At 41.3% G+C, this 137,569-nt stretch overlaps 3 protein-coding genes across 3 annotated transcripts; all 3 read right to left on the reverse strand.

The window, feature by feature from the left end:
- Positions 1-7,326: 7,326 nt before the first annotated feature.
- Positions 7,327-96,250, reverse strand: myo16 (myosin XVI; the record flags this gene model as incomplete). Its single annotated transcript, XM_083908496.1, has 35 exons — positions 96,230-96,250; positions 79,526-79,795; positions 73,184-73,254; positions 71,997-72,140; positions 66,222-66,330; positions 63,847-63,971; positions 63,621-63,746; positions 59,006-59,081; positions 57,110-57,260; positions 56,800-56,950; positions 56,550-56,660; positions 54,067-54,132; positions 51,473-51,600; positions 49,540-49,645; positions 48,655-48,772; positions 48,112-48,259; positions 47,438-47,555; positions 45,567-45,684; positions 44,888-44,959; positions 44,039-44,180; positions 43,101-43,173; positions 36,725-36,877; positions 36,269-36,469; positions 34,768-34,843; positions 33,625-33,821; positions 32,570-32,650; positions 30,012-30,217; positions 22,073-22,175; positions 21,256-21,352; positions 20,889-21,156; positions 19,179-19,546; positions 17,811-19,070; positions 14,919-15,071; positions 14,169-14,254; positions 7,327-7,497 (listed from the first exon to the last, which is right to left on the reverse strand). The coding sequence occupies exons 2-35, from the start codon at positions 79,758-79,760 to the stop codon at positions 7,327-7,329; spliced, it is 5,808 nt and encodes a 1,935-aa protein (XP_083764622.1). The 5' UTR covers positions 79,761-79,795; positions 96,230-96,250.
- Positions 96,251-109,318: 13,068 nt separating this feature from the next.
- On the reverse strand, positions 109,319-111,663 carry tnfsf13b (TNF superfamily member 13b; the record flags this gene model as incomplete). The annotated part of the gene is made up of 6 exons (XM_083908400.1): positions 109,319-109,431; positions 109,533-109,683; positions 110,421-110,545; positions 110,665-110,721; positions 111,241-111,349; positions 111,451-111,663. The coding sequence occupies 6 exons, from the start codon at positions 111,661-111,663 to the stop codon at positions 109,319-109,321; spliced, it is 768 nt and encodes a 255-aa protein (XP_083764526.1).
- A 3,253-nt stretch (positions 111,664-114,916) lies between these two features.
- On the reverse strand, positions 114,917-117,489 carry abhd13 (abhydrolase domain containing 13; the record flags this gene model as incomplete). The annotated part of the gene is made up of 2 exons (XM_083908655.1): positions 117,366-117,489; positions 114,917-116,006 (listed from the first exon to the last, which is right to left on the reverse strand). Exon 2 carries the CDS (start codon positions 115,970-115,972, stop codon positions 114,917-114,919), a length of 1,056 nt encoding a protein of 351 aa, XP_083764781.1. The 5' UTR covers positions 115,973-116,006; positions 117,366-117,489.
- Positions 117,490-137,569: the final 20,080 nt, after the last annotated feature.

Here is a 137,569-nt window from a genome sequence, read left to right on the forward strand (position 1 = left end):
GCAGATGAGGTTCGTGAGGCGAGGGAGAGGGCGAGCTACCGCGGCCGTAGCAGACAAAGCGGAGAGAGAGGAGGCGGGACTTCCGCTACAAGTAAAGAGACGCTTGATTTGTTCTCTCGCGTTTGTCCTTACAGGCTCCGGTAGAAACATGGCGTCTCGCTGCTAACAGTGGCTATGCAACCGCGGTCCGCGGTCATGTTATTTTACGTGACTTTTTGAAACACTACGAAAATGAAACAAAGAATATTATACAGCGACTAGACAATGCAGGAGCACATAATATGTATAAAAAAGTAGATTTTGGGTTATATAAACCCATAAATACTACACATTGTCCCTTTAAGCCATCATCAAAGGTAGCATGACCTCACATGACATCAGATGATGTCTGGGGGGAGAAAAGCACTGAACGACAAACTGTCTGCTAGTTATTAAATTAGAGAATTATCCAGTCACCTGTATCACATTGAGCTGCCTGTGCTGGAGTAATCCAAGAGTCACTGAGTTCACCAACAATTGTTCGTAATACTAACACAATCACTCACTCCACCCACACTGTAGCCACCTACACACAAGCAACGGCAATCTTGGCAATGTCCAATATCTTTACAGCCCCTCAGTATGGACTTAGACAGTTATTTAATGTCTTTTATAATATAGCCTTGATCTAAGAAAAAAAATGACTGAGGTCCAGCCCTCAGAGACCTCATAAATGACGACAACGGTGATGAACACCAAAGAGAATCAGGAGAAACAGAAGATATATTGCAAAGGTGACCACATTCAGTGCCCCAGATGGAAGACTGAAAAGAAGGCACTGTGTGTTTGATTAAGGGCTTATTGGTTTAGCATCAGGGGGCGGTTTGGTCCAAATTACCTCGTGGTCATTTACTCCCTCTCGCTGTGTAGAGGTGGACCTTTTCAACCTGGAATAGATGACAAAATGGCCTCAGAGCCGCTTTTAGTGCTGAGGATAAATTAGGAAACAGCCCTGCTCTCCACTGTGACCTGAACAACAACCTTCTGATCCCTTTTTATTTTTAGCAAACTGCAAAACTGAGTCAGTCAGCTTTCTGACTAAATCAACGTGATATAAAAGCAATGACAACAACTGTAGATTAGAGCAACTACTTCTGTTTCAGACTTCAAACGGTCATAAAAACGTTATATGTCGAAGGATCATATCTTTAATCGTCGGTGTGATGTGCCGTTTTATTGCTTTATTCTTGCTGATTGTTCGCTTTGGGTTTTTATTCTGTGTTGTATTAGTTTTTATGTGCTGCAGAACAGACGCCTGCAGAAAAGCAGTTTTAACTGAGTCAGTTTAACTGGTAGGATTTAACAGTTACTTTAGTATTTTTTCTGGATAAAAATAACATAAAATAAAATAAAAAAATATTTTCTCACAGGCTCTATGGTTTCCTCCCACAATTAAAAACAACATGCAGATTTGGCGATTAGGTAAACTCCCTAAATTGACCGTATAGGCGTGAGTGTGAGAGTGGATGGTTGTTTGTCTCTATTGGCATGTTTCCATTTTTTAGGGGGCTGAGGCGATACTATGCGTGACGTCGCTAAGACTGCCGGCCAATGGTTGACCAGAGAGCCGTCACTGAAGAGACTTCAGATACAAAAATCAAGCCAAACAATGCCTGTAGATGACACACATGACTGTAGATCAGTTAAAAATCCTAAAAATGTGGATTAATCGCCAACAATTACCAGGGAAATGTCTAAAATCTCATTATTTAACAGGGGACTCTGGTGTATTTAGCGACAGCACTGCTGATCACGAGCTGCATCACAAACCATGCCACTGTATTTCAGTCCAGTGACTCAGAGTCAGATGGAGTCTGTGCTCCGGTCGTGGAGGAAGTACTGAACAAATAGATTTAATGAATTGATTCTAGTGATTTGATGCAGTTACACTGAAAACAACTGCTGTACAAGTCACTTGTCCCTCGTTTGTGTATGTGTGTCACGTGTCACGGCCGTCACAGCAGTTTCATACAGCCGTGCAGCGATGACTCCGCCCACGTTGAGGAGGTACTATTTTTGTAGTGGAAAACTAACCTTAACCGTGCCCAGGCAAGGCGAGCTGTGACCACAGTGGAAAAGGGCCATATGATGGACTGGTGACCTCTCCAGGGTCCCTATGTCAGCTGGGATTGGCACCAGCGCCCCCTGGCCAACCTAATATGGAGGATAAAGCGATAGAAGATGAATAGATGAGCGAGTTAAACATGTACGATTGGCTGTATGGACTGAACTCACCCAGGCGAGCTGTGGTCGCTGATGGTACTGCAGAACAAACAATCAACTCAGGAAGCTGCGCGCTGTTCAAATCCATACATACAATATTTATATACACAGCAACATATATATGTCAGGTAGCTTGTATCTTTGCCAGCTGTATTCATAAAACGTAAAGATAGTGGATAACTGTTGTATCCTGGGATGATAAAAAGCCAGCGTACAGGAGAGCATTTGACAGGATTACCAAAGATGCCAAGAGACCGTGGGAATGGATCACTGCCATAAAACTGGAAGACAACACAGAAGTCAGATTGAACAGATAACCCTTGTGTAGTGATGACTTAATATCTGGTGCAGAGTTAATCCCTTACTAGCTTTAATAGTGTATTTATCTTACATGCGTTTATTACAATGTGTCAGCATTCTCTGGAGTAGAATGAGGGAACCTTTATCAAAAAGTTGAAGATGTTGGAATACTGCAGGTCTGGAGTAATGTGCTCTCTGGCCACTAGGGAATACACGGGTCAGGTTCAGTTCATTTTCGCTGAAGCTTCTCCTGCAGACACTGTGGCGGTGTAAACAAAGAAGAGTCAAATAAAAAAAGATGAATGTTTTTGTTAATTATATAATTTAAAAACATAATTATTTGAATTCTATCTGTGTGACTGTTACACTCATAAAAATATATACTGCTATTACGCCAGAATTCTGAGTTTTTGCTTGAAAATAACAATATTCAGTTGTGCTACAACAATCTGAAGACTGAACCACGTTCCTTTCCAGCTGTATGCCCCCCCCCCCCTCCCTCCCCCTCTCTGTTGTTGATCCTGGACTCCACACTTCACACACCTGGCAGTGCATGAATCAGCACTTTCCCACACTCTGAGGATTCTTGTAGGTTACTATTGTGGATTATTTATGTGGGAAGACACAGTTGAGTTGTTCCACTGACATAACCGGTGCTTGTCTTGACCTGATTCCAAACAGAAACCACCGCAGGTTAAAATACCTGGAGGGGCAGCCTCTTCTCCTGGGAAATGTCACCACACAGACATTATATTGGACCTAGCAAAGATTTTAAAACTCAGCTAAAATACAAACAGAACCAAGTGTTAACCAGCCTCTAGTTACATCTGCCCATGCAGTTTTCTGTCCCCATGGTTTAATTTTACAGTATGTATTTAAATGTTGTGCACACACAAATTATTATATACCACTTAAAGCACTCCTGTGGAGCAAATAATACTCACATGTGCAGGATTTTTTTTGCAAGATCTGCAAACAGACTTTGACTGGCAAAATTGTCATAAATCTACCTTTAAGGTTAAAAATTCAATATTACACTTTATAACTTCATAATACAGCACAGTTAGGTCACCCTGACCCATTAGATCATAGATTGCTTGATGAAAGCGTCTAAACATGATTACGTGGACCAAGTCTCAAACATGAACGACTGGCATTGACACAATTGTGCTTTATTGCTGTACAGGTACAGTACTTATAAAACATTGGGAACATAACAATTATGAAATATCACATACAATCTTTTTTTTTTATTTTCACAAACACGTACGGTATGTATGCAGTTTAAAACGTACGTATGCCATGTACAAAAGAAAGATTACGATTTTTTAAAAAAACAACAAAAAACAAACAAAACAAAAAAACACTATGAAAGGCAGTGAGATGCCCCGGTTTCGGTGCTAAAATATTCTCTCTCTCTCTCTCTGGACAACTATACATGGACTGGGGACAATATGAAGGTCTTTCTGCACTGACTGTAGCACCAGAGAGCTGATCTCAGAGCAGAGGAATCCTGACTAACAAAGATGACCAGCAGTCTGTGGCTGCCAGGGTTTGATATGCTTATGATGGTCTGACCTGGGTCATCAGGGAGCGTATATGGTGGAGCCAATATGTGCATTGGAGCACCAGTTAAAAGTGGATGATAAGTGGTTAGAGCAGTGAATTGATTCACAGTGCAATTGGAAATGGTTTTTCACATTAGAGAGCCGTTGAAATATATAAAAAAAAAAATTATCTCAGCATGAGCACATTATGGGGACCAACATGAGGTCACGCACAGTCGAGAGCAACGACAGCTTTAAAGCTGCGGTGCGTTGACTTTTAAATATAAATGAATGTCTGTAGCATTCATGCTGTTTTAAAGAGCATTCCACACAATGTTGATCAGCTCCTCACAAATCTAGCTATGTCTTTAAACGTGGAAGCACAGCAGCTACACTTATAGCAAAATGCCAAGACGGCAGTGAATATTTGACCCACAGAGTTTCCTCCTAATCCTCATATTCCTGACTTGCTGCAGATCTAAAGAACAGCATCTCCGTCACTCACTGCGGAAGCTCAGTTCAAGTCAGATTGATTTTTAGCTGTAGATTGTAAACTATCAAAAATACCTTTAGTGTCACTATTAGTGTTTTGATGTCAGAAGTTACACACTGGACCTTTACTTATAATAATAATAACAATAATAATAAAAAGATCAATATACAGTACTATGCACATGTCTAACCAAAACCCTGATCACAATGACAGTGAAACACAGAGGCTCCTTCACTGACATCAGCAAAGTTGACGTACTTTCTCTGGTGAGGAACTTTGTCTGTTTTCTATGATCGCAGCAATAAATACTTGTGAATAAGCCGGATCGCACCATAATGAAAATGCAGCAAACAGCCAGTGTCGAGGTGTGACGCATGAAGCAAATCAATACCTTATCATCATCATTGTCTTGCATGAATTAAAAATGAAGTGCATACATAAGTTGCAAAGACGTTGTAATCACATTAAGCAGTCAGGTACACTCTTTAAGATACAGGCGCATGTTCCAGTAATAAGATACGCAAGGTTTTATTGATATGCACAGGCAGTGAAAAAAAAAAAAAAAAAAAAATCTGTCAATCAGAGCCAGTCAGTCTGGAAAATGCAGCTCAGCTGATTCACCGTCTCTGTAGTGAAATATCAGTGGCCTCTAACTCCTCTTGAATATCTGTGCACCTTCACACATCGACAGCAGCAGACGATCGATCCGGTGAAGGCGCTGCTAATTTGTAAGGCTGAATCAATCAGACACATTGCGGGTGATCAGTGGGAATGAGAAATCCATTCCAGCTATTGATACTTTGTGGCTCTATCAATTCAGGCTGATCGCCAAGTTATCAAACACCTTGTTGAGCCATGCCCAGCCCATTACAGAAGTCAACAACGATAAAACACGGAAAATACTGTGCAATAAAACATCCATTATGAAAACATCTGCCTTGCATTGAAAGGAACAGAACAACAGGCTCAAGGGCAGGGGGGGGGGAAACAAATAATATTAAATATAATAGTATAAAGAATTTCATAGCCATAGACAATCATTCAGAAAAAAAAAAAGATATTCACATTTTAAAATAAACCTCTTCTCTTTACCTTAGTCATTGTAGTCATTGCATCGAACCCATGACATTCTTACATCTCACCATTATAGACGGCGTGATCTAATCTCTTCTGTGTCTTTCAATTCAAACTGTGCTTTTTCTGTCATAGTAAAAGCTACAACGTACGCCACGAGTCACAATTTACATAGCAGTAACCATGGAAACACCCGTAGAGCCGGTTTAATCCATTAGGAAGGTGTCGGGGAGAGGGGGGGGTCAAAGATGGGGGTCAGTTTGTTGGGGTCGAGTATGGAGAGGAGGTGAAGAGAGGACATGGAGGTGAGGACTCACCAAAGATGGACGACTCTGTACAATAATTGAGTTCATCTGCGCGTGAGTTCCTGAGCTCTGCACAGAGCAACACCCGACACATCAGACGTTGATGAGACACAATAAGAGTTAAGATTCTACTTTCTAGTGAGGACTGGTTGCTGTTTTTTGTCCCCTCTTTTATTTTTGTCCATTTCCTTTAGATCCTTTTAACCACTGAACAGCTTTGATTTGGTCATTCTGTACATATGAGTATTTGAGGACGACTGTACACATCAGATTTTTACAACTATACTTGTTATTTCAGACATATATTCCATAAGATGCGTCACTTTGGCACAGAGTGTCATGTTCACAACATGAACTATATACCTTGCGGCTTAAGTTTTTGTTATTTCAGCTTTATCCTTTGAACCAAAGTAGGTTATTTTGTTGGATCGCCTTCTCATAGTAAGGTTAAGTGCAGTAGTTTGCATTTTGGCCAGAGGGGTTTGTTCCTCGAAGGCTGGTGGTAACAGTGGGGAAAAGAAGTGCACCTTGGGATAGTACTGAGGTTACCCTGACCCCTGGTTTCCACATTGCCAGGGCTGTAGTAGCACTTAGAGCCCACAACATGATAGGCTAAGTGAGGCCGTGTACCTGAAAAGGTCCCGTTTCTCATTCTGTGCTCTGGTGCTTGAACACTGAAGGTGGAGTGGACTTGTAAACTTCAGAGAGGTCTGAGACTCACGGTGCTCACACACACACACACACACAAGCACTCATGAGAACTTCACAGGACAGCATGTCAAGTAAAATCAGCACCATGTTTTCAGGGGGTGAAGATCCTTCCTGTGCAGCAGTGCATCGTTCATGATAGACTCAGATACAGACAAACCAAAAGGGCCATTTCATATCTGACTACCATGAAAATGCTGCTCATTAATCCATCAGTGGACATCATAGATTCTTTATTATCTCATCAGACCTGAGATAAATAATAACATCTGCATTATTTTTGTTAGTAAAATATTTGATCTTGATCACAAAATAAACCCCAATCTCCCTGTGAATCTCTGTGCGCTTCCCACTCACTTTTCAACGATAACACCCGGCAATGTCACACAGTGCTGCGCTCGTATGATAAAGGTTGGGGGCATTTTTCCACAGTCGAGGTCAAGCAGAGAGGCAGGACGTTCAGCCCAGGGACTCAGCTCACGCTTTGGGGCTTGGAGCTTCAACCCAGGCCTTTGGGTATTCAGGTTAACTTGGTCCACAAACCCCCCCGAAAAAGTGTAAAGAGCATGTGCGAGTAGGGTTGAAGAGAGAGAGTAAATTCAGGGTCAATACATGTGGCTGCTTCACACAGCCTCTGCTATGGAGAGGCTTTCCTGTTGGTCCAGAGCAGTGTGGGGGGCAAGGGTGGAGACTGAGGTGGACGGTGCTTCCACTCACCGCGCCCCTCACACTGCGCACGCCGCCATCGCAGGATCTCTCCCAGGGTGGTGCTTTCATTCCCGTTGGAGAGACGTAAGCGCTGGAACACCTGAAGAAGAGGAGGAGGACGGGGAGAGGATTAGAGGACGTTCAAATCACATGCTGAATTAGGAAAAGGGCTGGGTATCGTGATTCAGTACTTTTAAGGTATCGACTGAACTTTGGACTGAGTATTAAACTCGAATAAATATTCTTAATATTCACAATCTCGTCAGCATCAGCGAGCCAATATTCATACGGGATTTAAATATGAGAGCAGAAGTGTATTTTTTTTTTTAATTTTTTATTCGATTGCGAAAATAGATTGGTATTGAAAACAATATTGCTTGGGAATCTGTATCAAAGTCTAGATAAAAATCAGTCCAACATCTTTAATCAATACCCAGCCCTAGTTAGGACGTGTTTCTGAATGTGCAGCGAAGCAGATGACAAAACGCTAAAATGACAACAAGGTGAAATGACCAAGCTATGACGGGAGCGACGAAGAGAGTATGAATGACTAACAGTGGTTAAACAAAAACAACAACTAATTCTGACACCGTGAACTTAAAGTATCACACTCTAATCTCCTCTCCATTAGAGATTACCACCGACTGAAGAAGAAGAAGAAGAAGAACATGACATCTCTGTCTGATCCATCATGGTGAAAGAGCTTGTGATCAGTGGGATGAATTTCCTCTCCTTAAAGCGGGTCAGTTTTTCTCATGAATCATCCTAATGAACAACACGGAGATGAATCTGGAGCTGCCGAGGACCCATCTCATGAGACCGTAGATACAACAGGAAGCATTTGGGGGGGGGGGGGGGTCCCGTCCTTGACTGACAGCTCTAACTGCACCTCATTTCCATATTCTATCTCTGGAGCCCACTGAGTGCACATCAGCTGGAAGGAGATCTTGTGAATTACAGTTGGGAACCCTGAGCAGTGAGCACCTCTGAGTGGCTCTCCTGCTCTCTCAAAGACACTCGGGTCAAATTCACAAGAGCGCGCGCGCACGCACAATGGTCTGCATGGAGCACATGATCAATCATTTGCCAGTCAATACCCTCGCAAATCAATCAGAAAGAAATTCCAATCTCCCTCAGTCAGTAATACCAGCGACAGGATGGGGCCCTGATGATCGAGATCGGATTAGGAACTGGAGATCATAATGGTGGCAGCTGATGGTCTGCTGAGAGAAAAACTCTTCCTTCATGCTCACAGATGAGATTTAAAGGACAGGACTGGCAATACGTTACTGGGATTCATACGTTTCCTACTGTCAACAAATCCCATGAAAACACCAAAATGAAAAATTGTGACTCGGTGTCTCTGACTTAACCTGCCTGTGACACTCAGCTCTAATGAGCCCACTGAAGTTGTTAACCATGAAAAATGGCTTGACAGACTAAACCTATATATATAGTGTATATATTATATATATATATAGGTTTATTTACAGATCAGGGCTGTAGCTAATAATCAATCAATCTCTCAATTACTTACTCGAAAATAGGTCCATAAAATGTCAGGAAATGTTGAAAAATTTGATCGGTGTTTGATACTTTTGTCCACAAATCGACGTTATTCTGTTTCGGTTTCTTTGTGATGTGGCGTCAAGAAACCAGACACTATTTACCACATTTAGGCAGAAAAATAAGACTCACAACATTCAAACTGAATAAATGATTATCAAAATATTGATTAAAAATTGATCCGTCAATTATTTGTTGCAGCCCTATTGCAGATTGTTACACTTATGGTGCAGAGTGAGACATTCGTGAGTGATAATGAACTCCAGTCTACACACTGATCATCAGTACATAAGGACCACATCATCCTCGTATGTAACTCTCTGCGGACGAATACTGTGTTTAAAATATTTGAAACAGAAAGGTCAAATATGTCAGACTGGTTCTATACATAATATTTGTTAGTCTTTTGGTCTTTCAACAGGAACAGAGGAAAAAAACTGCTGAACATACACAAAAAAAAGGTTTAATACTGTGGCTTTGCCCCATGCTGCCCTTTTAATATTTAATGGAATAGCAGTGACCTAAATCAGCAGTAAATACAGTATAATGTAACATTTCCATGCATTTTGCACATTTAGTTCACATACACACGCTCACAGATTGACTGCTTGCACAAGCACAATAGTCAACAACCTAATCCATAATTTACACCTCCCTGCCAGGCTATTCTCTGCACTGGCGCCAGCCAGGAACACCAGCTACTGGAACAGTTGAAACACCATGTCCTTCTGCAGTACATGACTTGCACACACACACACACACACACCCATACACGCCCACACAATTCTATTTTCCAAAAGAAAATGACAATTTCAGTACAAAAATATCACAACTTGGGTTCAGTCGACAGAGACACAAAAGCCTCATTCTTCTTTGGAATGGGATTACTTTACTGACCGTATAAAGGTGTTGTGCTTGCCAATCACATACTATGTGCAGTCGTCTACTCCGAGATGATTGTTTTCAGGGTTTGGTTGTTGACTGAAACTCTCATTGGGCCTGACAACACACTCCCATCGAATGCAGACACACAATCATCTATCTCATCAATCAAAACTGATATGAGTTATTTTAAATGCTGCACTCATTTTCACCAAGTAGCCTAAACCTGACTGGACCATTGAGCAACCTTTGAAATTGCGTTGCGAGCGGTTGAGAGCCAATCCAAATTCAAATGTGCATGTTAATGGGTAAGTAATGTTATGGTAATCATATGATAATGTAGGATGACGAGTGGTCATTCCAAACTGTCACTCACAGACTGGGCTCCCTAAGGTCACAGAGTGCAACCGTGTCCTCAAAATCCTCTCTACATAAAAATGCACTCACACACATAACCCTACTGCAAAAGACCAATACAAGCTACTGTGTATGGACCCAAAACTGTATACATTACACGGTAAATAGAACGCCTTTGTTTCCTCTCATCAACAGATTCCATCAATTGGTGATTTTTACTCATTTTCATTTGAGAAACATATTATATATAAGAAACAAATATATATCTTCAGTCTGTAGAATAAGATGTGTATACATCAATACAATAATGAATCTAAAAGGACATTTTCACACACATGGCTTTAACAAATAACACGCCTCCTGCGATTTGAAAATCGATATAATTTCGGTTCATTGTTCAGCCTTAGGAAGAACCTATGAACACAGTTACAACAAAGGGTCACTAGATAAGGTGAATTTCTAGAATTCTAGCTCTATTGTTGAATCACAGAAGAGGCCGAGTCCAGGGGACAAAAAGAAGAATTGCAGAGATAAAGAGATGTCTGTGGTCACTGATGGCCTATTTGGGAGCTCTTTCCTGGAAATTTCACTGGATGGGAAAGGGGTTTTTCAGAGAAAGTGGCATGGCAGCAAAGGTCGCTGAATTCAGAGAATCTCAGGTTCACCTTTTCCCTAACATGTAGTAGACATGTGACATAATGTTTCTCCAACTGATGCTTCAACTTTGAAGAGGCATCATGTAAGCATTTAGCTAGCTCTTTGCTATTGACTACTAACTACAGAAAAAACTCAAAACAGCCCACTCCGTTAATTTCTAACTGAATTACTCCAGCACCCACTGCTTCCTACATCCTTTCCTTTTTTTAATGTATCCAATTAGATCTATTAATGCTGCATACACAAATACAGGAACATAATTTGTTCCAGTCTTTTGAAAGGTTTTCAGGGTCAAATGTGCTCCCTTCTCTTGAACGAACAAATGATAATGAACCTGTTGAAAAAAGCACACCAAATTACTGAAGCAAAGATCCAAGATGAAAGCATCTCTATCCATGTTTCATGTGTAACTATGATAAAAACAAAAGGCAACAGTAGCTCTACCTAATAGCGTCGGAGAAATCAGAATAACGCTCAAGAGAAAACTCTGCCTAAATCTTGTTTAGATGCATCACCCGTGACAACAACGATGCTGGAAAAAGAGGGTGAGAAAGGTTTAAAAAATGGTCCGCGTGATGGATTAAGCAACGGAAAAATACAGATGAATAAGCAACTGTAAAAACTGCAGCTCCGCTTTGTTGAACAGACGAACTCAAGGTTTGAAACCCACATGTTTTTGGTTTTGCATGCTCCTCTGAAGATGCAATAACATCTGCCAATAATAATAATATCAGTTATATTCCCTTGCTGACTGGCATTTTCAGATCACACATTTCCCATACTCATATGATATAATTGTTCAGCCCTAATATCATATGAGCATGTTGACTTGAAGGGATTTTAATGTTCAACAGGTCAAATAGACGTTTTGTAAGGCCACGGCGATCTTTTAAATCTGAGCTGTTTTTTGAGCAGTTAACATTTGTGCCAAATTTGTAAGGATTCCATAGAGGTGTTCTTGAGATATGGTGCTCATAAGAAGAATGGGAATAATGGCCAGATTACCTGAAAACATAATGCCATAACCAAACAATCATCAACACAGATCAAGTCAGCGTGATTCGATCTGACTTGATCTGTGATACAGTAGCTGACATTTTCTTTCCCAATACGCTGCACAGAGCGACACTGACTATAGATTTTCTATTATTTTCCACAGGAGAAGCAGCAATGTGATTACAGTGTTATCAGGGATGCCTTCAGTTTTGGCAGGGATTGTGTGATGCAGAGTGTCTGAGTCCAAGAGCTGCAATTTTTATTTTCAGAAACAAGGGATAAAAAAGGGGTTGTGGGGGTGTGTATATGTGTCACTGACTCTATGATCGACCTCTTTGTCCTTGACTGTGACAAAGGGCAACGAGCACGGTGAACATGAGCTGGAGGTAAAGCTGAGATGATGAACTGCAAAAGGTTTTTTTTTTCTTCCATAGACCCATGCTTCCAATCAAAAATTCACAAATTTGTGTCAAACATAAAATGGATGATTTTTGAATTCATCCTCCAGTCTACTGCGACAAATCATGACAAAGTCTTTATAAACAGGTTTCAAGTCTACATAAAAGGTATGGTTTCCAGGTCACAAAAAGACTTGGAAATGGACGATAACTCCAAACTTTACTCTAACTCTGTCTTTGAGGACATTTGAAGATCATGATTGTCACGATCCCACACTGGGTCTATGAAAAACACTGCCATTAATTTGATTGATTAAGGGAGGAGAGCGGCGATGCATGACCCACACTCACCAAATCTCTACATGCCAACAGGGCTTCCAGTAAACCCTCATTTCCCCACCCCACCCCACCCCCCACCTCGCTGTTTTAGAGGGCAGCCCCCGCACCAAACGGAGAAAAGTTGAGATGTCCCCTCTGCAAGATAAAGGAGGGAGTAAAAACAACACTCAGACACAAGAGAGAGGCCAAAGAGTTCACATTTTCTGGAAAGAAAAAAAAAAAGACAATTTAAATATCAAATCACTTGCTGGAATGGGCTTCATTTGTACACACACATAGACTACACTTCAAATAGATGCATTAGTGGAGCCCGCTCCTGCTGAGGAAGCAGGAGCTCAACATTTCATCAACCTGAGCTCTTTGTACACCGTGTGCCTTCGCATCTCTTGTGGCAGTGTCTTACAAATGATGTGTCCTGAGCCACTCCCCAAGTGGGACACTCCGTACTTTGCTGATTCTTGAGTTTAATGCACCGCTGATAGTGAAACTCAACCACTGACTGATGCACACTGTGATGAATCTTGATTAGTTTCCATGTGGAAACTCGGGGAGATGGCTGCATCCTAAAATACGAGACGCAGTAGCACATAAACTATTGAGGAGTGGATTTATAGAGTGAATTGAGGGTGTTTTCAGGGGCTTGTATTATTCTGCTTTCTATTTATCACATGGGCAAGGGTGGATCTTTTTTCACTTCAAAAAGAAAGCAGATCAAAAGAGAGCATACGAGTCATAAGAGCTTTCTATCTGCCAGTCATAACATGCTCTCCCTGTGGACGTCATGTAGGCTGCAACCGTCTTGTTAGTGTGATCGAGCTGCTTAAGTCTTTTGTCTTCATTTCTGCAAAGGGATCTACAATTTGACAATAGTTGTCCTCATCTTCTTTTGTTTTTTAATTCTTATGGTTACAGCCTTTGTTTGTATGAAGTGAATGTGTGTGTTGTGTGTATTGCTGTGTGCAAGTGTGTATTGATTAATTGGTTGTTAGTTTCCATTTTTATAAATTCTATATAATGCTGATATGTGTGCGTCTGTGAGTGGTTCTTGTGGTTTGAACCTCTGAGGACCTTTACCAAAATAAACAATGACCTTGTCTGGACCAGTAGTCCTCACAGAGACATGGAATGGACCTCATTTCTGAGGAACTGGTTAAGGTTAAGGTTAGGGCTAAGGCTTTGTTTAGGCTATCCAAATGAATGGAAGTAAGTGAGAGTCCTTAAAAAGACAGACGCGCAATCCTATGTGTGTGTGTGTTTGTGTGTGTGTGTAAATTCAAGCCTGTAACTGTACTCCTGTCTACAAAGCCAGAGAAAGCTCACATGTCATGAGTGATACGTGTTATTCAATGGAGGCCACTTTCTGCTCCATCCTAAATGTCAAGAAACCCAAAACAAAATGCAGTCCTGATATAGATGTGCTGTTCATATACTCATGTTTGTGTGTGTGGTGGTATAAGTGTGTAAGCATGTATATGTACATGCCACTCACTCAGAAAATTAAAGCTACAGTAAAAAGAAAAAAAAAAGACACAAAAGATTTTTGACACACACCAAGTGCCTATCATTATATGTTCACCTGAGTATGATGGCTGTCCATGTGTCTGTGTAAAGAGGCGGCGCTGGAGGAGTTTGACTTGCTGTGACTCTCTTCTTCCAGTGACCCTGAACACAATATCAAAAGCATGTTAAGAAGGCATTGCATTGGAAGTCCTCCCACACACAGGCAGGTACAGACTGAAGGACACCTCACAGGCAATATGACTTCTGTGCAGAGGGAAATGTAAAAGAAAACATACTGGCTGACAATCTCAAGCATTTACTCTTTGACTGTAGCTGAAGAAGCTGGTTCTCTTTTATAAAATCTGTTGCGCCTCTTAGATATTTCTCACAATATTTCTTTATCATACACAGTTTTTCTTGGTAACCCCTTCTCCCCTTTTATTCCAGAAGTCATTATGTCACTCTAGTGTGACCTGAGCTAAAGGGTAAAAGGAGAGTAAGCAGATTAGTCTGGTAAATGACATTGTCACACCCCGAGTCAGTGGTGTTAGCCTCTTGAATGGACTTGCACTTGTGTGATCTTCAAACTATATTACTTAACTGTATCAGTTTCTTCTACATTGTACACAGTGTATCAACGTGACACAGTGTCAGCACAGCTGTAGCTGGTAAGCGCTCAACCATTTCGCACCACAATATCTGTGGCTCTTCATCTTTATCAAGAAAGAAGGGGTGCATTGTCTGCTTCATTTCACTTAGACAATAAAAAGGTAATCACCATTAAAAACTGTGATTTTAATCAAAACGTGCAACTTGGGGCTGTTACCGTTGGAGATCTGGTTGCCGTTCTCTACGGGGTTGGGAATTGGGCAGTGAGGGGTGTGGTTGTTGGCGTTTTTGTCCTGTAGCGGCAGAGATGGTGAAGTCGGGGCGGAGCCACATTCTTCCCTCCCTGGCAGATTGATATTAGAATTGAATCCTGGGTGGAAAAAAGCAATAAGAAAACATACGTGTCAGTGCTTTCTATTTACAGTGAGACACCTGACATTAGACTCCGTCATGAATGACATCATGAGAGTGTGGTAGTAAGTCCTTAAAACATCGAAGGAACACAACTTGTTGTTATGGTGATTTTTGTGGTTGCTGACATGTTATTCTATTTATGATATGTGGCTATTCTACCTCTGTTTGGTCTTCATAAACAGAAACAATTTAATATAATCTATTTGCTGTGTTCATATGGAAATGCCAAGCAATACTATCAGACCTGATTGAGGTAGTGTTTGTGAGTATACAGGACCAGCGCAGGACAACTAGGTTTTCAGTTAGTTTCAGTTCAGTTTTCTGCAGCCTGCTCACTTTACTAGCACAATGGCGATGTTGCCTCCATCTGTCTTGAAATAAAACAAGTGAGTGAATCAATATCACCGGCCGACACATGATCTAAATACTGCTAGACTGAGAAACACCGTCTTGGTTTGATTCTTACACACATTTGCTTATGATTAAACGTTATGTACTACAGTTTTAACTAACTAATTTTTCCCCTTCATGTACATCGACCTTTTAAGTATTCATTTAGCTCTGTGTGGTGGGAAGGTGACTCCACATGACCTGCTTCTGCCCTGTTGCTGCACCTCATGGCTCACATGCTACCACACTGAATGAGTAATTGACTGTGCATGGTTACATACAGTATGTGTGGGAGTGTGAATGGGAATTCGTCAGCTGCTGTCCCACATGGAGAATGTGTGCCTCCTGGTTCCCCCATGGTCACAAGATATCTAAATATAAACATAGCAAACTCTACTATAGGTCCAGCATGGTAGGTGTGTGTTTGTGAGGGACAAAAGGCCAGGTAGAGACACAGCGACACAGAGAGTCCTGGTGAAGGTTGCATGCTTGCAAAAGGATGAAGCACAGTGACTATTTGGATTTGCACAATGATTACTATAATGAGGCAGAGCCCGGACAATTAAATTTAGTGAATTTCGTCTGTCGCCAATGAGGCATGAGATACCTCATGACAGTGATTTCCTGAAGCCTGCCCTGTCAGGACCACCTGCCCTCTTCCTCTGGCATTCCTGTGGTTTTCTCATTCCCCGTGGATGAGGAAAGGAAGGAGGAGGAAGGAGTGGCAGCTGCTCTTCACAGAGATGTCTGGGATAGCAACTGTAACCCCTGGCCACTCCCACAGTATCAGGTATCACATTCAGTCATTTAACAACCGAGGGGGAGCGGAAGTGGGCCATCCTGTTAAGCCCATCGGCATCCCTCTGCGCTCTGATCTAAGCAGACCGCTGTTGCTTTGCCCACTCAAAATACCCAAGCACCAGGTTCCACTGTCACACAAACTCTTTCCATGACGCCAGCACATTTCCCTGCGCAGGTCCAGGTGCACAAGAGTCAAGTGCAAGAAGTCATGTTAGGTAAATTCGTCAGCGTGTGCACTTGCTTTCACACAGTCGCTTATAAGGAGTTCAGCTACCTGCCCTTTGAACTTGCTACAATTATAGACGTATGACACAAGTGGGTCTTATACAAGTTATGCAGCTCCACAGCAACAACAAGCCACTGAGGGAACATGACTGATTACTTACAACTGTAGCTGACACTTTCACTCGTTTGTAATTTTTCTAACTTGTCTACTAGATAATTGTCCAGGATGTCCCGTTTGCCGCTACCGGCCAGTCACCCTCCCTTCTACAGAACATGAGTGAGTGTTAAATATTTAATGCTTGTCCTCATCATGCTGCTGCTCATGTATTATTAACCTAGCCACAACTAATACACTTCAAGGAAACAGAGGCTTAGGACGGAACAACACAGTTTCTACCTTCTCTGAGGGGCCACTGCTTTTTCAGCACTTCAGTTGGAAATTCTCTTTCATAAATATAAATACAACAGGTAAGTAATTTCTTGAAGGTTTGAACCCTGTGACCTGAAGAGGCACCAACTTAATTTATCATATGAGACACATAAGTTTGCCCCCCTTTTGTAAAGGTCAACCTTTGCATCAGTGTCAGAGAGAGAGAGTGTGTGTGTGCTCGGCATGTTTTGCACAGAGCGATAACACAGCCAGATCATAGAGTGCAGTGTGATGCTAAGTAGGCTTCATCTGCTTGCTCATTTGCTAACACGCTAGAAGCAACCAAAGGGCACAGCACAGAAGGATGTAACGAATGGGCTGCCTCCAGTGGACCAAACAGGGTAGCTGGTTACAACGCCTGCATTAATGTGAGGCATTTCCGACAAACGGAAGACGATTTATGAGCAAGGCTTTTGGACGCTGGTGCATTTAAGGTCATGTGATAGCTTGTGTGTCACAGAGACGCACACACAAACAAGGGTTTATTACTTACCTACAGTACAGCCCTACACCACTCCTGTGGTACAGAAAGTAATCACCCAGTGCCCAATAAATCATGTCCAGACAGAGACTTTGGTCGTAAAGACATTGCAGTAGATACAACATAAAATGAATCCATGACCAAATTCACATCAGATTCACATATCAGTGCTTTGGCTTGGTTTCACGCAAAAAAACACAACTGTTTGTCGACCATTAAATCATTTAAGTAGAAAACAATGTTGAGGAGAAAAATCAAGGATTAAAGCTCAGTTTACACTCTAGAAATGTTTAAATGTCTCTGTGTAAGTGTTATGGTTGTGTGTGACTCAGTATGTATGCATGCATGCATGAGCATTACTGACAGACCTCCATCTCTCATCTTCCGGCCAGATGTGGACTTCCTTAACAGGCTTCGTCCAGAGCTGAAGAGAGTGTTGAGTTCATCCAGGGGGCTGGTCAGTGGTCTGCCATTGGCTGGGTTAAACAGCAGCGGAGAGGAGGAGCATGAGTGTGCTCTTCGAGGCTCAGGGCGAGACATCTTCACTGGGGAGTAAGGAGGTGGTTTCCCCAGCGGTTCCACACCTGCCCTTTGTGAGGAGGTTTTGGGGGAGTCCGAGCTCCCTGTGACAGATGCTGCTCGTGTCAGAGCCAGGAAGTTAGCTTCAGGTGGGAAAGGGAAGTGGGAAGGAGGTCTGTAGGGAGGAGGTGGGGCGCTGGGAGGAGGAGGTGGAGGTGGAGGGGTGAGTGGAGGTGTAGACTTCTTGTCTGGCATAAGGACAGTGAGGCTAGGGGAGGAGTCAGCCCTCTGGCGGGCATACTGTGGGGACAGGGGGCTGTCTGGACCAGTAGCGTAGTTCAGGTTCGTCTCAAACACTGGCAGCTTTTTAACCTCTAGAGGAGTGAGGGGTGACTCATCTGAAGCAGGGGAGCAGGTGACAGGGGAAGGAGGAAACACCAGGAGAGGCGGGCGATGAGGGAGCAAGTTGGGAAAGGGAGCAGGGATGTCACAGCTGCCATCTTTGCCATGCTGAGCTTTAGGAGCTCTGCTGGTGGACATGGTGCTCTGTGAATGAGCGATGTCCATGGAAGCAGAAACCCCTGCTGCCAACCGTTTGGTCTCTCCATTCTGTGGAGGAGATGTCCCTAATCCTACCAAGCTCAAGCCTAAAGCCTCCAGTTTTGCTGCCTTGGTAACCACAGAGGCAGGAGGTCCACCATCTTCAGAAGGGAAATATTTCATCTCCTCATAGACAGCTTCTGAATCAGCAGCCAAGTCTGGACTATCAGGTGGTTCCTGGAGACTCCGAGCCCGTGGCTGGGAGCCCAACATCTCTATATACACATCCTCGTCGTCATGGCCCTGGTACAGGCTCAATGCTACCCCTTGTGGAGTGTCAATGGAGGCTGCTCTCTGCATCAAACCACCAAACCCTCCAAATCCCCCTGCACGGGAAAACAAAGCCAGCTTTACATCAGCGGAACGCAGCTGATTGAGGTGGGGTGCTAGGGCATTGATCTCCTCGTACGAGCCTGTCAGTTTAGTGTTGGGACTGCGCTTTGGTTTGGGTGGTGGAACCTTCCTCATGGTGGTGTAGTCATCACTGTGGGGGCGGGGCTTCGACAAAGCTGAGGATATTTGAAACACAAGAAATAAATAGGAAGAAAAAGCAAAAGCACTGAAGCAATAAAAACACCATCTGTTATTTCCCCTAAAGCCCAGTAGATGAGACATACCTGCAGGGTCTGTGGGGGACAGCTGGGACTTAGGGGGGCTTCCAGCTGGTGAACCGTGGCCCTCTGGAGTGGGGCTCTCTTTAGTTGCCATCACCAATCCAGCACTAACTGCTTCATATGATGCACTCAGGCGGGTGTTGGGGTCCCGCTTAGGTTTGGGAGGTGGTTGCTTCCGAGGAGATGAAAGACTTCCCCCGCCTGCTCCATCCTCACTGGTATGAGCTACCTGTTGAAACGCTGGTTTGATGGGTGGACTGGCAGAGGAATAGGTCATTGTCTCCATGACGATGGGAATAGGTACTGAGCTGGACCGATAGTGGCGAATAACTCGACTGCCCTCATGGACTTTACCACTTTTCTCCACAACCCTACAAATGGGTACAAAGATTACAATAATTAGTGTTATTTTGTTGTGTATGACCATTAACTATTTCATATCTTCTTTCCATAAAAAGAGGACAAAGCTGAAGGGAACAATTTTCCATGCAATTATTTCTCTGATTAATATCATTAGTATAGTCAAACTCAATGTGAGCTAAGGAGGCCAATTGGGGGATAAAGACCAAAGGGATTATGCTTCAAATCTAATCTGTTGGCAGTAATTTGACAACATATCCAGTTTGATATTTCCTCCACTAATCTGAGTGTGCCATCTGTTGGTTCCATGATTGCAAAGGGGTGTTGTGGGGATTGTCCAACCATGTGTGTGGGTGATGGGGGAGGGGGAATCTTAAAATCTTGCTGAAAATTAGCAGAGTTTGGGTGACTCTATGCATTTATGCAGATTTATGCAGAAATGTTTATGTGCATTTTAATCCCCTCTATACATTAGCAACTATGACACCTCTCCTTGTCTGCCCACCGACACTCTTGCTCTCGTTAGAGGCCTGCCAGCAAACCTATACACTATATCCCAGGAGCAGATGTTGAATTTACATATTACAAGGACAATATATCACATGTACATATTTCAAGGCTCATTAGTGCTGAAATAAATAGGTAACAATTTAGGTAGTAAGGTAAACAATGCCACATTTTTTTTCAAAAACCAGGAAAGTGATTTAATTTATTTAGCACCTTATCTAAAGCGCTGCTTGCTACCTGTTTTGTTTCCCGTCTTACCCAATCCTCCACTGTGGTTCAATTTCCCCCACACTTGTTATATAAGAACGAGGTAAGATGGCGATAAGGATAGCTTTCCATAGGTGAAACACAATACTAATACAATCTGATAACGCTGATTGTTATCCACCTATCCATCAAGAAACTTACAATTAAAAGCCTACACGGCACAGGGACACCACACTGTCAGAGGCACAACATGCAGTATACACGCAATATGGCAAAAGTTTCCTTCACACAGTCATAAATCCTGTGAATGACAGGAACCACAGATTGATTACTTAGCAGGCTAAATAATGCTAACATCAATAAGTCAATCACATTTATTACTATGAATTATTACCTCCACCAAGGAGGTTATTTTTTTTGCTTGTTTGTCTGTCTATCTTTAAGCAGGATTACGCAAAAACTACTGAAAGGATTTTCATGAAATTAGGGTTGAAATTAATCTGAATATATGTGCGGATCCAGGCTAATTTTAATATCTATAATGTCTTTATTAAATGTCGAGTTGAATATTCTATCCAGGCACCTTCGCATATCTGCATGAAGGCATGTGCGATATGAAAGTGTTTACAGCTAATTTACCTCCTGACAGGATGATCCTCCTCTTTACCCACTGGCTCAGGCCTCTCACCAAGCGGTGGACTGCTGCTGAGAGTGTTTCGATTGTAGTTACTGCGCAAACGGTCGCTCTCTCGTGCAATATCCGACGCATTTTGGATGACCAACTGGTCATAAGTCCGTAGCCCCATGTCCTCTGCCCCCTGCAGGAAATGTTGGACGTTGCACTCCTCTTTTTGCTGCAATGACAGCCTGCGATAAACCCGCTGTCTGGCCAGCCAGCCACGCACCACTGTGATGCGATGGGGAGATCAAGACAAGAGGCAGACAAGTATGTCAGAGAAGGAAAGGGGGCAATTAAAAAAAACAAAACATATTTTGGTATAATTACCTCTCTGGCAGGTGATGATCTTTTGATGAAGCTGGTAGCAGCGGTCGTTGAGCTGGTCTGCCTGCCAGTATCTCAGGAACACTTTACTACTGCCCATCTACACATGATGAAGTAATTAGTCATATATTTACACAAAGGTACTGTAACACACAACATTGCCTTCATCATCTGCCTTTGGGAGTGGCCAGCAGACCCTGTGAGACTGCATTCTGTGGGAAATCTCAGAAGAGTGTGCGAGATGGAAGAGAAGCAATGGGGCAATTGGTGGCTCGATAGTCTGGGCATGGGTTGGGGTTTGTATGTTAACACCACATTCACTTCCTCAACTTGGGGGGACTTTGGGGAATGACAGAGGTCACTCTTCACCAGATGCACGGCACTGTGGGGGTGACATACTTCCACAGACAGACACTATTCAATCCAACACATGCTACTTGTTGGAGTGATGTGTGTGTGTGTGTAGAGGAGAGCTGTATTAAAAGGTGGCTTTAGGGCATTGTAGAAGAGAGTGTATGCGTGTGCAAGGCAGCAGCTGATGTGACCTGGAGGGTCGCACACTCAGACACAACAGCAGTCTGGCAGACAAGACAGAGAGGGGGGGGGACTGAGGGATCCATGCTGGCCTGTGTGTGTGTTTGCGTGGAAAGAATTATGATGAGGTGGGACAGCTGGAATGGGCTGTCAAAGATTCCATGGGATCTTTCAAATGGAGGGTCAGGGATTAAGTAATTTGGCAAATCTTTTGTTATTGATGGGAGGCCGAAAAAGACACATGACACGCACAAACTACCACAAATACACACACATACACATCTACCTGCCATCCCTGGAGTTTGGACTGCTGCAGAACTGAGCGGCATTTCTCCTCTGGTGACAATTTTTTCTTGTCCCCCAAAGTTGGGACCACAAGGTCTTTATATCTGAAACACACAAATAAAAAAACTGAGAACATTAAAGCTGCAGCACCAAATTGAAACAATTTAGACGAGACAAGGCGACACCGCCCTTTTCAGAAACAATGGGTTCAAAGGTCAGTGGGGGTCATACAGCAGAGCAGCCAAACAGCATCTGTTCCTATTGGAGTTGCCCTGGGCAACGGTTGCAATGAATGGTCAGCTGGATGGAGACAGTGGTTTGTTTGTGCTGGGATTGGAGGGGGGGGACAAAAGCAAAGTGAGCTACGTTGATACTGAATTCACAGATAGAAAGTATAGAGATACAAATTTCTAACTAAAGACATTTGCATATATCGTCTGAATTCTGAATATGTAGCCATGAATGGATTAGTGTGACAGAAAAAGGCTTAAGATGGGAAATAAAATCAAAACATTCTTTCCTTCTCATTAGCAAACCACTACAAAGTTTGTAAGTGTTAAAGGAGTCATGTTATAGCCTATTTCTACAAGTTAACCTAGTTCCCTGGCGTCCTAATAAACATGTCTGTGGCGTGCTTTGGTCAAAATACCTTAATGATGAAGCACCATAGCAGTTCAATCACCCTGGCAAAACAGCCCTGTTCAGAAAGCTCGATTTTGAGTGCCTGTCTCTTTACATGCAAATGAGACACAGGAAACTACGTCAGCTAACAGCAGTTAGCATTTGGAAAAGCCATCACTTGCCGACTCTAGTTGGTACATTACCGTCATATATAAAATGTATCCACTGGACAGATAAATCCTCTGAGGCTGGAAGTTTGAACTCTGTGCTGCACTGTGCAGCCAAGAATAGAACACTTTGTGGACTTCCGCTTTTCGGATGCTGTTGCCCTCGCCTGCACTCTCACATTTTTTTAGGGACAAAGCGGCGCTCCGCAAGACAACAATTCCAGGAATTTTTCAGTCTGACATGAGATACCCTGCTGAAGTCAACATCGCATGTTATATCTCCTGTACTTGAGGCGGACTACAAAAACATGAGTCATATTTTTTCACACTTTACCTACTCATATGTGTCCCAAATATAAGTGCTAAAATGATTAAAAAGTTGTTTTTGCATAATATGTCCCCTTTAATATAATTGAACTGAGACATTATGAACTTAATGAACTTATCAACTTGTAAAATATCCTGGTCTCTATCAAACCCATCCATTTGCTCTTGTCCACATTGCCACTCTGGATCTGGTAATCCTGTGTCACTGTGCAGCTTTGACTCAAGCATTACCACCTGTGATGGATAACAGGCTAACAAATTCCTTCCCCCATTGTCTACAGGGCATCTGAACAAGATGAAAACATCACTGACAATATTTCACGAACACAAGAAAGCGTATAACTAAGCAAGTTACAGTTTAAAATGATTATTTTATACTGGGGCAACGGTGGACTAATAAAATACATGGTAAAAACTGTAGTAGACTTGTTGATCCCCAGCTTTTACTTTCCACATCAAGCGTTATGGACAATATCCTCAGGCAAGACGGTGAACTTTAAATTGTTCCCAATGTACAGCACTTTGGAAGCTAGCTTGCTGCAAAAATGTGTGTATATGTAAATCCTGAGAGAAAATAAATCACGCTATATATCATCTTTGAGCTCTGGGATTCCATTATTATTCCTGTTGTATAATATAATCTCTTGTTGCTTTCTTGGCATTGAAAAGGTCCTCATTTTACTATTTGTCATTATTTTATCTGCAAAATAAATGTAGACATGGCAGTTTTTCCATGCAGTAATCTATACACAGTGCAATTGTCTATTACATATCATTCACATCTATTCAAACATTGCCAGCACAGCTATCATGACCAATGTCATGACCAAACATACTTTACTCTACTGTTCTCAATGAACTGTGAGGATGTCATACATCTGATAAGATGCATAAGCAACCAGTATTGCCAGTGGTGAGTAAATGATCACGTGTGATTGTGGGACATATTTTATTTGCAGGAGTGGGGTCTGTCTGAACTCTCTCTAACCCTCTCTCTGTATGGTAATACTAGCCCTGCAGACAAAACAGGCCGTCCCCCTGAGCCCATAAAACACAAAGGAACTCTGTAAACCCATGACCTTCCCTATGAGGATATGAAAACCATCGATGGCCACTGCTTTTACAAGACCCAAGGGGGCTTCATGAGAAGTCAAAGAAATGAAATAACCCCTTCGATAAGGGTTGAAGTGGAAGGCTACAGGGCACTAACAGACTTCTCTGCGACCAAATGGCCATCAGTGACCACTGTTATTGAACGTCACTGGAGATAAAGCCATGGGAGAAGAAATCGAGAAATGCAACCGCTCACTTCCTCTGTTACGCTGCTCTTGTCCATCTGATGAACTTTTAGTCGCAGCGTCTTCAAGACATATTGGTTCTGTTCGGTCATGGACATTCACCCCCCAGGCTGATGGATATTCTTCTGTTTGTGACTTAATAGCCTACAAATGAGTGTCTTCATCTAACGGTGAAAGGTGATAATGAGGACCCATTTGATAGTAGCTATTTAGGAAATATGACCTCGCCAGCTGCATTTGTAACATGTCCTAATTTCTCTGTCTAACCCTGTTTCTAAAAGTGAAGAAAGCCACACACATGGAAGCCTGGGATTAACAGGAATAAGTGGTAGTATTTGACCTTACACGTTGCTAACAAATAAACCTGGCTACAAAACACACAGTGTATCATAAAAGACAAATAAAAACAACAGTAAAATAGATTTCCTCATAAATCATTCTGGTTACCAGGACAGTAATGAAATTCGCCTCAGGCGGCAGCTGTAACATCGTGAACTGGGCTGCACGGTTCCACTGTGCAAGTGTGTTTTCCATACAATCGTGCGTGTTTGTATTCACAAGAATATAGCAACCTCAAGATTGATGGCTGATTTATTGGCCTGTCACTTTGATTAGACAAGGGCCAGGGCCTGTTTTGTCAAAATGGAAAGAGTAAAAAGGACAAGAAATTGAGACAGTTTGTGTGTGTGAATGTATGCGAGAAACAGGCAAAGGGAAAGATAAAGACTTGAAATGAAGCCAGTGGAAGTAAGAAAAAAAAATATGGGCAGAATGGGAGAATAAAAGGAAAATGGTGGTTCATATGAGGGCAGCATATGAGGAAATAATGAAAAATGGAGTGAGAAAGAGCCCTTTGACGAAAGCAATGCAGTCCCACCCCCAAGCAGCTCTCATTCATCGGTTGTGTCTGCGCAGGAGAAGAGAGTGAAAGACATGAATGGCAGTTGGGCTGGGCTGACTGGTGTCTTTGTGAGTGGCAGCCTCTTCAGTTGAGCATGGTCTTAATGTATGAACGGCAGAGAAGGGACACACTTCAGACACAGACACGCACAAAGGGTCCATTTGTACGACCATAACACACTACAAACACAAACAGTGTGCACACAAACCAGTGATGGGGAGCAATGCATTACTGATTCAAGTAAAAGTAGTAAAATAATTTTTTGATACAAAGCGGAATTATGAATTGAAATTCTGTAATTAAATCACAGTTGCCAGTCCAGTGGCAACACCACATTTTGAGGCTTCAGCTTGTTTGTTGTTTTATGAGGAGGTAAATAATTCATGTCTGTGTGTTCAGGCAACAGGCTGGCCTCAGTAATATTAGTTGGCTGCACAGACTGGAAGAAATAGTCCTTCCATTAACTCAAAAGTAGTCTTGGGTAATGTGTCCAGTCACCTGGGTTAAGCTTGCTGTTTATGGTCAGTAAATAGAAACAAAACAAAATATAGGGATGTGGCTGCTGTGTGGATAAAGGAAACTGGAGTTGCTTAAAGGTCCCATATGATGCAAAATCTACTTTTTAATCATTTAAAACCTTATATTTGGGACTCTGGAGGTCCTATCATTCGGCAAATTGTGATAAAAGATGATTCACTCATGTTTTTGTGGTCCTCCTCAGTCTAAGTACATGAGATAAAACATGCAATGTTGACTTCTGCGCTCATTGGGACGTCACAATGCGCTAAATTCCTGGAATTGTTGTCTCGTGGAGCTCCACTTTGTCCGTAAAACTCGCGAGATTGCAGGCGAGACAGGCATCCGAAAAACGGAAGTCCACGAAAAGTTCTATTCTTGGCTCCACAGTGCAGCACAGAGTCCTACACAAACTTCCAGCCTCAGAGGATTTATCTGTCCAGTGGATACATGTTATTTAAGACGGCAATGTGCCTGCTAGAGCCTGTAAATGATCACTTTTCCAAATGCTAACCGCTGTTAGCTCCCAGTAGCTTATGTGGCTGATGTAATTTCCTATCCCTTAAAGGGGAAATAAGTAGTTTATAGTGCCATCTAGAGGAGAGGCTGAAATTTACAACAAAGACCTGCTGCTCTGCTCACCCCCTCCCTTCCCTGAGTGCTACGGTATCCGCAGCTGGTCAAATGTCGTCCTCGTTGTCTTTCTCCGTGTCAGCAGATGAGGTTCGTGAGGCGAGGGAGAGGGCGGAGCTACCGCGGCCGTAGAAGATGAAGCGGAGAGAGAGGAGGCGGGACTTCCGCTACAAGTAAAGAGACGCTTGTTTGTTCTCTCGCGTTTGTCCTTACAGGCTCCGGTAGAAACATGGCGTCTTGCTGCTAACAGTGGCTATGCAACCGCGGCCCGCGGTCATGTTATTTTACATGACTTTTTGAAACACTACGAAAATGAAACAAAAACTATTATACAGCGACTAGACAATGCAGGAGCACATAATATGTATAAAAAAGTGGATTTTGGGTTATATAAACCCATAAATACTACACAGTGTCCCTTTAAGTTTTTTTTTATTTTAATTTTTTAAAGAGATACTACTAAACAGAGCGTTCTGAACAGGGCTGTTTTGGCAGGGTGATTGAACTGCTGTGGTGCTTCGTCCTTATGGTATTTTGACCAAAGCATGTCACATGTTCATTAGGACACCAGGGAACTAGTTTAGAAACTAGAAATAGGGTATAATATGAGAACTTTAAGTTCTCTTGACGATGAAACTGAATGCCAGTCGAGTTATATTATTTTGAGTAACTTGCTAAAGCAAATCATGTGTTCAGTTAAATTGCCCAGGGATCAGAAGGGAATGTTCTGTTCTACATCCTGCCCACATTGTGTTTCTACATACATTACAGCACATTTTTCATTTAGTAGTAATCTTGGGTGACAAAATGACCTGTGAGGACAGCCTAAGACACAGGACTCTGTCCCTTACTGCTGTCCAGAGTGCTGATCCTAGTGCTCGGTCACTTGCATCAGAGGATTTGACTCACACTGTTGCCTTGATCCATTAACTTCTTACATTTCCATATCTAGTTTAGTAATAGTCTTTGATCCCCTGCCAGCCAAACACCAGAACACCAATCCTGGCTCTGCAAAACAAGAGGATGACTTAGTTTCTTCTAGTTTCAACCTGTAGAAAACTGTGAATCAGTGAGTAACCACCCTACAACCACACTGCCTGTTTGTCCACATCTGAGTCATTTCTGCTTCCTCTCCACTTCAGAGGCAGCTGCCATGGAGGAAAACATCAAAGAGGCACTCATGGTGGTGGAGTTTAAGTATCCACCCACTTCACCAACTGGAGCAAGTTTCTTCTTGTTTTGTAAAAATTATAATTCTCCCAGCCCACATTGTGAATATTTTACTATCCAATAACAATGAACTGTTCAGTCGTCATGTGTTTGCTTCAGATTCAAGCACATCTGGAGTTCTGCAGTACCTATAGGTATAATGCGTAACAGAAGGTCTGGAAACCAGCCTGGAATCTCAGACAAGAGTTATATTACAATAAAAATCATTGTAACCTGCTGAATGTCTGACGAGATCCAGGAAAACTAAACACAGACTCTTGACCTCACATGCTCTGGTTTATGGCCAGCCCAGCAACGGTTAAGTTTCCCTTTTTTGGCAGCCAGCTGGCTCTTGTAATGCTCAGTTATCTGCTGGTCACACTTGCTACTAACGGAGAGATTATCACCCAACACATGGCTGCCTAAAAAAATACAAGAAAGTCACTCACCGAGACACATGCTCAGACAAATATATGGCTTAACAAACAGCATTCACAAAAGCCTCAGGAATCTTTCAATTACAGCTTTAACAATGAGTGTTATCTTCATAATCTAATGGATTCACTGCACTATTTAACATGGGCCTACACCTCCAGATTCAATTCTCTGCTCATGTTTGACCTCATGAAAAACCTATTACCCAGGTGTCTCTTTCACTTTGTGTATGTTTCAGAAAGAAAACACCATGTATGGTAAGAACATTTCCTTTATCATGAATAACTCATTTGGGAAAACAGAAATAACCGGACACTTGAATATGAATAGAATGTCATGACTCTTTTTTTCTGGTACATACAAACCAAAATTAAGTTAAGAATTATTTATAATAATCAACCAGAACTTGATTCATTCGGTTTCATTTTGTGTGTGTGTGTGTGTGACCTGATGATGTTTACAGCAGAGAAGTGGAAACTTTTTGGGAGGAGGAGGGGGTCATGTGACCAGCTTTGTCCTCTCTTATTATCTGGCAGGAATGTTTGTGTTAATCCCTTTATCCTCAAAAAGAGAGCGGGGGGGTGAGAGACAAACTCAGGATGGGAGAGAGAGAGAAAGATAGAGAGCTATTAGCTAAATCCTCTCAGTTTTTCACTGGTTCTCAGAATCAGAAGAACAGGGAGAGAAATAGTGATGGACAGAACATGAAACAATATACAGGTGATGCGACAGCGACACATCATTCTCTCTGCATCGCAACAAAAAAAAGGAGGGACACACTAAAAATGGCTCGTGAAGTAGAGAAGTAGTGAATCGACTAGAAGAAAGGGAAAAGCCAAGAACAGAGTTAAGAACAGGTGGTTTTAACAGCTAACATTCAAGAGTGGGACATAGTGACCTTAACCGCAACTGATGCGGTAATGAGTGTCAGGCTGACATGGGAAATGTGATAGTGACATTCATCTGCTACAGTGGACTCCTTTAATACTGTAAAAAGGCCATTCAAGGTTTCAGCGTGCTTCTAACAATGAAGGTTACTGTGACTTGTCAATGCCAATCTGTCAGTGTGCATGACTGTGTTGACCTAGAGAGTAAATGCCTGTATATCCATTCGGTCTGGTGTCCACACCAGTCTACAGACGTATAACATCTTTATTTCTTTGACGCCGTTATAAAATTAGACATAATTACATCTTCCAATGTCTCTTAAATTAAAGAAAAATACAACAACAAAGAAATGACATGAGAATTTATAAATAAGGAATTTAAGAATGTTCTCACTGAATGAAATTAAATACATTAGTTTGACTTTTGCCTTCTGTCCAGTTCATCTCAGACCAGCTCAAGATTATGATCAGGTGAGACAACATTTCTTTTCTTTTCATATTTTTGGTTTTTGGATGACCACCTGACCACTTTGTCATCCTTTGTTAAAGGAGTAGTCAGTGATTCTAATCCAACTCTCTTTGATTCTCAGCCGTGGCTCTAAATGGGCTCAGATCAAGTCACACTACTCTATCCCAGCCAATCAGGTGAGAGGGAATGTTTGTGCTTATGACAATCAACATGATTTTTCTGGTTTTAATTCACCCCTTAACCCCTTTCTCTGTTACTTGAGGTTGTTTACTGAACCTAAACTTTTCCCCAGAGATGTATAAAAGTGTTTCTCAGGTTTTTCCTTCCACAGTCCAAAAACATGCATATTTGGGGATAGGGGAAATTGGATTGGACACACATTAGGTGAATGAATCAGCAAATAGAGAACAATAACTTCAGTGAATGTGTTATGAAAGTTGCAGCACTCCGAGTTACACAACCTGATATCGCACTGACCTGCTGAGGAAGCCTTGGAAGGACAGGCGCACAGGATATCCATAACGGATCATGCGCACCATCTCACGCACCCCAATGTACTGCAGCTGAGTGGACACATGGAAGCTGTCAAAACTGTCTGGCTGACCGCTGGCGTTGGGACTCACACACTCCACAAAGTGGGGAGTGCTGGCTTGAAGTTTGCTGATCACCTCTGACAGCGAATTCTGAAAAAGGGGGGAAATGAGAGGAGATACAGCTGAAGGCACTCACCAGTAATTTTACATGCAGAATAAAAGACAAGACTAACAGAATGAAGAATATTCTTTGATTTATTATATTTAGTGTTCATGTTACAGGGGCACTGTGACTGTTCTTGTACAGTAAGTACTGCAAATGAAAGGAGAGCTTTTTCCTTTTAATGCCGTGGTTTGATTTGTGGGTCACAGTGATTGGAGCGAGATCACGCTGTGTTTGTGACAAAGTGGTCTGACTTTTGGAGGTATTTTCTTCCTCTAGAGAGAGACACCAAGAGCTCTTTGCTCTTTTCATGGATATGTATGAGTGTGAAGGAGCCTAATTTCAAAGATGCCACATCCAAGGTCACAACAGGCCATGTTTATACCTGGCATTAACAAGCCTTTTGTGATATCTGATCTCAAGTGGACAGCTCAGAGCACGTCAGTTCACAACTGGCATTAGAATTTGTCTATATATGCATGAGGTGTGACCTGCGACATGTGATCGCATTTCATTTCCCCCTGCTCTACGTGCAAAGAGCCACGTATGTCGTTTGTTTGCAGAGACCAGATGTGTTGTCATTGTTAGCCAGTCTGAATGTGACAGACAGGTCCATTGTCAGCCTGTCTGCATGCATGTGTTTGTGTGTGTGTGAGCATGTGTTTGTTCTTGTGTGGGTATCTCTGTGAGGACCAAAACATGTGAAACCCATAGGGAGTGAGGACATTTGGGAAAGTGAGGGAACTGTGGCTGGTCCTCACTTTGGCTTGGTTTTAGGGTTCAGGTTAGAATTGGGTTAAGATGAATGAGGGTAGGGGGCTCGGGAATGCATTATGTCAATGAGTGTACTCATTATGAATGCTGTGCAAACGTGTTTGAGTGTGTGTGAGCGAGATAAAGACATGGAGAAAGAAGGGAGGGGTTCAGAGGGGATATTTATCCTAACCCTAACCTCAGTCCTACATTGGTCACTAACCCCAAACTCATACTCTGACATATTTTACCGCGACTCTGCACTGAGCGTCTAAATGTGCCGCGAGTTGGTTTACATTGGAGTCAACTGAGAACCTGGTGTGTTTCTTTCAGACGGCAACACCGTGTGATTTGACAGAGAAATTATTATTTTGAATAAAAATCATTATTTCTAATCTTGTCAATGTATTGACTATATTTTCTATACATTTTGCAACTCTTTTGATTAATAAAAGTGTGAGTTTTGACCCCAAACTTTTGAACGGCACTATGAACTCTTTGGTGTGTTCACACCTGTAATTAGATCAGTCTACTTGTAATCATCCAAACACAGCCAGAGAAACACTTAAACCACACATCCCTACACAAGTAAACACTTATAGTAAATCTGTGTCTTTTGGAACTCTTGGAAATCCTCAAACTAACGTCAAGTCTACGCTCTGCTTAACCTTAGGCACAATGCCCAACACCACTCCTCATCTTTGAACGTCAGCAAACCAGCATTAACATTCCCTCCAAACATGCGTACGTATGGCACACAGTGGTTGTTGTTCATTGTTCATTCATTCATGAGGAGGGCTTCATGTTTGGCTTGGTACAGCATCATTTTTCAGCCCACTCTCTCCTTCCCTGCCATTCCCGGAGGGACTCATCGACCACAAGCCCACAACTCTGATTGTGCAACACACTGGCTTCATTCAAACCAAAGGTAATGCTTCTCTGAGCACATTTCAGCCTTCTTGCGTCACGAGCAGACACTCAACTGCTCTCCTCAAAGTGAACATTATTGTTGCTCTACATAGTCATGAAGTCATGGTGCTATACAAGTCTTGGGGTGATTGATTCAAAAACTGTGTTTTGCATGAGTGATTAATGTTAAGTGTTATGAGGTCTACCACTTGAAATAACAGCCAGTCACTCAAAATCTCTTTTTTGGCTTTGCACTGACATGAAAGTTCAGTAAAAAATAAAGAGCAAACATTAAATGAACAGAACAACTTCACTCTGACCTCACAGTCCATGTTTGCATTTGCATGAATGCGGTAAATACAAATTATAAATTGACTTTGTCACAGCTGAGAAGTACCAATAAGCAAAGTCAAACTACTACCAACCAAAGTTAAAATGTAAAATGCAGCAATTAAAACGCTTTTTTGTAGAATATGCAGAATGTTTCAGGAGACTGTCCTAGCAGCAGCAGGCAGGAGGTGTGGATGGGTCACTATTATGTTGCAGGGCAATCACATTCACAGTCATATTGACAACTACTGGTGAATTAGAGTCTTATCACCTGACCTGGATGCCTTTGCCCTGTGTGAGGAAACTTGCATGAAAGAAAAGCTCATTCAGACTGGAATGGCTCTTACCCTCAGTTGGACAGCCACTGTGATCGGCCCACACCGTTCCAGTCTTTGGAGGAAGGAGCTTGAGCCTTTCTTCTTCAAGATCTGACCATAGAAAGAGAGTGGGAAAAAACATTTGACAGCTTCAAGTGACATCTGAAGAGTATGGAGAAGACATGGTTATCATGTAATTAAAGCTACAGTGCATAACTGTTGTGATGCAGCATCCTTCATCTAACAAAACAGACTGTCATGCAAAACTATGAGACCTGACTGAGGGAGCATTTTGTGGGCACTTCTTTGTGTTTTCAGTCATACTCCGACCTGTTTGCAGTCGTCTCATTTTACCAGTGCAAAGCTCCTGTGTTCTCCATCTGTCTCGACATAAAATGAATCACTCCTTTCCCAGTGCAGGAATGTAAACACCGCTATACTGAGAAATACAGAAGACAGTTGTGTGGAGCTGATGCTGAGGCTGAGGCTTAAATGTAACAGATATTTGTGTATATTCAAAATGTGTGCAGCATACTTTTAAGTTGGGTGCTGTTTTATGGGAGGATTGGAGGGTTTTCAGCGTTACACTACAAGGTTTATGGAACAGACAGAGAAGGTGAAAGCAATCTTATGCAAGCCTTGGCTCTAGATAGCTAATAAGACACAGAGACAGCGGGCAGGACCCCACCCCCCCAGGAAGTTACACAATCAGCAACACTCACACCACAACATGTGCTTTCCAAAAACAATAAAGCAAGCAAAAATGAGAAACAGAGATGTGGAGTATAGACCAAATAAGGAGACTAGTATATCCAGAATATTGTCAACAGTTATGTTATTAACAATTTCTGTGTCATGAGAATAGTGATTGTGTGCATTTTTGTATCTCCTGAATAATCTGAATATATGGCACAGTTGTGGGAAGTGATCAGCCAGTTGCAAGTTGAGAATTCCTTGTAAATGTTTTGCAAGATATATCTTATTGTGAAAAGTCTTGATGCTGACAAACTCGATGCAGCTGAATGATTCAGAGCAACAGATCACTTTAGTACTGGACTCATTACACTGTGAACAGTGTGCTCTACCTTGGTAAGGTCATGGTACCGCCGAGGTTGTTGGGGGAGAGAGTTGGCAGTGACAAAGGAGGATGATGGCATCCTGTGGAGCAACAAGGCAGCTTTAGGCCCCCTCAGCCCTACTCGGCCCTGAGCTGTTGGCACCAGAGACCCAGTCTGAGTCAGCTTGGACTGGAAGAGCTGCTGCAGTAACACACTCTCACTAGCTGCGGGGCACAAAGCACAAAGAGAGAAGAAAATAAGGGAGGAAAATAAGAGCAAAAAGAAGCAACAGCATTGGTGGAAAGAAGGGGGTGGGGGAGAACAATGAGAAGAAGGGGGAAGAAAGAAAGCAAGAAAGAAGAGGATGCATACAAGAAAGGGAAGAGGGAGCCGAGGACACATGAAGTTCGGCACCACGTAAACAATCAGTCAGTCAACAAAAGGGGGTGGACTTTGCCACTTAAAAACACGTGGAGTGTTCCGCAACAACAATGAACTCATTCAGAAAGCCATCAACATGTGTGCGAACGTGGGCATGTGAATGGGTGAAAAAGAGAGAGCGATGGGGGGGGGGTGGGTTTGCTTGAGAGGTAGGCACACTCTGCAAAGAAAAGCAAGCACAAGTTGGACTTTCAAGCATGTGGTTAACTGTCTTTTCATTTGCAGTAATCATCACCACAATCTGAATATTGAATCAAACTTACAGTAGGAAGGTGGGGGGTAAAGGAAGGAACGAATAATAATAATAAAAAAAAAAACACATTGTGTGTTTCTGTGTGTGTGTGGATGAAAGGCAGAGAGGGATCTCCTCATCCAGGCAGAGGGATAACAGCCAAGTGTGAGTGAAGGGCTAGCTTTGAGAAGATTAGGCTCATCATGGAAATTATAGCAATTAGGCTGCTGGACGAAAGGCTAGCCTGGCACTAACACAACGACTGCCTGTGTTGTACAACCACAACACCCCACATCTGGCACCTTCTATAGACAATATACACACAGACGGTGCTGTTTGCTGCATATGGGAAGAAACACACACACACACAGAAACAGAGCCACACGCAGACAAAGAGTGGTTTTGTGTGTTGATATTTTAGACAAGAGTAAATCTTTGTGATGCTGTGTTCGCTCTGATGTGTGCTTATATGTGTGCGTTATTAATTGGAAACTTACACTTCATCGTAAACATGAGATTCTGGGGAAGGAGGTCTTTATTTCTCGTGAGTGATCCCGTGAGGTCATATGAAATCTGGTGGAAAAAACAAATTCAACTTGAATACTCATACAGAATTAATCTTGCAACTTTAAACTAAAAATTCATATACAATTTCACACAGTACTTTATCTGTGTGAAACAGACACAAACACACCAATAAACAGTCCTTTATCTTTGGGAATTTCCTTTAGATATAACAAGTGGGACGTCTTTATGTAGGGTCTGTCAACCTGTCTCAAGATACTACACACTGTATGATACAAGGCCCACAATATCTCTCAGTCATCCAGGTCATGGTCATGTTCAGTAGTTAGCACTAGGCGACTAGAATTGCTGTTTGAAGACGAAGGTGGTGTCTTATGGTGCTTTTCCATTATACAGTTCTAGCACTATTTGGCTCAAATGTAGTCGGTTTTTTTTGGTCTACCTGGTGCTTTTTTGGTACCTGCTTTGGGGAAGTTCCACGCCAGCTGAGCTGATACTAAAATGTGACGTCAACAGAGTAAGAGTGTGTTGTCACTGGAACAGTCCAACACAAGAATCAAACTCGCTGTTTTTAAAAACGCAAGCATTACAGCGAGCATACATGGCTACTGCTTGGCTCGAGACAGGTTTCAGGCCCCCAGAGTCTAACTGTTTCCACCAGTTCGTCAGAAGTGAAGAAGCCTCATGGAGAGGTGAAATGTCTTGAAACTTAACTTAAGCAAGTCCAGTCACTTACAACTAACTACTGAAGATGGCCCTTGATATTGATGATATCATCATGATAAAGTGATTCTGTGATAATGGACATATTGCAATACAATCATATAACATAACAAAAAAAAAGGTTAGTGCAAGATATGAGAAGATTACATTTGTTTCACAGCTGCCATTACCTTGCTGTCAACCTTTACCTCTTACAGTACCCTAAAATTCCTGGATAAAGTGTCAGACTCAGGACTCCTGAAGTTATATGGTGGGAAAATTTGTGTGAAGCACAATATTTTCTAAAAATAAAATGATCAATACTTGCCATTAGCCTACTAATCAAAGTCAATATTCTGTCCCACCTTTAACTTACATGGTTGCATCGTTTGGAGGAAACACGTGTGTCCGAATTACAACCAGGTCATAATATATGACAAGTTCATGACAAGGGAAAGAGTAACAGGAGAGAATCCCACATTTAAAAAGGCCATGTTAAAAATACAGCACTGTATTACATAATGACATAATACATGCTTGCTAAAGCAAACTACCCTAAAGCTTCCTGTGGGTGGAATGACACAAGATGGAGTCCATTGATTTATTGACTTATTTTCTGTTTAAGGAGACACTATCTAATATGTCAAATTAATGTCTAAATCTCAATTTTAGCATTCAGTGGGCCAACATTTTAACCCCTAACCCTAACCCTATACATTTCAGTAAAGACTGTATGTCATACTGCACCACCTCTTCATACATAATACAGACCTGTCCAGCAAAGTGGTTAACAATGAAGGCTGGGCCCTGATCTTTAGGTGGGGGGTTTCCATTGCCATCCTTAGTTGTGAAAGAGAGGCTGTGAGTGGGATTGGAGTCAAGCTGGGCTAACAGCCTCTTGTACAGGGTCTGCTCTGTTGGCCACAGGCTCTGGCTCTCCTCATCTAACACACACAGCAGTCCTTGTGGCTTCTGGAGGATGAACAAACACATTATCATGTTTTCTCTTGTCAATCATAGTGACAAAGTGTCATATGTGTAATGGAAAGAGGGTAAACAGAAATATGCACCTTTAACAATAAAAAAAAACATCTTAAGTGATAATATCAGTAGTCTTATTTGGCCATGCTATCATTCAGCATTTGCCAAAGCCCAACATGGCCTCATAATACTGCACTACATCAAAACCAACCTGGTCAGGACTGGTCCAAACCAGAAACGTAGTACCTGAAGAAAGAAGTCCAGGACAGTTGGCTGGTTGCTGTGGGAGCATGAAGTCTCCATGGCAATGCCCTCCTGCAGACACTCAGTCTGTTCCTGCTGGAATAGCACCTCAGAGACGTACTGCCTCAATCGCTCGTTGGTCATGTTCACACACAGCTGGAATGTACACAACACAACACATGCTTAGACACACGCTTATCAACCTGTAAACATACACTTCAGCTCACATGGTGAAGTTCCTCGGAGGCACAAGGAGGCTGACTATTTGCTTTTAAAGCAAACAAATACATGAAGACAACTCAAACTTAACGGCTGTGGCACAAACAGAGGTTAATGAGGCATACGGTATAGTATGAACTGCCTGTCAACTCATACAACACTCTGAAAATAATATGGGGAGCTTTTAAAGGGACTCCCCCTACATGGTGTCCACAGGTGTTTCTGCTATCATACAATAATGGACAGTGTTCCTGCTGAGACACATGACCTCAACCTAACACAGCAGTAAAGCAATCACCCCGTAGAGAGACATCAGGAATTCTTGAGTTATGGCCAAATACGTGCAGTGAGGTCACAACTTTATCTTTGACCATCAAATTCAAATCAAATCATCCTTAAATCAAAGTAAATGTTTGTTCCAGCTGTGTCCATGCATTCCTGACAAATCAGGTTCACAAAACGTGAGGTCACATTGACTTTAACTTTGCCCCTAATACAGTAGTTGAGGTAGTTCCTCTTTGAGTCAAAGGAAAGGTTGCAGCTACATTTTAAAGGGACTTCCTAAGCTATCATAGGCCAAAATGCAGTGGGATTACATGAAACTTGACATTTGACAAACAAAATCTAAGTGAACCTTTGTATCAAATCTGAAGAACATAGTATTTCTAATATATATCATAAAAAGCTCCCAGCTGTGGCTGTTGTTGTGACCAAGTGGCAACCATAAGAATCTGAACTCAGATGCCAGTGCAATGTTGACATTTTGAAACAGGAAGTTCAGAGGCATCAGATGCAACCACACTCCTAGTGGATGATACCAGCTGTCAGTCACACTGGTATCCATTCATATGCACCATGCGTTATCGTTTATCATGATTTACACAATTGACATCATGTTCTATTGAAAAAGATACCTGAAAGTAATGTTTTACTGACATTACAAATCAAGTGTGGAGTATAAGTTGATTTTCCCATAGGCAGAGTCGCCCACTAGTGGCTATTTAATATATTTCCATTTCCTGGTTGGCTTGAGAACAGACCAGATAGATTGTGTCTGTGGTCTTTGGTTGTGATAGAGGAGTTAAAAAGATGTTAAACCAAACAAGTCACATAAAACATGGTCTAATAATCACTTTTTTTTCCAGTTGTGCGACAATGACAAGTGATAATGAAAATGCTGATTGTATTTTGTGTCCTGTAGTTGTTAGCTTTGGAGTTGTTTCCAAGAAAATGTACTTTTAATGGACATGTGAAGATCAATAATAAACATGGTTGGGTTATTTGTCCTCTTTGGCCACTCATTACATCAGTTGTGTGCTGTGACCTACATTTTGTCTTTAGTGCTGATTCAAGTGTGTGTTTTTGAAGACAGTGTTTTTCTTTCATGGTTGTTAGCCCATTCCTTTTTTCAGGTTTTCCTACTATACTAAAGGCTCGGTCCCAGCAGGTGGCTGATTGACTTAGCTCATTAGCAAAGTGCTGAGCAGCTACAACACACACCCCTGACAAACACAACTCTAATTAACAAGCACTAATGATCGCGATCACGCTGTGCATGTGAGGCATGCCTGTCTAGGTGTCTGCAATGTGTGCGGATACATGTGTGTACAAACATGTCAAGGCTTGTTTGTCACTTATGTGCCACATTTACTGTAAGAGATCATCATGTTTGTTTACCAGGAACTTACTCCTACACTTATTGCACTTCTCTGTGGGTGGTGGCTTATTTGTTTGTTTTGAGCAGGCTGATATTAATAGGCAGCTCAGCAGCGACAAGATATGGGCACTGCCACCACCTGCCAGAAAGGGTTTGTGTTCATTTTTGCAGCTCTCTCATCCATACTCTGTAAAGAGTGAATGTAATGTAATATCTCACATTCACTAGGATTAGAGCACTTCCAGTGGTAGAGAAAGGCAGCTGTCAGCAAGGTACCACATAATGTATATACAAGGCCATGGCCACATGTACAGGTAGAAAATCAAAGACAAACTTATATTGGCTTCAGCTAAATTTGGCCTTGGCTGGTCAGTCAAAAGAGAGGGAACATCAACTCTTGAGTATCAGGAATAATCATGCTTAAATTACAAGAAAAAGCACCGTTATAGACCATATACAGGTGTGCAAACACACATGCTAACACTTAAATGTGGACAATTCAGCAGATTACAGCAAACAAGTCTAAGATCTGAACGTACTCACAGACTACATCCACTCACAGTCTTTGGCAGTGAATGAGGGAGGTGTAAATAACCCACATTGGATATTGCTGGTCAGTGAAAGCCAAATGATGGGGAAGGATTTTTTTTCCCAGTCCTTACAGTAATCATCTAGTCAAAATGGTCAGAGACTATGCATGTGCGATTCCTGGAGTCTGGCCACTTTTAAATGACAAAGATGAGTAAACTGGATCATTAAGTGCAAAACAAATTATATTCATGTGGAACAAATTTGTCATCTGGCATATGACATGAACTTCACGTACAGCACGTACCAACCTCAGCAGTTATCTATAAATCTATGGAGGGGGCTGTAGTGTAAATATGTGGTATTTACTGTAGCTTGTAAAAGTACTCACTACCATGAGGGCAAATACTTCAACTATGCAGAATAGCTGAATCAGTTGACTCCTCTCACACACGCACGCGCACACACAGGGGTTTTACAACAGCGTAGTCTATTAACAGTGATGGACCTGATGAGCACATGATGGATTTACAGCCTGTAATAGGTGAGCTGCACATGCTGTACTCTATGCAAAGTAATCACACACATCGACATACTAAAAGCAAGAAGTGTTGACATGCTGGTCCATAACTGCCAGTATATGCAAAGGCAAACACACTAACACTAAAACACAAAATAAGTACTACACAAACAACCTCGGGATGGAGAAGATGACAACTGGCAAAAGAAAAATGTGAGAAATTCATGAGAAAAATTCTGATACATTTAATCCTCACTTAATTCAGTAACTCATTGTAGCTGCAGGAAGCTGAGGGGAAAACCACACTGAATAGTTATAAAAAAAATCTTGACTGTTATTTTCCAGTTTTCCACTTAAGACTAATACAGAATAGATTGTCCCAGTCATTAGCAATAATGCTAAATATAACCATGCAATCAATTAACTGATCAAATTTATTGTATTACCAGAAGTTTAAAAAAATGTTGTGACAACATGTAGCCTATTAAATAATAATTTATGTAACCAGAACCATAGTCATAGTCCTTACCTCATTCATTACAATTACATCCTCAATTGTTTCGATCTAAAACAGGCATACTCTAATATTTTAATAAGTTGATAAAGATTTGTTTGAAATTACAGTACCAGGTACTACTCAGAGACACATTTATAGCTCAGGGATTCCTTCAAAAATGTATGATTCCAGATACCAGGAAGTTCAGAGAAAACAGGACCAGCACTGATCTTAAAAAAAGAGAAAGTGCATGGTTGCCTTAAGCAAATCACCCTGGTGTAGGATAAATTCTGCTCACCTGATTTTCAAGGAGTGTTTGAGAACTCGAATAAACCTTTTAAAGAGACCAATTTGCATTCCACATCATCACTAGGGGTTGCTTGGAAAGCTTGGAAAGCCTCTATCAGAGGATATATAATTGAATATGCCTTTAAGAAAGGGGAAAGAGCACTGTCAAACACTGAGACCTGGAAATACAAATCAGGACAGCGGATAAACAAAACATGTCCTCTAATAACTTGATAAAGCAGACTAGGTCGAAGTATGAGAAATTCTATACTTTCACAGAAAGCAGAATTTTCTCTCTTTAGGGCAAGATAAAGATATTTTTGAGGAATGCAATAAACTTCTCACAAGATATGTCAAACAATGTGCACTATACCAGCCATCAATGACACGACATGAATGACAACTTACTCTAGGGATAACCATAACCAACCCTAATCCAACACTAGAGAGATAAATTGAGCCTTCAGAAAATTCTAAACTAAACTCTAACTATCTGAATCCCAAGCTGATAGATAGAGAAAATATAATGTCATTTCATGCTCCTCTCAACCTGCTTTCACTATCTGGGATCCAAGTGCAAGATCTTGATCTTCCAATTACTAAAAACAAAATAATACAGGTCATTAAACATCTACCAACAGGCAAGGCCCCTGGCCTAGATGGGTTTACCACCGAGTTCTACAGGACCAATCCTGAAGAACTGGCCCAGTTTCTTCTCGATGTGTATCATCAATCCTTGACCAGGGGTGGGTTCTCCCCATCATTATCTGAGGCCCTTATTTCCCTCATTCAGAAAACAGGTAAAGATCCACCAGACTACAAAAATTGTAGGCCTATTACTATGATCTTATGCAATTGCAAAATCCTTGCTAATTAATGGTGGAATATGGTTATATTTAGGCTGGAATATGGTTATAACATCTTTGATTTCCCGCGACCAGGTCGGATTCCCACGCTCCTGCTCTTCTGCTGACAATGTTAGAGGCCTTATTGATATTATGTGGGATCTACAGAATGCTAACTCCCCAACTGCAGCTATCGTGTTAGATGCTGAAAAAGCTTTCGATAGGGTGGAGTGTTGTTATCTTTTCTCCACTGTAAAAACCTTTGGATTTGGCAATAAAATCATTAACTGGATCAAACTCCTTTATACCTACCCCAAAGCATCTGTTTCCACAATTTTTTTTCCCCACTCATTCGACACACAAGTGGCACAAGACAGGGTTGACCTGTCTCCACTTCTCTTTGCACTTGCTCTTGAGCAATTAGCTGAGGCCATTCAAAAGGACCCAGACTTAAAAGGCATCCAGATAAGTCAAACAGCCCAGAAGCTAAAGCTATGCAGTATGCCGATGACATCCTTCTGCTAGTCTCTGAGCCAGAACAATCTTTGCCCTCTTTTCCCAAAATGGTTGACATTTTTGGAAATATATATATATAGAAAATATTGCCATAAGTCTCTCTTCCATGTTTGCTATTTTGCCAGGCTTTAGAAATCATGACATACATTTCCTTCAAATTTGTCTGAATTGGTTAAGTGCAATTTTGAACCCATAATGGCAAATTATTGGACAGCTACTGCGCGCTGAGCCCTACTTTTTCTTCCTTCTCTTTCTCTCCCAATGAAATGAAAATGATTTCCGCCAGTAAATGTAATCATCTGTTGCAAGCTCTCCCAGTAACAACTTGACAATTTTTTTTTTCTGTGGATTAACAAACTTCTAAAATGACACTGCAGAGGCCAGTGGGTTGGGTATCCCAAACCTTAGGCTTAACCATCCTGCCTTTATTCACATTTCATTCGCATTTCCTCACAGCCAAAATACCCTTACAAGCAAAAACACATCCTGTAGTTTCACACCTGAAATGGACTTGGAGGAGAGTCACACAGGTTCATGGGGCTAACCCCCATCTTCACTTATATGCAGGAATCTGGCTTAATCTTAAACTTTGTATTAAAAAGCACTGGGTTTTAGGTAATCATTATGGTGAAGGATCAATGAGATCATTTGAAAAACCTAAAACAAAAATTAGTTTTAGGTTGTGGAAAACAGTTGTGGAGATATTTGCAGGTGAGACATCTGCTAAAACAGACATTTGGCTCGACCACTGTCGCTCCCCCTAGTGTGGACATCTGGTGCTGCATATTAGATATTTTTGGAAAGGGTGATGAGGAAGCAGCTTATAATTTCATGCTGCTCCTTGGACCTGAGAAACATTTGTCAGCCCTTTGATTAATATGGGATGTTAATAGTAACTTGTCAGAGGAGAACTGGAGTCTGATATTGGAAACAATACCAAGTCGATATTGCATTTGCATTGAGTTTATTGGACCCCATCCAGGTTACATAGAGCAGGTTTGTGGGAGGATGCAGGCTGTGGGAGTTGCCCTGCGAATAATGGCACTCTAGTGCACGATACTATGGGGATGCCCAAAGGTACATGAGTTCTGGTCTATTATCCATGACTATGTAAAACAATTACCTCCAAGTGTATATCTTAGGAGATCCCATGACATTAAAGGATTGAAATCTGTCTAATTTATACTAGAACGAAAACGTATTATTATGAATTGGAAAGCCCCCACTGCACCTGCACCATTTCTGTGGTATGTCCTACTGGGGAAACTAAAATATGAATCATAACAAAAAAAGTGAAAGTGCTCCCCCACCTGCTCGTATGCATTCCTCTGAAATCCTTCGAACCCAAATATGTCCAAGATCCCAATCTCCAGGGCAGGATCACTGGAAGAGATGAAGAGAGGAACAGAGCATATTTACATTGCACCATTTTTAATACAGAATAAAAACGAGAACATGCTTGTGTCACTCACATGTATGTGTGCAGTGTAATGTGTGTGTGTGTGTGTGTGTGTGTAATTACATATTTAAAGGGGAGTAGTCTGCGGTTGGTGTGTAAACAAGGCAACGCACAAACACATTCCAGAAGATGTAGCCTAGGTTATCTAACAGACAGTGATAAGATTTCCCAACATCAACAAACCCAAGGATCCTATGGCCTCCATCCAGTGTGTGTGTGTATGTGTGTGAACTTGTATTTGTTACCATCTTTTCTGACATAAACACTGACCTTGTCAGGACCAGTAGTCATCATAGGGACCAAAACCTGGTCCCAATGAGGAACTGGTTACATATAGGGCTAAGATTGAAATTGTGGTTGTGGTCATGTTAGAGTTTGGCATTTATAGTTAAGATAAGAGATAATACTTTATTAAGGCTGTGCAATGAATGGAAGTCAATGCAGTGTCCAAAAAAGAATACCATTGGTTCTGTCTTCCACCAATGCACTACCAATCAATATTTTTTTTTGTTTTGTTTACATGCTTGTTCATGTAAACTAATTGTTAATGCACACTATTAGAAACCTCCACCCTAAACATTGTGTCAACCTACAATATCAGTTCTGTCCCTGACTGTGTTTCTGCTGCTGTGTGATGACTGATATAGTTCATTAGTGGTGTGTGTGATAACAGATATTAACGGCCCTGTCTTCCAAAGAAACTTTGAGGTGGTTTCCTAAGAAGAGTTGTCCACACACACACACACACACACACACACGAGCACACACACACACACACAGGAGTTATACCTAATGTTGTCATCCTGTCCCTGGAGGTAGTCGTTGATACTATTGACAAGATAACTGAAGAGGCGTCCATAGATGGCCTTGGCAAGCTGGTCTCTGTACTGTTCTGACATCTCAACCGTGTGGCGCCGGGTGATAACATCACCTGACACAAAAATGAAGACATGTTTTCAGGCATCTGACAATTGAACAATGTTATCTGCATAGTTCACTTTAACGTTTCAATGTCCATGATTCATATACCATATTAAAGGTGCTCATGACACCATTACATCAAGGTCCAGTGTGTATAACATTAGTGTCCATAAGGATGTAATTGCTTCAAGTAAAAATAATTACTGTGAGGTTTTTTTAGGCAGGGATGATTTATGTTTTGCACTTTATTAATCCCCGTAGGGAAATTCCTTCTGTGCATTTATCCCACACTCTATTAGGAGGAGTGGGCAGCCACTAAGCAGCGCTCAGGGAGTTGGGAGCTCAGCCCTTTGACCTGGTGGAGACTCAAACTAGCAACCCTCAGGTCACAAGTCAAGTCCCCTTTGGTGGGGAAACAAACCAGCTAGAATGTGGATTTTGCAATTTCATGCAGAGGCTTATTGCTGAAATGAAGCCAGACATCATCCTTTCTGGTATTCTAAGGCCACTGTTGTTCCCTGATGCACCTGGGAAAGGGAGGGATGAGTGCGGGAGTCCTCTGTTTATTACAACCTGCAGCCACACCCTGAGATGTCAGTAATCCTTACACACTGGACCACTAACATAGAGAATAGTTGTTTACTGCTAACGTCAAGTTTGTTTTTGACTGCACTGTGTTGCAGAACCAGGTGATGGTAAAAGTAAATGAGTACATACCTTTGAAGTACTGGACATCAGATGTGAGGGCGGTGCTTAAGTCGTTGGTGAACACCTGCAATAACCCAGCAACTGTGATGAGGAAAACAAAGAGAGAAAGAGGCAGAGTAAAATGACACTGAAACGGTGACCAAACAGGTTTACATATCTCTCACAGTGAAATCACATCGATCTATTGGCGGAGCTGGCAGCAGTTAGTCATCAATGGATTTCTGAGCACAGCCCCATAAACAGCAGCCAAGAAACCCCTTGTTGATGTCACTGGACATTACATCACATCACCCTGACTGGCTCTTTCCCGTTTGGGTACTGACATCATTTGTTTACCACATCCAAAAGGTCAGGGGGCATGCAAGAATACGTGTTGCCCCGTATAATTTAAGAGGCAGGGAGAGACAAAACACTGCCCAGATACTGGGAAAGTATGTGTATAAGAGTTTTTCTCCTCACCAAGGTTACATTTGGGGAGAAAAGTTTCAGCTTACAAACAGGTGAATGTCTGGTATTTAGCTAATACTGGTAAGCTGCCAAGAAGAACTCCAAGGGAGGGAGAAAGAGAGGGAGAGGAAGGAGCTATGATGAAGTGGTATACAAGAAGAGATATTGTCATGCATCCCTCCTTCTCACCACCGACTCATATGGTGGAAATGTGTCCCCAGTTGTGACCTGAGGCACTGACCTCTCTCCAACAACTGCAGGTCAGAAGGAAAGGCTGTATCGGCTTCTGTCAACGCAGTAAAATGTAGATCCCCAATATGGAGCACAGCGGATAGCAGCATAAACACTGAGTCTACCTCCTAACAGAGAGAGAGAAAGAGAGAGGGAATGCAGTCAGAGCAAAGCCACAGTTTATAGTTTAAAACAAATTTGTGAAAATCTTGAGTACAAGTACAATTTTCTACTTTTATATTGACATTATTGACTTAATGTCAATAAATTCTATTTTAGTAAAAGGCTAAAAGTCTAGGAGTCTTTACAAAAAACTTAAAATCAAATCCACTCCACTTTTACTCTACTGACTTTGACACCCTAGTTTATGTTGTACCAATTCCACATATATTTAGGGAGAAAATGTACACACAAAAAACCTACAAGTTAATTTACCCATTGCTGAAAAATACATTAGTTTCTGCTGTTTTGCCTGCACCTTGCAACTGTTTTAGTCAGTGTTTTGACAGTCTTTAAAATGAAAACTCATTTATTTATATACTATATATATGTATACCTATACATATACAGATGCAATTTATATTATTTATAAATAATAATATATATAAAATAATAAATAATAATATGTATAAAATAATAATAAAAAAAAAGGTGATGTGCTCATAAAAAAAAAAAGAAATTCCATTTAGAAAATACACCAACCCTTTTACCTCCATTCACACTCTCCCTTCCTCTCTGCCCTTGAGTAGAGGACACTTAATGGAATACCCCATTACCCACTGCTCTGAGGGGGGGTGTTTGAGTTTGAGGGCGTGTGTGTGTGTGTGTGTGTGTGTGTGTGTTTGCGTGTGTGTGTGCGTGTGTGTGTGCGTGTGTGTGCGTGTGTGTGTGTGTGCGCGCACGTGTGAATACGTCTGTGTGTGCACTCTCTCAAGGCAGGATATTGGAGCTGATATCTGGAAGATAAACACACGCATTAGTCTCTGTCTGACACTCTATACATAGGGAGAACCCCCCCTCCCTTGTCTCTTAGGGAGTAGAAGAAAGGGAACGAGGGAGAGAATAAGAACGATAGGGAGCGCTAATGACGATTGACCTTTGGGCCTGGACTGAGAGTCATCCCCTGATGAGAACGTAGACAGAGACCAATGGGTGGTCTACTACTTCCACTCTCACTCCCCCACTACTTCTCCTTTCCCCTGGTCCTTCTCTTATCCAGTGGACACTAGTGCCCTCTGATAATAACACCATATATCGCACTATTCCTCTGTGCCTTGCTGGTTTGTGTGTATTGACTGCTGCTGGATTAAAAGGTGAGATAGTGGTCACTCACTGCTGACAGATGCTGACTGGAAATCTAAGAATAGAACCTGATAATGGGCTGGGAACAAAGTGAGTACAGGACAGACTGTGCCATGTCCACAACGTGCATGTATACATAAATCAACATTCTGAGTCCTAATTCAGGATCTGGATTCCAAGAAATCCACGTGTCCATGCTAACAACAGATGCTTCCTGTGTCTAAATCGGCAGGACTTTACTGTCGTATCTCACAGTGTCCCATAACCAATTATGAAGGTGTCAGGGCTTACGTATGATTCACTAGTTTTAGGAGATTAAGCTGTGAAGAAGCTAAAAGTTGTGGTTCTCTGAAAAGCACATTTTTGTGGATGGCATCCTTTAGAGGATCCATCCCCTAGACTTAGACACAGGTTTTTTCGAGACAGTTTGTGCCAGCAAAATCTGGGGTCAAATCTAATCAGAGACATCGTAATTGGCTATTTCAGAATCTGTGACATCAACACTTTGAATTATCCCTGCTCTGCATAACCTTCAAATAAATCAGCTCAACAGAAGGTGCACGTGGTGCCAATCAATACCTGCTTGTTGAAGCCCAGAGCGTGCAGGGCTTGTTTGACAGCTGCGAGGCGTTCCCTGCTCTGTGCACAGGCTTTAGCTACTGGAGGGTTCTCCTGTGGAAATCCACTACTGACGTACCTGCAGAAGACAGAAAGATAGAGCATCTGGACCAGTACATCAGAGAGCCACAAAAAGCACACAAAGGCATAGAGGATAAGGAGAGGACTAGTCGTATGACTGATGATTAAGACTTCAGGTGCACTGATTCCAAATAAGTAGTCCATGGTTGAGAACTTATGTAAAGTTAAGGACAGAACAATCAAAACAAAATAATACAATTTCAGCCATTTTTTAAATGCTTTGTTTCAAACTGTGATTTCAATGAAAAAAACCATTGAAGAAGATTTATCAAAATATGACACTTATGAGTCAATGTGCAACACAAACACATAGAACTAACATAAAAGCCAGAAAAGAGTATTCATATAAATGTGCATTATGACCAGAAATAATACAGTAAATCCACTGACACACATACAGCATATGAAAACTGATTTCTATGATGACACAGACACACAATCAGGACATCAAACATAACATAAATAGTTGGACTGAACTGTAGGTTATATGACCTCTTCAGGTTTGTGCATCATGTGTGTAGTAATGTACACATGTACATATGACAGCCACATACCTATGAGCCAAGACATTGTTGAGGTAAAGTGCGCTTTTCTCCTCAGGGGACAGGCCTTCAGCCATGAGATAGAAGATGCTGAAGTTGTTTTGTTGTGGAGGACTTTGGACCAGACGGGACTTCTCCAGCATGTATGCGTATACGCGAGCTTTAACACCAAATGTGTGAAATATACTTCAATAACAGGAGTGTGTGAATACATTTAGAGCAGTGTTCATTATAGTTGTCAGCCCTAAATATTTAAAATGTGTCAACTGTTCAACAGCCACTTCTCTCTGATCAAATCAGCTGAGGCAAAATAAGGTCAGCATGGTTGTAAAAAGGAACACAGAGAACCAAACAGCATCAGACTGATGAGCCTTTACTGCCCCCTGCTGTTTATTACACTGCTTTGCGCTTGAGAGTAATTTCTTCAGTGACACTGTAAATCTTAGTTTTAGAGATTCAATCACATATATGTACATAAATAAACATTAATTTAAATAATCAGTAATGAATAGAATAGAACAACCTCAAAGTAATAGTGACAGAAATGTATGTTACCTCTGAGTGGTGTCTTCCTCTTTTCACAGTATTGAACAGTCAACAGCTTGATGAAGCGACTTGAGCTGTTGTTCCTCTGTGTTTTAGCATGACCAAAAGCCTCCAGAATACAGTTTACCTGGAAATGACATCAAGCCAAAGGAAATATGAACAGTGCTCTACTATATCTCTATATATTTCCAAAAGTTGACACAGGATTTACTTCTGGCAAAAACTTCAGGTTCCACTTTTTACCACTAGATGTCAATATACATCCATTATCTAGACGCTCTAGATTTACTCAGTCTCAGGATGATCAGAGATATGACCCAGATATTGAACACGTAACGATGACTTCATCAAAACCAGACTTCACGCTGCTTTGTTATTGACAGACTGTGTGCAGAGCAGGTGAATCACATGGTATGCACCTCCAAGCAGATTCCAAATGACTGCTTAAAAAATGACAAATGAGCAGCTATTGAGCCGAGAGAAAAAGGCGACAAGCGATAGCTAATGATGTGTTAACCTACACATCTATTCTTACCCCACCACAGCAACAAGGTCATACAACCACACAGCAGTGCTACACTTGAGTGCTCCCAGGTTTTTGTTTTTTAATCATACAAAAAATGAGGACAGAGTAAAACTCAGTTAGTGCCTTTCTCAGACAACAGACATATTCATGAGTTTCCAAAGGAGGCTTTACTGTGTAGAAACAAAAGTATTTTCTTGCTTTTACCCTTATTTTGCAACTCCAACACAAGAGTGAAGATTCATCCCCATGACACAACAGTTACATCACCTGCTCTTAAACCATATAAGCCCCCAAGATTAGCAACCAGAAGACAGCCTGAAGTACTAAATTGAGGAGTATCTTGCGCAAAGAGACAGATCCAGACTTACATGTTTCATTCTGGGATCCAGTGCAAAGCCTTTTGGGTTGGAACGGGCTGTCAGGTGTCTCACAATGTGCTTGCATGCCTCTGATTTCCCAGAACCACTTTCCCCACTACAGGGATAAAGACAGAGAAAATGCCTTTTCAATTATATTTCATGATATTAATGTTTCACATTTGTGTGTTAATGTTGCAGTGTTTTATACTGCTAATGTGAACAATTTAGTTGCAGTGTGTTGTACAGAGGGAGTTTTGCTGTATAGGATAGTCTGTAGGAGATGACACGAACACCAGGAAATAAAAAATAAAAAGGAACCACTTCAACAGGTAATTTACATAAATGTGACAAATTTTTACAATTATATTTTTTTATTATTTTTTAAATGTTGCAGGGAACTCAATTGATGGCGAAGCAACCCTGTAATGGACAGTAGAGCTGCAACTAACGAGTATTTTAGTAATCTGTCAATTTATTTTGTCGATTAATCGTTTGGTCCATAAAATGTCAGAAAATGTTAAAAAAAAACGTTGACGGTGTTTGTCAAAACTGGAAATTACAATGTTCTCGAATGTCTTGTTTTTTGTCCACAAACAAAAATGATTCAGTTTTAATGATTTCTTTGGTATGTGGAGTGAAGAAACTAAAAGTAAAGAAGCTAAAACAATGAAAAATCTTGTTTTTATAATGAAAAAAGCTCCAAACCGATGAATCGATTACCAAAATAGTTGAGGATTCATTTAGTATTAATCGATTGCTTCAGCTCTAACTGACAGTCAAACTAATCAGGTATATACAGGTATATGCTGCATATAATGCATATACTTAACAATATGAAAAATGACACAATGATATTGCTTTATGTAGATAAATATTATGTACATTTTGAGTGAATTCAGACATAATGAAATTAAAAAGAAGGAGAAATGAGGAAACACTGTGTGTCTCAGCAGAATAGGTGTGATGCTTTTCTCACTGGGGTGTTTTCATACACATCTCCACCCACCTGACCTCATGCCTTCAGGGACCCCTTTTCACTTAATTCTCCATTTTTTCTTTCAACCACCCCAACTGTTGCTCTGTTGACCAGCATTTTCCGCACGCTGTTACTTTCACAGCTTATCTGACACTGGGGGCATGCTTTTAATTTGGCATATTTGACACAGTGTACCTCTACAGTACAAGCTCTGGCATGCAGAGATTTGAGACAGACATAGTAACAACCAGCAGATGGCCTGAGAAGGTCAGAATCCTTGGCTAATGACCACAGTGTGCGCACGGTTTGTCTGTATGTGTGTTGCTATATCTCCCACTAAAGGCCCTGCTGAGCATGAAGTGCAAGAGCCTTTTCACCGTCTTTTCATTTACCAGTTTTTATTAGATTTCAAGGGCATTTTGTCAGAGCACTCGCCTGCTGATTGCCTGTGTGTGTGTTCTTTGGTCTACGGGTGAGGAGACACAGAACAGAAAGCTTCAACAAATATAAGAAAAGGAGTGGTAAAGTGCAGTAAGAACACAGTCAAGGATATACTGTAAGTGCATGTACTGTCCATGCATATGCACAGTAGAATGTCCCTGCATGCCTGTGTGTGACTGTATGTGTGTGAGTGAGATGGATAGCCTGTGGCCAAGGCACATTAACTCCTTGCCAGATTGGTTACAACTCAGCAGGAAAGTCACTGGAGAGCCGGAACAGGATTTAATTGCTATCAGGGAGCTGCCTCCGTCCAGCCGAGGACAAAGAGCAAAACGCCGTAATGCTCTCAGCAAACATGCATCCTTATGTGAACACTGAACAGTTCTACAGCTCGGCTTAGGGCAAAAGCTATTAATCTCTCGGGGAGTGTTTAACAGGTGTGTGTCAACGGGGTGTCGACAAACCAGGTGGTCCGCTGAACTCAGCATTGTGAGGTGCAAAGTTCAGCGCAGAAGGGAGGCGTACCTTAAGATGAAACACTGCGGCCGTCTCTCCTGCAGCATCATGTGGTAAGCTCTTTCTGTCGAGGAGAAGATGTGAGGGGGCAAGGACGAACACAGACGACCTGTGCAGCTCAGGTACAACTGACTCACCTGTGAGAGAGGGAGAGTGGAAGACATCGGATTACAACCTTATGTAACACAGATACAAGCTACGGGTAGACACACGATTTAGTTTCAGCAAAACATTGTAACCATGCGGCGTGTGCATCTACATAGCGGTTAACCACTGATTGGAACCATGCAATTCAACCCTAGAGTTACATCTAAGAGAAAACTTTCATTAAACAAAAGCTGTGGTGACATTTACATTTTAAAAAACAAATCATATGTCAGAGAATGCGCTAAAACAGAATTCCACATTATTAAACTAGAAAAGCACTCCGAGAGTGCAGACCTGCACCAAGGCAGCTCAGTGCCTACAAAATACACCCTGCCAGCCTGCAGCGTGTCACAAATCAAATTTAATTTAATTTAATTTAATTTAATTTAATTTAATCACTTGTTCCTGGTCCCATTGCGGACATTTCCTGAAAATTTCATCCAAATCAGTCAATGACTTTTCGAGATGTCAATCAGTGACAGACAAACAAACAAACTCCGGCGTATACGTAAATGTATACCTTCTGGTGGAGGTCAAAAACATCTTTTCCTTCATCTTTTCAGCATATTATAACAAAAAATGTGTATGTATCATTGAGTTGAACAGTATTTTATTTGATAAAATTGTGCTTTATATAAATGATATATATATAATTAGGTACTAATTAAATTAATTTTTTATTAAATTAATTTCTCTCTTTTTTTTTTGCCTGTATAGGGGTGAATTAAGAAGTACAAATTTGAACTATATCTGTAAGACGGTGAACCCTGAATTGTCTATCATACTAAACTGTGAGATTTGATTTATCTGTGGCCAAACCAGTGGACATGTGCCAGTGCCTGTGGCTGTAGAAAATGGAGGGAGAATAGGTTATGAACCAGGGGAAGGTGACAGACAGCCAGCAGATCACACATGTTGTGACATATGTCCTTCTCACACTGGCTCCTTCCTCTGCTCCTCCACATACTGGCTCTCAACTGGGTATAGTAGATGCCTGGAGTGAATCTAGACAAAGGAATGGGGGCTTGGCATCATTGTGACATGGCAGTAGAAGATGTTTCCTTCTCCATTCAACAGCTCCCGGGCCAACATAGGCAAGCTCTAAACATTTGACAAATTGACTATGATGTCTAAAGAACCAGAACCACAATCCTTCAATGGTAGTCTGCCAAAGTGGTTAGAAATGTTAAACATGATTGCTTTTTACTAGGGATGCACTGATTAATCGGCCAGTGACCGGAACCGGCCGATTTTCAAGTGATCGGCCGCAATCGGCGATCGGCCAATTTTAATAAGCCGATCAAATGCACCCGCATTGCGCAGCATCAGCAACACACGTGCACACGGCTACACGCACATGTAGTAGAGTGTGGGGCTGGGCGGTATACCGGTTCACAGCGAATACCGTTTTTATTTCGTTATGATATTAATTTTTAATATACGGCCATACCAGTGTATTTGATTACACAACATCCGCGCAGCCGCGCTGCTGCTGCTGCTGCTGCTTTGCGAGTGAGCGCTCTGCATGTAAACGTTTCATTAATGTTTATATATTTGTTTCAATCACTGAATGAAGCCTGTCATATTTAAGACAAGAGTCAGGACCTTAAATCACTTGCACAAAACTTTTGATCAGCACTCAGCATCTGTTTGTTTGTCATTTAAACCTGTGCGCGCAGAGAGAGAGGCACGGGGAGGGAGAGGGAGAGACACAGAGAGAGAGAGAGAGAGAGAGCAAGAGAGAGAGAGATGTGCGCTCTTGGTCATTAGTTAATTTACTTATTTGTGTGTAGTACTATGTTGTTAAATATGTTTAAACTTAAATAAACTACACAGACAGGTAGTGATTCGGTTTTGTATTTTTAGTTGGATATTGGATGTGAACTGATTGTATTTATATGTTAAAATGTTCTAATAAAGAAACTATATATAAAATATATATATTTCTGTATGCTGTAAAGTGGTTTAAAAAATTGAAATCGGAATCGGCTAAAATCGGTATCGGCAGGTCAAACTTCTTGAAAAATCGGAATCGGCCCCAAAAATGGCAATGGGTGCATCCCTACTTTTTACCAACAGGGATGCTGTTTTTTAAAACCATATTTCTCATAGTGAAGAGATAATGTAATGTAATAAAGTCTACATGAGTATGAGAGTGTGCATGTGATAATGTGTGCATCTACCCAAACTGGATCCTTCAGCTTCCTGGCTAATGCAGAGTCAGCCTCATGCTGTGTATCACTGACAGGAAGACTGCATTATTTATCAACCACAAGGTCCATTTCATCTGTTCAAGTCCTGCTTAATATACAGGAAAACATGTCTCTTTTGTGCTATGATTTTGCATGTATGATGAATAATCTTTCCTTGGCAGAGACACTTTAATTCAAGGAGAGCTCAGCACAATACATCATGTAAGCCTATGTGAGGAAGAATTCATTCAAATGCATACTCACCAAAGTGGAATAGATGGGCAGCTCTTTATTTGGATTTACCAGCAAAAGGATGTGTCCAATGTAGGTCTACAACAGAGCACAGGAACACAACGTCAACTCCACAGAATATACAAAGTAATAAATGGTAGCTTCTGAATGTTGAACTGACATGGTTTTGAAATGCATGTTCTCATTTAGGGAAGTTTCCAGCTTCTTAAAGGTGAATATTTCCTGGTTTCTTTGCTCCACATATCAAAGAAATCATTAAAACGGAATCCTTTGTTTTTTGGACCAACAAGAAATTTAAGAACATCATAATTTCAAGGTTTGAGAAACACCAGTCAACATTTACTAGACTAAACGATAAAATGATGGTCAGATTAATCGATTATGAGAATAACCATTAGTTGGACCCCTAATCATTAACTTAAGAATACTAGATAAACATCAGGAAATGGCCTTCAGCATTGACATAAGTAATGACCCTTTTCCAATAAAATACAACAAATCTGTCCTCCCACACACTCACAAACACCACAACCATGTATAGGTAAAAATATCCAACTCACAGTTTCTGACTATTTCCATTAAACTGCTAAATCTGTGTCTTACAAGAGTCCTGGAGGCTGTTTGAAAAAGAAAACTGTCCCCTAGGAAAGTGCAGGCATCGCTAACATTCTGTTACATGCTGCTCTGTCCTTAGGCGCTGGCTGAAGGTTAATGAATTCCGACTGCTTGCAGACAGAAATGGAATTCTCCCAACTTGTCCCTAATATTTTGTGTGTTTGTTTTTTTTACTGGGTAAACTTTTTTTTCATTTAATCTCATGATATGCTTGACAGTCATCCAGCTTTCATCACTGTGTGCTCTCCTCTCCTCAGGGGTTTAGGGGAGAGGAGAGAGCGCACTGGTCCTTCTCCTCCTGGCAGAAGGCGGCAGATCACTCATCAAAGCCCCGTCTTTGACCACCCTACTGGGAACATATGGAGGGTTCACTGCCTTTGTCCCTTCAATTTTTGTCCTTCCCTATATTTCTACTTTGTTCGCCTCTCTCGAATTGTCTTCTATCACCAAATGTATGTCAACTACATGAGATATATATAAAAAAAATACGTAGGGTAAAAAAATCTTAGTTTTGGTCATCTTTACGTCACAAACCTTAATTTAAGGCCTTTTTTGTAGCATGTCTACCGACATGACGCCTCCAATAGTAGCTGTACTTTGTCAACTCATTTGTCTTCTTCCAAATGGACTCTTCACCTCAGGATCCTCATTATACTCAACCACAATCATTTCTTTTATCTTCATCCACCACTTCACTGTCTTTTATTGTCATCCCCTTATGTACACCCCCTGCTGTGGCAAACCCCACTGCCTGTGGCCCATCTGGGTTCCCATAATAGCAGACTATTACTGCTTCCTCACAGAGAGAAGAGAGAGCACCAGATAGCTCAACATTGATCTGGTTCCAGCCTTTAGAGACCTCAGTCCCAATGGAGAATCATGGCCAAGACCACAATTTTAAAGAAAGGAGAAAATGGCATGAATACAAAATGGACCAATCGTTTGAGCTGAAGGTATTTTAATCGTGAATATGGTTATTGATTTATCTTTAAAACGGTCCTAAATGGTATTGATTGCAATTGTCACCAGTCTAAGTGAGTGAGAGTGTGACACACGTATATTAGTGCATTCGAATCAACTTCCACTCTCACGAAAATCAACAAGGGAATGAATGCAATCCAGTGAACAGATTGGAAGCAGTAACATTCACAACGATTGATGCAGTGACAGAACGTTTACGGTGTAACTACCCTAATTTAAAAGAGTGCACCACTTGCATAAGCAGTTACAATTTGGGAGAAACTCTAAAATATTTTAAAATAATTATTAGTATTCCTTTAACATTCAAACTATGATATTATATCAATTTGTTCATATTTAGATCTATTTCTCCTCACTCTTTCCACTGCTGTCCCAATTTACATTGAAAAGTATGAGCAGGATTGAGATTTTGCTCATATGCCATTGAGAGGTATATCGATAGGCCTCTGTAATAAAGATGCATATCACCGGTATGAACTTAGGACTCAACTACATTCAGAAATTTAAAACAAAATCACTAAATTTGTATCTATGTTGACCACCAGTCACGTGGAATAAATAAATATTATTTTCAATGTTTTACAGCTGGTGCACTGTGGGAGATGTACAGTGTATAAACAGAGTGTGCTACATACAGTACAATGTACATATGTTGGAGGGACACCCAAAGCACAACTCATGGGTATAACGTTTATACTGTAGGAAATTAGCTAATCATCACATGATGAAATTCCCAAACCTTAAACAACACAGCTCTCCACTACAAACTAACAACTGGAGTAGCCCAGTTATTCTGTGAGATAACTAGTGTGAATGTCTCCATCTTCTCTGTGCCTTAATACATGTTTAATGTTGAGTGGGACTCTTTGTTTACTGGCACAAGGAAAGTGGGGTCTTACATAGATTTGGTCGTTGCCACAGCGCTTCTGCATCTCATACAGTAGGCTACTGTCGGTCAGCTCACTGAGCGATGCCAAGTCGTCATTTGGAGCCGGAGGCATCAGCTTGACCTGAAGAAAAAGCAGGGCAACATTTTAAATAAAAATGCCATGAGAAGTTATCAGATGAAATGACTTGTTTGGGGTTATTTATGTTCTTTCTATCTAGCTGTGCTCACTGTGGTGCCGGAACTGCAGGAAGAGTACATACCTGTTCCAGTTTGTTGGTTGCAGAGCTAAAGGGGCCATCTAGTAAATTGTTCTGGGATGAGTGTCCGGTCAGTGCTCCACCAGCCTCTCTGAACATAGCGCATTTTTCCAGCAGACTGTCCCGCTTAGAGATAGAAATACCCAAGGGGTTCCTGTACATTTGGTGGAATGTGAAGGATTTGGAGAAAATGCAGCAGTTGGAAAATCAGGGAGCAGTGGATGAAAGAAAAAGGAAAAAGAAAAAAAACATTTAAGATCTCTCTATTAACCATAAGTCTATATCAGTTGTGCTTATAAAACTGTTAACCCACAAGTTCTTGACAGGAGTGGTGAGATCGTGCGATCCCCCATCGTAGCGTTGGTCTGTGGATGGCAGAGGAACTGAGGGGTCCTTGAGTCTCTGCAGCCAGCTGTCCTCTGCTTTCAAAAGCATATCAGCTATAGGATCTGAAGCAGCAATGTCTGGTGACAGGACACACAATAAAGGGGCAAATCAGTTCCATGTAAAACTTTGAATTCCAAGAGACCAGTTTAAGTGAACAATAACCAAAACTTACAAATATCACATTTGCAAACCTTGAGAATTAACTCTCATTAAGTGCCACAACATACTCTGCTGTGAAACACACAGGTACACTTTTCTGCTCTGCCTTCTTTTGCCATGTGGATTAGGCAGCACTGGAGCAAAAATGTGGACCCCACCATAGATCAATCCATCTGTGCTTAAGAAGAGGGGGAGTGGAGACCCACCCCATCACTGAGGTCTAACAGGACACCAGGGAGGGGAATGGCTTCATCCTGTCTTTTTATTTATGTGTGATTGACAACCCCCTAGACCCCCATCACTTGCCTTGTCTGTCTTTCTTCATGTGGTTGGTGAGGAAGCTGTGTGTGGCTCCAAGTGAAAAAAAAAGGGGGGGGGGTTGTCTGTCAGTCTCTAAGGACTTGTCCTGCCTACATGCTAGATGGGACTATTGATTAAGCACCAAGTGTGGCAGTTAGAGTAAGTGGTTAGACTCAGATATGATACTCCAGACAGTCCTCAGTGACACATTTCATCACTTTCTCACAAGTAAAATGACTACATGATAGTCACCAACAGCCTGGCACAATGGGTGGTGTCGTAATGGTCCTCTTAATGCTTGCCCCTGCTGTCTCCTTGTGTGTGTGGACACAAACCATCAGCCAATAACTGCTTTGACTTCAAAAAGATTATAATTGACCTGAGCATATTCAAATGTTAATATTTATATTCTGAAGTGTTTTTTAGACAAAGATGTCAAAGTCTCAAAGGACCCCTGTGGTCTGGTGTGTGTCTGGATCAAATTCGCATTGTGTGTATCACTGATTGCTGAGATTAGAGCTGCACCACACATCATTTTTCAAGTTGCTTTAGAGTGTCTAATGTAGGTCAACTCGAGCAGTTTTCAGCAAAATGAACACACACACAACTCCTGCAGTCGAGGACTGAGTTTCAAGCCCCACAAAAACCATGACACAGTAAATTAATTCCCATTTCATTGTCCTTTTCTACTTCGACTAATATTACAGTATTATTAGTTATGTATTTCACTATTGAGAGAAAAAATTCCATTAACACAACATCTCTGTAATAGTAATTTTCAAGATGCAGGATGTATCAAATTCCTATTTGGAAACCATTATTTATTTATCTAATGTCTACCAGTGAAAATAAGAACCTCTCACAGAGACATTATATCAACACACAGCAGCCACTACAATTTAATTAATTAATTAATTAATTAATTAAAGTATCACATTTTAGACCCCCGCTGATGATTTTGTTTCCTTTGATTATTAAAATATACAATGCATACTCTTGGCTGATGTGCTACCTTTTTGCCCATCGGCAAATTAATCATTCGAGTCCCTTATGATTACTGCAAATACCCACATGTAATAAGGGTGTACAGAAAAGTTAATGTTTTCTTTCATTAAGAAATGTGTTTTGTCCTGGAGATTAAGTGCAAAAATGGGGTCATTGGAGACAGATTATGAGGGAGCTTCATGCACTGCGTGTGTACACCATGTGTGTAGTGTGTGATTATTAATGCATCTGAAAAATGCTCAGCTCAAGTCAAAATATATTTCTGTGCATCTCTGCTTCATTGCCTCCTGTTGGCTAAAAGGTTTTTTTTTTCATTTTAGCTGCAACAGTTGCGTGTTTACGTGTGTAAATGTCTTACCTGAGGGCTTGTCTTGGTTGCAGTTCAACAAAGTGGGGTTTGCTCCGTGTCGCAGGAGCTGACTAACGATGCTCGTCTGTAAGAGATGGAAGAAATGCCCACGTCCATTTTTATTAGGGCCTAAAAAAAGATTGAATCATTTTGAAGCACTACTTGGAAAAGAAATGTGTTATTTTGAGTGCTCTGCAAAATAGGATCATAGGATTAAACACGCATTTAATGCAACAGTGAAGACGTACATCTATCTATAAAGGCATATCTCACTGACCATTAGTCGGATCGCCCTAAGATTTTGGATATGGGTTGAGCATGGCCTGATGGTGTGCATCCTTTTTGGAAGAATTTCAAATTTTCACTGATTTATCACGCTATACCAGGCAAGCAGTGGCTCATCAGCAGCAGCTGCGCTGTCTGGGGCAGAGAGGTGGGGGTGAAGAGGCTGTCCTCACGGTGGGTGAGACATTTTCACACAGTGAAACGCAGAACATGCCGTTATACTGAAATGACAAAGTCGATGTCCATTCACCAATACACGAGCACATATTTATTTAGCAATAGCATGCTACTATTTTGCGGCTAACTTGGCGAAACTGTTTCCAAAGGTAAGCTAGCAAGGCTACGATTAGCATTAGCATAGCTAGCTGGTTTGTGACTATCAGCCACGCACAAGGCATATTTGATTTGCGGTGTGCACATACTTCCTACGGGCACTGCACTAGTTACATATGATATACCATGCAATGTAGGACACACTGACACCGACCTTAAATTTAAACACTAAGAAGATGATATACACAGTGTATGTCAGATAAGGCAGGTCTTTAAGTGTCAACCCTGACGAGGAGATCCTTAAATAATGAGCTCATCTCCTGTTGACTACATGACACTGGAAGAACCCTGTTGTTACCAAGTCACGTTTCAACACAGAGTGACATGTGATGTCTGTCACCTCTGACTTCCATTGTTCCTTCTCAGTTTTTCCTCTATAGACGTGGTGCTCACAAAGGTTTCTGTATTCTTCTCCTTTCCCTCTCATTATTCATTGATGTACTCGTCTATTTTTCCCCAACTGACAGTGCCTCTGTGGATTAACTGCTGTATTGAATCTAACACAAAGTCAGAGGTGGGCAACCCTTTATACATATAATCATTAAACCCATACATGTGCAACATTTACAATTTAAAAGTAAAAATGCTGTAAAAATAAATACAAAATGTACAAAATTTCCTCTCCTGAATATTTCAAAAATAAAAGTCTGATTGTGTGTTACTAGCTAAATGCTATTAATGTGAAGGAGCGAAACTGAGGTTGTATTTGCAGTAGCTTTGTATAGTGTACCACAAGTCCTGAACATTGTTTATTCATATGTGTCACTATATCACATTTTGAACCGAACCCAAATCAGCAATCGTGAACTTGAGGGAACCTGTGAGGATGTCGCCGGCCCTCATAAAAGCGGATCACGGGCCGCATTTGGCCCCAGGGCCTTATGTTTCCCATGTGTGCTCTAAGTGATATGTAGTGATTTTGTTATTAGTGTATGAGAAATGAAAGTGAGATGTGAAAAAGAAGATCCCTCTTCATTTCCTGGTTATGCAACCAATCTCAGCAGCTCAATAAATATAAAGACATCACTTTGAAATTACTAATACTCATACCGTCAAAACAGTTAAAAAGTCTCGAATGAGTCATCTAATCTTGGACTTGGGGAACTTCAAACAGAGTGTGCATAATAGTATGGGAGTACCCGTGTGTATCTTATACAGCATTGATTTAATTTCACTGATGTCAAACACTAGGAATATAAACTCAACTTTTCAGTGATGTGACAGGGGAAAATTATCTTTAAGTGGCATTGCTTCTTTGTTCTGCAGAAGAGTAATTGCACATCATCTGCTGCAGACGAGCTTGACTTAACACATTCAACAGACTGGCTGACCCATGCTGGCAGCTGTTCACTTATGAGTCTACAGAATCTCTACTGCCCACAAACATCGTCAGCTGCATTCACACCCTATAAATACTGACAACACGTCAGTAACACCACGAGATCTGAATTTGTCGGTGGGTCAAAGTTTGCAAGACGATCGAGGAAAGGTCATCCGTAGATGATGGGGATCAGTGGGGTCAAAACAACCTTATCAAACCAGTTAAAGTTATTTAACCTGACGTAGATTAAGATACTTCTTTGGTAAAATGTCCTTTCAGAATATATGTCAGATGTGAAAATTAGATTAACATTAAGGTGCTTTTGAATATGTTATATTGCCACAGCACTCATATTTACCTTTCCCCTCAGACTGAATGAATCACCTAATCATTTTTGTTTGAAAATCAACAACAAAATATTTCCTCAAGAGAACACAACTTAAATATTCCTCAACAGCAGAAGCAAAGAGCCGGGGTCTAACTAATCACACAACCAAGAGAGAGAAGCTTAATTTGTTACAGAAACAGGGTCATACATCTTCTTTAAGGGTCAGAGTAGTCTGTGTGCCACACTGCAGAAAAGGTGGTCTGTGGGTTTAATATATTAGTGATCCAGTATTCAGATTCCTCATATCAGCAACACCTTCTTATTAATGGAACCAGTGATTTATTTGGCTGAATACATACAAGCAATGAATGAGTCTGTGGCCCATGTGAAGGAGTTAAAGTATCTCGGGTTCACGAGCGAGGGAACAATGATGCGTAAGATTGACCTGAAGAATCGGACCAGTGGGTCCAATTCTTGAAAGGCAAAGCTCTAGTTATTCCGGTCGATCTTCATTCTTACCCTCATCAATGGTCATGAGAAATGTGTCATGACTGAAAGAACAAGATGGTAGGTACAAGCGGCCGAAATGGGTTTTCTCAGGAGGTTGGCTGGGCTCTCCCTTAGAGATAGGGCGAGAAGATCAGTCATCTGGGAGGGACTCGGAGTGGAGCAGCGTGGAAAGGAGCCAATTGAGCATCTGGTAAGGATGCCACTGGAGCGCTACAATTGGGAGGCATGTCCAACTGGGAGAAGATCTCAGGGCAGACCAAGGACCAGGTGGCGAGATTATATCTATTCACTGGTTCAGGAGTGCCTGGGCATCCCCCCCAGTCAGAATTGGACAATATGACCAGGAAAAGGGAAGTCTGTGGCTCTCTGATCGAACAACTCCTCCTGTGACCCAACCTCGGATAAGCGGTTGAAGATGGATGGACATACACTACTGTTTAAAAGTTTGCGGTGACGTAGAAATGTCCTCATTTTTTACATTGCTAATGTGGTAAACGACTATTCTAGCTGCAAACATCTGGTTTTTAATGAAATATGTACATAGGTGTATAGAGGCCCATTTCCAGCAACCATCTCTCCAGTGTTCTAATGATACATTGTGTTTGCTAATCGCGTTTGAAGGCTATTGGACAATTAGAAAACCCTTGAAAGCACAGCTGAAAACAGTTCTGCTGGTTCTTTGACAAAAGCAAAGTTTGAAGGGGAAAAGTATTATTTGGAATGAAAATCATTATTTCTAATCTTGTCAATGTCTTGACTTTATTTTCTATTCATTTTGCAACTCTTTTGATGAATAAACGTGTGACTTTTAACGGAAAACACAACAAAATTGTATAGGTGACCCCAAACCTTTGAATTGTAGTGTATAAACACATTATATTCTGTGCAGACATGCCATCGTCAGATCAGACAGAATAAGATGGTGCCAGGAAGTGAGTGTTCAGGCTCATGGAGTGGTTGGTATGCAAGAGGCAAAGCACTGGCACCAGTAAAGGGTCGATATCTGTGGTGATTTTGTACTCCAAGGGAAACCTTATTGATTCTCCAATCCTCTAGACTGATACTCTTAAGTCAGATGCACTTACATAATAAATACACACACACACAAACTGTGCACAGAGTAATTTTATATGCACAGTCTGAAAAAGCAAGATGGCATGGGAGAAGTTATTAGAGAATTGCTGTCTGGGGGTCTGATTAACTATCATCGAGTCAACAAACAACCGGATGATGGAATTGTGTAAGAGGATAGAAAGCAAAAGAAGGCAAAAGATCAGTTTGAATGAAATAAAGAAGGAACCCATTTTGTGAACACATTAGTAGTAATCCTGACTTGTGAATAAATAAAGTGAGTGTAAATACCAAATGAATAAATTCCTCTTCTTAGCAGCCAAGCACACAGCCCAGGAATGCAATTAAATATCCAGTTGGGTCAGCAAGATCAGAAAGTGATTGCTTCCCTTCTTTCATATTTGGATCACTCCCAAAACACCCAGATCCCATCGCTCCGACAGCTCACCTCCGCTCCATCTGGAAATCAATCTCCTCTCCTCTAAGAGCGACATTAAATGCCTCATTTAAAATGCTGTAACAAATGTAAATGCGATCCTCCTCGGTGCATGGAGTTGTAGTGTTTCTGATCAATAGGCCCAAAATGAGTGTTTTATCAGAGTGTGCAGGGTAACTGGAGGCAAGTTGCTCTGAGGAACAATCCATCAATAATTTCCTCATTATTCAATTAATGACTTCAATCACATTGACTCAATAAATCGAGATGACTTAGAAGGAGGTGACCGCTTCATAACGCCAAATACATTCTGACGTTTCACTGTGCAGCTGTGACTTACCTGTCCGTATTTGGCAGCCAGGTGGAGAGGTGTCCAAAAGCTTTTGTCAGCAGCTTGAGGGTCCGCTCCGCTCTTCAACAACACAGATGCCACCTCTCTGTAACCACTGGCACACGCTATGTGGAGCTGAGTAGGAAAACGAGAGCAAACAATTGACAGAGGCGAGTAAGACATAGAAGATCAACTCTAAAAAAACACACACACACAACATGAAATCCTTACTTACCAGAGTGACCCCGTCATCATTGGGATGGTTTAGGCTGACGCCTGCAGCTATAAGCTGTCTGACATCAGATAACATGGTGCTGGATCTTTGTGTTTTCATGGCATGTATAGAGGACACATCCACACCTATAAAATACAAACACATTTTGGTACACTAATACTACAATATGCCTGTAGTTAGTTTTGTGAATTTTCACACTATAGAGTCACACTATATAATACGTGTACTATACTGTTAACTTGGCTTAGGATATAGAAAAAAATAGCTATACATTTAACACAATGTGTCTATTATTTATTGCAATCTTAACAAAAAAGTGCAAAAAAAAGGGTCAATTTGCTTTTTCACTGAGAGAGCTGACCTTCATCAAAGTTCAACCTCAGAGCAAAAGGACTCTCCGTTTAAACCCAACTTTAACTTTTAGGAATAGACTTATTAGTTTAATCAAAATATGGTGAGGATTTACAATGAACAATTCTGAAATGCTTTCAAAAATGACCCAGTTTATGTACAACATTTTAGAGCTGAAACAATTAATTGATTCATCGATTATTAATCGATTACTAAATTAATCGTCAACTATTTTGATAATCGATGAATCTGTTTGACGCTTTTTTCATTATTAAAACAAGATTTCTGATTCTTTTAGCTTCCTAAATGTGAATATTTCTTTATTTCTTTGCTCCATATTACAAAGAAATCATTAAAACTGAATCATTTTGGTTTGCAGACAAAACAAGACATTCAAGAACATCATTTCCAGGTTTGACAAACACTGATCAATGTTTTTTTTTTTGGTTTTTTTTTATGGACCAAGCAATTAATCAAGAAAATAATCTACAGATTAATCGATTCCGAAAATAATCATTAGTTGCAGCTCCACAAAATTTGGTTTGAATTGGTCAGCATGGTGTTTTATGACAGTGCCTGGGCAGTGTCAGTAATGAATCAACAAAGGTCAAACAGGAAACCTCCTTAAGGTTTTTAACTGAGGGCAGATGCATTAAGCACAAAAAGGATCCTGAATTGAATATCATTTGAATAACAATCAGAAGGTTATCATGTTCTCATGCAGGGCTTGGATCCCACAGCCCCACTGCAGCATGTGCTTTAGGCCAACACAAACATACATAGGTCTACAGGGACATCCCAGTCAAGATCAGTGTACTCCTCCATACTCACATTCATACAGTGACTTCAGTTGCTGTCATAGCATATTTCACTTGGTACACTTACTAACAGGACTTTTCCAAACAGATATCTTGTTTTAGCTCATCAATGTTTATCTTTGCAAACACACAAGAGCCTCTGGGGTTTTTAGATACTAAAAACATTAAAAACAGGCGACTCAGCCAAAGCACCAAGAAGGAAATAATATTTCTCTTTTTGCCTCCATCACTGATATAGAGACACATGGACACCCAGTCTTCCCCACAACCACACATATTTGATGGGGATAGACAGCATGCAACCAAGTTGCTATAGCAACAGAGGTTCAGCAAGCCTGTGTGAGTAACAGTGTGCTTCATGGTGGCAAAGCCCAACACATGAAGGGTGGCATCAGGGGAGCTGAAGGTAGGCAGGGGGATAGATAGCACCACATGAGCTGGAAGAGTGAAGCAGAGAGAAGTGTCAAAAAAATTCCGTGTACAGTATGAGCGTGTGTGCGTCTGTGTGAGTGGGTTGGTTCAGGCTTTAATGAGTTAGCTGTCTATAGTCGGAGGCTTGCATTCGTCATGTGATCCTCCGCAGGCTCGTGTGTGGCCAGTGACAGATGGATGAGGGAAGACCCTCCATCATTGTCTATATCTGTTTCTGTCTGGCTTTGTCAGCATGATTCCTGTTACCGTCTCTCTGCTTGTTTCTCTACATTTCTCTGGCAGATTTCTCACCTCTCCCTCTGTCATTCCTTCCTTGAGCCTCTACCACTTTTTTCTCTGTGTGCCTCCAACACTCTTGTGCCTTTATCTCCTGTTATTTTGCAGCTCCCATGATGACCTTCTCCTTGCTGTGTGGGAGAGAAGTGGCCCATTTGCAATCCACCATCATTAGGTCTGTGGGTGTACTTCAACCTCACATATACACACATAACACCTCTCCTTCAACTGCAGGCACCACATTTCAAACATGTGCATCTCCCCTTTTTCTGCTGCTATGAAAGCAGTAGCTTATATAGCATCGAGCAAAGATGGCCAGCTCCTTGTATTATACAATTACAGATGTTTTCATTTTGAATCTTTTCATCTTCAGACCAAACTGAAACAGACTCAAGATTTCTCCAGGATTCTACAGTGCTCTTCTGTAGATACAACGGTGGAGATCCCTTTAAATACATACAATATACAATACTAAACAGAAATGTTGCCGAGCTTTACCATTTTCCTCCAGGTGTTTTCGTAGGATATAGCTGCTCTCAGTTCCCTCAGAGGCGTAGTCAAGAGGAATGTTTCCGTTGACGTCCTGCAGCATAACATTCACTCCGGCCTTCCAGATGCAGGGGCAGACAAAAAGCAGAGAAGACACAAATTTAGCCAGGCCCATTCATCAGACTTGAATTGATGATAAAGTGTGCACAATTATCTTGGCTTTCCAGAGGCAAAACCATGGAGACAGTAAGAGACAATGCAGTGAATAAAAGAACTCATTAAATAACTGCCTGGGGGGGCATTGAAGAGTGAGGCCATTGGTTACTGTTACCTGGGATCATTGGGTAAGTGCGTGCATGTGACAAGATTAATGTGCGTTTACTCAACAAGGACCCTGCCAAAGGAGTCTTCTATTACGACATGAGATAAAATGGACCTTCTCTTGGGCTCCTTTAATGACTGTTACTCTGACTACAGCTCATTGGACACAAGATGGTTATGATTGATTACTTCTGTTTGGGGGATCTCTCCTGCACTTATTGTTTGTTGTACACCTTAACCCGAAGATAATTGTGTACAAACTATTCAAAATGTATATCAGTCACAGATGTGATGATCCCTATACTCCTTCCCTCTTTGGAAGAAAACATTAAAAGTAACCTACATCGTTTGACGGGACAATAGTCAGCATCCAGTAATAGTTTGACGAAACTGTAAACGACATGCTAGTGTAACGATCGTAGCTGGACCTGGTCTGATAGCAGGGACAGAAGACTCTAAGTGAGCACATCCTTATTGAATATTTACAGCTAATAGAATTCTAACGACCTAGTTGCAGTGCGGCAAAGAGATTTATGGCCTGGTCCTTAGGCAGACAGAGAGGGAAAGGGTATGGAAAGCAAAAAAACGAAAAGAATGGAACTGGGTTTAAGTGCCAGAAGGGAGTCAGCTGACAGAGCAACACTGAGGCAGTTAACCTTAGTGCTCTAAAAACCAATCAGCAAAACCACAAGGACACTGGGCTTCAAAACCTCAAAGCAACCTTGAACAGTTTAATTGATTTACACAGTAAATATCACAACAGGATTTTGCTCTTCAGTTCTGAATATGCTTTGCAGACGTGTAATCATTTAAAATTCACGAAAATGCCAAGCAATTACGCACTGTCAGTTTACGATATCAGCAAATCTGTGCTGGTGAGGTTTGCTTCTTCATTGTGTATCATCTAGAGCCATTTTCACTCACTTAGGGAGGCTTATTGAGAGCTAACAAAGAGAATTAATTAACTATCAGCTGCCGCATGTTGAATATTCATGTGGATGCAAGAAACCTTATCACAATGTGAAGCACAGCTTCTGGAGCAAAACAAGAGGTGATGAGTGAGCCAGAGAGAGATTACAACATTATGCCCCCTCTGCCCATCCCCACCACCATCACTCAACCCTCTATTACCAACTATGTCAAATTTGGACTGCTCCATCCTCTATATACTGATAGTAGGGTTCCTTTGTTGGCATGTGAGCTTCTGTGTGTCTGCAATGCATGTGTAGTAATGATGTGTTCTAAACCAGACGATTCACCAGTAAATGTCAATAGGAGTTTGGCTGGAGGACATTATCAGCTGACATCTTATGCTTCTAGGGGTCGACTCTCACCACTGGCGACCTTCATTGGCAGCTGTCTTATTTTATATTCTACACACAGATGTTATTTTGTGACTGCAGATAGATGCTCCTGGCAGCAATGTTGAACGTAATTCACAGTGAAAATCTTAGTCTGAACTCATCAATTATCATCGATTTTGGAACATTATACAAAATTGTTATCATGTGCTATTGAAGAAGCCCTGAACATAATAATATGACATTAACTCATCAGGAAAACCAATATTTGAAATCAGGTGACAAGTAGTTTTGGTTTATAGTCAATGGGTTAAAAAAATATGGTAGAAAACTCTCTGCAGGAATAATGTATCCATAGTTCCTTTTTTGCAACACATAGCTCCAACACATATTATGCTGAAGTAAGGAAAATGTGCAGGCCATTGATAAAGAGACACATCATGTGTCTGCACTCTCATGAGAAACAGATAAAAGTGACAGGTAAAAATGAGTAGGGGCTAGCTGCCAGCCATGCAGCATACAAAAGGTTAACAAGTTAGCCTATGACCCCACCACACTGTTAGTCACAGTATGATGGATGCACTGTTGCTGTCCCAAAGATGGAAATCTGTTAACACCATGGTACACATGGTTCATAATGGCAATTGTTCCATGTAGTATATCGAATCAATAATAACTACAAGGTATGTGTTGACTGCAGTCCCTGCATGAGCGGTTAATGCTGAGCTAGACACCATCGTGGAAATGTATGAAACTAGAAGATCCATTATAAAGGAAAAGGGGAAAAGTGTGATCTTTTGTTTTGTTCGTTGAAGTGCAGTGGTGTTAACCATTCTGTGGCCATCCTGTCGTCGCAGACAGGATTTGGCGTGCGAACTTCTCATTAGCGTAACTCCTAGACTGCTTGTGCAATCTTGAAAATGTAAAAACCATAGACTGGCTATCAGTCCAGGTTGTGACCCTGCCCTGTCAGCTGAGATTGGCACAGCACCCCGCGGGACCCTCAAGACGGACGGATAGCTACTGGAAGCAGAGAAAAAGAGCTTTGCCCAAATATACTTGTCATTACAGTAGCCCTCAGGACTTCTGTGGAACGACCATCCAATCACAGACAAGATTCAGCTTATTCCTAAACTGTTGAACAACTGCCAGATATCGAAAGGGAAAGTTATCTTAGAAAAAGGAGCAGATAGGGGCAGAAGCACTCACTCATTGAACATTTTTTTGGCAATACTACAGCCATAAAATCAAATCCTGGCAGCCTCATTATCTTGATGGTTATAAGAGGGTTAATAGAGAGTAAAAATCATTTTTATCATCTAAGATTTTTTATTACAGTAAGCACCATGTCAAAGGTCAAGTCTGCAAGTTACCCCATCCTAATCACATTTCATGAAAAACAATTATTAGGAAACCACAATTAAGCCCTCTAAAAAAAGAAATATTATTTCATTACCACAGTGTGAACTGTGGTTTGAATCAAGGTTTAGCTGCAGCATCCTGATACATTAGTCAAGTACAATTAAACACTGAAAATGGAAATGGTTTTCAATCCAGTTCCCTTTCGGTCGATACACTCGGTACAACACATCAGTATGGGGACTGCGTCCTTGTGAGTCCAACTTGAAGAAACTTTTTTCAACAAGCCTGTCAACGGCAATGAGACTGCTGCAGGTAGGGGAAGACCTGCATTTCCCCGGGGCTATAAATTATCCTGCACAGTCTCATCTCCTCAATCTTACTACACTTCACCTTGCATAACCTGCACAACCCTTGCGAGTGATTTGACTGTCCAAAGGAGTTGAGCTTGCTCCCTATCCAGGGCGTCGTTATCAAGGTTTGTTTCTGCACTGCGTGTTTAGCTTGCCAACTACCCACAACATTTGTAATTTAGCTCTGTGAATGGGGAATCATTTAGCTACACTAACAAACACCCTATACTGACAGTATAGCACTTTCTAGCAATTTGCTAACTTGTGAAGTGGAATGGCTCCAGAAAAGAAGAAACACTCTCCTAATGGGTTTAGTAAGCTTAGTTTATCTAAGAAGTCTAAGTACCGTCCATGCCCGTGCACCTGGGGTTCAGAGGAGGTTGGTCTTGCAAGGAAGCTATCCTCATTCTGAAGTGTTCCTCTTTTTCCCTCCGCCAGAACATTAGTTATATGCATAACCTCCTTTTGTTTGATATTTACTGACTGTTTCCATTAACCTGAAAGTCTAATATGTTTATAGAATCATTCCTACAGACTACTTTCTGTGTAATAATCTAAGTAACTGTGTCTCTGGTCTTCTGGTTAATTTCGACGATGATGAACATTAACCAGGGCTGTAGCTATAGAATAGGTTGAGAAAAGACTTTGGAAATGGGCTAGGAATGACAGTTTAAAAATGGCATACTGGCTCTCCTGCTGTTTGGAGGCAAGAGATAAGAGAATTAACATTAATGCCAATCTAGTGACAATGCGCCCATACTTATCATCAAGCCCTCTAAGACAGGCTTGGTAACATGTCTGTCAGCAAAAAACCTCCCTGCTTCTCTGTGCAGGAACTGGAGACAGGAAATCAAGGACGGAAGAAGCAGAGAACGAGGGGGAGGGGGAAATGGAGAAAGAGATGGTGGAGTAGGACATAAAAGATTAGTATATTAATGGTGCAATTCCCTCTAGTGCCAATCAAAGATAAGGCTGCCACTCAAGCTGCTCGAGCAAGACCAGTGTTCCATTTCTCGTTAAAGTATAAACCTGTTTCCTTACATTTAGAGTAAAGATCTTCCACTTACAGCTCTGATAAAGGAGCCGTTTGAGAGACTGGGCATTGGCAGAGTCTGCGGTGAGGATGGTTGCCAAAATGAATGAATCTAAGAAATGAAATATTGCATCTCTGTAGGACTTAGGACTTGACTGAAGCTATTTTTACCCTGGCAGACAGGAAGCACCTTGGGCTCCCCTTTCAGCCACCATCTTCCCCGATGATTATACCAGGAAAAGAAATGCAAGTGCTTATCTTACCCTGAAGAAAAAAATGCACCATTTACACAAATTTCATGTCACAAGGAAGCACAAGGGCACATTTTAACTCAAGGTGATGCAGCGAGATAAGCACTTTGGAACAAAGAACAATAAAAATATATATATATAAATATTCAAGTGTTGCTAAAGTAAGCTTGAAATGTGTTACAGAGTTAGATAAGATTTGTTGATTCCTTTCTTAAAAATGCTTTCTTCATTTCACACCGCCAACTTTCCAGGAACTAGTTTTGTCTTGGTTGTTCATGGTAGACATTAGGTTACTACTACCTGGGAGCAGAATTACAGTATTGCCCATCATGAACTCACCACATAAATTGCATTTGATATGTCTATCTCACACACTGCTCTACTGAGGCAATGTGCATGCATGCACTCATACAGCACATACAATCGATTAATCCAAACAGTCACATAGTCAGTGCAAGCTGACAGATCCACTCTGCACACCCCTTTGCCTGGCAGCTCTTCAAACAAATCCATTCCTCTCCTGCTCCGCAGACAGGCAGCCACCAATCACTCAGGACCCAATCAAGAAAACCAGAATGTAAAGGAATCTACCAAGCTTCACACTGCAGGCAACTCTCCCTGGGTCTAATCAACATCATCAGAATGGACCCAGCCTACTTAGTGATTGGGCTGGATGTGCAGGCCCACCGCTGCAGCTGGCCCGGTTCTCATTAGGGATCTAGTCAATAAAACCACTGCTCTTTTCAAAATGAGCTCTGCTGAACAGGCTCTCTTTGATCATGTCATGCAGATATTCTAAATATTGCTCTGTGCTGGGTGATTCAGCTTTGTTAAAACAAAGTAAAGTCGAATTTCAGACTATGACCCAAACCCCCTACCAATCAGTCACTTGGGCAGAAAATAATGGTTGATTGATGTCAATAGAATGGTTCAGAGCTAATTCAAAATATATGACACTTGTATGCCAAATAATTCAAAAACACAATCTGCTTGGAATTGCAAAGATCAACAAGGAAACTATACAACTCACCACATTCAAAAAGTGAAGTGCATTCATACCTGTTGGTGTGTGTAGAGTGTGCATGTGTGCCTGTTTGTGTGTGTTGTGTTGTCATATAACAGCCACCCGTATACACTGCACATCGCTGTTGGCGCGTGTTTCTCACCAGCAGTAGCAGTAGCACAACGTCCGCATGGTCACATGCACACGCCACATGCAGGGCGGTCCACAGGTCTTCGTCCTGCAAGTTGACATTCAGGCCTCGCTCAATCAGCAACTCTGCCACAAACACGTTGTCATGGCGAGCACACTGCAGGGACAGAAGACCTTTTTGTTATTAGTTGGTAGACAAACGACTGCATTGTTAACATGAAATAGTTCACATAAGTAGATAGGTGCAAAACAACTACTGTATGTAGTAGGGATGCATGATATTATTGGTTTAAAATGTATTATCGGTAGTGCTGGGCACATTAACGGCGTCAAGGTTAACGTTTCCGTGACGACTGATTGTGTTAGCTCCTTTAGCGCCATTAGTGCGCCTACAGTCGAACTGGAGTGGTCTGTTTATTAAATGAAAAGAGCAGCGTTACATATAACCAGCGTACCTGTGTACTACGTATGTGTGCCTCGGTTTTTAAAGTTTAGCGTAACTTTAGAGACTCATTTGAACAATTGGGAGTCACGTAAACATGACATCACGCGTGTCCTTTTCCAGTCAGTCGTGGAAACGCTTCAAGTGTTAACATTGACTCCGTTGACGCCATTAACGCTGATAACGCCGTTAATTTGGCCAGCACTAATTATCGGAAATCGGCAAACACCAAAGATCGGCCGCTATGACTAATGACTATAACAGTAGGCGATATATATATATACATATATATATATATATATATATATATGTATATATACATATATATATATATACACATATATATATATATACATATATATATATATATATATATACACATATATATATATATATATACACATATATATATATATATATATATATACACATATATATATATATATATACACATATATATATATGTATATATACATATATATATATATATACACATATATATATATATATACATATATATATATATATACATATATATATATACATATATATATATATACATATATATATATATATACATATATATATACATATATGTATATATACATACATACACACATATATATACATATACATATACATGACATACATATATGACTTTGATGTGAACATGAATTGCTATGAAAATGCTTAATTCAGACAAAATAGCTTATCACACACATTAGGACTATTGTCCTACAATTAGTGATCAGTCTTACCAAGTGTAGCAAGGATCCGTCAGAAGAAATGGGACAGTTGGGGTCTGCTCCCTCCTTCAGGAGACGCAACACTGCAATAAAACAAACATGTGTGTGTTAACACCTGCTGTGTGTGTACACAGACATGACACTTGGGGCATGTAAAACAGGCATCTACATACTTAGACACGACACACAAACAGCATCAGCACAGCATCCTACGACTGTCCTTGACATGTCATTGCAGATCAGTGTTCTATCTGTGTGTGTAAGCATGCGTGTGTTTCCAATGAACCACACAACCCGCTGACACACTGCCAAAGACTCAGTGAAGGTATTCACTACATTCAAACAAATGTACAAAAACCCCACAAAGCATTGCCAGAAAAACGTATTTTAAACTTAGTAGTTGAAAGTCCTTGTCTGCAGAAGAAGCTGAAATATAAGTTGAAGAAAAGGTGAAGTGGAAACTGAACAGTTGGAGGTTAAAAAATGTGAGTATTTTGGGGTGTGATAATATAACTGAAAGGGAAAATGATACCTGGAGATTTACAGAATATCCACTGAATGATGTACAAAAGCAACAGAAATGTTTGCCTTACAGCAACCAATAACATTTCAACCTTAAGTGAAACCTTTGTGCATCAGCTAGTATTTGATTTTATGGTGATATATGCATCTGTGTATGAGTTTTCCTCCATCATAAGGTTAACGTTTGGGGAAATGGAGAGTGGGAAGTATGAGGCAAAATTACAAAAACAGCTGTTCGAGACATATGTGGAGTTACCATGGCAACCGGCTAGGAACTGGTAGAAAGAGTAAAAAGAGACTCAATCAGCGAGGATGTGGGGATAACCTAAATAAGGTATAGCCTGACAGATTCATGCATCACAAACAATGTAAACAGATTCCTTTTGGCAAAATTCAAATGCATTTGTTGAACTACTCAGAGAAGATATGATGCACATGCTAAAGAAGCATGTTCTTTCGACATGATACAAGATTAAATTTACTTTTCTTCAGCTTCTCTTTTCGATTGTTTGGCGCTTGCTTATCTTTCTGTTCCATGATATTCCATGCATTTGATAAAATCCCTGAAATGCAGCCTCCATACTATGCCACTTTGAGAGGAATTGCCCGTTTTCTCCATCCAGCAACACTCTCCATGTACAGCATCATTCCTTGGCTCCATTCCTTGACATTCCCATATGAGATTCTGTTCAAATCCCTCACTGTTATAAATGCCTCTGTCTCCTTTGTCCTTATCACACAGTCATAGCCACAAGAGAGACCGTCTCACCTCGCTGCCCCATGTTTCTGAAATGAGCTTTGACATTTTTTACGAGTTTCAATCCTGATGGGAAAAAAAGGTACTGTATGTTTTTCTCAATAACTTATAACTCTAAATGCAGATTATTTTATGATGAGTTCTGTGGGACGAAACGCCGATCGACTGTCTACTCATTCAGAGACAATGTGATTTCACGAGTTCCAGGTGTTAAAAGTATCTGCAGTGTATTTACAGCAAATGCACCAGGGTGTTATTGCGTTTTTCACATTACACGAAATGCCACCCCCTGATCTTGGAATTACAGTGTTTACTCAATTATTGTGTAAACAGCCTCCACAACAAAGAAAAATAAATAGAATATTACACGAATAAGGTTCTCACGATGCTTCCTCCTCAGAAAAACCATAGGAAGATGCAATTCTATTGTGAGCAGTAAAGAGACTGAAAATAGTAAATGCGATTTAATTAGTTAATGTGGAGGCTAATTTGTATGATTTTAAACACTGAATTCCCTCCTTGGTTTTGCTAATTCAAACAGACATAAAACATCTACATTCAGCCTCTATGAAAAATCATGCTAGAGTGTCTCGCATCATTTGCTCCATTTCGAATTAATCTGCAGAGAAGATATGCGATGAGTCATCAAAAAAAAAAAACCTGAGGTTTAAAATCCGTTGCCTCGTCAAAAGTCCCAGTATTCTGCCTGATGAGTCAATTAACTTCAAAGGGATCCCTGCTGTATCAGACTGAAGGTTGTGTGTTTTTTAAATTGGATTCCAGTAAAATCATAACATCCCTCTCTACCACCTCTGCAGGCCAACAGTATTGGCCCCATGCTGTCAAAAACATGACAGGTGTGCTACATGCCTTTAGTCCCAATATGCTCTACTGCAGAAAAACATCAATGTGTTCCAAAACACTTGCACACCCCCTGTTTCTCCTTCTCTTGTCGCCTCCTTCTTTGGTTAGTGTTTTACCATCTGAATAGATACACTCATCATAACATCATATACAAACCTAAAGTGGTAGTATGAGTGTGACATGTTTTCTCCCACTTAATAGGTAAAGTGAGTGTTGGATTGATAGCAAAGTGACTCATAAATTAAATGTCTGGAGGTTACCCCTGCAGCAGCACTACTTCTACTCTGAGTGGTGCATTGATTTTCAACTTCAGCATTACGATTAAAATAAAAAACATGCACCTGGAGAGTAGGATAAATGGGATGAAGGACAGACAAACGGAGCAGCAGTAGAACCATTTTGCTCAAATCTCAACTGGCAGGGAGTCAACTGTACAAAATACTTGGCAGGTAATCAACTCAGAAGCTTTGCCGCACTTATCCGGCCACAGAGGCTGCAAGAACACAAATGGCTGTGCGCAAACAGCGTCTGATACTAGACAGGGAACAGACACAATACATATTGTATTTCAGCCTCTGTATGATTCAATTGTATCAACTGTGTCAAACAGAGTGCCCCCAAAACACCACATGGGACTGAGAGCTATTATTGTTACCTGTGCTCTGCTTCACTTTCTCAGATTAGAATATGTGAGTCACTGTTCTACACCCGTGGGAAGGAGCAATGCACACTGATCGATAAGGAGGTAGGTATACACTTGTATTTGTATCACATGTACAGTAATTACATGTTCATAATACGCTAGAACAGCTCAAGGCTGCATGCACAAACATTGGCACACACACGGCATACATACAGGGGAAACGTTGTGCAGAGACCTGGGTACAATGCTTCTGGATTGGTTTTGACTTTCTGACTGACGGAAATTCATAGTGGCCGTTGGTAGGTGATATGATTTATAATAATTCTGGGGAACACCACAAAGAAAAGAATGTATTCTTTGGTGGCTATGATTGTGTTTCTCAGCCACTCGTCTTTCTTTTGGTCGAAATTCATCTTCTCACTATATGAACAACAAACTCCAAAATGACCACCACGTTTGAGCACCGGCGTTACTGATAAAAGCCATTATTTGTTAGATTATTTACACCTGCTTTTCCTTGTGACCTGTCAAAAATGGCTGCTGTGAAAGGGGCCAATGTCATTATTCTATTGAAAGGACAAAATAAAAAAATTACATGGTGGGGTTTTGTGGAAAGCACAAAACAGCTGCTGCCTTCTCACTGGTGTCTCACTGGGATGAAGTACGAATATTGGTTTGGGAAAAGCAATTTCACCAAATGTCAAAATGCAAGTGAGCCAGATTTTCAGTCCAGATAGGGAAGCAACATGTGGTTCAATTGGTTATTTACTATTAATATTTTTTTTCACCTTAAACCTACTATGTCTTCTTTGCCGCTTTTCAATTTCTTCGTTTTATTTACCCGCTGTGTTCTGTTCTTCCTTCACTCCCTTCATCTTATTTCCTGATGAGAAATACTTTCTTGTGTCGTTGTGTATGTGTGGGACTGGTATCTCTAATTACCTGCAGCAGACTGAGTTTCTGCTCTTTCTATGGTGCTAATCCTCACACATATTCACTTAAGGAGGACTTTTAATTAAAACATGACAAATGTCCAAGCACATTTATTTCAAATTCTATCTCAACCTCTTTGATCCTGTTATTGTTTCCTCTCCAAGTCTCATTTGGCTCATCAGTCTCTTCATCTGTTAAGAACATGATGAGTCACCATCATTATATTGAATTAATCACCAGTAACAGCGATAAATAATCAACTGACATGAACAGTTCATTCAAAATAAAAGCAATATTACAGATGGTTGAAGGGCTTTTTTTGATGGTCTTTTACAATAGTTTCAGTTTGTCTAATTTTCAAAATTTACAAAAGGATTCATGAGGTGAAGGATTAACAATCACACAGAGGAAAACTAAAACAATTACAAGGCAAACATGTTTTTCTAGTAGTCAAACAAACAACTCCAAGCACTTTGAATCAATGACATATTCAGTTTTTTCTATTGCAGCCAGTGTTCTAGGCAAAACACAGTCAGTAAATGAGTTGCATCTACACCATCCTTATTCCTTTACAACAGATTAACCCAGAGGCTGTTAGAGCAACAAGTGTTGGTACGAATATCCTTTTAAAATGCATCTTTAGTGAAAGAAAACGATCCAGAAATGTTCACACATTACTCTGGGGAGGGTCCTACCCTGAGGCACATTGCATCATTCTGTACAAAAAGAGAGAAAAGAATTCACTCAAGCGGCAATGGAGAGAAACACTGTTATCACTCAGAGCGCCAGCACCACTGAGGAACGCTCAAAAACCATCATCAAAAGGGATTAGGGTGGTTTGGACAGACGTATGGGTCCTCACAGCAGCAGAGAAGGACAAGCCAACATGACATGAACAGACTACGAAGGTTTTAACATGCTCTTTGATTCAAAGAGTCTTCTGAGGCTGTCCATCACAGAGGGGCTTCTGTTTGCCGGTGTATTATTTTGTTTATTCTAGATTAGTTCATCACCAAAAGGTGGAGGGGGGAATGTATAATCATTGGTGGAGTTTGGGGTGATAGATGGACACTAGGGTCAGGGTAGATATCAAGAGCTGGTTCCTTATTGGTCAGCACTGAAATAAGCGAGTTATTTTCAAATTATTAAACGTTTATTGTTTACAGCCCTACTGTATAGTGTAGTCCAAGGCTATTCAACTTAAGGCCCGGGGGCCCGACCAGGCCCTTCAAGCTATTTGGACCGGCCCACAGCCCATTACCCCATAAATAATGAATGTATTGTTAAAAAGCCAATAAAAATGTAGCTTTGCCTATTTCTGGCACTTTGCGACACTTTCTGATACTTTGCGACACTTTGTGTCCCTTTTTGGAAAAAACTTGTACAGCTGTAATTGTAGGCGGCCTATGTATGTACCAGAATATTTTGCACTTGTTGGTACTGTAACTTTTATTTTTTGCACTAAGAGCCAACTGTAACAGTTGTACCAATATTATTGGTACTGCCACAAAAATCGCCTTTTGTGGCCATTGCACCTAATGTTGTTTATATTGTTACCTCTAATTTTGTAAGAGCCAATTGTGACTGTTATAGTCACAAAAAAAGAGTGGTACTGTAACTGTAACCTTTTTGCAACACGAAACAGTAGTACAGGGTTGACCGGCCCACTGGCTGGACAGCCTTCAGAAAAGCTGGCCCTCTGGAAATTTTAGTTAAATAGCCCTGGTGTAGTCCATTAGATTAAAGAGTAGACCCTGGCCTCTACTGGCAAGGTAAGAAGGACACATGACCTCATGGCTCTCTACCACACCACTACATCCAGGTGTCTTTAAATTATAGAGTCACCATAAGAGTATGGATAAGTGTTAAGTAGTACCGTAATCAGTCCTGGCATTGACAAAAGCCAACCGAGATCAGATCTGATTCATAAGAAGCCAAGCAAGCCTTGTTTGAGTCTGAGAGCAATGCCACACCAGCTGCTCCTACAGACCCCAGCTGAACCTCTTTGGCAGCCAGGGAGCAGAGATTAACACAGTGACCTGCAAAGACTGCTTGTATGACTGACACAGACACATTCAGACAGCTGGGTAAAAAGGCTAGCAAATGACTGGCATAGACAAAAAAGAAAGACAGTGAAGTTAGTTGATTATCACAGGCCTTATTTAGGGATTATCAGAATGAAGTGTAAATGCCTTTTTTTGTAATCATGTGAGTTCACTGATCTAGCTAAAATATTGACCATTCAAATGCAGCTTAGAATTTAGTAGGAAAATGACTTCATAACACTTTTTTATACTGAACTCCTGTACAGTAAGTGTCGGAAAACAAAAGAAAACCTCTTTTTTTTTCGTGCCAAGTCCTATTAAATATGATTATGTGGAATTACTGTTTGCCCACAACCACACTCCACAGCAGACATCATCACCGGTGCTTTGGGTTTTTTGTCTGATCTGTACCAGGATAAAAGCTGCACTCTGTTCTCAAATGGCCTGCTGCCAATAGAACATATTATGTTACCTGTACTGTTTTGGTGCATGTTTGTGGGACTTGTCAGCAGACAAATATCTACAGTAGCAGGGAGCCCTCTTCCTCAAATTTTTTCATTGTATACACGGAGAAACACCCTCATACGCACCTTCTTTGTCGTCATGGCGAATAATGGCATCCTGAATGACATCAGAGAGGTTGAAGCGGACATGGTGCTTCTTGTGGTGGGTGGACAGGGTTCGAACTTTGATTCCACCTTGCTGGCGTTGAAGGCTCTTTTCCCGCTCGTAGTACGCCCTTATTTGGTCACAGCGCATCCTCCTGACCAGCCGCTGGCGCTGGCCAATGGGAAGAGACTCCAGGAGACACTGGTCTATCTCCATGTTCTGACGAAAGACATTACATAGCTGGAAACAACCTGTGACAGAAGAAAGACAGATCATGACAAAATTACACAGCTGCATTCAATTAATATAAATAGTGAAATATTAATAGTGGTAGTTGTTATGAATCAGGGTGACAAACTGTGTCGAAAGTGAAAACACAACAGAATGCACAGAGGTTTACGCAAACCTAGTTTGATGTCACAGTCTGCTCTCTGGCTCCTCTAGTACTGTGGAATGTTCCACTCACCCTGCCACACTCCCTCATCAGCTGATCCACCTCCACCTGTTGATCCCAGCTGTGGCAAATTACCCTGGCAGCATATAGGCAGCGCCATGCATTCACTCTTTGCCAGATAGTCTTTGCCTCATGCCTGGCTCGCCAGCATTTCTTTGTGGCTGGAGTTCCTGGTTACAACTCTGCTTAGCCCTGACCTCTACTCTTTGTCTCTGCCCTGGCAAACCCAAGAGCCTTCTGTCTTCAACCTTGAGCCCTGTCTATTCCCCCACAGAGTCTCTTTCTTCCTCTCTCTGCTGTAAGCACTCACCAGCTTCCCGTGCATCCTGTTGAGCCCCAGACTGAGCTCCTCATCCCCCAACTCTGCACTGCCCCAAAGACTGAACAGTGTGAACGAACTTGCAACATGCTGCTACACTCCATTTTTTCTTTTAACCTGCTGAAGACTCTTTTCATGAAAGGTCGTTACAAACTGCCTTTCTGCGTTTGGATCCTGTCACACCCCCTGACATTGATACTATGCTAATGAGACAAGGCTTGGTTGATTAAAACCTACTGGCAGAACTGCCTGGTTTTGTTTGGGCAGTCAGTTAGTCAGTTAGCATACTTATTGCAAAGGAGATGGCTGTGTCTGTTTAGCCCTGGGCTGATTTGAACAGAGCATCACAATATTAAGTGTGGTGTCTCTCCAGTCCCAACAGAACGTTATGACTCTCCTGACTCTGCATAAACTCTCTGTCCCACGTTGGAACTTAGCCAAACAGATCAAACCATAAGGCAGCTGTTAAACCATTGTGTATGCAGGAGGTGAGGTCAGAATTTGATTTACACTGAGATAGTGACACACAATTTTACAAAGAATACATAATGTAATTGGTACTTTAATATGTGCAGTCACTGCCAGCCCAGAGGACAAGCAAAATGTCTCTAAAGAAAAGTGTGTCTGCTATTTTCTCACCACCTCCCTTCCTCTTTTGCTGTGCCATCTTAATACTGTATGTCATAGATTTTAGAAAACCAGAATTTGCACCGTCTTTGTTGCTCTCATTGTTTTGTGCTCAGTTTGAACATGTCATTGATCTGCTTGGATGTGGCTCTCTTTGTCTCTGCATTTCATCTGTATCTCTCTTTCTCGCTCTCTCCATTAGGGTGAGCACACATCAGTCTGTTTGTCAGATGGAAAGTATTGTTAGGACTCTAGTTTATCATCTCTCTTCATCTCTTTGAATATCGGCACAGTGACGTCCAAAAGGTATTTGATCTGTGCTCAGAATCAGGGGTGAAAAACAGCTCAACAATGGAGGATGTCCCAACAGTCCTCCAACGGACTTGAACAGACGTACGTTGTGCCAACTTTTTACAACAGTAGCCTGTGTTGTGTTTGAACGAGATCTTTATCTAAAATAAACAAAGATATGCAGGCTGAGCAGAATGAGTTTTTATGCCTTTTTTTTTCTATTTGATATACTGTACATCTCCAACACCTGCCTACTCCACCAGTGTTTTGTCACAAATATACAAACACACCTCCTGCACAATAGACCAACACCATCTGCTCTGGTTCAACATGCAAAGAAGGTCCTTTTGTACTGAGGTTGCAGACGGGGGTGTGTGTGGGGGGCATTTTAATACAGTTCATGCCAGGTGTCTTCTATATTATATTTTTGGCATCGGGTTGAGCTCACACACACACACAAACCCATTTAGTCTACCAGCTACTCTAATTTTCTTTGGCATTCAATCTTGCAGGTGTCCAGCTTACTCTTACATGTATTCACTTCACATTCTCTTCTCCTCAGTGTTCTTGTTGGAGGAACTGCAGAGTGTAGTCGGTCCGTGATCATAGGAGACATCTGCTATATTAAAAGTGGCTGCACTGATATGAGTTGCCCAGATATACTGGCACATACAGAAGTTCAGTGCAGGTCTGTATGTGCCCAGATTGTTTGCCTAAGCCAGTAGGTCTATACATTTGTTTATTATCTTGATTAAATGTAATAGATTCTAGGCAGTCGAGACATTTTCTATATGATTGCACAGTATAATGATGACAGGAAAACACCATCCACATTTGCATTGGTCAACTATGAGCCTTGCTTTCACTTTGTTATTCCCTGGGCCACTGGGATGGGCATTCACCTGGTATTTATCATGTTTTCATGCAGGGATTTCATTAATGACACAACACCAACTCTGAGAAAAATTACCCATGTCCTTAATGATATCTTGCTACAGCTACAAATCAAACAGGATCTGCCTCTTACACATCATATGGAATTCGATTAATCAAAAGAGTAGTCTGTTGTTTTCTATAATAACCAATTCTTCAATAAACAGAAGCTTCAGTGAAGTAAAAATTTGCCAGACTAAAAAACAATCTCTAAATCAAAAATTGCTCAGCTGCTCATACATCACCACACTGTCACCCACATGCAAACTTCATTAGGGAAACATTTAAGGCTGCAGATGCATCAGTCCATGAACTCCCAGCGCATGATGGACGTCACATAAAATGGCATATTGATGCAGGCTTCACTCATGCACAATCCATTGAGTATGTATAAAATAAAAAAGTATAACTGTGCAAATAATAATGTATGGTGTAATGGTGTTACTGTCGCCCATGAATATCACATCTCATTTTCATTAAAATGTGAAAAAAACTACAGTTCATTTTACTGAAAAATTACGATCACATCGTCTGGGCTGAAAAGTCAAACAAACATGACACTGACATTTGCTGCAGTGTCATGAATGGCTCGGAACAGAGTGAAGGAATGTGAATAGAGACAGGGAGAGAACGGTAAGACTGAGTCAAATGGAAAATAAGGCTGAATGGATCTCAGCAGAGATGGAGTGAATGGAGAGAGAGTGAGAGTGCAAGAGAGAGAGGGAGGGAGAGGTAGAAAGCAGTAGCTTCCTTCTGCCTTGCCATGTCCAGGTTATCAGCTATTGATTGAATGTGAAACATCACATACAGGTTCAGGCTAATAACATTGAAAGCAGAGCAGGAGCTGCACAATTGACAAAGGGCACACACACACACAGGAATTGTGATCTGCAGACATTACGAACATGCAGGATGTAGATACATGTTTAAAGCCGGTAGTGATTTGTGGGTGGGAGAGTTGAGGATCTCAGAATCAAGGGGTTTTTTATGACATGCTGCATCATACAACTCAGTTATGTATCCTCTTTCTTCTCATTATTCCTCTTCATTTCTATTTATTATGTGTGACAAATACCAGCATCACACTCCCTTATTCTCTCGTTATGTGTCTGATCATGACACCTCATACCACTTGGCTGCATTGTTCATATTCCTTTCCTCACCTTCGTTCCATTCCCCAATCCTGTCATTCCCTCCCTTTCTCCAGCACTCCACCAAATCACCCTCAGTTTGTTCCTCCATCTGTCCTCCTCCTATTGAAATGACTTTCTCTCTTTGTCAGTCTGTCATGAATATGCCAGACGCTTATGGGCTCTCCATCCTTGTGGCTCTATTTCATCGCTTTTCCCTTCTGCTGCTATACCTGCCGCATTCACCGGTCAACTTCACACATCTGCAGCAGCTCTCTGCAGCAAGCTCACACACCCACTTACTGCACACACACACACACACACACACACAAAACCAGGGACAAGAATACCCATTTGAAGTTCAGACTGGGCTGCTGTGTCGACAACTGGTTACCAGAATTCCTTAGCATGTAAACTCATACAGTATATGACACCCACTATATATAGTAAGTCCAAATACCACAGGCACAAGTGCACACACACACACACACTTGCAGACACACAAGGATAAAGAGATGCAGACTGGCTACTTACAACATTTGATGAAATGGTGGTGAGACATTTTTTGAATATGTCAGACAGTCTGCCAGTCTGGTAGAAAAGCGGGCTTGCAGCAATGTAGGTGGAGAGTCAGTATGTGAAGACGGCAGGCAGACAGTAGGCAGCTACAGGTTCCAATAAAACTAACTATTGCAGAGCCTGTAACCTCGCAGGATGCATTATTAATCTCGCTCCCTGCATGCTGTCCAAACTCCGTCCCCCTGACTGCATTATTCACCCGCATCAGCAGCAGCTCCAGTTGCAGCCCATGTAGCATCTAAATGCACCCAGACTTCCACACACACACAGAAACACACACACTCCCACGATCCCTCTGTGTGTAAGGGGAGCTCCGTCTGTTTCTAGCACCCGGTCCTTGCAGCCAAATAACCACCGCACAACGTCTTCCAAGCCATGACCGATGCACGTGCTCCACTCGCATCAATGACTGACAGCCGGTTTAGCCCACCTACCATTCAACACACCCCCAATGACGCAATGCTCTTCACCTTACACACACCCCTCCCATTCAGCCTCTGCCACACATTCACACACACACGCTGAGAAGCAGTGACTCACACAGATGCACACTTTCTTAGATTATCCTCAGCCAAAGGAGGAAAAAATGTGGAGGGGGGGGATTAATTGTGCCTGTAAGAGATGGAGGGAGATGGAGAGCAAAGGGGGTCACTGGAGAAAACAGACAGAAACTGAATGAAAAATGGAAAAGGAAATGCAGATACAGCAGGGGGAGCAAGAGAAAGAAAAAATAAGCAAGAGATTGCAAAAGATGGGGGGCATTAAATTGGATAGAGGGGCAGCTAAAAAGAGAGAGAGAGAGGCTGCTGCAGTGCGGCTTTTGGTGCGATGGCAGGTTAAGCGCACATCATTGGTTTCAAACTGACTGCAAATTAACCGATAAGTACAGTTGATGAAAATATTATGGCATCTGATCGTGTATCATATGCTCCATAACGCACACACACATATACACACAGTGTTAATGGGCTTGCAGAGTGTGTGTGTGTGTGTCTATAGGGCAATCTCTTAAGGCTGATTTGCATACATGAATAAATAAGTTCGGCATTAAAAACAGCTTTTGCAGAGGATGGTGAGAAAGGGGGTAAAACGTAGGGGGGGACGTACGAGGAAGACACACACACAATCACACACATTCGCACACATTCAAGGCTAAATGAACATACAGTAACGGGATGTGCAATGCGATAATTATAGAAGTGTTGTGACACCCGCATTTTGAAAATCTGTGCCACAGTGTCAGCACATCTTCTGCAGGTTATACAGCATGCTGCATTTTCTGTGGGAGACTTGGAGCTGTTACTTTCTCGCTGTTGTTTAGATGGGATAAAAGCTAATAAGAAGCAGGTGAGGTTCATTTCGTGACAGCAGTGAGAAGCAGCTTGAAAGAGAACACGAGGAAGACAGAGACTGACATGGATGTGTGTGTGTGTGTGTATGTGTGTCGGCACAAAGCTCGAGTAATTCCTGTCACAGGAAATCAGGTCAGGGAAGCAACTCGCTGCAACTGCTACTCGAATGTTTGTCTTAGTAAAATAATGGGACAGATTTGTCTGTGTATGTACACACATTACAGTGTATTATATGGATAATATAGAAATCCTGTTTTTCATCCATATATTGTGAAGTATTCCTGGCTTTGTGTGTGCAATAATAATAGACATGTGCATGCTGTATCACTGAGCAGAGATGTGCTGGAACACTGGGACAAAAGGTTATGCAAGGTCTCAATATGAGACACCAGAGAGAAAATTAACTTATCCGTGGTGTAGCAGCCACACAGTAATGTGCTAGTGTCACAGCCTAATAATTGCTATACTTTACAGCCACAATATACGTCAAGCCGCAGGTATGTACAGTAAATAGTACAATGTGGAGAAAATAGAGAGTTAAAAAATGCAGCACCTACTGGTAATTTATGTTATTGAACAAAGAATTACGATTTTCGGAAATCATGGCAACATTTGAGATAGTAATGATTATAGCAGTTGCAATAAATTAACACATTTTCTGTTTATGCCAATTGGTAAGAAACATATTCTATGGTGTCATTGTAGGTTGATTTAAGGCAATATGGAGCATCAAAATGTTATGCTCTAGTGCAAGGAATAGAAGTGAAACATTGTTAAAAGTCTAACTTTTATAATTGTTAAATTGTCAGAACAATCCAAAATAGAACAATTAAAGATTTGTTGTTTTAAAAATAACAAATATCTATCATCTATGTACATTTGTACATGATCAAATATAGATACATATTTCTAATATCAAATAAAATGGCTCTGTGGTGTAGCGTGGATGGATCAGTCTGTTGCTAAATCATTAGCATCACAGTCTATACTTCATACACAAAGCTGCATTATTAAAGCGCATCAGGTTGGTTTGTTATTCATATTAATAGCAGGTGCCTACATGCCTCCGTTACAGCTTATAATACCAGCATCTGATCGAACACAAGTTTCAATGTACGTACGTATCATTTTAAAATGACAATACTGACCTAGCTAATAACAATGTAGCAACATGACATTCTGAAACACACAGTGGATTATAAGACAGCGTCCATCATGAAAAAAAAAGTTTAATCCCTGCATGTGACTTCGAATGAACGTTGTTATAACTTATGACGTGACGTAGATTAACAACATTAATGAAAAAATAAGAGGTTTGGGGCGCTTGATTCATCAGCGATGGCGTCATGTCGTCATCTCAGAAATAACTACTGTGTCTGTTCACCAAGGTGTCCATTTATTCTCATGGCCTACTCTCTTCTGGCCACTACACAACGCATCCGTTTGTTGTGTATAATCTCTTAATAACATATATATATATTAATAAAAATCATTTTTCTTTGTTTACTCGGTTTGTGCTGGTTCCTGGTTTTGCCGTGGCAGGTCACAAATATTAAGCTCATTGTGTAACACATGTTGTATGGTTACATGGTGAGCACTGCACTCAATACAGCAGTTTTTGTCCAACAGGAGATGACAAACTTCATTTTTTCTCTCGACACACAGCTGTCATCAACATGCTCAGGTGTCAATACTGGGACTGTGTTACTTCCTGGATTTCTATGGCTACCAAACAATTGTGTCTGCAGATCCATGCTTGCATCTGTTTATATGGCAATGATTGAGTGAGATGCCTAAAAGGCACGTTTTAGGGTGATACATTATACATGAAGAGGTTTCTTTGGATAAATGTTTTATCACACACGGTTTACACAAATAAATGTTTATTTATTTTAAGCACAAAATTTGAATTTTGAACATTAGCATGTATTATTTATAGCTTCATGTTCCTGTGAATGCAGCTGGATGCACACAAGTGCAAGTCCATTATTAAGATTCTCTTAATTATCTCACACACATACACACAGAGAGTAAATTCTGGTTAATCATGTTAACTCTCTTGCCTCCTTCAGTCTTTATAGTAACCCCTCTCCACTGTACCTCCATCATGCTGTGATTAAAATGTCCTTGAGCATAAAACAACACTATCATTATTAATGTTTCACACAATATTCTTCATCAAATATGCAGGGGATTTTTATAATTTACCGTGTATTTAGCTTTGTCAGTAAATTCCAGTGCAATACACCGTGTGTGTCTTTTTCAGCTGACAGCTTGTGTTTCGCCACTACATTAGATTTGATTGTTATAATACCATGCACCAATGTTCTTTTTGTTAACTGCATTACCAGCAAAACACTCAGTCAATTTTTTTATGCTACATGTTTTATTATGCTGTGAGTAATTTCAAACCCAGTTAATCTTGAGCAAATTTAGACTTTAACAATGTAGTTATTGTTATCACAGTTTGCTCATGGTGATACAGAGGAACATACTCTCGACTGTTGTTTTAACACATTTTTCGCCACACTGTACAATACAGGGAACAGTACTTGTATCAACAAGGCTGCTGACAGACGGGCTACACGGTGAGTTACACCCTGGTGGATATTCGTTAGCTACTCAGGGAGTGTGAGAGAGAAATAACTAATGTAAGAATTAAATATTTATGAACAAATGCAGCTGAAGTGGAAGTCGGGAAAACTGAACAAATATCCTTAGGCAACACAAAGATGCATTGATGTAGTTTTGCACAGGTTTTTGCTCAAGCTTAGAAAGTTAAGTATGCATCCTTTGCTAGATTTACATTTGTTTTAGATAAGACTTGCATATAAGCATTATTGGTTGTTGGTTTTTCTGTATATTAAAGTTTTAGCAAGACAAATAACACTGTTCTTTGTTCTCATACTCGTGCTCGACTTTGTGCAAATACAGCAAAGAAGGAAATACTGCTGTAATTTACCTGGAATATTTTCAAGGGTTTGCATTCCCCTAGTTAATAATTGATGGTGATAATCACTGATTAAAAAAACCTAAATATACAGATATATTCCCAATCTGATTGTGCAAAATCAGCATGAATCCGTGTATTAGCATGTAGGATGGATTGTACCCTAATCCAACCATTTTCTCTCCAGATCAGATGCTCAGTCTCGGTCTGAGCTCAACAGCAAGCATTATGATCTCATATTATGATTATTAATAATAATAATAATAATAATAATAATACTAGGTAATAGCTTAGCTGCAATTTTGGTGAATTGCAAAGCGCGAGGATTTAAAGGCTTCTCTCTGCATGATGCTGCAGAGCACTGACAAAATCCACAGACTCAAACAGAGCTTTATGCTCAAGTCCACACAGAAGGAAATAAATGGTTCACGATGTAATTTATGACCATTCAGAGGTAGACAGGCTTACAACAAGCCTCTACACACTGTTCATGAAGTGCTCATGGGTGTGACTGCCTACTGCTTTTTAAAAATAAAAATTAATCTTCTTGATGAAGATTGATGATTTTTTCTTTTTGTTTGGTTTGATAAACTACATCAAAGTTGGGGGGAGGGGGGTAATTATCTATTTATTCATCAAAATAAATTTGAATTGTGGCTATCCTGGTAATAGCTTGAAATGGCACAAATGTGTTGTTAACAGCTCCTTAGTTTAAAAGGTCTAAAATTACTGTATTAGACTGATATGAGGATCAGTAAATACTTGAGTTTTGTGATATCTCTACCAGAAATGCATGAGGGACATAACTGAACAGATGAAGGTGATGACTGACATGAATGTAGAATAAACTGTCCATCTGTACAGAACAGATATCAAAGCTCTGCCAGTATGAGTCAATAACAGCAGCAAGTGTTACTTTCAACAGCTCACAGGCATTGATCAAACAGACACGGCTGCAAATCTGTTTGATGGGTTTAACACATGGCAGGTGATGTGACCTTTTTGCTCCATCCGTACTGAACCAAACCAGAACAAACAATAATTCTGAACGTGAGTTTATATAAACCCTTAGTATAAAAACAACAATGCAACTGTTTAACACTGGGTAACACTGACGGCAGTTACTCAGTTGCAGGAACTAAAACAGTATAATTGACCTCCCCGGGAGGTATATGTTTTCGCCGGAGTCTGTCTGTCTGTCTGTCTCTTAGCAACATAACTCAAAAAGGTCATGGATGGATTTGGATGAAATTTTCAGGAAATGTCTGCAATGGGACCAGGAACAAGTAGGGGTGTGACGATACACTTAGCTCACGAGACGAGACGAGACACGATATTGGGTTCACGAGAACGAGACGAGACGAGATTTTGAGAAAATTACAATGACAATATATATGACTGGACCAACTGATTTATTTAAACAAGTTGCACATGCATTTTGAAATGTATAACTCTTTACATGCATGATGTAAGCAGGGTTTCCCCCCAGAAAACCGGCTAAGCCCGGTGGTATCTCTCGGGGCACACTGGCGGCCGACTGCGTTTTTTTGTAAAAAAAAAAAAATTTAATTAAAAGTCCACTGGAAATGTTTAATTATGACTATTATGTGTTATTGTAAGACATTTATTAACAATACTTAAACACCAACTATAGTCTTGCAAAAAGACACTCTTGAAATTAAATAAATAATATACATTTTTTTCACTTAAGTTAAATATTAATTAAGTAATCGGCCAGTGAATCTTAAAACAAGCCATGCAATGGTTACATTTAAAAGTAAAATAAAGCAACATAAACATAAAAGTGGTAGTGCCCCCTCATCTGCCTCATCTGGTGCAGACAAACGGCCCTTTTATTTCTGCGCACCGCCCCTGCGCTGTTCACTTCTCCCTCTCCTGCGCCGTTCCTCGCTCTGCGCTCCTGCGTCTCCAAGCGGTCTCTTCCAAAGCAGACTGGATAATTTCTCTACGTGTTTTATCCCCACATAAGAATAATGATCTTTATGACAAGGATGGAGTACAGTCACGATAAAGTGCAAGTGATCTGAGTGAAACGTGACAGACTCTGAAGAGCAGAGCGCCCTTTTCATCGTTTTCACTCCGTGGTCTTTGTGAAAGAAGACGCTTTAAAGCTGTAATTAAGGGAATAACAGATGCATCAGATGAGCTGATTTCTTAAGTTAACTGCTCAAAGAGAGAGAATGTTCTCTGCTGTGAAATGAATGTCGCGGGGAGTTCATAATCTGTGCCGCACGCAGCCAAGTTTCACTTTTGCGCAGAGACTTTCCAGCGTTTAACAGGTGCGTGTTTTGACCGCCGAATTATCGCTGCATCCCTAAATATAACATCTTTATTGACAAGAATGATGTAACTGTAATAATGACGGACTTGATAGTGTGACTTGGGTTTCAATCGGCACATGGACAAGCGGCGCTGCACTGATTACATGCGCTCTTGTTCCCCGAGGTGTATAAAAAAATCTATTTTAAATAAATAAACAAGCAACGCTGGCGACCCGCCAGGCTTATAATACACTGGGGGAAACCCTGATGTAAGGATGAGCTTTTAATAAACTTCTTCTTCCACAAATTGAAACAAAAATTTTTCTTTTCCTTCTCCTTCTTTAGGTCACAAATCTCGCAGGACAGTTTTTTACCGCGACGAGAAATATCGTCAAGTTTAATCTCGTGAGATCTCGTGGCACGAGATCTCGTCACACCCCTAGGAACAAGTGATTAAATTGTGTATTTTTTATAGGCAGGAGGTCTGCGCTCTCAGAGTGCTTTTCTAGTTTCAATAGAACAATATCAAAACACATAATGCAGCTAAACATGTAAGAAATTCAGCATCTTTTAATGCATGTCAATATTTCTCAACAAGTAATGCATTACTCATAAATACATTAAAAAAATGGGGCCTGGGGAAAACATGTTATCGGTGTTATTACCAAAACTGATGGTGAAAAATCCCGTTAATATATTGCTAAAAGTGGAAGATTGGTGAAGTGATTATCACCACTGAACAGCAGCATTGATAAAAAGCAAGAAGAAATAATGAGGGAGGAGGATTAAAGCGAAATCAGGGGAGTTTGTCAAAAAGAGTGAATTAATATATGATCAAGGCACTAAATATCAGAGGAGCGCTATAATTAGTAATGTCTTATCAGCCCATTTCTCGGTTTTATCTTTTTCTCCAGTTAGCTGCCTCACTTTATGCTGAAGAATATATTTCCCTTTCTCTCCTCAAATAACCTCCCATTCCCCACATGTACTGCAAAATTCTGGAAGCGGAGGAGAGTCCCTCGCTCTCGGTACCTGGCAGCTGGCACAATGGGAACGTAAAGGATGCGACATTCAGCGACAGACGATCAATAACCAGACAAACAATAGAAGAACGCAGCCAGCGCGTGAGCAGCTCCATGCTAATCAAGCATCCAATACAGAGGCACAGTGTCCCGCACGTATGCTCGCAATTGACAACGTAGAGTGAAAATCATGACCACCATGTTAGTGAGACACAGTGAGCAAACAGACTCATGTACAGTTGGTTCTACCTACACACATGACATCACCATTATAATTGTTGTCATGCTAAGTTGATGAATGTAGCACTTTATAGCTAGAGACTTATATAAAACTCAATATTACATTATATGCGGATATATATAACAACACAGTTCACCGCAGACACAGCAGTGGGATGAGAGATTTGTTTTGTGCGGGAAAAATATAATAAATTTTGACTTAGAGATTTGCTGAAGCCGTGAGAAGTGATCTTATCAAGTGTCGACACACAAACAGATCTGCAGGCAAACAGACATTTAGTCACAGCACCTTCAACAATCATGCACTCGTACTTTGCCTTGGGGCAGGGAACAGGTGGAGAGAATTTCAATAGAAGTCAACAGAAGAAGCTAAAATAAAAATAAGAGACAGATAAGATAAGAATTTACATTGTCACAGCAGCAGAGACAGTAAAGATAAAGATAACAAATAATAAACATGCATTTCCAAGAAAAAAACATTGTCAGAAGTGGGATTCGAACCCACGCCTCTATTCAGAGACCAGAAGTCCCATTCTCAGGAAGGGTTTTCACCTTGAGTCTGGCGCCTTAGACCGCTCGGCCATCCTGACAATTATATTGTTTTAACCTGAAAAACCGACAATAATAGTAGTGAATAAAATAAAAAACGATTTTGAGGCACTGAGCAGCACTAACAGCACACCATAATTCAATGTAACTTGAAAACTCTATGAGCGATTACCTGTATAAGTCATAGCAATCACCAGGTTTGTGTTTGACAAGTCTGCAGCTGCAGTAGTTTATTGATTTCAGCTCATGAAAAGGCAAAGTCAAGCTTGACTAGTAGTTCAAGCAGTCTATATGCGAGTTAACTGTAAGAGTAATGGTAGCATGACTCATGTTTTTCTTTGGTATTCATCTTGTTGCACTTAATAACTTAAGATAACTGTTACTGCTGCTGTGACAATAGTTCAGATGTTATTTTTTACAAGTGCCACATTGATTTCAGCTCTCGATGTGTTCCCCCATGGGACAAGCATGGGATAGCCCTGCAGAGAGTGACAAGGTCAAACCCTGAATATCAAACATCTACTTTCCAAACAATGTTTTCACATTAAGGTCAAAGGGTTCAAAACTAAGGTTTTCAATAATAATGTCCAGGGAATTAGTCCCTTTTTCCCCCCAACAAAAGAACAATCATTTAGCCCCATAACAGTATTTTGATATAAACACTAAAATATAGATAATAATCTTGAAAAAATATAAGATAAATACCCTGATCTCAATATCTGATCACCACTCTTAATTAACATATAAATTAGCAAACCAAAAATAATGGAAAAAGAGGCAACAGACCTAAGGGCACATATATAGCTGTTATACAGCAATCATGATCTTCATCTCGTTTTTTTTCCCTTTAGCGGTAGCCACAGAGGATCACCTGCCTCCCTCTCCCTTGTGCTCTCCTATGTTACTTTAACTGTCCTTATGTCCTCCTTCACAACATCCACGTACCTTCTCTATGCTCTTCCTCTTTTCCTCCTGCATTTTGTTGTGAATGATTAGCCTCAATAAACACATTAAATTCAGTATCAGCAAAACTCTTGAAGTGCAACTGCATAACTAAACCATCCTCCACACAAACTGTGTATGTGTGCATGTTCAAACGTGACAGTGGCCACGTGCAGGTTTAGTGACTGTATCTGACCACAGTCGGGCCAGATAAGTGACATCACATGTAGGACGGAGTGACTGCACAAACAAAAAACACTCAAAAAACATGCACATAGCATATAAAAAAGAGAGAGATTAAATAATGCAAAAATAATCCAATTCACTAAACTTGCTTTTGACCCTATCAGCTGAATTTTGAGTCTGTTCTTGAAACCTGCACTATGCTTTTCTGCAGGGCAGTTATGTACCCAACCATGTTATCCAAAAAGCTGTCAGTCGTTTACTCAGCCGAACTTTTCAGCCAACAAACACCCACATGCTGGAGCTTTTCCACATCCACCCTGATATCTGTATACTGAAAAAAAACAAACCACATGGAATATATTTCCTCAGTTTCAAAGTAACATGTCTGAAAGTGTTTTCATTCTCTTCCTATTGATTATTGATCAGAGCAAATCAACAGTGAGATGGGGCAAATTGAATTCTTGCATTTCCTCAAATAAGTTCTACCTCTTTCACTTAACAATTTTTCTTGTGCTGCGTTTGCATCTAAACATTTGACCTTTGTTCCTGCGTAAAAGATGCACATACTCAGTGTCCTGTAGTGCTTTCTGGATAAAACTAAATAAAGCATGCAAGGTTTTAACATCAGTATACATGTCATCAGTACATTTTAACTGCACAACTACATTAAAGGAGAAAAAGATACCATTATCACTGATTACAGAAGCATAAAAAAATATAATATGGCTCTGATTTTACAAGATTTTTGAAGGAAAGATACAGTTGAAATAGCACAATATAGTAATTCTTGGCCACAGGGTCAGTAGAATTTGGCGAAACAATGTCAGGTGTGTTTGAGGAGTGAAATGCAAGAATTCAGCTTGCCCCATATCACTGTTGATTTGCTGCAATTTGAGCCATTGACCTACATAAACCTGGTCTAAATGTTGAGTGTTGGTTATTTAAACGGTGCATTCGATGCACCTGCATACAGGCGAGTTCACAATGCACACTCTGCTAGTTACACCGACAGAGACGTGCTTTCCATCCTCCTCCCCCTCCTCCTCCTCATCATCAGTTATATGCAGAACTAATGTTGGTGCAGTTCCTTGTCCTATGCAGTCTAATAGAGTTGTTAATGGGGCAGAGTCAGTAGACAGCGGAGTAGTGTTGTGTTGTTCGTAATTGATTAGTTTGGGTGAACATCTCTGTTGTGACTGGAGTGAGGCAACGGCTGAGGGGGGTGCAAACGTGATTAGTTTCCTGCAAACGAGCCAGTCAGTCAACTCAGTGAAGGAATTCCTGTGAGTGTGTCCCGAGCTAACGGCTAATGTAGTCACCCATGGGCACAAGATGTTTACACTTGTGCCCAAGTGAGAACAAACACTCACAGTCCCTGTTGTTTTCCTTCATGACTGCCCCAGACAAGTGGGAAGTACTGAAAGATTTGGTGAATGAATCTTTTGAACAAATCCTTTTAATTAACAGATTCTAATGATACAGTACACCGAAAATAACTTCTTTGTCCATCACTAGGCGGAGGGTCCACCGGGTCTCCTTCAGATGTCAACAGGGAGACTGCAGGCTACTGTACCACGAGTAAACTATTATACCGTTAAGTCAGCTGAGAATCAAGTGTCTCAGACATTAGTGCCATCTCACATGATGTGCGGGTATGATTGATTATAAATAATTGTTTTACATTTAAGATTGCCTCAAAAAATGTCACAACTCAAATGTCAATTGCAATCCATGATAGAAACATCGCAAATCTGATGTTTTTACCCAAATTGTTTCGACCAGAGTATTAATAGATTATATTTGCCAGATCTAGTCTAAATGTTGATCATTTGATCCCTAAAATAATCTAATACTCCATTCAGGATGCCAGCCAACGCAACTGGCTTTGCTATGATCTCCTGTCCCCATCTTTCAGCTTTAGCTCTCGTTTGTCACTCAAAGGTCAGTGAAGGTCAGCAAAGTAATTAATCAGACGTCTAGATGAATGAGACGGTCTTTGCAAATGAACTCGCAGGTGGGTGGTGCACAGCAAAAGTGGAAGGCCACCCTTAAAGTAAAAGGAGCTGGGTCCACACTTCACCACTGTGCCGCACACAGCTTCTCTGCAGAAGTGCTTTTAAGGAGACTTTGCCAGTTTTAAATGTGCTGATCAGTAGCTGGCCCATGTCCCTGTGAGGAGGGACAATTGTTGAGACACTTCCCTAAAGGGACCGGCACATGATCACACAATGACTGAAAGTATCAGCACAGCAAGCTGCTTGACATCAAAACACTACAACAAGACAGCATGCGTCTCTCTCTCACACACAAACACTATCGCAGCAGATTCATTTCAAATTGCAGCTCTAAAAAGTGACAACCTAAGCATGTACAGGGGATTTCTCATCGCACAATCAGCTGTTCATTCCCAATCAGAAACACAAACATTCTTCCACACTGAGTATCTCACGGTATATTTAGACCAATGACAACTGCACAACATATCTGCCTTTCGTCTCATTCCCTGTGGAACGCCGGGAGCAGCACATGACATCCATGCACGTTACATTCTTCATGTTCTATGTTCACCGCACAAACAGTCATCGAGACCTGCGGACAGTTATGAGAGGAGAAAAATCACAACAACACTCGCTGTCGTCCCAGTAATGACTGTTTCCTCTTATGAGAGGAGAGAGAGCCGAGAAAAAGCAGAGAGCCTTACCAGAGAGAGCCCAACCACAGGAGACACCAGGGCAGAGGAGAGGAGAGAGAAATGTGTCTGCCTAACAAAAACCCAACAGGAGCCGCCTCCGTGTGCTCCGCCACCAAATCAATTTCACACTCTCTCACCTCTCCGCCACTGTGATGTCACTCATTCATCCGTTTCTCCGTAGCCATGGCAACTCTGCCGCTTGGAGCTGTTCATTCTTCTACATCTGCCTCTCTCTCTTCCTCTCTCCCCCTATGTCCCTCCCCCTCTCCAGACCCCGGTGAGGCCATGCCCACTTACCCCATCTAAGGGTTACAGTAGCACCCAGAGTCTCACTTGCATTCACCCCCTTGTTCTTTGAAATCACATCACTGAGCGGTGTGAAAAACACAAGTAGGCGGGTGCAAAACACAAAAATGGGAGGTGTTAAGATTCACCTCATATGGCGTACACACCCTGAAGAGATTGTACTTAACCAGACACACTTTGTTTTCAAGACAACACATACAGGCAGAAACAGAAGACAAAGACAACTGTCAGAGAAGGCAGACACAACAAGGGTTTCGTCTGGAAACTTGGGATTAAGACGTGAGCCTGAACCAGCTGTCACAGACAGAAATACAAAACATGTAATGGAGCCTTAAAAAGCTGATGAACAGATGTATTTGTGACTCCAAGATGTGCACACACACGCACACGCACACACACACACACACACAAGCAGTGCAGTAAAGTGTGATGAATAGTTAATGAACACTGCTGTTGTTATTAAGCTACATCTCGGCTAATAATCACCACGTTGACCTTGAAGTAGGGAGGGAAAAAAACCTGGACATCTCTAACGAAAAGACACACATCCATACCTACATCATCAACAACACACACCTGCAGCAATAGACACACAAAAACACCTGGGGCAAGAGAAAAAAATCTAAACATCTACTTGTCTGTCAATCTCTGGTCTACAGTGAAACAAAGGACAGAGAGGTAGAGCTTTTAAGCACTGAACGAGCACACAATGAAGTGCTAAAGGAAGACACACACACACAGACAAAAAACAATTATCTTCTTTCCGTCACATCTTATCGCTTTTAATCTGGATTTTAATTAGATTCCTGTGCTTTCCTTCTGCAAAATCCCCACCATCTGCATCAACCCCTTACGTTTTGAATTTCCTGGTTGTGTCCCTGACCTTATCCCAATTGGCATTGTTCAACTGTCAACATAAAATCTAGGTTGTCTAGTAAATGTTTACATTTTTGTACATTTCTAATAAACCACAAAGAGTAGAAAACAACAGCCTTCTTCTTGTGTTTTTTGTGTGTGGATGAGTTGTCTATTTACTGCAGGTCTGCTTGCATTCAAATTGCTCCTCTGGTTAAAAATAAAGTATCTTGAATTGGCTTGAATTGATTTTCAGTATAGTTTCCTGTACAATGGACATGATAGAAGCAGAGTCATTACTGGAAGGGAGCGTGAGAGGCTCAATTAGTTCTGATGCTGACATTGCTTGTGGGGGGTTAAGCATAGTCTAATATATAGTTATTTTAAAATCTCTTATCCAAAATAAAAGCACAGGACAGATGGGCACAGAGAACAGTCTAAGCCAAAAGCATTATCAACATAAAATAGTGTAATATAATAACAATTAACAGTCATTAGCTATGACAGTTAGCCATAACATTTAATGTAAGTTAATTCAAAACAGTAACCCACTATTAAATTAATTTATATAATGATGCTGCCCTCTTAAAAATGAATATATCCTGGTTTTTGAGGGTTGGAAAATAGGTTTTATCATGGTTTTATTCTCTCTCTATTCTTTCATACATAACCAAACAATCCATAGAGAAAATAATGGAAAGATAAACATAGCTGCAGCTCTAAATGGAGTAGAATAATGAAGACAAAAAACATGACACAATTATTGCAGCAAATAGTGTCATGTTCTTCCAGTTACAAACGCGACAAACCAATGTCATAACTTTTGATAAGAAAGCCCGTTATAATCGTACCGACCTTTTTTTGAATGCCTTTCCCTCGTGACTGTGGCTAACTTGCATTTAGCATCCAGCTAGCATCCCACGAGCACCCAACACTCACCTAATTAGCAACAGCTGCATAGTTGTACTTTTGCAACGACTTTACTTCAGTGATTTCTTGTCGACATCATTCCCATTCTTTCATGTCATGTCATCCACGAGTTTGTAGAATTCCAACCGATATTCTCTTTCACGCACACAAGCACACACACGGGGACCCTCATAGTAACTACGGGGCTCTCAAGTCTCACGCATTGAGCGTGACAGTCACACTTTTCGGTCTTTTGTCACGCACTCCCACCACACATTGTATTTCTCACGCTGAAAAACATTATAATATACATTACTCTTGCGCGCCGCTATCGCTATAGAACCAGAAGGAAACTGTTGTTGCTAGCCTTGTTTACTCCTGTGCAGTGCTCACTTTAGCGGATACTCCACCTTGTGGCCAAAAGGAGAAACCACACCTCTCCGTTTGTGCTACTTCTCATCACTGACAATGGAGTACACTTTTTTACTATGTTGTGAGCTACACTGCTACACAGAACAATACATAAAGAAACTGGACATTATAACATCTTAATATTTGAAATGAAATAACTTGAAAAATATAAAGAAAGGGGGTGGATTATTCTGTTTCTTTTCATTTCATTTCATTTCTTTCCATTACCTGTTTTTGTTGTCGTTTCCTTTATTTTGAAATAACAGTTGCACTATATAGTTTCGATTTGATTCATTTAATTTGGTTTCATAAACTACTAAGTTAGACGGCCACATTATTAGCAGCAAAATGTTTCATTCTTTCTGATTACATTATGCGTTATCACTTATTCTAACTAACTTCTTTTTTTTTTTTTTAAATACTGCACTGATGCAATATGAGCATACATAAAGGTGAGTGTAAGAGGGTTGGCAGAGCTAAACTCTGTATAGATACAGTGAAAAGTAGAGAGAAAAGGAGGTGGGGGTTCAGGGATGAGTGCTTATTAAAGCTTGGATGTGAGCTCCATCAGGGGCATGACATTACCAGAAGACTCACTCAGACGCACATTTATAAACAGAATACACAGAGTGAACCTGTGATCCAAAGCCAAAGCAATTTCCTACACAGTATGCACTGAGTTGTCACTTTAACCAGACATTATCTCTCTCTCTTCAGGACTCCTGTCAGAGAAATGAACAGATGCTAAGACAAGTCCTTTATTGCTCCTTTCTCCATTGTGTCTCTGCTGTTACCATTCACCTTGAATCAGCTCTCTTTCCCTTCTCTATGTTGCTCTGGCCTCACACTCTCTGCTTCTTTCCTCATGCCCACAAACAATAATCTGACAGGGATTCACAGAAAATGATACATAGTGGTAAAGTGGGAGCATGCATATCATAGCACTATCAGAGTGGGGGGCGTCATGCCTCATTAAACACTGATCGAGTATGATTAAGGATGATGTTTGAAATCAAGCACATGAGCATGACAGTCAGATGTTGTATTTCGCCGAAGAATGAATTCTCCCTACGACTTCTCAGACCAGATCAAAGCAGTGTTATTTTTTTTTTTTTAAAGGGAATACATAAGCGATCCTGTGCAGATCCTTGACATGGCTCAGCAGCTGGGCTCATGGTCGGCCCTGAAGCAGCAAGCAAGAGAATGTGTTAGGTGAGACCCAATACACTAATGCCACTAATGTGGCAAAACCTATATATTTTTTGAGGAACTTGTTCTGGTATATTTTTGTGTAAAGTGTGCGGACCCAATGCACACGGTGTGCGGACCCAATGCACACGGTGTGCGGACCCAATGCACACGGTGTGCGGACCCAATGCACACGGTGTGCGGACCCAACGCACACCGTGTGCATGCTGTTGGATGCACATGGACAAAGCATGTGTAAACTGAACTCCAGCTCCTACCAGTAGGTGGAGTATTAAGCTCCGCTAAGCAAGCAGAAAAAGGTTTTTGACAACTGAAGAAGTAGTTGCCATAGTATAGTCATCCAAGCCTCAACCTGGTGACCCTCGAATTGGCTGATACCACCTCTGGCCTTTCAGATGTGAGCCATTTGAACCAGATGTGTCCGAGAGAGCTCTCGCATTGTTCTCTTCTTCTTTCGTGGGAATGCGACTACCACCACCCAATGGTGAAGTGGAATACTACAGGGCCCCTGACGTGCAAGTGTACCAGGGTCCAAGGTATGCAACATGCACGGCATTAACTGGTTATGGTTAAAGTTAGGGATAATGCTTTGTTTAGGCTGTCCAAAATGCATGGAAGTGAGTGAGAATGCTTAAAAGGATGGATGTGCAAACCTGTGTGTGAGAGGCAATTCCAATTCCTATATGCACCAAATCATTGCATCATTGCAAAATGTAAGGTTTTCTTAGCCTGTATATGGTCACCATCTTGCACCACCATGTTGGTGAAGCAAAAACTTAATTCACCAACACAAAGGAACAATCTCCTCCCTGTTATGCAAAATCACACCATAGTTTCACGAGATACCATGACACGGAGGGGTGAGCAGAAGAGTCCTGTTTGTTGCAATCTGCAGTCTCACCATTAGATGTCACTGTCACAAATTCTTACACACTACCTTTAAATAGTAGTGAATATGTGGTGCTTTTCTTTCTCCTATTCTTCACTGTCCACTCAATCACCCCATATTCAAATAAAGTAACATTCATTCAAGCATGTGAGAGCCAACTCATATTCACACATTCACATACAAATGCAGCAGAAGCAAGTCCAGACAATGACCCTCACACTGATGCCCCTTACTGACGTTGGTGGCCATTGATAGCCTCTGGAAGCAAAAACAAAGTCTGCAAGGCCGCCGGTCACATGCCATTGGCAGCACGCCTGCATTAGTACGAGGAAGTCTTCTATAGAAAGATTAGGTCATGTGGGGTACGGCCTCTTGCACTTGGTCAACCTTTGTTTGCACCTGTCTACGTCTGAATCCACGCAAGTCTGCTCTACTTTGACGGTGTATTGTTTCATCAGATGGGAGAGAAATCTCAGACCAAAGGTTTGGATTTAATCTTTGCCTGCTGGAAGGGTTCCACTCCCGAATAGCATGATGTTGTTACTGCTGCTGCTGCTGCTGCTGCTGCCAGCAATGACTCCCGCCACCTGTCATCGGCCTTAGCTGCTGTTTGACTTTCACCAACTGTCCCGTCCCCCGAGAATCAATGAACAGACCAGTATGGGATTACATCCTCATCCTATGATCATCCTTCAATTTACACAGAAACCTGGGATATTATATTAGTGATATATAAGGACATTTTACATGTTTTAATTCTCATAAATTTATTTTGGGGAAGTTGAGTCTGTACCTCCAGCTGTGCAAATGATTTCTGATTGTAGAAGATAAGGAAAGACGATTTAAACAAATTACCCCCAAGACAAATGAGCTGTTATTGTTATTCAATACTATTGATTATGTCTCTTTAAAGGTTTGGGGGAGTACTAACAACATGAACAAGGTTGTAAGAAGCCTTTTGTTTACCCTAACCCTAAACCAGACAACCATGTATTTCTCAAGGGATGTCAGATGAGTCAGAAGTGGTTAAGTCTGTAGATAAATCTGGATGTGTGGCATCACCAGGCCTCAGTAATCCTCTCCGCATGATGCCAACAATATGAATCTTTATTTGCAGTCACAAGCACAACAAATGGAAGACCACACTTCTGGAGATTGGTTTGTATTTTGTACTTTGAGAAGCAGAATACATTATATAGAAATAACCCATTGGAAATTACAGAAGTTGGTTAAATTCACCTTCAAACACAATGCCATTGGTCTCTGTCTTTTTGTCTGTTTTTTTTTTTTGTATATTTTTTTGGGCTTTTTATTGCCTTTAATTGATAGTAAAGTGGAGATAGTCAGGAAATGGGGAGGCAGAGAAGGGGAAAGACATGCAGGAAAGAGTCATCCGACGCAGGATTTGAACCGGGGCCGCCTGCAGTGAGGACATTAGCCTCAACTTGGGACGGCAGCTCTACCAAGTGAGCTATACACCACATTTTTGATTAAAAAAGTGGCCAATATACTGTAAATCCATGGTTAAAAATAACACACATCAGAGAGGATTACAATCTGCACTAATCAGATTTAAAAGTGAGATAAATCTATGGTTTCCTCAGATGAACAGTCGCCCCTTAATCCCATCCAACCCCCCACTTCAGTCTCCTCAGTCAGCTGTCTGACACAGGGCTCATGAAATGCATCCCTCTACATATGGTGGTGGTGGTGGAGGGTTGCTTGGGGTGTCAGAGGAGCCGGAAAAAGGAAATCCTGTAAATATGGCGACGGGACAGTTGCTGTACATCAAAGAACACGTTTGTGATTAATATGCATGCGATGACTTTCACAAGCACAGGTCACGTCCTCGCGCTCCGCTGAGTATTACTACTCTTTAATCATTCATATCAGGTTTCATTTAAATATTGTGAAAGCTTCATGGCAGCCAGTGGTCTCCATTACATGAGTAAAACAGTAGGAGGAGGGGGGGGGTATAATCCTTGAACACCTCTGGAGTTCTGACAGTCGCAAATCCATCAAAAACCTTTCTTGCAGGAAGAGTGTGCCCCCCCCCCCCCTCCCCATGCTCCCTTTCGTCATCCTCATAAATCAGCACATAATTATAAGGGAGGACAGTGACTAAGTCTTGGGACCATGTGGCTCGACAACTGCTGACCACAGAACAGGAGACTGGGTGCGTCTTGACACATGGGCTGATGGACTCGTCTCTTCTTGCCAGCTCCAGTCTGAAGATTCGTGCAGTGCAGCGGGCCGGGGCACAGTCATCATACAAAGCCATAAAAAGAAAAGCATGGCAGAAGAAACAAAAGAGACAGGAATGCAACTGGCCGGGAAAAATGGCATTGTGGTCGAGATAATCTTCTTCAGTTTGAAGAGAGCGCGGTACTTTCGTACAACAGTGCCAGACTCAGGCCCACAATCTGTCTGTGGACAGAAGGGTGCACACACACACACACACACACACACACACACACACACACACACACACACACACACACACACACACACACACACACACACACACACGCGCTCACTGGAGGCTTGCTCCATAACTGCTACTAAGACCCTAACTTTAACCTAAAGCTAACCCGACTCTAACATATCTTTACCTTACAACTTAATCATCTACGTTGCAGGAAGTTGCTTATTGTCTACATTAAGGGTGAATTCTAATTCCTTGCTTAACCCTCAATCTTAACCCTCAATCTTAACCTTCAATCTCAAAAATGTGCGCTCCCTCTAGTGCAAGTGCTGTCCCGATTCTCAGAAAAATTAAGTTGAGGGGCAAGTTTAAGGGCTGTATCGCCCTCAATATTGAGATTTTCCGAGACCACCCTTGGGAGCAAGGGCTACCCAGAATGCTTACCGTGTTTTGACAGAACAAAGATGGCGCCGAAAGCAGAAGTAACGAGTACGCTACAAATAAAGTATTTTCTTTGTTAATAGAGATATAAAAATTATGAAAACCATTGTATTATCTTAGTTTAGGCCCATATTATGGATTACTGACGTCATTGTTGCGTAACATTTATTTTTATTTTATTTTACGATCTTTTGTCAATAGCCGGCCGGTGCAGACAAGCGATCGTTTGCTATGGTTTACTTTTCAATAAGCCGTGGTGTGTGGTAACTGTCAGCTGAATATGTCCGTGGTTGTGGTATTTGTATGAGTATCATCTTATAACTAACTGACAACCTAATAACTTATAATAACTGACAAACGGATCGTAATAAATAATCGTGACGTAAATGCGTTCTTCTTCTTTTTTGGAGTTGACAGACTGGACGCAGCATTCGCGTTATTCTGCCCCCCACAGTCTGAAGACGTATCTGCATTTAAGGGGTGTCCCATTTCTAAGTTTGTTTTGAGGGCCAGTTAAGATTGAGGGTTAAGACAGGAATTGGAATTGGCCCAAAGTGTCTGTGCAAACATGCTTAGCACCCTACAACAATCCCACATACACACCGAGTGGTGTGTGCACACACTTGTCCATCTGAATGAGCCCATCTGTGAGCTCCTATACGCAACAAAAGCAGAGTTTTGTGTGGTGACACTGCCAGAGATACATGGCCCTGTGTGTTACCCCGGCTACATTCTGTCACATCAGGTTCAGATAGTAAAAGCTGTTCTCTGTCTGCTCACCACCACTCCACTCCTCTCATGTCCTCCTATTCATTTTAAACTCTTCTGTCTTAACACTGAGACATAGACAGGCGCTACCAATGCAGCATTTCAATGGAAGCTGTCCAAGTTTGTCCTGAAAATGGTCCGATTCCCAACTGACACAGTGCCCCAAAGGCCCTTTTTTGGAGGGCTGCATGTTTGCGTGTGCAGCGAACGAGCCAACAAACCTGTTTCCCTTTTTTTCCGCGACACTGCCAGCCAGCACACATGCAACATCTCAGGGCAAACAGTGTGCACGAAGGAAACAAGGAAAAGAGACAAAGGCAGTCCACAGACAATAAACAAAAATGATGCGATAGAAAAAAAACAAATAGACTTTTACAAGAGAATATATGAATCCGAATGAAAGCAGGTAAACCCAGATATTTGACTCTTTTAAGGACACACATTCACGAAAAAGGATAAGGATTTCAGGATCCAAGAGGGAACAAATTGCCAGTGATGTGCTGTCAGGCCTCCAGTGACAGGGAGTACAGAGAAACTACAGAGGAAACTCAGACAAACAAAAGACAAGTGGCAACTCACCTCACTGCAACATTCCCCCGGTTGTTCTCGATGCTTTCTTTATCTTTACGGGTAAAAAACAAAATCCAGAGATGATCTGGTCTCAGCTGCAGAGAGATGTGAAAGACTTTGAGAAAACACAAGGGAGGAATCAACTCCCAGCTCCCACTACATCTACACCCATAGGCTAAAATCCACCACTGACATCCCATCAGAGAGAGAGAGACGGGGTGGGGTGGTGGTAGTAGTGGGGGGGGGGGGAGTGTGCCAATTTGGCAGAATAAAGGGGTAGTTGAAAGGGAGAGAGAGCAAGAGTCAGCGAGAGAGAAAAGGAGAAGGCGAGATTTAAGAGTTTGTCAGTGAGTGTGTGAAGAAACAGAAAGAGGGTGAGACTGAGAGTTAAAAATCTTTAATTACAAGCGCTTATCACTGGCCCTTAAGCAGCTGGTTGGAGTGAGTGACACAGGACTCCACACACACACACACACACACACACACACACACACACACACACACACACACACACACACACACACACACACACACACACACACACACTCTCTGTTGTGCTTGTGTGTGCTGTATTAGGGGGAGGAGAATGAAGCCATCAGACAATGGACAGAAAGTGAAAGCAGACAGTGAAAACAGGGAGGACAAACAAAGCAAGCTTGCAGCAGATGTGCTGAGCGCGAGGATAACTCCTCCCTACGACTCTCTCTCTCTCTCTTCCTCTCATCTCCTTAACTTCTTCCTTCACTTCATCATCTTTTCCTCGATTCCTCATCGACGTGACAAAGTCTGGCTGATTTATGAACACATATGTACAAACTCGTGGTGGGATGTGGCTGATGATATAGTTATGTACACGCGGCGTAATAGCTCGTATCTGTCTTTTGCCGACACGTGGGTGACAGCCTGAGTCATGATGCTTTTATGTCGTCTGTTCATTTCAATGATCATGACTACAGTATCTCAGGAAGGTCATTTTCAGATTTGTTATAAAGATTCTCTTGGACTTCAACAGATTAGATTTTGTTTGTAAAAGTTTAAAGATCCAGGTCACAAAAGCGCCTTTATTTGTGCGTATCTGACTTTGTATTTGGCACAAACATTCTCTTGCACTCATGGATCAATTGACTGGATTTTGGAAGTCAAATACCAGTGCCAGGAACGTTGGCAGGCATTCAGGAGTACTTCTCAAGTATACCATGTCAACGTGACCTTGACCGTGTGAAATCTTTGAAATGCCGTCAAACGTTAATTAGGACTGGAGGATTACAAGCGATGATATATCCAAAGGTCAGTTTCGCTGCAATTTTATGAAGTTCTGAAAAAAATAATTTCATCGCAATTAAACATGATTCTCATTTCGTACGACACTGAACTTGTGACGCACAAACATTTATTTACACACACACATGAACTAGTAGTGTGTAATGTAAAGGTCAAGGTCACTGCACTTGTGCAGATTCCACATCTACCAGACAGAGGCAGCAGAGCCGTATGAATTATAGATATCTTATATTCCAACACATCCTATGCAGTTAGAGAGGAAAAACTTAACCCGTTCAGGCCAGTCACGTTTTTTTGAGATCAAAACCCACTTGTGTCTCCTCAGCCTGAATTGATTAAAAATCTAGAAAAAAAAAAAAAAGCATGGCAAGCGCAAAAACATGGTGTTTAGAGTTTAGAGCGATGGATGGCACCAGTCAGGTTGTTGATAAACCAAAATCCTCACAGTGCTGCTGCCAGTACAGTTCAGTACAGGCCTCTGGATCAGCGTGATTACTTTGGGCTGACTGCAGCAGATCAAAGTAATCCCTAAATTCCTGTACGTACACTGACGCATGTGAGTGTTGGACATTTTGTGAGTATTTAGTGCATATGTTGTCGCATGCACGTGCATGCGCAAATGTATATGCCTGCCTGCAGATGCATGCATGAGCATGCTGCACTTTTAGAATCGGAATTCTGGGTTCACCTTTTAGTCCCTGTCATCAGTCAGACCTGTCCCAAAGCGCACACAAAGGAAAACAGATAAGATAGAGGAAAAAACCACAGGGCAGATGAGGACAAGTCATGCATGATTGGAGGAAACGGGCTCCCGACCGTGTTACAGCCACATACATAACCATAAATACTGACCATTCATTTGTACGAGGACAGCATTATAACAATATTATGTTGACACTATGAAACCATTTGTTGTCCATTTTTTAATGATTAAAATATAAAAATACAAAAAGCCTTAACATATAAAGGTTTGTGATATACATGGAAGAAGAAGAAAAAAAAGACTTGATATAATAATAATAATAATACATATGCATGTGTCTGGGTCTTTAATAATGTGGCACTGTTTACTGGCAACATGTGTGAGTGTGTGAACTATAAACAGTGTCACTATGTGCACACAGCAGGTCTCATTTCCCAATTCTCCGGTCAGAAGCTGGGTTCTCTTTTGAGAGCGCAGCCCATAATGACATCAGCTTCCGCCAACACACCAGCCATCACTATGGCACCACACAAAGACATTTGTGACCCAGAGAGAGAGAGAGAGAGAGAGGGGGAGAGCATGATGATTCACATTTATAGTAGAGGTCTTTGCTCTGCTCCCCTCTTCTCTCATGTCCGCCTCCTCCTCCTCCTCCTCAACCTCCTCTGCTCTTGATTTGTGTTTGTACAGCCGCCTCGCTCTGTTTACCACATCATCAAACGGCTTCTCTCGCTTCCATGGCTCGAGCACCCAGGTTCTGGCCTAATACTCCTGTTATGTCTTTAAGCCTCACTCTCCTCTTCCGCTCACAACATCCACTAATAGCCACTACTATCCATTAAGTCCATTTGAAATCTTTCGTTCCCAGAATTCTATTTCAGACTTTATTCCTCCCTCCCTCCCCCTCTTTTTGGTCAAATGGAGCCATGACTCCAAAGGCAAAATGCCTAGTGAAGTGACCACCCACTGGGCTTTGTCTAACTTCTTGCCCTTACAGACAGAAGGCCTGTGTGTGTGTGTGTGTGTGTGTGTGTGTGTGTGTGTGTGTGTGTGTGTGTGTGTGTGTGTGTGTGTGTGTGTGTGTGTGTGTGACACAGACAGGACAGAGCATGACAGGTGGTGGGAAATCCCAGTGCACATGTATTTAACATACATTTCTTCAAAAATGAAAGTTAAAATAAACCTGAACATTTTTTTTTTTTTTTTGGAAAGTCCAACTCACCTTAGACAGGCGTGTAAATATAACACATTTCCAATTCCACATTTCTGTCTTTCAACACTTTCTTTTCCATTTTCAGTCTCTTTTCGGTCTTTGTGTCAAAATATTATTATTCAGTCCCTTTAAAAAAGGCCCCACATTTTTTAAATGAATATTTCAAAAGAGCAGTGCCATTAAACAAAAATATCTGTGGCCAGAAATGAAGCACATTATTTCCCCCAAGACCATGTTAGCTGATTTATGTGTTTCCATATAGGAGTTACTTGTGTCATTAACATTATATATAATTTATGTGAAACATATTAGGAAAATGAGACTTCAATATCACACAGTAATTACAATTTTTAATTTTTGTGATGACAAATTGATTCCAATCTGGTTTTTCTGTTTAGGAGCATGGATGGATTCGTTTTTAAATTGTATTTATTTTTTAACTCATTAACTGCTTATGTCGCAGACATTTATAAAACATCAATAGATGTAATATTTATCATTATCATTTGATTCCACCAAAAATCAATAACAGATAAAACAGACGATTTTATGAGCAGTCAGGTATATCATTATGCAAATGTGCCATCAGTCTACTGTTATTATTATTAGCTGGACCTGCTCAGTCTTTACTTTACTTGACGTGTCTCTTTGCTGCTTTTGGACCTCTAGTGGTCAGTACGGGAACAACAACCCTCACCCACACTCCAGATGATGTCATCGCTTGAGCAATATTGCCACTTTAAAGAATAAGAAGATTGTAAGTTTCCATTAAACTAAAATTAAACTCTAGCAAGTAACATTTAGGTTATATATTTATATATCTATACATATATTTAGATTAATATAATTATAATGTGTGTGAAACAATGAGCATTGAGAAAAACTTTTTCTAGTGGTGTGGTTATATGGCTGCTATTATAAGACAATTGATCAGTGCATAAAAGGCACTTTATTCTGCCATAACTTTTCAATAGTTTGTCTTGTTGTGTGTTTAAAAACAGAGCTATAAGCTGCATCTTAAGTGTATGTATATGTTTGCAAAGACTATGCTCATTGTCCCTTCCCATGTCTGTTTAGGCTGGACAAGCAAGGAGTCACACAAGGAGTACAGAAAATTCTACTTCCTGTGTCTGTCCATCCAACATCCTGCCACAGAACTGTTCCTTGTCGTCCTCTCTCTCTCCTCCTGCATTTGGCACCTGTTCTCCATGACAACAGCGTCCCATTCAAAGTGAGGTGACACGTTTTAAGCCAATTTGACAGCACCCAGAAAGGTGGCTTCTCCATCCAGGGACACGTTGGCTGTGGGACGGGGGATCAGGATCTCCAAGTGGTCACCGACCTCCAGTTTCACAATACCTGAGACACACAAACACACACACACACACACACACATGGCTTGAGTTTGACTGAGAAGATGCTGTTGGTGTTTCCCAAACAGCTGTGAAACAAAAGCTCACCCCCTGTGTAGCAGGTGTTGTAAGGGTAGTCCATGTTCATGTTCTGGACGCAGCGGAACAGGATCACATACGGAGGCTCGTCGCCCACCACGTTCCTCTTCCTCCGGATCACCACGTGTCCCATTGCAAAAACTTTGTCCATGTAATAGACCTGTGTAAACCCGGGTTGAATCCGTGAGTTTTGTCAGGAAGTGGTATATCATAGCATGCCATGTTGTTTATTATCCATGAATAATTAGCATTTTCTGTTCAAGGCCTGATAACAAACCCATGCTTAGATGGACAGAGGCAATTCTAGAGTCTGTAGGGGCCCTAAGCAAACATTTCTAGGGGGCCCTTCCAACCAGTGTTCATCACCATTATGTTACAAATAATCTGACACCAACGAAAAATGTACAAGCTCAAAATATATTTTTTTCAAAATGAATGAAATACCACGGAAAAACCTTGTAATTAAAAGGTATGTGAAAATATGAATGAAAAGAACAATAAAATACTGTAAATAGCTTTTAAAAACTATATAAACTGAGTAAAACAGATATGCATTACACTGCTAATAATCCTCTTCATTTTCCAACTTGCAGAACGATAACTTCACAGAGGTTAAAGTGAGTTGGGGCCCCTTTAGGGAGGTTTGCTACTGCACATTTCAGTAAAAACAGCCCTCATGCTCCGAGTGTCGGGGCCCCCCTATCGGCTCGGGGCCCCAAGCAGTTGCCTGCCTTGCCTGTTCAGAAGCTGCACCTCTGTAGATGGAGTACACACTTTCTAGCACAAAATGGAAACTTACCCCTCTAACGTGAACCCTAGTGATTGGCAGACAGAGCAGCAGCACCTCCTTGTGGTATAATGATACAATGACAACAAAGAGCCCTCCTCAGCCCTTACCTGACTGTACACAAAGAAGAAGCCCTCCTCTATCACCAGGATGCTGTCACCGTCTGCCTCCAGGGCAGAGCCCCTCCTCAGTCCAGTCAGCCACGGGATACCTGTGTGCGGCTCCAAGTCAAATTCTGATCAAAAATAATAATCATAATAATAATATAAAAAGAATATAATGATACTGAATATGGAACAAAAAACAACCTTGCATGCACATGACTATACTGTGAGTTTATAATGTACACTGTACCTTTTTTGAAGGTTCTCCTGTCGTTGTCCGCCAACAACTGTAGAAAAGGCTGAGGAACTGACGAAGCATAAGACAATGAGTTTAGGGTTTAGAGAGGGTCTGTCTCAAACAAATTATGGACACTGGAACAGGAAATGTGCGATGACGACATGGACTGAAGACCTTAAGTAATCTTAAATATTTAAAATGAAACTGGACACATACGCAAAGGTGCATTATGTAATAAATCTAAAGCAACCTGCCATTAAATCCTCCTAATATGTCACAGAGACTCAGGAATAATGTTCATATAACAAACTGAACTCACCAACAACAACAGTACAGACAAAATATTTGCATTAAACAAATATTTTGCAGACTGCAAATCATGTTTATGTATTGGCATGTGGCGCCGTCTACCAATCATTGCAGTCAGTAGAGTCTCAGCTGCCAAGTTACGTCAGAAAACGAAACCTAAAAGACTCTGTATTATGAATTTATAGTAACCGTTTTTGGCCACATTCTTACATATGGCACCTTTAAACATAAACATACTTCACATCAATATTTTGTTCTTTATTTGTGACGTTGCCTTACCTCGTGTCTCTGTTGGAGCCACCATTCTCTTCCTTCTTGTGTGGGAGGAACCACACTGAGTCTCAGGTCGATGCAGGATCTCTTGGCCGCTTCTCCTTATATTCTCGGGCTTGTATGAACACAACACAGTAATCAAAAAAGCACGGGTCAAATATAGCATCTTGTGGAGTTGCTGCGTTGCTACGCCCCTGAGGACAACTGCCTGCCCACCTGCGCTCCATGCTTGACCTCTTGACCCTCTTGTCTCTTACGAAGGACCTCTGATTTGAGTTCCTCTACCTCAGCTCTGAGAGCCATCAGCTGGTACAGGGACAAGGCTGAGAGAGAGGACGACGTGACGGCAGCTAGCGTCAGCAGGAAAACGGGCCACGACAGCCTCCCTTTACGTGTCCTCTGTCCAGCCCCGGACTTCACACCTGCCATCGAAAGGATCATTTAGTCTCTCAACAGCATGACTGGCCTCTGATGTTCTTGATCAATGAATAATGGATCTTTGTCTGTTATCAAACTTTCTCTAGAGCCTCTATAGCTTTGCCTTAATTCTGTTCTAAAAGCTCCTCCGACTCTTGCTTTTACCCTCCTGTGCCTGGTTCCACTTCAGTCTGAATGACTACGCAGAACTTACTGAGTGTATTTATATATAAAAAAAAAAAAAGCTTCCCCTCCAGTGTTCCAGCTAACCACATTTTGCTTCCTGTCTGACCAGTAACCTTCTAAATGATAAAATGCATCTCGGCTTCTCCACATAATAAAAAGTCAACTGCGATCAAGTGGACACAGGAAATGAAAACAAGTGAAAGCCTGCTAAGAGGGGGAAGGGATTCCAACTACAGCAGTAAAGAGACTTATCATTTGAAGTTAATAATTAGAAGGTCCAAACAAACAGTGAAAGAATTGAGGAAGTGCAAAAAAAAAATGACATGCAACTTATTGGCAAACATTTCTCAGAATACAAGAAGTCAAGTGACATTAAGCTGGGTAAACAAAGCTCTAACATAAAAAAAAATGTAACCCCCCCCCCCAAAAAAACAAAACAAAAGACAAGACAAACACTTTTAATGTATCAATTTATTGCATGTTACAGTACAGAAAATAGAAAGTGAAAATGTGTGCATACAAAAGAAGTTGTCAACATTGTTCTTGAAATAGAAAAGAAATGACTGAAAAATGGAAAAGAATCACTCAAACTGACTGCTTCGTACTAAAGATAAAGATGAGTCATTCAGATGCCTAAATCCTCAGGTATCATGTTTCTTTAAGGTGGAATTACTGCCAGGTCATGGTAGATGTACACAAACACTATTCAGGTTCACTACAAACATTTGCCAAGACTCAAAATATTCACATTGCAGCTTGTAAATTTCAAATGATGCCAACAACTTCAAAAGCATTCACTACACTCTATTCACAGTTGCGTGGACATAGAAATATGGTCGTGCCATAGCGTATTCCTGCAGCCGAAACATTCCATTTTTGTCCATTTCTTTTCAACAACAGGACACTGAACCAGAACCATACACTTGGCCAGTGTTGGAACTCTTAGGATTATTTTATGACAGCCACCAAATAAGACCAAGAATTCCCTTCTTTTTTTTTTTTTAATGAATGAAGAAATGGCACTATTGAGGCTATTAAATGTGAAAAGCATGTGAAATGAAATGTGTATATTCACATGGTTATAAAACAGACTGCCACACAGTGGCGCACAAGAGTAGCACTGTTGCCTCACAGCAAGAAGATTGTTGGTCACGTCCCTGCTTTCTGTGTGGAGATGGCATGTTCTCCCAATAGTTGGGTAGAACGTTGGTTACTGGCCCTGCGATGGACTGGCGACCTGTCCACGGTGAACCCTGCCAGCAGCCCGACAACCCTCATGTGGAGGATAAAAGTAGTAGATAATGGATGGAATCGGACTGCACAATACACATTCAGGATGTGCAAGTGGGATATTCTTCTTTAGAATAAATAGATTTAAATAAGCTTATGACTTTCATACCAATACAAAAAAAACCGTCTGACTCGAGCCAGCATTGGTGATGGTAAAGCATACTGTTTTTTTGTGATCACATTGACAAACTTAAGTCTTTTGGTTTCGTCAAATTTTGCTTAGCGCACCGTTTACGAACAGCATCACATATGGCTGAGGAGATAAGTTGAGTGTATTTGAATGGTTTTGATACCAGTGCAGTGCAGGACAGGGTGCCTACATGTGGGAAGTAGGAGCAGATAAGTTTTTTTTTGTTGTTGTTGAAATCATCCAATTCTGCTCCATCCCCCGGAAAACATGCTACAGAGGTGAACCAAGTCATTTAAAGCACCCTGCCCCCAAGTGAGTAAAGCCATTTTAGCATGGGGTGAGATGACAATAAGAGAGAAATAATTACAAATGATTTAAAGAAAAAAAAATTGTTCTCAAGACAGATTTAGGCTGTCCTATTGCAATATGTTTTTTTTTTCGTAAATATGTGGAAAGAGTACATTAATACAGTAAAATGTGTTATTTCATATACTTATCTTGGTTTCCCTTTCACTTTTGTTGTTCTGTAGTAGAATAACAGTAACAGGAGACTTGGAGACTTCACAATGGAAAATTCCCTCCCTTAGTATGACTCAGAATGTATTCGCTTCTACTCAACTTTGGAATTTTTTTACTCAGTTCTTTTTGCATAAAATGAGTCATTGTATCAAGTATCAACAATTTTGGTGGACATAAACACAAGTATCATGGTGCTCTATTAGATTGGGGGAAGAGGGGTACCTGTACCCAGCCTTACATAAACTACATTTCGAGCAAATTCTCCACTTCTCCAACAGCAACTTGAGCCTATTTCAGATCAAATAAAATGCTGTGTGATAGTTGCGTTTAAAGAGGGACGCAGTGACAAAACATATCTACTCCAGTGTGACTGAATCAGAAGAAGTCTGAGTGGAAATAAGATCTGGCTTATTTTTAAAGACACAAGTATCAAGTATTTCACCCTGTATCTTTGTGTCAGACAAAATGAATCTATCAAAACCATTTTAAAAGGAACAAATAAATATTAATTCCAATATGCCATAAAACCACTGCAGCGATAACTCAATATTGACGGGGTGAACATTTTTTTTTATGCTTCTCCAGGTATTGTTGTTAGCTTTAACACATCAATCTGAACAAAATAATCAAAAAGTGCCACATATTAAAAGATCTATGCGTTTACTGTATATACAGTCGTAGACACACATAACAATTTCTAATTTTCGATTAGAAATTCTATTAATCATTTCAACTGAAATGTGGTGATTAAAATATGTGCCACTGTTTCCTTTTAATTTATTTATCAGACCCACTACAGCTAAGTTCCTCTGTGGTTGCGCCATGTCTTGCAGTGTGAGGCATTTATGCTCTGGGTTCATTCATAAAAGGTCATAAATACATGCATTCGTAGCTGCAACACACAAACAAATATTTTGAGGGTACAGTTACTTACCCTTGAAAAAGTCAAAATAGTCATTTTAACAAACATGTCAAATTCACAGAAGAGAAGAAAAGAAAAACTCGGGGGAAAGAAATCATAGAAAAATGTACATTCTTCTGAAAAATCTATTAAGTTCCTCAAACCATTTTTTTTTTGGACAGCCTTGACTTTCCCACACCCATAACGTATTACCAACAGCCGCTCCCTGACTGCTCTCTTCAGATGATTGTGACACTGGCTGAGGGTTGAGTGCTCTCCTCGTGGGCATGGCTCTTCAGCAAGTCTTTTATGAATTGCTCCAAAGCAGCAAAGTAGCCCTGACACTGCCAAGTGTCATTGTGTGTTCCCTCTGGAAAGATTGCCAAGCGTTTAGTCCGAGCAGGAGACAGCTCATACAGTTGTTTCATCATAACTGGTGGGATAAGCTGGTCTGAGAGACCAGATACAAACAGCGAGGGCATGCGGCACATCGCCACGTGTCGATAAGAAAGGAACTGATTTCTATAGCACCACAAAGGTAACAAGCGCATGGGCAAGAAGGAGAAGAGTGTTGCTGCCATGTGAGGAATGCTGAGGAAAGTGTTTTCAACAATAACAGCTGCAACACGGTGAGGGTTGACTGATGCCAAGCGCACAGCCACAGCTCCCCCTAGTGAGCGACCAAAGAGTATCACCTTCGTCTTGTCGAGATCAGGACGGGTCATGATGTAGTCCAGTGTAGCCTCTGCATCCAGGTACAACCCATCCTCATTGGGCTCACCGTCGCTCTTTCCATAACCACGATAGTCCACCAGCACTATGTTGGCTTTCAGATTGACCAGCATGAGCAGGGCATTTGGGACTCTGTGGCCAATATTACCAGCATTGCCATGGAAATAAAGAATTGTAGGTGGAGCTGAAGATGTTGGGCTGCTCTGATTGCCGGGGGTGACTCCAGAGGCTGCATCACTTCCGGTGTAACGGAGAAGGATGAGGTTGAGCTTTACACCGTCCTTTGTGCGGATGTACAAGTTCTCATGTGGGATCCCGGTGGGCATGGGAACATACAGACGAGAGGATGAGGGCTGCTCAGGGAAGTAGAGGAGCACATCCTGAAATTTGTAGAGGATGCCTGCCACAGAGGCCAGGATGAGAGCGAGGAGAACAAATCCTCCATACAGGTGGAAGGTGAGAATGAGAGCCAAAAGGGAGACTCGACAGGCACCCCAGGACCAGGAGACCAGAGCCAGAGTACAGCGCTCCATCACTCCCCACAGCCTCCAGGACTTCTCCATGGCTGGGTACAAAGAGAGTCACACAACACACACACTGCAAATAGAGAGGGAGAGAAATGACAGACTGGTGAATGCTTTAGCAAATTTGAGGGGGAAAATGTATTATTTTTTTCTAGGAGAGCCACCAATTAACATTGTTCTTTGTGGGTTTCAGGTTTGTGAAACAGATCAATTTAGTCAGAAGTCTAATCAACACTGTAGATGTACATCCCATACATCTACACTGACATGATCCAATTACAAGTGGTCAGTGCCACGTACAGTACAGGTCTGAGTGCACCCTAAGTGCACCTTGCATCTTGAACGTGACTTCAGATCCTGTAAAAAAAATATATAATAATTTGGAGGACGTTTGAGGGCACATGTGACCACATTCCTTAGATGCATGAATGTAATCCATCCTTGGAGCAGATTAGAGCCCAACTGGTCAGCTGACATCCACAAACCCTCTGCCGTTTCACAGTATTTTTACATTTCTTTCCACCCATATGCTGATTTATTCCTAGTCACCATTGTCATTGCACAATGATAACGATCATAGATAATTTTGTCCCCACAAACAGAAATGGTGACCATGTGTATTAACACACAGTACACAGTAGTCATGGGAGACCAATCCAGGACACATGCTTAAAATGTGAAAATGCATACTTAATGATGTCCACTTGTGATCAGATCAGTCTGAATAGATGTTAATACCAGGTCGGGAGGGTGCAATGCAGTTACAATAAGATGTGAAATGACCATTCAAATTCATTGAACACTGGGTCAATTAAATCAATACCAACACTCTCCACTAAGAAATGTCCATCATTTGTTCAAGGTTCACAACATATTTTTAAGGTAAGTGACTGGTACAGAGTACATGTGACAGCTTCTCTGCCTGTCACATAAATGATATACAAATGACGGCGCTAAAATGTGATCCTGCTCTTTCACATCGAAGCCTTATTAGTAGATTCGGTCAGTTGATACCATACATGCTTCAGTTGATGATCAAGTGCAAGCATTAACTGTGAAATGTAGTAACATACATCACGGACATACACTGTGCAGAGCCTGCAGGAAACACCGCTTATGGGAAAACGTGGTAACAAACTCTGGATACATTTACATTATTATTGCACAAATTAAGTATGTCTTGACCCCACCCTTGCAGACGAGCTAACGTTAGAGCAGGTTTAAAGTTAGCTGGGGATATTTTAACACTCGGGAATTTGTTATTGAATTACCACAAGGCAACTCGAGCTTTGTAGTTCTGACAATAAAAGCAACATACAGCGTATTCTCTTGCTGCGAGTCAGCTCAGAAATAGGCAATGCTAGCCGTGTAGCTCCAGAAAGCTACAGCTATCGGCACTGCTACTATCCACCCAAGACAGCTACTTACTCACCCTTCTCTCATTCTGAGGGCCTCGGCTGCACTTAACAATTTACTCACAGCAAAATAGAGAGACAGTTCAGTCACTGTCGCTCGGCTTTGAAGCAGTCAACTAAATTAAAATGACTGTTAACCGTTGAAAATGCAAAACGAGTGACTGACGCTAGTTGCTACTACCGCCGGCAGTGCTAACTGGTGTAACCTTGCTGAGATCCGTGTTGAGCTAAGCACAATGAAAAGGTTCCGCCTAAAACCAGTAGCGATGGCAGTGGAACACAGCTTTGATACGTGCTTCAAACCCGGAACTACGATTCCATGGAACACCTACTTCAAAGCATACATCCATCCTTACATCTTTCCAAATGTGGAGAAGTTTTGAGCACATGTACATCAACAGAGTATTTGAGTGTTCCCCAATCCGACAGAATCGCCACAATCACACCCAACCTAAGCTATATTCCCTTTGCAGTCTTTCCTCACACATTCATCAATCTTTCTTTTAAATTAGAACATGATATTCAGGCTTAGTGGTTAATCAAATGATTGCGTCAGGAAAAAGGGTCTTAAAGTAGTTTCTACAACACTGTTCATAGAGGTAGTGTGTGTGTGTAATTAAAAGCTTCCTGTTCCAATACTATTTGTCTGACTGCATCCTTGCACTTCGCCAGGAGAGGTCACTCTATCACATGTTATGAGATGAATATGAGAACAATAAAACAATATGATACAATATAACAAAATAAATCATCAGGCAGAGATAACACAATGGTCTACTGACCATGATATGCCATGTTTTGATGTCCTCCAGATGGAGAGAAGGGCAAAATGTACATCTATATAATTATATATTATAAACTGACTATTTAACACTTTTCAAATTAAATCTCCAAAATGAACGCTGCTGTTTGAGTGATTAAATAATATATTATACTTAATAATACTGTCGTTGCTGCAGTGACAACGTATATTTCCCCAGTGTAGGTCAACTTAAAGATCTTATTTTATTATATTATAGATAATGGGCAGTGCTGCATTAAATTGTGCAAATAAGCAGGGAACTGTAGCTATCTATCACCATACATATAGCACAAATACATTTTTATTGTATTAGCAGTATTATTAGTCATATGTCTGTGAAGGTGGCTCTGTGATGGACAGGCAAACTGTCCTGGGTGTACCCCGCCTATCGCCCTATGTCAGCTGAGATTGGCACAGTAGCAGCCGTGACCCTCATGTGGAGGATAAAGAGTCATCCAGGTCATGGGCGTCCTTTAAGTAACTGTTACCCTAACAGAACTCCAGTTGCCTTGGTTTTTCGCACTTAAAGGACTAGTAGAAGTCACATGCCATGTACCATGGACAATGTAAGTGGAAAAGCGGCTTTATATTGTTAATGGTGATGCTCTGCCTTGAGGAGTCACCACTGAGACATCAACCTGCAAAAGTGGGTCAAATTGTAGATATTACAGCTGCAACAGTCCTGGCTGTTTGACAGGAGTGCTGAGAGAAATGTCCCTCAATGAAAGAACAGCAAGCGCAGGCAGTATGTCAACCTGTACCATAGAAATAATTATTTTTGCACACACGCACACGCACACGCACACGCACACGCACACGCACATGCACACGCACAGACACACACCCATCAGTGAATTTGAAGTCTGCATTTATGGACAGCAGTTACAGTATCTGCACCTGGGGAATCAATGGGGATTGATGCCTTGCTCAGGAGCACCCCAGCTCTTGACCACTCCTGGGATTTGAACCAGCATGGACTGCATGGACGAAATATTCTTCTCAGTTCCTGGCATGCAGGCTCTGACAACACAAGAAACAATGATGAGGTTAAAGTATTTGAACTGACTGCTTGTGATTGCCATATTTGGCAGCCGCCTTTCCCATAATCATGTATCACTGAGACAATAAACACCTGACATGGGAAATATAAAGTAAACGGCTTGTTAAATACACATTTTAAATGTGTTAGTATAGTTTTCCCTCTCAGGTGGCCGTTGGTATTTCTCTCGGTAACATCTTGCTCCCAGCATGACCAAGGAGATTATGTGCAGACGACCACAGCTGTTGACCATTCATCTCTGTCCTTGAGGTTTGTTGATTTGATGCTGTGGCATGAAGTCAGCATCAACACATTTACAGACTTACAGGCTAAAATGAAGTCTGGTGTATGCAGAAGAAAGCATTATGGCTAATATCTATAAATAACTGCAATCATGAGATTTTAAGATGGAGTGTTGATATACAGTAGTTCTGTGCTTTTGAAGGCGGTGGTTATAATTTATAATGGCATTTATTTTACATAATGATCAATCCTTATGTTGACACAAAGATGTGGATAAACTGTATATTATGGTAAATGCACCAACAGGAAACACGTAGGTCCACTGGCATATCTGTGTGTAAATTTCACAGTGATGATGATTGTACAGGTAGCATATTTATATTTCAGTGTGTGTGTGGGTGTAAAGCCTTTTTAAAATATTAGATTGTAAAACACTAGTATGTATGGTGGACACACACACACACACACTGCACCCTCTGTTGCTCCACTCCTATATCCCATGACTCAATTACTTGAAATATAGCACTCTAAACAGCTGGACAGCTGGAGGGCCTGGGCTCAATAATACAAAGGCAGAGCTGCAGTAGGACGAGGAATGACTTTGATCACCTGGCTGAAAATATCATATTGTCAGGCCAAGGGACATGCTTATCATTCACCTCATGCCATGCTCAGTGGCTTCCTAGGGACACCAGAGCAGCAGCAGCAGCAGCAGCAGCAGCAGCGTGTAAATCTACAAGGCACCCATGGTGCCCACTGATAAAATGAGAAATTGGAATTGCCTTTCATACAGAAAACTAAGTTATTGATACAAACTGATCCTTCTGTCAATCAATATCTGTTATGGCTAGTGCTGTGACATTGCTCAATGCTTTATATAACTGGTGGCTGGGTTTGTAAGAGGCATAGTTGAACTACCCTTACATAATACAGTAATATATGATTCGGCTTTCATTTGCAAGTCATTGAATGCCATGCACCTGGTGTCAGATGTGGTGTCTATTGCTATAGGATGTCGGACTCTCTGAGTACAGATACATGATATAGGAACAGTGGGAGCAGTTGAAGCTCCTCTGGCTCTGTTAAGGTGTCTGTCAATTCAGCTTAATGAGGCCGTACATCGTATAACCTGAATTAGGTAAGTGAAATAGGCAGAACTGTGAGCATGCAGCAGAAAATGAAAACGGCAGCAGAAAAAAAACCCCGTCGTGAATAATATTTGATTGTTGAGTTTTTTATTTGCATGTCATCAATATAGATAAATCAATAATAGGTGGCACCTATGTCCTGAGCTCTTTGGAGCTGCCCAGCAGCGCAAAGTCATTTTAAAATCGGTGTATTGACGTTACCTAAAATCCATCCATCCATTTTCTACCACATTATCCTCCACAGGAGTGTCGTGGGGGTGCTGTACCAATCTCAGCTGACATAGGGTAATAGGTGGGGTACACCCTGGACAGTTTGCCAGAGTGTCCATATTTACCTAATCCCAATATTTCATGTTTTTGGACTGTGGGAGCAGACTGGAGAAACCCCCCCCCCTAACCGCCCCACACACACAGGGAAAACATGCAAACTCCATGCAAAAGGGCCCCTGTTCCAACCGGGGCTTGAACCTGGGTCTTCTTGCTGCAAAGGCAAGATCGCTAACCAAATCCATAAATAAATGATGATAAAATAAGTCACCTAAAACCACAATCAATAAGACACAACATGAAACAAAGCAACATGTTTAAATCAGGACAGATAAGAGGTATAGGAAGAAGTTGGTTTTGAGGCTGCACAGCCTGAGATGAGCATGACTGACACATTTATTAAATGACCTGACTCTCACTCAGAGTTTTTCTTTTGTAATGTTTCCATGTTTAAATCCATTGAACTTGAATTCTTTTGAACTAGGATTTTTTTTTTCACAATGCATTTTTGCAAACTGTATTATCCTCAACACTTGAACTGCACCGTTCACCTGATATAAATGCTAATCAGGGATATTAAATAAAGTGGCTTACAATTACAGATATAGATTTTATTGCCCCAGAGCCAGAAAGACCTGCATTAAAAAAAGAAAAAAGAAAAAAAAAAGAAAGAGTGCATTATACATTATGCCTGCCAGGAATAAATTGGTTGGAAATTGGTTGGAAATTGCTGTATATAGCAGACAATTAGGAGGAGGCCTCCTGTGGTGAACAGGCAGACATTTAATTTAGGCTACGTTTCCCTCATTTCACTTGCAAATAAACCTTGTGTCACACCGATGATGATATCAATCTCTCCGTTTAATCCACAGGTATTCGCCAGCCACTTTATTAGGTACACCGGCTCAATCACTCAATGCAAATATCTAATCGGCCAATCACATGGCAGCAACTCAATGCAAAGGCATGTAGATTTGGTCAAGACAACCTGGTCCTTCATAGCCTCACACAGGACAACAATAACCCCTAACTTGTCTCTGTTATATTCTCAGCATAATGTGAGAGTGATGAGGTTATCAAAGCCATTATTAAGCTCCTAGTCTTTGCTCTTTACGGTGGTAAAAATAGATAATTAGTGATAATAAGCACATTTGGCCATTGTGCCAAAAATAAAGATGAAATGATGACTTTTAGAGAAGGCTTTCTTTGGCTCTCAAAAGAGGAAAAGCTTCAACGTGGAAGCAATGTTTGCCCGAGCTGTTAAATCAAGTGTGTTATTAATACAAACAAATCCAAGTGCCCCCCTGCACCTATATACTTATTCTTAAGACACAGCATCGACTTCCATTCATTTGGACAGACTAAACAAAATGTTATCCCTTAACCGTGCAGTTAATGCTTAATCTAACCACAATTCAAGGATGACTGGTCCAATAAAGTATCAGAAAAGGTCGTCACACAATTTGAATTGAAAATCCATCACTTACATCTATCATGTCATGGCAGCGTTAAAGAAATACTTGTCCAACCTGCCAACAGCACACTAATTATGTCTTAATTATTATAATCTTTGTTACCACCATTATTCATTCCAGTGATATTTTAACAAGTGCCTTATGCCCAAAGCTTATTCCACTGGGGAAAAAAAACAATACATGTCCTATCTCTGAAGGGCATTTTCTGTTTGAAGGAGCCACAGCCATGAAACAGTGTTAGCAGCAAGCCCTGTTTGAAAAAGCACAATATCAAGGACATGATATAATTACAATGTGTTCAATTTGGCCAGTGGAGACGCCAGTGTCTGCAGAGGAATACTACCCACTGTCCTTGAAAAATCGCAGTCAAGAGGTTTGTAAAGGTGGGCGAAACTGCAGGAATCTGAGTTCATACATGGTCAGGCTGGTAACTGCTATGCCCCGAAAGAGCAAATTCATTCAATTTAGAACAACCTCGGTCACTTTTTGAAGGTCAGTCAAACCAGTTATAAGTGATTGTTACTGTGTGGGAGTGTTGTTTTTGGTGGCCGTCTGTCTGTCTGTTTGTTTGTTTGTTTGTTTGTGCTTCCACACTTGCACTTTACACTACCAATTTGACCAGCAGAGGCCGCCAGAGGCTTGTTTACGTGAATGGGGTGAAGTATACCATCTCTGAGTTGTTTGAGTTGTTTTGGGCTGATACCAGAGGACATGTAGGGTGAATTCAAATTCCTTGCTTAACCCTCAATCTAACCCTCAATCTCAAAAATGTGCGCTCCCTCTAGTGCAAGTGCTGTCCCGATTCTCAGAAAAATTTAGTTGAGGGGCTAGTTTAAGGACTGTATCGCCCTCAATATTGAGATTTTCCGAGACCACCCTTGGGAGGAAGGGCTACCCAGAAGGCATTGCGTGTTTTGACAAAAACATGCAAAGATGGCGCTGAAAGCAGCGAAACGAGTACGCTACAAATGATGAAAACCATTGTATTATCTTAGTTTAGGCCCATATTATGGATTACTGACGTCATTGTTGCGTAACATTTATTTTTATTTTACGATCTTTTGTCAATAGCCGGCCGGTGTGGACAAGCGATCGTTATCTATTACTAGCTATGGTTTACTTTTCAATAAGCCGTCATGTGTGGTAACTGTCAGCTGAATATGTCCGTGGTTGTGGTATTTGTATGAGTATCATCTTATAACTAACTGACAACCTAATACCTTGACTGACAAACGGATCGTAATAAATAATCGTGACGTAAATGTGTTCTTCTTCTTCTTTTTTGGAGTTGACAGACTGGACGCAGCTTTCGCGTTATTCTGCCCCCTACAGTCTGAAGACGTATCTGCATTTAAGGGGTGTCCCATTTCTAAGTGACAAAATAAGATTAAGGGTTGAGCTTGAGGGTTAAGATTGAGGGTTAAGATAGGAATTGGAATTGGCCCTTAGACTCTAGTCACCAATGGAAACAAAGAGGGTTGTGGTCCAGATTAAAGATTACTGTTTTATCCTGTGGGTATGGAAAAGCCATCTTTCATTTCTCATGTAATAAGTGTGTGTATGGACATTTAAAAGTCTGGCTATCCATATGAGGAAAGCATATTAGTAAGTTAAACAAGCTACATTTAAGGATTTGTAACATGTTCAAAAATTAGGATTATCAACAGGATGTCACAAACATTGATGACCTTGGTTTTTAATGGTTTTGTACAAGCACACAGCTTGCATTCCCACTAATCAGCCCTATTTATCATTAATATGGTAATTGCTTCTGATGTTGAGGATTACTGATGTAGATTATTTTTGAAAGACTATTTTGAAACATTAATAAACTTAAAGTTGCAGTGTGTAACCTTTGATATTATTCTGCCTATGAAAGATTAATTAATTCATCTTCTACCACTTTATCCTCCTCATGATGTTTGCGTGCCAATCTCACCTGACACAGGGCGAAAGGCAGTGTTCACGTACACATACTGGTCACCAGTGCATCACACATAGAGACATACAACCATCCACTCACTCTCACGGTCATTTTAGAGTGTCCAATTTGCCTAATCTCCAAATGTGAATGTTTTTGGACAGTGGGAGGCACAGAACCCAGAGAAAACCCACGCACAAAAATGAGCCCTGTCAAGCAGGGTGCATTTGTGTGTGTATATAGCAGCAGGGCAGGCGCTGCCGGAGGCAAGAAGTTTAACCTGTCATATTGCTGAAACAGATCAGGTTTATGGAGGTTGTGAAGGAGGACATGAGGACAGTTGGTATAACAGATGAGGACACAAGGGATAGGGCATGCTGGAGGCAGATGATCCGCTGTGGTGATCGCTAAAGAAGCTGAAATTTGCGGATCTCCATGGTTGCCTCCGTCCATCTTAACATAAAGGTGCAGCAAGGTAATGTTGCCGGATGATCCATCCATCCTCTAATGCTTTATCCTTCACACGAGGGTCACGGGGGGAGCTGTGCCAATCTCAGCTGACATAGGGCGAGAGTTCGCCAGTCCATCACAGGGCCACATAGCTCCACCCACTCTCATACTCACACCTATGGTCAATTTAGAGGGTCTAATTTACCTAATCCCAATATTGCATGTTTTTGGACTGTGGGAGGAAGCACTCACACACAGGGAGAACATGTGAACTCCATGCAGAAAGGCCCTTCAGACCGGGTTGCGAACCTGGGTCTTCTTGCTGCAAAGGTGAGAGTACTAACTAGTGTTGTGTCAGTCAGGAGTGATTCGTTCGAAAGTACGAATCATTTGAGTGAACGAACTGACTGGGATCACTTCATGAACTGATTCGTTCCCTTCTTAGTTCAGTTGAGCTCAGCAGCAATCGTGGCGGCCGGGAGTGGAACTGCCACGTTCTGTGAATCACTCGTGAAGTCGTTCGCCGACGCCGTCACTCACTTGTGAATCGAGTGGGGAGGGAGTGAATAGTAAGAAGAACTGTGTCTGCCGTGCTGCTGTGATTCGTTCGTGCTGTCAGTCACTGACTCAGTCATGATTCGCGAACGGACTGACACAGAGAGATGGTGAACTGTGGCTGAGGACATGAATCTCGTTCGCGTTGTCACTCACTCTATGAACGTACTGCACTCAGAGGTGAGTCACGTAGCAGGGGACTAGGCTCCTGCTCAGCACTGAACGATTCGGTGAACGATTCTTTTGAACGAATGATTTTAATGAGCTGATTCAAGTGATTCAGTATACTCAAATGAACTGCCGATCCCATCACTAGTGCTAACCACTACACCAACTGTGTGGCCCTTGCCAGATGATACGAGCTATACTGAGAAATATAGATAGAGTTGGGTGGAACTGCATCAGCATTGCGTGAACTAATTTGAAAATGGTTTGAATGCCATCTCATTTTGCATTTGTTTATTTAAAAGCTACACACTATAGCTTTGAAATAGACAGCATTTGTAGTACAAATCAGTAGGTCGCCAGTTTTTACACACAACCTCTTCTAATGTTGCATTAAAATGACTTATTAAAAGAAGGAAGGAAATAAGGAAAACTGTAGAACCTCGACAAGATGTGTTGTATTTGTTTTGAATAAATAAATGTTAACATTTGTCTTAAGTTTGCCTTTGTTTGATCACATTATCTTATACAAATTGTATTGTTTTGATATAATTTGTCTTAACCCACTATGCATTGTATCAACTTTTGAATCGAGAATCGTATGAACCGAGAATCGTATGAATCGAATCGGTTAAATAAAGAATTGATTTTCAATCGAATCGTTTGAATCGCGAATCGATTTTGAATCGAATCGTGACCCTAAGGATCGGAATTGAATCGTGAGCCACCCAAAGATTTGCATCCCTACTAAAAAGGTACAAATGCTATCGCTCCAGTGGTACCCTATCAGGGTTTCTCAGTGTGTACCAATCAGTACATTTGTGTACCAGAGATGCAGAAATGTTTCTTTAGAGGTACAAACAAGCAGGTACACATTTTAAAGGTACAGTGCTTCTGCCCTGATAGGGTACAACTGGAGCGACAAAGCACTTGTCCCTTTTTAGGTACAGTCTCGTACTGATTTCTTGGTGTGTAGCATTGTCTTGTTGTGTGTCAGCAGTTCATGTTCGCCACAAATCCTGCAGCAGTGTGTTCCAAATCGCGAGCCAAGTTTGGGATAAGCACACCATTTAGGTGACCTACAGCTCGAGCACCCAGTAAGGACACAGACAATCAAATAAGGTGACTGCCATTTGGGTGCAGAATTATGACAAAAAAGAAAAAGTTACATAATACATGACTGTACAGCAACACAACTAGAGTGAGTGTAAGAAAAGGCAGTAGGGACAGAGACAAGGGAGTAAGAATGATTGAGAGGATGGGTCAACGTACAAATCTATGCAGTGATGTATGTATCTGCCTCCCTGTATATTCCCTTTTCAGTCATATGACCCTGTAGAGACGTCAGTGTAATAGCCGTTGCTCACGGAGCCATTTGATTTAAGGTGGTTCAAAATGTGAATGTAGATAAAATATCATTACCTATCATCCAGTTCTTCCCTAGATTGTTTTTCGCTCCACATTTGGTTCTTTGTCGCTGTCCGATTCAGGTTATCGTGCATGCGTGTATGTGTGCATCCTGATGACAGGGTGTGACACCAGGTTAGTGTAGTTACAGTTTATTTGTCCAACTGTGTGTGCATTTTGTGTGATAGTTCACCACCCAGCAATATATAGAGCAGCAGTTCTTGTGTTTGATTTATCTTCCCCAGGCCTCGGCACCCCAGACTCTGCCTTGGATGATTACAGTGTGTCACTGCGGATACAGCCATGACCCTGCCGTGACCCTATAAAGTAGCCCCACGGCACGATTGGGAGCTTGCAGAATCAGATGATGCCGGCATTGTGGAGCTGATTCATTTGACTGTATAGTTTCAGCATATCATTTATTACCTCATCGTCTCCTTCCTTGAAATGGAGCATCTCAGTGGTGCAATGATTTACAGCTCCGTGTGATCCTAAAGGACTACAAGAGGGATTGATGTTCTTCCGTGGATCATTTCTGAGGGCATTTGCTCAATGGTTACAGCAACAGTTTGCATACTTGAGAGAAAAAGGTGTTGAATGAAATGAATTCATGAAAGTTGAAAATGAAAGCACATTATGCCGGTGCTGTGGAAATCTCAGCTGATGGAACCATAAAACACTGAGGTGCGACAGAAAAAGGCACTTTCACAGGTTTTACACTGTGTCACTGTAGAAACAACCAGTGTTGAATGTATTACTTTTGACCTTTTCCTTAACCTTGCTGAGAAGATCATGACTGCTACAGGGAGAGGAATGAGTGTGGATGGAGCACACAAGGAAGACTGTCTGTGATCTAATATCAAAGCAGCTTTTAGGGAGCAGATAACAGTTGTAAATGTGCAAGTAACACAATTAACGGTGACAAAATCTTTGCATTAAATACAGACCAAGGTTAACTGAATTTGCAATGGCACAAATCCGAAAAAGAAACCCCTGAACACCTGCTAATGAATGGCAACCCTGTGATTGTCTCATTAAGGAAACAAAATTTGAATTTCCAGGAGATGCACAGATGTAAGCTGTGATCAAAGTAGAGCAAGCCACCACAGGGAGAAAGGGGGAGATGTGCACGTGACTGGAAGACTGCAGAGTGCGTCTGCAAAGTCATCTGAGGTCGGTCGGTCGGTCTATGAGATGGGGTAGATGACGCAGAGTGAGGCTTAGGCCGAGTACGGCACGGTGCCACGCAGAGCCAGGCTCACACACAGAGCAACCTTGCATACAAGATTAGTTTAGCGATTGAACCTTGACTTTATTTGCAAAGAAGAAAGCCATACGGAGAATACTAAAGGGAGAGCTCACGTAGATATTTGATAAAATATTTAGTCTACAGTCATACAGCATCTCCTTGAGGTTGTGCATGGTCTGATTTGAAATGTAAACACGCTGAGAAAGTTAACAGTTAAAGGTGAAGTAAGTAGTTTATAGTGACATCTAGAGGAGAGGCTGAAATTTACAACAACAAACTGCTCCTCTGCTCACCCCCTCCCTTCCCTGAGCGCTACGGTATCCTCAGCCGGTCAAATGTCGTCCTCGTCGTCTTTCTCCGTGTCAGCAGATGAGGTTCGAGTATTTATTCAGATGTATAAGTGTGTCTTTTGTACTGGTCTTAGACATGTAAGATAGCGAAATTAATTGATATATTTTTTTTTCATACTGTGTTAGCGTTCTAATGGCTAATAGCGAGCTAGGTGCATGTTCACACAAACTGTCACCGCAATAACTGGTAATGATAGTTATTTCACATAGCCGTTTTCGAGATGGGGTTTGCAGGGAACGTATTTACATTTGCAGAGCCTACGTCCGGTGCCGCTGAGGGCGAACAGACAACGAGAGGGAGGGGGAGAGGGCGAGGACGAGGGACAGCTCTTCGTGGCCGCGGTAGAGCTGTTTATACCTCAGACTTCCTGCTCCGTCAGTGGAGGCGGGACTTCCACTACAAGTAAAGCAACGCTTGATTTGTTCTCTCGGGTTTGTCCTTACAGGCTCGGGTAGGAACATGGCGTCTCACTGCTAACAGTGGCTATGCAACAGCGGCCCGTGACCATGTTATTTTACATGACTTTTTGAACACTACGAAAACGAAACAAAAACTATTATACAGCGACTAAACAATGCAGGAGCACATAATATGTATAAAAAAGTTGATTTTGGTTCATATAAACCCATAAATACTACACAGTGTCCCTTTAAACAGTTAAAGGTGCCATATGTAAGAATGTGGCCAAAAACGGTTACAACATTCAAATTCCAAATACCGAGGTCTTTTAGGTTTCGTTTTCTGACGTAACTGGCAACCCGTGGTTTGCTCGGCAGCTGAGACTCTACTGACTGCAATGATTGGTAGACGGCGGTAGGTGGCGCCACATGCCAAAACATGATTTCAAAACATAAACATGATTTGCAGTCTGCAAAATGTTTTTTTTATGCAAATATTTTGTCTGTACTGTTGTTGTTGGTGAGTTCAGTTTGTTATATGAACATTATTCCTGAGTCTCTGTGACATATTAGGAGGATTTTATGGCCAGTTGCTTTAGATTTATTACATGATGCACCTTTAACAATGTTTAGCACGTAATTTAAGAATTTCATGGCAACGCACTGAATAGGCGATCGACTAATTGCGGCTTGAGTGCTTGATGGCACGCAGACAGACACAACTAGCATGGCATAAAACCTAAATGAGACAGCTGAGAGACAAAGAGGCTGCCAAATAAGCTGTAACGACACACTTACCTAATAAGTCATTTTTGTTGATGTATTGTAACTGCTCTAAGCAATTTCCACAAGAGCTAATTTTTACAATTACACAGTATGACAGTGATGGCATGTGAGAGACAGGTACTGGAACAGAGGACTCTGGTCCAAAGTGATTATACTGTGAGCTGTTTTGCTACAGTGATGTTTATGTGACTTAGAATACTAACACTCCAAACTGAATATATGAGGAGAATTTAAGGAGAGCTGGGGGATTGGAGCAGACCTACGCTGGCTTCCCTCCAGCTCTATCCCAAGAACAGTCTGGGACTGGGTGGCTGTGTGTTGTGAAAACAACCACTCTTACCAGAAGAGTGAGGACTTGACTCCACTCCCACTTCACACTTTCCTATTGAATCTAAGGGCAGAAAAATCCCCGTCACCAGGAGGTACTTTTCTGTCACAGCATGGATCAGTGAGAGGCAAATGCATTAAGGGACGACAGCCTTTACCGTGCTTTATCCTGCCTTCCATGTGGTTTCCTATTAAATTTGCATTAACGTTTGCATAAATTTCAAATCAGATGACTAATTAATGTTCTAATTCACCTGATATCATTAGCTTTGTGTTTGGTGCTGAAGAGCAGCCACTCAAAATCACTTTCATCACTATTATTATTGGCGTTGATGAGAAGATGGAGCGCTGTTGACATGAGTAGGGTGTGAGTGTGTGTGTGTGTGTGTGTGTGTGTGTGTGTGTGTGCCCAGCTCGTTCGGGTGTTGACATCACGGCTGCTCAGTGACAGATACTTTTGGGCCTCAGCTCTCTGCTGGAGTGTGGAGCCTTCATCTCTCTCCTGGAGTTCTTGTAAATCCTGCCTTCTGCTGTTTACACTAGAGCTAAAGCTGATGTTACAGGGGCCCACTCCTTCCATCTGGTCGAAGAAGAACTATGAGTTTGGTTGAGATTACAACAGACTCTATAAATTAACAGCACATACATTAGCTTTATCTCTTAAAACTCTAGAATTAGACATATTATACCCTATTTCTACAAGTTAACCTAGTTTCTTTGTGTCCTAATGAACATGTCTGTGACATGCTTTGGTCAAAATACCTTAAAGCTCACATAGAGTGGTCCTATCGCACATATATGTTAGTTATGGAGGTCTACTTACATATTAACTTGTTTTTATGGTCAAAAACCTCCTAGTTTCTGTAAATGAGCTGATAGAAATCTCTCCTCACTGAAGCTTTCATCAGCCGCGCTGTTACAGACTGAAATCTCACACCCAGAAGACCTGTGTTGTGATTGGCCAGCCAGCGAGAGCTTTCCCAACTGTCTTGTGATTGGCCAAGTGATGTAATTGGCACACCCGCTCTCAGAAGCACAGCTCCCCCCTCTGGAAAAGTGGATGCACTGCTACTCATTATCAAAACATTGTTTTAACAGTGTTTAAAAATAGCTTCTTCACGACTCCCCAACGCAGTCCCTTTTATGACTTTGACCCAGAGTCAGACCCAGAGTCAGAAGACACTGTCGCTCGTGAAACACCTCCACAACTGATGTTATTCTTCTTCTGCGGTTCAATGTACGCAACCGGATGTTCCCGGACTAGTGCCCGGAGCAGGATGATCTGCTGTTCAGGAGAACCGCTGTTTACGTAACCAGAACGGGTTTTTTCAGAGATCTTGCTGAGCCCGAGATTACGATAAAACACAGCGTTCTCAGCAATGGCTTAACTGTTTGTTTTGAACCTTCAGGGCTTCATAAACAAGGTCATGACGCAGATACACACTAAAAACAGTGTTAATTGGAACTTCCGTTCTATGGGCCCTTTAAGGTTGAAGCACCACAGCAGTTCAATCACCCTGTCAAATCAGCCCTATTCAGAACACTCGGTTTTGAGTGCCTGTCTCTTTAAATGCAAATGAGACACAGGAAACTACGTCAGCGTCACTGAGGCTCTGGCAGCTAACAGCAGTTAGCATTTGGAAAAGCCATCATCTGCCGACTTTACCCGGCACATTGCCGTCACATATAAAATGTATCCCCTGGCCAGTAAATCCTCTGATTAAAATGATTAAAAAGTTGATTTTGCATAATATGTCTCCTTTAAACCACCCGTATCATATTATTTAAAAGGTCATTTCAAAGTGGTAAAGACGTATTTGTAGCGTACGGGGTAATTTAAAGCTGATTTACAATTGGATCCAAGGTGTTTAAAGAGTTTAAACCCACTGGGAGACTGAGAACATCTTAGGCCATCAGTGATGCAACATGAGGGTAAGACAGGATGATATATTAAAAACATAGTTAATCACATTATACATCCAACAATGCTTGTACTGTATGCTGTGATTGTGATAATATGGTTCAAATAATCCAGGTTTCCAGCCAACCATTAATAGATTTTATTCCAAGACAAGCAAGTCTCCTCTTTCAGGTATTTGTATTCTGTGGGCTTCTTTACGAGGGTAAAAGCTGCCTCCCCTGAAAGGCACATTTTCCTTTGAAGCCGAAGGCTTGGGCAAACACTCAGATCCAGATTGCGCAATGGGAATATAGGCCAGGAATTCAGGATCACAGATATGGGAAAAGACAGCGTCCTTGAGAAAGTGAGCTGTGTTGATAAGCCGGTGAGGGATTCCTGGAATGAAGGAGGGTCAGTCAATCGATCAGGAGGGTAAAACCCTAAGGCGTAGCAGAGGTAGTGATGGGGGTGGGAGGTTGAACTGAATGATGGTATCTCCATTATTGCTCCAATCCCACTTGATTCCAATGACCAGTTCAGCACTTTGGAAAATTAACATTTATTTCCCCAATCACTGCTCACAAATGCAAGGACCATTTATTATGTACTAAATCCTATTTGTGGCTAATCCTGAACACTTCACATCATTGCTAACTGTACTTTGCAAAGCATTGTTAAAGATGTTTTTTGAAATACTTGCATTTTATTAATTTATCTATGGTTAAAAATCAGTTAACTTTCTCCAGAGATTTCACAGTCATGACCCCTGAATCTTACAGGCCCTTTTTGTTTAACAATTATTCTGTTATTTTGTTGTCTTTAAACTAGGTTTTTAGTTCTCTGTCTGGTTTTCAGTTCCTTTGCTTGATTTAAAACTCATTTTGTTAATTATTTTTAATCAGCATTTGGGAACAAGTGAAACACATGACGGTCTTATAATTAAATCAGATGTCCAGTCAATCGTATATGTAATTTGTATTTGTAGGCTAATGCATAATCCTTGATGCAACACATTGTAAATTAAAATACATATAACCACTTCTTACATCATTTCAGTTACGCTTTAGTTATGCATATATGCTTTATTCACTGTTAGTGAAGCTACTGCAGCTGACATTTAGTTAACCCTTAGTGCTCACATGGCACAGATCTGTGCCGCAGGTGCTCCCATGGCAATTTGCCGTGGGAATCATACTCAACTCCTTATATGGACACTCTGTTGGTGTGTGTTTATACGTCACATATTCAAGCTTTAAAGTCTAATGTGTTGACTCAAAGTTATGATGCATTTTATATCACAGTTTTAGCAGTGAATTGGCAATAATTATAAATATAATTAATAATTATATAAGTAATAATTTGAACTGTGACCTATTTCCAAATTTCTCAAATTCAATCTGAATTTTAAACATTTTGAGTACCTTTTGCTTTGTAGTTGGCGAACATTATTATTTTTTCATCAGACTGCCTAGGTTGTGCTGGACAAAAAGACACTATATGTTGCATATTATTATATACTCTCTTTAAACATAGTAATGGAAAAAAGCAGCCAAAATGCTTTGTGTTGTAAGGGTTAATATTATTTCATCAAACTCCTATTTCTGGTGTTTAAAAAAAAAAAAAAATATATATATATATATATTTAGTAGCTCATACTCAAATCCATAATACATAAATGCATGCCCATACATACATATGATAGCAAACATAAATTTGCAAGTGCAATCCCAACACAGCAATCCCACATGCTCTTGAATGGATCTATAATCCCCCCCCCCCCTCTCGCTCATCCTCTTGTCAATGCGTAACATCCACTCAGGACAGCAGGCCTGAGCTGAGGGTGTTGTCTTCTCCGACCAATCAGAAAAGCTGAATCCGCCTCTTTTTTTCTTCTGACGTCAGCCACATAAAAAGCAAGGAAAGGGAAAGAAGCTGAGGAAAAAGAGGAAGAGTGAGAAAGGTTGATCTTGAGCGAGCGTTTGAGGACGACTCAGGTGAAAGAGATGTGGCAGTAAACGTCACGAAAGACATGCAGACACGACGTCCGCAAGAAGGAAAGAGTGGATAGTGAGGAGGAAGGAAATGTGAACGAGGAACCAAGAGGGGATGAAAGTGATGGAGTGACAGCATGACTTAAAAGAGGTCCAGTTTCTGCTGACAGTGTGTAGGAGGTGAGAAGGTTTTGCAAGTTGCCAAAAATGGTCATGCACGCAGTCGGATGATGTCACCTGTCTCTCTTCTCTCACTCTCTTCTCCTCTGATTGTCAAGGTCCAGTCCATCTTCCACCTCTCTCCTCTTTCCTCTCTCCCTTCATCAGTAATGCTGTCGGGTGGAAACACAGACGCTGCAGTGATGAGACAGTTCTCTCCAGAGTGCAAAACGGCTATTCACAAAAAAGACAGACAATACTTCAAGAACCGTCAATGTCATTGAACATTGCAAATAATACAAAATGTGTTTTATCTATAGCCTCAAACTCGAAATGACCTGGGGGGCCAGTGAACTTCTAGTCTGGTCAGGAGGGACCGGGTCAAGTGAAAAAAGTCCAACAATAGTGATTAGAAATTAAGATTATATTTTGATAATCCATCATGCTGTTGCAATTACAAATATTGAGGATGCCATTGCACAGCATTTCAGAGAAAAAGTGTTTGTTTTGATATACTATAAGCTCACAAGAGTCTAAGCAGGAAGTAACAATTTATTGAATAGCCACTAGGGCACAATACCATTGGTTGTAAAAAAAACAACAACATATTTTTCCAATGTACTTCAGAGACTTTAAAATAGCTTTACACAATTATGTAGTTAAAAATAGTAAGATAATAACATCATTTCTACACGCATACACACACTCAAATGCAGAGGCGATTCTAGAGTCTGTAGGTGCCCAGGGGGCCCTTCCAACCAGTGTTCATCACCATTATGTTATAAATAATCTGACACCAACGAAAAATGTATGACTTCAAAATATTTTTTTTTCAAATGAATGAAATAGCATGGAAAAACCTTAAAATATTATGTAAAATATGAATGTAAAGAACAATAAAATACTGTAAATAGCTTTTAAAAAACTATTTAAACTAAGTAAAAAAGATATGCATTACACTGAAAATAATCCTCTTCATTTTCCAGCTTGCAGAACGATAACTTCACACAGGTTAAAGTGAGGTGGGGCCCCTTTAGGGAGAGATGACATTGAAAATCGCCCATTGTTTTTTAAGGGGGATGGGGAGGCGGCTGGTCACTGCACATTTCAGTAAAAAACAGCCCTCAGGCTCCGAGTGTCGGGGGCCCCCTATCCACTCTGGGCCCCAAGCAGTTGCCTGCCTTGCCTGTTCACAAGCTGCGCCCCTGCTCAAATGTTGTCTAACATGAATATTGGATGAATCACGTCAGCCAGCACTTCCTGTGATAGATCCAGATTTAAGGGGCAGAAATCTGCATTCTTCACACAACCATTCTCTCTCCATGTCTCTCACTCTTGCCCTCACACTATTTTTGTCTCTAATCCACACACATCCACACGAAAGGGAGGACGGTGTCACACTGACAACTCTCTGATGTGCTAAACATACACAGTGTATGTTGCAGATGAGCCACCTCATCATCAGGTGTTGAACAAAGTCAGGAGTTCAGCTCCAACCAAATGAAACTGCAGTTATTGAAAGTCTTTGTATGGGACTCCTGGCCAGGCGCACATATACAGTACAGAAGACTACAGTCGGGGTCAAAGATAAAAATAGGAAACTGCATGAAGACAGTTAAAGTCAAACTACAGTTGTGGTCGAAAACATAATGTCACAGAATCCTGAGAGAGCAAAAACTGATTAATGACGAGGATTCAAGAGCATCTGTAGCAACGACACAGCAGATGTTTACCACCTTGCCCTTGTTTGAAACAGAGGTGAGTCACAAAGCAACACAAACACTAAAGTAAAGCAACTGCTGACATTTTCATGACTAGTCAGCAAATTTTGTCAAAGTCTGGGCGACGTGGCCAAACACTTTTTCACAGGAAAAGGTATCAGATCGGCTGATATCAAGAAAATATCATGTTGATGCTCGTGAGTGAAAGTGAAGTGGTTTGTTAACGCTGTAGTGTGTAACTTAGGCAGAAAAATGAAGCAAGATGGCACCAAACTTAAGGAATTAACAGCGTTTCTCTGAAACACAGGCGAGGGAGCAATATACTGGGATCCTAATTTTGAGTATGGACCTAGAGTTTTTTCACAAAGCTCTTCACACTCACCTGCAGGCATATGCTTAATCTGGGGTAGAGAAGACTAGTATAGACGGAGGTTACACACTGGAGCTTTAAAACTCATAGTGAATAAAGTTATATTGGGATATAAATTGTTAGTAACCGGCTGTATTCTCCACTCACAGGTAGACATGACAGGAGAAGTTGACTGACCTTGGTGAAATGGTGCTGGGATTTAGTGGTGAAAGTTTCCAACATTTTGGATCCAAAGTGTTTTTATTTATTTATTTCTGGCAGAGGGACACTGACGACACTAAAACTAATTAGCTCGGTGTCCAATAAGCATTTTTTTTTACCTCTAAAACAACAACAGAGCAGAACGAGGCGCCTCTCACGCAGCCTTAAGCACAAATTAATCAGGTAATCATCTCTTGTCTTATCCCCAATATACAGCCAATTAACACCAAGCAACACTTCCTCGTCTCTTTAGCAGCACTTTGCATGCTGACAATGATTAGTAGCTTTAAGGTTTAGAATAAATATTGCAATTTACTGACCACCCTCCATACCTTACTTCCCTCCCTCCATCCTTCTCTCTCTCTCTCTCTCTCTCTCTCTCTCTCTCTCTCTCTCTCTCTCTCTCTCTCTCTCTCTCTCTCTCTCTCTCTCTCTCACACACACACACACACCATTGTATATAAGACCATACTGTAAGCCATGTGTTTGTTTTAGACCCACTGTCCAAACACAGACACAGCTGATAAGATGGGATCTATTTGCAGAAACAGGTACATAACCTGTGAGCATAAACCTTATGCTTGTGCAGCTGCTTTCCATAAAAAACAAAAAAACAACTGGACTAGATTTAACTAGTGTTGTTACTGTAAATACTGCATTTATTTTTCCACCTCTATTGTTGTGTTAAGGGAAACATAACATTGACATTTCATTTACACTGTGTAAAGCTCTCACTGTGTGTGTGTGTGTGTGTGTGTGCAATAAGCACAGATGACTTACTGTAACTGCATTGTTGTTATTGTTGTGAGTCTATCTATCCTGCACCAAAGACAAGATGTCGCCAAAAGTGTGTGTGCGTGTGTTTGCCAAAGACAATATTTGGAGATGATAACTCACAAAGACAGGGAAACAACCTTAACACCTACAGCCTGTGTTCGCCTGTGCTCTCTCTCTCTCTCTCTCTCTCTCTCTCTCTCTGCCTCCCTCTCTCCTCTTCCCCCCCCCCCCCCCCCCCCCCCCCCCCCCCCCCTTCTCTCTCTCTCTCTCTCTCGCTGTGCATATAGGCAATAAGCTGCTCCGCCAATGCGCAACGATGGAGCTATCGCAACGATGGAGATGACGCAAACAGACCCAGCTCTCCAAAAAAGTGTTTCAACACGAACATGGCGGCAACTTAACCGCGGTCCAAGATGACAACGGGCAACGGGAGAACGGATTCCAGGCTTTCCGCCCAGGTACAGGACAGAGACAGCAGCCTGCGTGCATCGACCGGGCTCGTCGCTCTCCGTTAAGTGA

Source organism: Microchirus variegatus, assembly GCF_963457635.1.
Source record: "Microchirus variegatus genome assembly, chromosome: 22".
In the NCBI taxonomy this organism is placed as follows: Eukaryota; Metazoa; Chordata; class Actinopteri; order Pleuronectiformes; family Soleidae; genus Microchirus; species Microchirus variegatus.